We start from the raw sequence: 107,918 nt of genomic DNA, 5'->3' as shown, positions 1-107,918 counted from the left end.
TTTAGTCACCAAATTAATTTCTAATTAATTTATGACTAATACTAATCAAATAAATATGATTTCTCCTTTAATATATTATTCTTATAATATATTAATAAATCATAATATCTCCTCTCTCATATCAAATTACCTTGTCAAGTTGCTTTGGTGAAGGCAACCCAAAAGGACCATGCACACTCGGGTCAAGTATATACCAAATATGGTTACTGACTTAGACATTAATCCAACAATGTATGGTATGTCATGTTTGGGGAACTCACTAAGCTTTGTGCTTACAGTTGTTGTTTATGGTTGAAGTACTTCCGTTTCGAAAGGGAAGGGCCCAGTTTGATCGCAACGCATACACCTATATTTTCCGTAACTTTTAGATTTTGGGATTGTACTATGATAACTGCTTTCATAATGAAATATATTCAAGGATTTGTTTAAATAATAAATGGGTGTTTTGATTGTTTTAAAAATAAAAATTTTACCCTCATATTTTGGAATGTTACGATTTTGCTATAAATGGGAGCTTCAATCCCCATTTCATTCCATACACATCTCCACAACTTCCTCTCTCACTTTCCTTCAACTTTTAGCCCGTTTTCCCTTAGTTTTTGTCTACAGTGAAGCCCTACGATCCTGAAGTAGTAATAGCTTGCAAATAGAAGCTTCACTAGTGCAATTTCCGGACTTTGTCCAAGAAATCTCTGTAACTTAAGTTACGCTCATATCGTTTTCAGTGTAACTTATATTTATAGTCATAATCATTATTATGAACCTATAAATAATATTTATCAGTAATTCTAAGTCATTATGCTGATTGATCTACTTACGGGGATGATGCCTAAGTTGGATTTAGTGAAGTGTTTAAAGTGAGATTTCCAAACAGTATACTTTATATACCAAACGGGCCCTACCTCCGATATGATCCTACCTGGTTGTCCCTTATCAACTACAGTAGACATTGGGATTGTTGAGGAATCTAGACTATTAAGTAGCCATAAGAGGTAATAAACTAAGACTTAGAGATAACTGAACCTATGTCATATCAAAAGAAAATCCAAGTGTTAAAGCGAATTGGTGTCCAACTTTCCAATCATCCAATTTAACAAGTGAATGCATAGTTACTTTTATCTTATACATAAATATAAAGTATTTATTATAATTGCATGCTATATGTTCTTGTTATTTGTGTTCCTGATATCTACGTTAAATGAACAATATATAAATGTTTTGTTGATTTTAAACTGTATATGTATTTTTATTACCTATAAATATTGGATAAAGATGGGTAAATGTATGATGATATACATGTTGAGATATGAAAGATGATATAGATGATGAGAGGCCTATCATATAAATATTGACATCTATGGGCTTAGTGTATATTAGATAGATACTAGCAGTTATGGACTTATTTCCCATTAGATAAGCATCAACACTGATGGACTTCGTGCCTAAACACTTGCAATGATGGACTTCGTGGTGGCCTTAGGGGTGTTTACGATTGAGGGACCATATCCCCCATGAGTTTACAGCCATAAACTCATAGGAATGATGTGTTTAGATGCTCAAAGGTCTTAAACTACTCAAGGACTTATGCTAGACTCGAAACAAGGGCTATGGAAGTGATTGGAGCTTGAACTTTCCCTTATTTGGAGTTTATGGTTTCCGAGTCCCTCCTTGGGGAGTTTACAGTCGTAAACACATGAGTTTACGGCCATAAACTCATGTTTGTCACTTTCTTTCATGGTTTGGTGCTTCTAGGGTAAGCATACAAGGTTCTAGCTATTCATTCAAGTCATAGAAGATGTTAAGGGAATTTTAACACCCTTAGAAGGTGTTTACGGTTTTGGGATATTCCCCAACCGTAAACTAATGTTTACCCCCTTTATTTCATGTTTTGGGGTTCTTAGATCATTCATGCAAGTTTCTAGGTCATTAGCCAAGCATTGGAAGGGTTTTGGGGCATCAAAACCCCCTTTTAGGGTGTTTATGGTTTTGGGATGATCCCAAACCGTAAACTCATGTTCTTGGGGTTTTTGAGAGTTTAAACCATAGATTTGCATGTATGCTAAGCTAAACAACAAGCTAAGAGGGTTTACTTAGTGTTGTGAAGCTTGAAAAGGGCGCTTCTCGATCGAAACCCGATTTGTAGAGATAGAGAGTAGAAAGAGAAAGTTCCTAGAGTGTGAAAAAGGTTGAAATGAAGACCACTCAACCCTTATATAGGGTTGAGTTTATGGACAGGGTGGGGGTCCACCAACATCAACCGCAAACGGGATTTTTCGCGTGATTTATCGTTTTCCGACACGTATGAAATTACGACAATAACCCAAATGGATTTACTTAACTTAAAAGTTAACGGAAAACTTTAATAATAAAAATAAATTTTATTAACGGAAGTGGGTTACAGTGACGGAATAAATTTCGAGTTGTCACAAATACCCAAAAGTCCATTCTCTTTATTGGGTCAAGGCCCAAATACCCAGTCCTTGACTTGAAAGTCCATAAATAAAGCCCATAATTAGCCTAATTTACTAAATTGGGCCCAACTTCCTAATTGGGCCAAACCCCATGATCCACTATCACTACTGGGCCCAAAATATCTTATTTTCTGTAACGCCCGTGTTTCTGGGCTAAGCATTAGTAGATGATGTAATAGTCTAGTTCAACCATTGTAACCTATTTTGAAGTGATAAAGATGAATTATTTGAGTATTATATGAATTTATGTGTTTTATACTTAATTATAAAAGTATAATAAATAAAGGATAAAAATAAGTGTCAAAATTAAAGTGTGAGATAAACCAGATATATCTTATTTACTGTAACGTCCGTGTTTCTGGGCTAAGCATTAGTAGATGATGTAATAGTCTATTTCAACCATTGTAACCTATTTTGAAGTGATAAAGATGAATTATTTGAGTATTATATGAATTTATGTGTTTTATCCTTAATTATAAAAGTATAATAAATAAAGGATAAAAATAAGTGTCAAAATTAAAGTGTGAGATAAACCTGATATCTATACATAAAGTTGTAGTGGTCGAAATAAGGATTTCGTACATATAAAGAACGCCGAAATCCAAGTTATAATGAAAAAGTTATGACCTGTCGAAGTTTTACGGTAAAACCGACACGACACCGGGAATCGTAAAAAGTGGTTTTTATAAACTAATTTTTAGCATTAAAGACCTGAATGAAAGTTCTAGTATACGTTAAACTGAGAGTGTGAATAAAAAGAATGCCCAAATCTGACTTCGTATGAGAATTGAAGATCTCATTATTAGTAAAGCAACGGTAAAAAGACAGGTAAAAACTTATGTCGGATGAAGAAGTTATCAATTTTTAACGAACTTTTCATATACCGGCCTGTTAAAAATATAACTGTAAAAATTTAGTCAAAATTAGCTGACAGAGTCTAAACAAAAGTTGTAGAGTACGATCCCACCTACGCGTGGATATAAAGAACGTCGAAAATGAAGCTCGTATACGAAAGTTATGATTTCTCTAAGTTGGGAATGAGCTGTGTGAAATCGGGTGACGTGGCACAATCCTGACCATTGCTTTCTCCCCAAGGCTTGCACCAGATGGTGACATGTGGCATGGACTCGACGAGTAGGTATTCCAACGCGGCGAGTCCATCAGATTTCCAGCCTATAAATAGAGGTGTAGGGCAGCCTCATTCCTCACAGCTTCAAACCCTTCTTTCTCTCTCTAGAAATTCTCTCTAAGCCTCCCTAACCCCTCAAATCCTAAGGTAACTCTCTAGCACGAGAAGGAAGCCCCGGAGCTCTCGAAGACTCCGAAAAAGAGAGCTTTCGGCTCAGAAACACTACTTCAGCGAAGCCCGGTTTTGGGAAAAACCCGATGTAAGTGAGTTATGCTTACCCTGCTTTAAGAGTTTAAGTATAACTTATGTTTAAGTTCATTATCATTATTATGAACTTATAAACAATATTTATCAGTGATTTAAATTCATTATACTTATTGATCTACTTACGGGAATGATGTCTAGGCTGTGATTTAGTGAGGTGTTTAAAGTGGGATTTCCAAATAGTATACTTCGTATACCAAACGGACCCTACCTCCGATATGATCCTACCTGGGTGTTCCTTACATAAATTTTGGAACTTTATACCTTCTGGAGCTTCTTGAGCACAAGCTAACTTCAGATCTACAAGCTTGATCTTCTTCTCCAACTCTTTGATGCAATACCTTCCTTAAAGCACTCAAGAACACACCAAATAAGCTTAAACACACAAAGGAAAGGCTAGGTTTTGGGGAGGATGAATGTAATCTGTGGAGGCTGAGGTAAGGGAGGTTTTGATGCTCATAATGTTGCTTATATAGGCCCCAACCCCTAAATATTAGGGTTTGAACCTTACATTAGTACGCTCAGCGTACACAAGTGTACGCCCAACGTACTAAAGTAGACCTTAGTACGCTTAGCGTACTCCCTCTTGGCCCAAGTTTGCAAATTTGGGCCTTAAAATTATTTTGGCTCTTCACTTCCAACCCCAAGGACTATAAATGACAAGGAAATGATAGAAGAGGGTTCGGGAATACTTACCAAATATCAGGATGTTACAATTCTCCCCCACTTGACTTAGACTTCGTCCTCGAAGTTTGCTGCGGCAAATAGATTTGGGTAATGCTCTTGCATCTCGGACTCGGGCTCCCACGTCCACTCGTCCACTTGGATCTCCTCTTATGCTCCCACTGTACCTTCACCAAAGGTATCTCCATGTTCCGTAGAACCATTTTCTTCCTCTATAGTATGGTCGCAGGCCTCTCCATGTAATTCATGTGCTCATCGACCTGAATATCATCCAACGACACTACTACCTCCTAATCCATAATGCACTTTTACGATTGCGAAACATGGAAAGTGTTGTGGATTCGACTAAGATCCTCCGGTAGCTCTAATATGTATGCCACATTTCCAACCCTGGCAACAATCATGAGCGTCCAATGTAGCGGGGACCTAATTCCCCCCTCTTCCTGAAGCAGATCACACCCTTCCAGAGTGAGACCTTCAGGAGTACCATATCACCCACCTGGAACTCTAACTAAGATTGGTGTCTTTTAGTGCACCTCTTATGCCGACTCTGAGCGGTCAGTAGTCCCTGCCTAATCCGCTGAATCTTCTCGGTAGTCTGCAAGACTACCTCCGTCCGTCCAATCACCCTGTGTTCGACCTCATCCAAACAATATGGGGTGCAACATCTCTGTTCATACAACAACTCAAAAGACGGGGCGCCAATACCGGAATGATAGTTGTTGTTGTAGGCGAACTCTACAAGGGGTAGGTGGGAATCCCAACTCCTAATGAAATCAATGACACATGCCCTCAACATATCCTCGAGGGTCTGAATGGTCCGCTCGCTCTGATCTTCAGTCTACGGATGAAATGTTGTGCTAAAATGTAGTAGCGTGCCCAGTTCCTCGTGGAACTTCTGCCAGAAACGGGAGGTAAATCTAGCATCTCGGTCGGAAACAATGGAGACAGGAACTCCGTGGTGAGCGACGATCTCGCGGACATACACGTCGGCCAACTTCTCGGCCGATGAAATCTCCTGTATGGCCAAGAAATGGGCACTCTTGGTCAATCGATCCACGATGACCCATATAGCATCAAACCCCTTTGTCGTCCTCGACAGCTTGGTAATGAGGTCCATTGTGATATGCTCCCATTTCCACATGGAAATCTCTAGGGGATGCAGTTGTCCATGCGGCCTCTGTTGCTCGGCCTTGACTATCCTACAGGCCAAGCACCTCTCAACGTACCAAGCGATTTCTCACTTCCTGCACGGCCACGCGTAACTCAAACTTAAGTCCCGGTACATCTTGGTGGCCCCCGGGTGAATAGAAAAGTGAGTCTTGTGAGCCTCCCCCATAACTTTCTGTCTGACCCCACCAGACATCGGAACCCATACACAACCGCATCGGGTTAATAATCCCCGGCTATCCTGCACAAACTGGGTGTTCTCGCCCCTGATTCTCTCCAGTTTCTAGTTCTCTGGTTGGATACCCTCAATCTTAGCATCTCTGATTAAACTCACTAACGGAGAATCCACCGTTATCCTCATACATATTGTTGGAGTGGAAGACCCCGCTGACTTGCAGCTCAAAGCGTCCTCTACCACATTCGCTTTACCGAGGTGGTAAAGGATCTCGATATCGTAGTCCTTGACTACATTCAGCCACCTGTGCTGCCTCATGTTCAGGTTCGGCTGATCCATGATGTGTCTCAGGCTCTTGTGATCCGTGTAAATGGTACAACGGACCCTATAGAGGTAATGTCTCCAAATCTTGAGAGCAAATACCACCGCTCCTAACTCCAAATCATGCGTAAGGTATCTCGTCTCATGAGGATTCAGTTGCCGCGATGCATAGGCTATGACCCGTCCTCTCTGCATGAGGACCACCCCCAAACCTGTGATGGATACATCACAGAATACCACAAAATCCTCAAATCCCTCTGGGAGAGTCAAAATCGGAGCCTCACATAAACGTTGTCGGAGGGTCTCAAACACCCTCTGCTGCTCAGGGCCCCACCGAAAATCCACCCCTTCCTCGTCAGACGAGTGAGGGGTACTGCAATCTTTGAGAAATCTCGTATAAATCTCCGGTAGTACCCTGCCAATCCTAGAAAGCTCTTGATATTTGAGAGAGATCTCGGCACCTCTCACTGCATGACTACCTCGATTTTGGTCGGGTCGACCAAAATCCCCTCCTGGTCAACGAGATGCCCGAGGAGCAGGACCTTCCGTAACCAAAACTCACACTTCAAGAACTTGGCACACAATCGTTCCCATCTCAAAACTCCCAATAACTCCCAGACGTGCTCCTCATGCTGCTCTCGGGTCTTTGAATATACCAAGATATAATCAATAAACATTATGACTGGGCGATCAAGCATTGGTCTGTAGACCCGATTCATCAGGTCCATGAATACTGCTGGCGCGTTAGTGAGCCCAAATGGCATCACCACGAACTCTTAATGACCATAACGAGTCTGAAATGCGGTCTTCTCCATGTCCTCCTCTCTGACTCGGACCTGATGATACCCCGACCTCAAATCTATGTTGGAGAACCAAGATACACCCTGTAACTGATCAAAGAGATCATCTATCCTCGAGAGTGGATAACGGTTCTTCACCGTCAACATGTTCAACTCCCTACAATCAATGTACATCCGGTGTGAACCGTCCTTCTTCCCGAAGAAGAGGATCGGTTCTCCCCATAGAGAACTGCTAGGTCGAATGAACTGCTTGCCCAACAGTTCCTGTAGCTGTGATGACAACTCCTGCATCTCGACTAGCGCCAACCGGTACGGTGCCTTGGCGATAGGGGACGCACCCGGCACCAGGCTGATTCGAAACGCGACCTGCCTCTCCGGAGGTATCCCTGGAAACTCCTCCGGAAACACATCAACAAATTCCCTGACTCCTGGAACCTCTGTAACTTAAATCTAATCCCTGGCTCGCGTATCCACCACATACACCAGATAACCCGCACACCCGTGCTGAATATACTGTCGAGCCCAGGAAGCTGAACAGAACCCTACTCCCACTCTGGTGCCCTCGCCATATACAATCAGTTATCCCCCGCTTGGGGTTCGAACTACCACCCGCTGGCCCTCACAATCTATCATGACACCAAATCTACTAAGCCAGTCCATCCCCACAATCACACACACTTCCCCCATGGGAATAGGAATCAAGTCTATCGAAATGGATACTCCGAAGATCTCCAAATCACATCCTCGGTAGACCGAAAAAGCAGAAACCCTGTGTTCATTGGCAATAGAGACTCGCAACGAACACTCTAGCTCCCCTACTGGCACACTGAACTCCGTATTGAAAGTCTGAGATACAAATGACCGACTGGCCCCCGAGTCAAATAAAACCAATGCAGGAAAGGAGTTCACTAAAAATTTACCTAATCACAGGTACAATAGAGAAGCATAAAATCGATATAATAAATGAGATAGTAGATAGAAACATACCAGCAACCACATCCGATGCTGCTCTGCCTCCTCCGCCGTAAGCTGGAAGGCACGCCCCTGAGCCTTTGCATGCTTTGACCTAACGAGCCTCCCATCTGCAATCCTCAATGTAGCCGGCACTGGAGCCTGCACTTGCTTGGCGGCTAAAAGAGGACATTGGGTCTTCATATGGCCCACATGCTCACAATAATAACAAAGTCTGACTCCGAAAGCCGGAGTCTGCTGCATGTAATCCCTGGCCATATGGCCCTGCTTAACATATCGGTAGCACCCACTCCCTGATCGGCATGTCCATGAATGATCCTTTTCGATCTTCCTACAAGTGCGACCTGGCTGTCCCCCAATATTGGTATCATCGATCTTAGACCGCTTCGGCGCGGGATGCGACTGTGTCGGGGTCTACCATTACTCCTTCAACTAGTGATGCAAATTTGACCAGCGGAATGGGGTATCCGCGGGTCCCCGACCCTAACGGGGCAGGTATTACCTGTCTTAATCGGTAACAGGGCGGGGACGAGGCTGAAATTTCATACCCAAAGCCGGGACGGGGCGGGGATGGGTATGGTACCGTCCGTTCATTTAAGACCCGAACACACATACACACACACACACACATATATATATATATATATATATATATATATATATATATATATATATATATATATATATATATAATTTCACCTTGAAAATATTAAATCACATTAGTTTCTATATGCTTAAAGCCTTAAGACTCTTTGAAAATTGTAGGCACCGTCTTTTACTATTCCAAAGCTCCACACTCCTAAAGCCTCACCAATCACCGTCTTTCAGACTCTTCAATTCTTCTTCGTTCTTCACACATTCATACTCCAACATTAAATTTAAATCTCGTCTCTTCACTTTTATGTATTCTCCACTCTCTCTAGTCGCCAACATCTGTACATCATATGTTTTATAGCTTTCAAGCAATCAAGTGGCTCAATTATTCAATTCTCAATTACTGTCGTCGCAAGTTCAATATACTCGATTTTTCTGCATTCGATTCCTTGTGTAATGTAAATGATAATTGAAAGTTTCTTAACATGATAATCAAATATGTATGAATCGTTATTTCATCTTAATCAATTTTCTTTTGAATGGATTAAGTAACGAAAGTTTGTATAATTGTGTGTGTATGTATAATCGAGTATGTCTGCTTAATCTCTAAATATCTATAAAATCGAGTATGGTTGAATTGTATAATTTGAAACTTTTCTATGTATATGTATAATCGATAATCATCTAAATTATGATATCTAAATGGCTTGATTTTTGTGTAATTCTTTATCTGTGTAAGTGTGAAGATGATTATTAACTGCTATGAATTATCGAAGACCAATGACATTTTTAGAAAAGAACATGAGACCTAACTCGCTAATCGTCATTTTCATTTTAATATCTTAAAAAAAACTTGGCTTAAGAAGAGTCTAAGATCAACAATGATTATTTGAAGTTTTTTACTAAACGGGTATCCATTGGGTTCCCCGTACCCAATGGGGATCTTATTACCCAAACCCGTCGGGGATTAGGCGGGTCGGAGACGTGGATGGCTGTGAGAATCGGAGTTAGGGGGGGGGGTATTACAGCCCCCGCTAATATCCGCCCCCGTTTGGATCCCTACCCTCAACTGCAACTTGATCTCCAACTCATGCTGCCTCGCGGCCTCCTATAAATCCAGAAGAGTATCACATCGTTGGGTAAACACAAACTGTCGGATGTCAGTATTGAGCATGCTCAGATAATGAGTCATCTGAGCCTGCTCGGAAGCAAACGTTGAGCAGAACATCGCCCTCTCTGTGAACATACAGGTGATCTCCGTCACCGATCCCCATCCTGTCTCAAACTCAAAAATTCCTGAGCCAATCGTTCCCGCTCAACCATTGGAATGTATCAGGCGCGAAACATATCCCTGAACTGCTCCCAAATAACAATACCTCTCTGATCATCAGTGTATGACCCTGTCGTAAATCTCCAACAGTCCTTAGGCCTGGACCTTAGCAGGTTCCTAGCACACCTGACATTCTGGTCAGTATGACACGAGCAAGTAAAGAAACACCCTTCCACATCAAAAACCCACCTCATATCCTTGATGGGTCCTGAGTCCCATCAAAAGTAAGGGGCTTTGTGTTATCGAAGTCCATGTACTGGAAGCCCTGACTGGCTCCTACTCCTCCTGCTGCTGCTGTTACAGCTGCAGCGACAGCTGTCTCCATAAGGGATGCGTATCTGTCATCGAAGTACTCCATCATAGCGGTCTTAATAGACCCAAACAACTCTGGAATCTGACCCCGGACAATCTCGACCACCTCCTCGCGGATGATCTCCCTGACTCGATCCTCTGTCAACACTGACCCCTCCTAGCCGATAACCTCAGGCGCTGCTAGGACCTCCTAATCGCCCTTCCCTGATCCCGATCTGGATGCAGTCACAAAACGCCTCGCAACCACCACACTGAAAATATAACAGGAACATATCAGAAAATCCGCATAAATAATTGGAAACCAACTCCCAACTAAACCTTACGGGTTGTGACTTCCTTGCTACGCGTATGGGTTCTATGCCTTCAGTAATACGGGTCCATACTACCTTCCACACCTACCCATGTAACAACGTAAAAATTAAAACAATTTTTCATTTTTCAAACAACATAAAACTCGTTCAATATTCTCAATCTCATATTTAACAAATGTCATCATGATAAAAACATATCCCAAGATCATAGAATAAATCCTATGCCAGTGTGTACGGATCATGTCGGCGCCTTCCCGCGATCCTTGCTAGTACCTGAAACACATAACATATAACACGGTAAGCATAAATGCTTAGTGAGTTCCCTAAAATACCACATACAACACATACGCCGCTCAAGGCCATAGCTCTATGGGACCTTCCGGTCCATGTGTCTCAGGGGACTTCCGTCCCAACCCTAGTAGACCTTCCGATCCTACACGTAATGACCTTCCGGTCCACACACTGTTGACCTTCCGGTACATAACATGATGACCTTCCGGTCCAAATACATACTACTCATAACATAACATAACACTTACATATCGCATATCACCTATCAACATATATCACATACTCTTCATAGCACATAGGACCTTCCGGTTACACATAATTATCACTCTAGTAACGTATAGTGAGAAGACTTACCTCGTATGTTGTCTAGTAACTCACGTGCTCGGTATACCTGAACCACGTAACAATGACCTAGCCCAGCCTAAACACATAAGCAATCATCTCAAATCAATAACGGCTCTCCAGGCTAGACTAGTCCTTTCCAATGTTCTCTCAGAAGGCTAAAAGACCATTTTACCCTTCTAATGGTCCAAAAGTCCAAGTGTTGACCCAACCCTAAAAGTCAATGAAAGTCAACTATACTCTATGGTCAAACTTTGACCAAACTCGTCGAGTGCACTAGTGTGACTCGTGCGAGTCCATGCGTGTCCTTATAATCCTCATCAATCCTCACTCGACTCGTCGAGTTAACCTTTCACTCGACAGGTTACCACTGGTCACAAATCGCTGGGCAACCCGACTCGACTCGTCGAGTCCCCTTATAGACTCGGCGAGTTTCTTCCATGGCAACAACCAAATGACCTTCTGAGGTCAGATCTGTTTCTCTAACCCACAAATCTGACTTCCCAAGGATCAATAACTACGTAAAGGTTCAACCTTTACACTCATGCAACACATATAAGACTCCTTTTGGTGAAATAGCTTCTAAAATGGCAACCAAGGTTCATATCTCTAATGGAACAGCATAAAGCGGGAAGGTTGGGGCTCTCTGGACCCCTAAAGGTCCAGACCTAGAGTTTAACACTCAAAGGGACATCATAAGCATCATATCAAAGCCAATAAAGGATAGAGAAAACCCTAGATTCAAGGGTTCTACACCAAAACAGAAGAATGATCGATTTAATACCTCAAGGATGGAGTTCCTTGCTTGAAACCACAGAATAGCAACCCCCTTGACCTTCTTTTGCTCGAATCTCCTTCTTCTTTGCAAAAACCACACCGACAAGGATCAAAATAGCCCTTCTTCTCACACCACACACTCAAGCTCACTAGGGTTTCTCTCTTTGGACTGGTAGCCGCAAATGAGGGCCATAAGGTCCCTTAAATAAGACACAGACCCAAGGATTTAGGGTTTCCACCCACAGAACGGACTCGTCGAGTCCACCCATCGACTCGCCGAGTTCGTTCATTAATCCAGTCAGCAAATCACAATCCTACTTGATGAGTCTAGGCGTCAACTCGTCGATTTCCTCCTCATAACTCAAAATAAACAATTTAAATATGGTACCTGGAAATCCGGATGTTACAATTCATATTTGTCTCAAGTATCATCACAACACCCTAACAATATACATGCATATGGTGGTCGCTCAACCTCACTCCTAGAGGAAGGCTAACTATCTCACAACTGACCTAAAGGCCTCACACAACCCACCCATTCATGAAACTTCCACCAACCCTGCATCACTAGTGTATGCTGGTCATACATAACACTAGACCCTATAGACTTTCGAATATCTCATCGTACCCTAAGCCCCTAATCAATAAGAACATAACATAAGGCCATATCAAACATTCTGAGGCTATATAATCTTAATTATGTATGGCTGTGTTGCATACACTAAGCAACTACATTAATGATGTCAATCTCATATAAAGGAAACCCTAGGCTAGCAGGCATCATGTAATCAGACAATTCTATCATGTAATTCCTGAAAATCCCTAGCCTAGTACTAGCATGCTGTTCTAACATATCACATAATCAAATATCTGTATGGTATTTTGGGGTTTACTTACTGCATCCGGCTGATCGTACACACTACATCCTCCTTTACTTATTTTGAAAATCATTTAAAACCATTTTGAAAATATTTCCTCGATTTGAGATTGGATTCACACGAATGTTCCTCCAATTCACTCAAACCAAGACTCTAATACCATCTTGTAACACCTATAAAATTCAATCCAATTTAAAACTTTTTCAAAACATTTAAAATGAGTAGTTATTAAAAATTTGTTTTCAAAATAGTCTAATAGCAGAGTTTTCCAAGAAACATAACTAAAACATGAGGAGTTGTACGATCACGCCTTCGCCTTGCCGCGATCCCTTGATGTACCTGAAACAATAAATTGAAATTGCAAGCCCGAAAGCTTAGTTAGCTCCCCCAAAATATCCATACCCACGACAATACACATATAATCATAAACAACGTACTATGGGTCCAGTCAACCACCGGGTTGGAATACCCTAGACCATCAACCAATCAGTTTGAATGCCAACATATTATGGGTCCAATCATCCTCGGGATGGAATACCCCCAGGCCCACAACCAATAGGTTGGAATGCCCAGATACTATGAGTCCAATCATCCTTGGGATGGAATACTCACGGCCCACAACCAACAAGTTGGAATGCCCAGGTCTATTGTCTTTCACAAAAAGTAGATAAGCCTTAATCGCCAAACAAACATGTGCACATATAACATATTATCAAATAATAGTCTATAGACAACGAACTGATCAAACCGATCATATAACATAACACATAATACCATCCTATCTATCAGGATACCAATCTAATAGATCATACTAGCATATCACATAATAAAATCCTATAACTAGGACACCAACCTAACTAGGTTACTAAGCATAAACATAACCTCATCCTAACTACCAGGATGCAATCCCACAAACATATCATGCCATAACCGGATACAATCCATAAAGGGCCGGCCTTGGTGTCTTAGACCTTGTTGATATAGTATGGATAACTCACCTCACAAGTAGTGCTGAAGTACTGTAAATCTCTGACTGCTGTCTCTCCAGTAATCCCAATCTATTACACAATGAATACTAAGTTAATACCCAAAGTAACCTTCTTGACTAAATTTCCACACCATTCATTAAGTCTATTCTCTTTATTGGGTCAAGGCCCAAATACCCAGTCCTTGACTTGAAAGTCCATAAAGAAAGCCCATTATTGGCCCAATTTACTAAATTGGTCCCAACTTCCTAATTGGGCCTAACCCCATGATCAACTATCACTACTGGGCCCAAAATATCTTATTTACAAAGTCCAGCAAAGGTCCAATTCAATTTAGTCCATAACCAGCCCAAAATTCGAAGCCCATTTGACAAAGTCCCAACAGAGGACGTACGCGGGGCATACTCCTCTAGTACGTGTGGCGTACTCGACCAGATGTTGACCACCATCAGGGTGGTTGACCCAGTACACTGGGTGTACTGGATTTACGCTGGTTGTACTCAACAATTTTCCAAAACCTTATTAAGTGCTTGATGGCTTAAGCACTTAAGCCCAAACTTCAGATCCAGAGACCTAACATGCCTAGGATCCATAAAGTCATGAAATTTATCACTTTGGACGTCCATAAAGCTTTTAATGCTTGGTCTTAATCCATTAAGACCTTATTTCCCCATGCATGGGATACATACAGCTAATAGGACCTCATTTTTATCACTAAAGGTCCCTTCAAGAGTCTAGAAGGATAACCTTTTTCGTCCAAATCACATCATGCACCACCTTATGGATTTTGGAACAAGAAATGCTTCTATTAAATTAAAATGGTGAGATCTGTGCATATATACATAAATTTTGGAACTTTATACCTTCTGGAGCTTCTTGAGCACAAGCTAACTTCATATCTACAAGCTTGATCTTCTTCTCCAACTCTTTGATGCAATACCATCCTCTTAAAGCACTCAAGAACACACCAAAAAAGCTTAAACACACAAAGGAAAAGCTAGGGTTTGGGGAGGACGAATGTAATATGTGGAGGTTGAGGTAATGGAGGTTTTGATGCTCATAATGTTGCTTATATAGGCCCCAAACCCTAAATATTAGGGTTTCACCCTGACATTAGTATGCCCAACATACTAAGGCGGACCTTAGTACGCTTAGCGTACTCCCTCTTAGCCCAAGTTTGCAAACTTGGCCCTTAAACCTATCTTGGATCTTCACTTCCAACCCCAATGACTTTAAATGACAAGGAAATGCTAGAAGAGGGTTCAGGAATACCTGCTAAATCTCGGGATGTTACACCTCTACACTTTCCCTAGTGCGACTTGCCGCACTTTCCACCGCGGCTACGACCATGCTCGCCTCTATGTCTAGAATCAGATACCTTGGGCCTCTTTCCCGACCCCTAAACATTCATATCAGAATCTGGATTCCTCTTTCTCTCCATGTCCATGTCAATCTCCCTCTCCTTAGCCCTCGCTATCATGTCTTCCAACGTATTGCAGCTGGATCAGCTCACAAACTGTCGGACATCGCTCCTCAACATCTCGTGATATCGGGCATTCTTTACCTCCTCGTCCGCCACATACCGCAGAACCAGAAGTGCCCTCTCCATGAACATAGTGATGATCTCAGTCACCGTATCACTAGTTTGACGGAGATCCTGAAACTCTCACGCCAACTTCTGCACCTCGATCACCGGTGCAAACTCAGCTCGGAACTTGGTTGAGAAATCACTCCAGGTCATCAAATTAATAGCATCACCTCATACAACATGCTAACCTCCTCCCACCAATCACGAGCCTTGTCCTTGAGTCGGCAGGATACTATTCTGACCTTGTCCCCCTTAGGACAACGACTGGTACAGAAGGCTTTGGCAACATTTGCTTACCACCTATTGCTCGCAATGGGATGACTAGCCCCATGATAATCTGGCCTCCAGATGCCCGAAACTCCCAAAAAGTGAAAGAGTGCGTACCAATCAAAGCCACAATCCCAGCGCGAAAGGTGCTCAATCTCTCATCAAGAATCTCCAGAATACCCTCCTTGACAGTGCCAAAGATCATAGGAGTCTGATCAATGATACTACTCGTAATCTCAGACGAGATGAACCCCCTCGTCTGGTCATCAAGATGTCTGACTCCAGAACCTGAGCCTAAACCCTCCCCGACACCGGAACTACCCATTGGCCTGCCTCGCAATACCACCATACTGAAAATAAACCATAAAGCTATTAAAATAATCATCAATGCGCATATCGGGGAAATCATAACTACACAAGCTCCCTGGCTTCATTAAAGCCCTCCTTGAATTGAGTACGAATCCTTTGCTTCCAGTATTACGGGCCCATACTACCTTCCACATCTACCTGTACTTTCCTCAAGAATTTCCTTCACTCATCCAGGTTACTCTATAACCACCAGATCCCTCATAGCTAGGGCTCTCAGCACTAAATCTCATCCTAGGCTTTCCTTAGGCAAACTCCACACTACTATCCGTCATTAGCTGCCGAAGGAACTCATGATAACCTTCTTTAACTAGCTCATGAATACAATCATATATTATAAAGACTAAATAATTCTTCGAATGAGAGGTCTCTCCCTTCAACGGTTGGACTCAAACAAGAGCTGCGCAATAGAGCTAAACCTTACCTTCTGAAATTATTTAGTTTTCATAATATGTAACTTAGCATATTCACTTACTAATTAGCTGAGTTTAGCAAAAACTCCTAAGAGCACAAAGCAAACAACATTCGAGCATCAAGTAAACATAATTGAGCATAACCTAATCAGACTATCCTATCACTGACTGATCAGTACTAGCATGCAAATCTATAAGCTTATATAACATGCATACAAAGGCATCTCTCCTAGATCCTTAGCCCTAATCTAGTACGAGATTCACAATTCACAATTCATATCATATATAAACATGCATGGGTATTTTAGGATAAGTTACTTAAGCTGGCATGGTTGCACGCACTACACCCTTTTCTCTTTTAGAAATTCTTTTATAAAAATGTTTTCATTTTAAAATTCCTACCAAGTCCTTATTTTAAGTTCATACACACCGAATCCCTCAAACCACGGCTCTGATACCAATTTGTAACACCCAAAAATATGGTCCTAAAAATTTTCAATTTTAATAATAGATAAAATAGTAATTTCCCATATCATCTAAACATTTGAAATAAACCAATGTATCAATTTGTCATAAATCAGAGTAAAACATCACAAGAAAAATCCCAAATGGTGTATGTGATACACTCATCCCAAGCTCTTCCCCTTGGAACCAGAAGTACCTGAAACATAAACTGAAAACCGTAAGCACAAAGCTTAGTGATTTCCCCCAAAATACCACATAACAATCATACAGTAAGCATATAGTGGACCCCGCCCGACATTGAGCTGAGCTCGGTAAAACGGCCCCCGCCCAACATACATAACATATATCAAAATAAACACATACACATGCAATAACCATAAAGATACATATCATACGGGTATCCATCGGGCCCCACCCGACATCGAGCCTTAGCCCGGAAGATATATAATACAAGCGCATGCAAGAGTCACAAAGACAACTAGCATACTAACAACATAATATAATCATGGTTCGGTCTTGGTGCCTTTGACCTGCTAAACCCGATAAGGAAACTCACCTCGAATGCTGAATGATAACTGGATAAATACCGGCCCCGAAAATCAGCTCTACTCAGCCCCTAAACAGAAACAATCCCTTAGATACCGATCAATATTTTGAAACCCCTTAAAGGTCAAACTTGGTCAAATTCAAAGTCAACGTTCCTCATTAATAAACAAAATCATGAAAAGTCGGTCCAACTCGCTGAGTTTCCCCTTTAGCCAGCAGAATCGGGAAAAGTCGATCCAACTCGCCGAGTTCACCTATGAACTCGTCGAGTTCTTCAGGAAACAAACCTCTTAATCTATTAAGTCACGATTCTCAAAACTAAAAGGTCCACCACCCAAATTTGGACTAAAATATCGACTAAAAGGGAAAAGTTTCCAACGTTACCCTTAATAACCATCCCAATGGGTAAAGAACCCAAGCCCTAAGCTTAAAATGTTAAGGTTTAAACAATAAGCACTTATTCACTAAGATAAAGCCCCAAAAATACAGATCTGGTCCTTAAAGGCTGCAAACACACGTAAAGTTTCCAACTTTGCTATCAAGTATACTTAGAAGAGGCTAAAATGTCCAAAAGAAACCATAAAATGGACTTAATGCATGCATGGAGCTCTTGAGACCATAAAGTTGGCACCTTTATGCCAAAAGAGCTCAAGAGGATAATAGATCTGGAAGGAAAGCATTTGGGACGACCTTCAACCCCACCAATCACCCAAACATGGCTAGAAGCATCATAACTAACCCAAAAAGAGATCTAATCAAAAATTGAGCAAGGATAGAACTTTATACCAGAAATATGTTGGAAATGATGCAAAGAACCAAGATATTGAAGACTCCAACTTGATTCACCACCTTGCACCAAGCTTCTATTTCTTCCAAGGGCTTCAAACACACCAAAATACACTCTTGAAGGGCTCTCAATACTAAAAAAGGTTTTAGGTTTTTGAGATTAGGGCTAAGGACTTTGGAGGCTGGAAAAGAGGCCAACACATGAGACTTAAGGTGTTTAAATATGGTGCAAAACCCTAAAGTTAGGGTTTCCTCCTAAGCGGTCAACTCGCCGAGTTTAGACTCCTCAACTCGTCGAGTTGTCTCATAAAACCCCGCTGCCAAAACAACTTCAACATGTTGAGTTGGGGCATCCAACTCGATGAGTTCTTCAGGAAAAAAATGCAATACTTGAAATAAAATCTTACCAGAAATAAGGCGTTACATATGAGGTTTGTCAACTTCTTTGCACAAGGGTTAAAATTAGATGGACATAAAAGATGATTTGGGGGGGGGGGGGGGGGGGGGGTGTTGAGTTGTAGGTTTCAGAACAGATAAATGAGAGTCAGAGTTGCAAGTTTCGCACATGTAACATTCAGTTTAAGTGAGCAACTGTCAAGTTTAAAAATTCAAAGGTTTTAACCCTACTCACGACGTGAGATATGTATGCCAGGTCAAGTTTAAAAATTCAAAGGTTTTAACCCTAGTCTTTCTTAGTGACCAACCCTTATTTCGATTAATACAATCCGACTTTGTTAAACTATCTTCAAAAACATGTGTACAATAATAGTTTAAAAACAATAATTATATCAATCAATTACGTATGAAACAAAACAATTATACAATTTTGAAATGAATATTGATTATAACCCCTAAGGCCCTAAGATTTACAATTTTGAAATGAATATTGATTATAACCCCTAAGGCCCTAAGATTTTAAAAAGCGTAACATTTAACATTTGGCATCGAAAGTTACATCTATGTTGAAAAGTCAATAAACTTTGAAAATAAAATAAGAGTTTAAGTCATTTTTAGTCATTTAACTTTTGGTTTTGTGCTCGTTTAGTTACTTAACTCATTTTAAGTTTTAAAACGTCATTGAATTTTTTGTTTTGTGTTCATTTAGTCACCATTTTTTTTGTTTGATTACTTAACTTTTGACTTTGCGTTCATTTAGTCATCTAACTTTTAAAATTATGTTCATTTAGTCACTAAACTTTTAAAATAAAGTTATAAAATGAGTACAACTTTTAAAAGTTAAATAACTAAATGAGCACAAAAAGCCAAAACCTAAGCGACCAAACCAAAAGTTAGATGACCAAACGAACACAAAACCAAAAGTTTGGTAACCTTTAAAATCTTAAAACAAGTTAAATGACAAAATAAACACAAAACCAAAAGTTTACTAATCAAAAATGAGAACAAAGCTACATATTTTTATCCCTACATGTTTGCCCTAGTGGTACGAAAGTAAAAATCCTTAATTAGAGTTTCAGATTTAAAAACGTGTAAGAATGCAACTGTCAACCGAATGTAGCATTTATGAATGGTAAAGTTGTTGGCTCATAACCATGATCAAGTTTTGTGAAATGCAAAATCAATTGGCAAACAAAAGGATCATGTTATATGTGTTTTTATAGCCTTTTTTCTTGTAACAAATCAAGGAAAAGTATTTAGTCACACCCCGACTTGTTTTCAAAATCCAACCATGGACCGATAGCAAAAAATTGTAATTTTTGTACCACTGACATCAGTCTCAATCAGTAGTTAGTCAATCAGTCTCAGTCTGAGATCTCAATACAAATGGTGTGCAATCTGTTTTGACCAAATCAAACGAAACAGATGCTATTTGTACTAAGAGAAACAAAAAGAAAGAAGGTTGCAAGTGGTAAAGAAAAGAAGTTGGAAACTGTATATTCAAAGTAATTCTCAGATTTAAACAGAGTATTTGAATTAATATACGACATATGTAAAAAGATGGAATCTTTAACCATATTTCATAGGCACTACTAATCATCATTGGGTGTGGGTGTGGGTGGTGGTGGGACATCATCAGATTCAGATGGCTTCTTCCTTGCCCTGCCCTCTTTCCATCGTCCAATCGCCCACCTCAACACAAAGAAACCTCCAATTGCATAAACCTAAAACCAAACACCAACCGGAATAGATATTTCATAATTTTTAGTAACAATTCATAATTCATAAATAATATATGGATTAAAATTGAAAATTCTAGCCATATAAGCCAAAAAGAAAATGTTTTAGTTTTACATGGGATGGAGCCCTTAGCCCTTTAGTGAGGATATGATAAGTGTTCTAAAATTTAAGGGAACCTTCAACATCAACATCTATGATCTATCCACCAGCTGGACTTAAATGACCTACCAATTGCCAACTGGTACTGTGAGCAAACCAAGACCTATAAACTAGAATCGATTTTATCCAGCCAATCTGTACTAGTGTAGTTAACTTATTTGCCCCAAATATCACTCAACATAAGATCACAATTCCTAGATTCCTTCTCCTACTGATTATCAACATAAAATACAACACAAATTCAATTCAATTACATAATCATCAACAAGAAATCGACAGATAATGAGCCCAAATTAGAAAAAGGACCAAACTTTACAATTAAAGTACCAAGATTTTAGGAGTAGGGATTTCGTGGTTACAATGAAAACGATGAGACTGAGAGAGAGAGAGAGAGAATTAAGGAGCTTCGATTTCGTGATCCGATAGTGTGAAATATATTCAATCAACGAGAATTGATAGAAAATAACTCCGAGAATATTCAGGACTAAAATAGCAAAATCAGGCATATAGGGTTCAGAAAACGAGGATAGATATACAGATAGATACAAACCTGCCAAAGAACAGCAGGACTCGTTTCTTGAACCGCATCTTCCGATTCAAGCTTCAACGAAGTAACGGTCTTCGAACGGCCATCCGGATACGTAACCGTAGCCGATTTACTTTCCCCCACCACTTCACCGTCACGAACTATCGCTTTCTTCTCTGTTTCCACCTTCGCCAACTCTTTCTTCTCCGGCGGCTGTGGTCGAGAAGGGAAATTAAAAACCTGAGTAAACTTGGTGAACAGCAGAGAAAAAGGATTCGGAGGCCGGTTCGATTCGTCGTCGTGTTTGAGCACAATCGAAGTTTCTTTGTCCGCCATTTTTGTCGCAAAGCCGGTGCGAAATCAGTGCAAACTGCAAGCAAACAGTCAACTTAAGCGGATCGTCGAAGCGCGTGCGATCCAACCGTTATGTTAGGCTCGTGAAAGTTATAAACGATGAGACATGGAGATGTGCGCCTAAAGTAGGTTTCAAGGCCCAATTGTTTGGACTAATCGATTTAAATGGGATTAAAACCATATGTTCACACCGATCCCTTCGTATATCAACGATGTTTTTGAATAAGTTTGTGACACAAGGATCTTTTATGTTTTGTAAGTAAGATTGTAACTATAAGATTGAACTTGGGAGATCCTATCAAAAATTCAAAATAAACTTGTTTTTTTATTTGTTTGTAAAGTTTTGTTTGTTTAGTATCTAATTATCTATGTTAGTATTATGTTAAGAAACATAGTTTAGAAATAGAACATTTTAAGTGAAAAAAAGAAACAAAGAACGATAATAAAAATTATCATGTATAATTAATCATGATATTCTACTTAATTCTATAAGAACGGATAATTTGACGATGCTCTGTTATATTTCATGTGACCTATTATGCTCGATTTTTAAGTTAAATAAATGAATTTTTGAAATTTGAATATATAATAAGCTCATATTAAGTCAGGATTTTAGAGTTCTAATCGGATCATAAGATTTGTGATCGTCTTTTGTTTATAGAATAATAAAATCTAAGATTATACATAACTGTTTAGAACAATTTAAGATTTTTTTATTAGTTTACATAGTATAAAAGTTAAATTAAAAAAATATAAGTGTTTAAATTGTTTTATATGGTATTTTTTAAACCCCTAAAATTTTCCCAAATTTACTAGTAATTGGGAAAAAAAAATTAAAAACCTAACTTTTTTTCTTCAAAAAAAAAAAACATTTATATTTAGCAAACTACTATTTCGTTTTAGCTCAATTTTCTCTTTTTTAGTAGTTGTTTATTGTGGTTTTCAACATTAAATTTTGAAAGAAACATCATATCATTTTTGGAACAAGGAGAAATGTTGTGTCCAACTTTTGTTGGTAAGTGAGCATCAAATTCTATTTGCAAGATTTTCAAAGATTGTTGCGGGTGGTGAAAAATGATCTATGCTAGCAAGATATTTTAGATTGTATTCATAATCAAATAGAAAGACAACTCTTAAATTCCAATATATGTTTTAAATATTAATGTATCTTTGATGTAAATTGACCTATAATACGATCATTGGATTTCTTTGATACTCTTTTTTCTCATCAATACTCATATCAATACTCATATAATAAGACATTACATTTCATTTTCAAGTTAACACACAGGCACTTCTGTTAATGTAGAACCTTCCAGTCTCAAAATTAGTAGATGTTGAACCATTAGTTTCCAAATTAGATCACACTAGATCATTTGTTATACAATTTCATTCAAGTTTGCAATGCAAAAACTTCAAATTCTAAATTAACAAGCAAAAATGCAACTGATTCTCTATTAAAACCATTATAAACACCAACAAAGATTATGAGTCAAACCAAAAAATCAATGAAATATGTGGAGCATTTTTTGGAAAAAAAATTGTGTTTCTCTGAAAAAAAATCAATCACAAGAAAATTACAATTAAACATGTTAAGAGAATTCAAAATAAATTTAAAAAAAAAATGTTCATAAATATGGACTAAAAGCTATGTTTACAAGATCAAAAATCCAAAATAACATTAAGAGCAATTATAAAAGGCAGTTATAATTTTTAAACTTGGTCTTGTCATTTTTGTTAATTTCAAGAGTAGCTTAGAATGTTAACTTTTTGACTTATTTGATATTAAACTTTAACTTTGGTTTATGAGATAGACCAAGGTACCGAAAGATGCTTTTAAACGACATAAATTTGGTATAGGAGAAAGACTATACATATATATCATCTTCAAACTTAATCTTAGCCTTTGGTCTTGTTTTATAAGAAGAATCATAAGTCATATTTAATAAGTGGGGTGTCCTGATAATACAAACTAAATATGATATCTTGATTCTATAAAACTTTAAATCGTTTATACATGTAAAAATGTAAATAAATTACTTTTGATTAAAGTTAATGTTTGTAAAAAAAACAAAGAAAATTTAGAAAATGTAACAGATAATAATATGTAAACTATATTTTGACGATTTTACTATTTAAGAAACAATGAATTAATTGTTTGAACTTGGTTATATAAAACTTTAACAAAGTGCTAATAAAAGGAATATTGTTCATCAAATGGACATCCTAAGTTTCAGCTCATATCCTTTGATTGAATGATGAAGATGAACAAGAACGGAAAATTTTCACAAATATCATTTTTCTTTAGTTATCTTGTATGATGAATCATTTGCTGTTATTCCACTCTTTTTATAATCATTTGAGCAAGTTCATAGATCCAAATATCTCGGTTCATACCTAATACAATTCCCAATCTAATAAATTAATTTAATATACTTAAAATTTCTAACCTTCTAACTGCATTTGTAAACAAATGATCTTTCATATTTCAACACTAGGCTTTACTTCGATCTCACTAACTAGTTTAATTCGTGGGATGAAATACTAATACAACGATAAAACAATCATCTTCTGCATTGAAAATCGATGGAACACGATGAATTCAAATCATATGGTCCAAATCGATATTGTCAGTATAGTCATGAGAACGAATTCGACGCCTACAGTGTCTGAGATTAATAAAAAATACACTTCTAAGCTAATCTGATTAAAGACTATTCAAATGCAATCACATCGATTTGTATTTATCAGCTGAAAGTACTCCATTCATGATGAATGGTGTGGATATAAATATTAAACAGCAATTATACGATGAAAGGAACAAAATCATATCGATAACCAACCCAACAAACAACCATGAGGTTCAAACAACTAATCCTTGAAACGTATCTTGATTTGCAACCAAAAATCGATACAAGTAAACTAGCATTAATTAGTCTATCATCATCAACATTCATCAACTAAAGATTGGGAAAAACGTAACAAAACCTGACACGAAAAACAACTCAGAATCGGAGCTTCGAGAAGAACCAACGGTTTTTCCCGGTCTTGAACCGCTCCTCTAGCCTTGCTTTGGTCTCTTTGCAAGCTGTAACCTTCTTGTCGCGCGATTGGAGAGCATCGACCGAGACGACATCCTTGAGATCGACGTCGAGAGTGTACCTCGTCGGCATTATGTGGTTGTAGTTCACTAGCTTGATAAATGCCTTCACACGCGACTTCTTCGCAGTCTTCTTTGCTGAGTCTTTACGAATCACCTTCTTCGGATATTTGGCGATTCCGGCGACCAGGCAGTGACCGTAGGGACGGTCACGAGTTCCGTCATCGAACTGTTTTACAATCACGGCCTTCCGACCAGCGAAACGGCCGTTGAGAACAACGACAGCCTTGTTTGGTTTCAAAAACTTCACCATTTCCACTTCTTCTGATCTTCTCTTAGGTTTACCTTTGCCTCCGCCGCGCTTCTTAAACACGATACGACAGATATAGTTCTAGGGTTTATAAGTTTTGCATAACATTGACGTGGGTGGGCTGGTAGCTATTATAAAAGGCCCAGAAACAGGAGTAATTGAAAATTGCCAATTTGCTATCAAGATTTGTGCTTGTGGGCTCGTGGCATCGAGAGTTTGGGCCGAATTCAATTGTACCGTTAGTCCATTACCCAAAAAAGTATAAAATTCAAGTTTTTGATCAGATGGAGATCGTTATTAAAGTTCAGTTTTGAACATAGCAATTATTTTGCCTAATGTTTGTGTCACTCATTCTTTTTATCGTAGTATTGGTGGATGAAAAAGCTTTTGTAGGGTTTTTTAGATCATTAACAATCCATCTTCATTTTTTTTCAAAAAAAATTAAGTAAACGTAGGGCTGTAAACGAACCAAACGAACACGAACAAGGTCTTGTTCATTTCGTTCGTTTAAGTTAGCCGAACAACAAACGAACACGAACGGATAAACGAACGAGATTTTCTTGTTCATGTTCGTTCGCTTAACAAATTATTTTGTTCATGTTCGTTCATTTATGTTCGTGAACATGCTAAACGAACATAAACGAACAAAGATAAAAAAACACAATTAAACATATATGAACATAAACGAACATATAATATAACAATATAGTAAAAAGTAATTGAATATACATGAATATAAATAAACTTAAACGAACGAACATAAACGAACATAAATGAACATCGTAAACGAACGTTCACGAACATAAATGAACGAATGAGACCATTGTTCATGTTCGTTCATTTAACTAAACGAACGATAATTTTTGTTCATGTTCGTTCATTTATTAAATAAACGAACATAAACGAACTTCCCGCCGAACAGTTCACGAACGGTTCACCGAACGTTCAGTTCGTTTACCGTCCTAAGTAAATGGTATTTCATCTACCACCTTAATATATTTTTTATTATATTTTAGGGTTAACTTAGGTGGATCCCATCAAAATCCAGTGAAACCGCAACTCATGGTTACTAAAATGTTGTATCTTGTTGCTAAAACCTTTCAACTATTTTAAAACAATGATCATAATATTTGTAAGAATTATCTAACAAGAGACCTCACAATTTATAATGACGTCCCTCCCATTTACATTATCACAAAACAGATGTGAGATAGGTTGCTCAATTATCAACAACGTGATAATAATCTATTTTTGAGAAAATTGTAAATATAGTCAAATTCATTAATTACTTTGTGAAAAATAGTAAAAAAAAAATTAAAAAAAAAAAAAAAACCCAAATTATAAATATAGCCATGAAAATCGCAGATGGATTAAACCCATATGCGATTTTAGTATTCCATCTGCGAACGTACAAGTTGTTAAAACACAGTTGTACTTAGCGACTTGTACGTTTGCATGTGGTCTTTTTAGTTTTTTTGGTTTTTTCCGTATAAATATCTCTATCTCTGATTAAAATCGCAGATAAACTAAGTTCATCTGCGATTTCCTCTCGTCCAACCTACGATTTTGCGTTTTATTTATTTATTTTTTAATTTTCACTATAAATTTGATAGGTTTAACTACGAAACTACCATATTATATATAAAATTTTGCAAAAAATTATCAATTTAGTTCTTATTTCTTTGGAATATTTATTTAAAATCTCTCTAATAAAATGAATTATCCAACAAAAACTTTGAAAAATATTTGAAAAATGAAATTGTCTATAGTGTCTTTAGAGAGAGTTCTCCAAAAAAAAAATTGAAAAATGAAAGAAAAAAAAATACGATTTTATACCCCTGAAAAAAGAGAAATCACAGATGGACAAGTAAATTTATAGATGGACTAAGTTTATTTGCGATTTTGATGGCTATTTTTTAATTTGGATTTATTTTTTTTGCAATTTTTCACAAAATAATTAAAGGATTAGGTTAATTTTTGTAATTTTCTCTCTATATTTTGTAGCTTCATTTGATTCAAATTCACTTATCCCAACAAGCGTTGTGGGATAATTTTTGGCCACGTTTTGTTATATCAATATTATAAACGTTGGCTGCCTCTTGTTAGTCGTTTATCCCACATTCACATTTACATATGACACATTTCTTTACCATCTTAATAATATAAAGATTACCCACCGTAACAAATGAAATATGTTTTTATACGAGCATTTTCTAGTTTTTTTTTAGTTGAGAAAAAAGTATAACTTAAAAGTATAACTTAAAATTTACAACAATCATATTATGTATGCAGCCAGTTTGGGTTATACCCAACGGGTAACGGTTTCGAAAAAATAAAAACTAGAACTGGAACGGCTTAAAGCAGTTCCAAAATTTAAGAAACTGGAACCAGAATTGTTATAGATGGTTTTGCAGGTGCACTTTTTCGTTGCTCGCCCCTAGTATATTTCATTTTGCAACTAACTTAATTGGCAAACACACTCCTTCTACCAATTATTTTTTAACAAATATATAATTTATCCTTTTTTCATTACAATAATATTAAATAAATAAGATTATATAAATATTATACACGTATTTATAGAAAACATTACACATATGCGCTTTTAAATAAATATTATACATACATATATAGAAATATTACACATACACAAATTTAAATAAATATTATGCATGCCTATATATTGTAATGTCCCAACTATACCAAGTAAAATTTTCATTTTATCCATCCATTCATTTTACTCCGAAATATAGTAAAACTATTAATTTTCTCAAAACCTTTGAGTAAAAATCACAACTAGCCAGTGTTGAATAAACTTTGGGGGATGTAGTGCGATCACGTCAAGTCCTTTCCTCTGAAACTGGAAGTACCTGAAAAATGTTTAAACCACAAACCATAAGCACAAAGCTTAGTGGGTCACAAAAATACCACATATAATACGTATCAACGGACCCAACCCGCACATTAGGCACATCCCATGATAAAGGGCCCAACCCCACATATCAATGGGCTCATCCCATCATATAAATAGGCCCAACCCAACATGCATACTAATGGACCCAACCCAATGAGCATGTTGATGGGTCCATCCCAACGTACAATGCAAGCATCAAAAATACAACCAACATCATATACAATATAGTGAGAAGACTCATCTGACTCGCAAAACCAACTAGAAACATACTAGGTCCAACCTTAATCTACACACTAAAACCAGCCATCGAGACTAAAGTCAACCCAAGAAAGAAGTTAACGGTCAAAGATAAAGTCAAAATAACCAACAGTGTCCCTCCACTTTGTGGCCTTCCTTAGCCACGTCGTGAGCACAAAATGTCAAAACAATTGATGATTCCATAGTCGCCACATCGTGGCAACCTAAGGTCACCCTGTGGGGATTGGTATGAATAGCTTAATCGAGCTTAATTTGATTTCTTCCGTCTTTAGGAGTTCCAAAATCTCATATTTGGTCCTTTCCAAGGTCTTAATATATAAAGTTTCCAACTTTGTCCGACATACCCTTTAAGTCTAGATCCAAATACCAATGTCCAAAAAGGTAACTTTAAGCACGAGATTAGATCATTAAGTGCTTAATCTAAATAATCTTCAACTTAAAACTTCCATAAACACTTTAGGGATCCTAATGAACCCTAAAATGTAAAGTTTATGGACATGTATACCCCAAGAATGTCTTTTCCTAAATCTATATCAAAAGATGCAATATGACTTAGATTTCATGCAAGGTTCCTAAATCACCATCACTTCCTATATTTATAAGATAAAATACTATTGCGACTTAGAGAAGCCATAAAGTTACAACCTTTATATCTTCCAACCATACAAACCTTATGAAAGAGACCACATATGACATAAACCTTATGAAAAGCACCAAAAGATGGGAACTTAATCACTTGCAAGAGTCCAAATAATGCTCTAGATGTCGATGATGATGTTTGATTATTGAATCAACACACTAGACACCTTCTCCTTTTTCTTCTTCAAGCCACCAAAAGCACCAAAATAAGCCAATAATTACCAATAGGGTTTAGGGTTAGGGTTTTCTGGGATTTAAGGGTGATAGGGGCTGATAAAAAAACCCTAGATTCAAGCTAATGAGGTTTTAAATACAAATGAAACTCTAAAAGATCATGGGCTTGGGTCAAACCAGCTGTCACGCTGTGATAAGTTCATTACTTTTAAGTTATTTGAATTTAACATGAAAGATATCGTGTCATTCATGGATCAAGTTCATGAGTTTATGATTCGTGTCTTTAAATTTAAGAATCCAACTGTTGAAATTTCTGAAAAGTTTATCAGCAGGGCTATCATTACCAACTTAACACCATTTTAGAGGAATTACGCAAAGTAGTTGATGCATAGTTATGCAAGCTTTTCTTTAGGTCAGATTCAAAAACATTTACAAAATATTATTTTGGAAGAAAGTTGCACTCAAGGATGTTCTTCATGTTCCTAGTATTAGAAAAAAAAAGTTTATGGATTCAAACTATATAAAAATGGTATAAAGTTGTGATAGAATGATAAACATATTATATCAATGAAAATGCTATATATATTTATTTCATTATGTCTTTATTTTCTTCAAGCTGTAGTATAGAATGTTCATATTTTAATTTATGTCTTCTTAGATTAGGACACATAAAATATAAAACGATGAAATATGATGTGTTATTTATATTTAGGTTCTAAATTTACAAAATAGTTAACTAGGGACTCCTATACACCTCAAGCAAGTGTACCAAGTTATCTAAAGGTATAGCAAAAGAAAGATCGGGGGACGAATATGATTAAATTAAGAATTATTGAACTTGGGACGATGTGTAGGTCCTATGGTGATATCAAAACATCTTTGGTTAAGAGCAAGATTACCATATTACCCTCTACCTTATCACCACAAACACCCACCAAACTACTACCAACGTCACCACCCATCACACTACCCACGGCCGTCCCAAACAATTTTTGGGCCTGGGGCAAAAATAAAAAAGAGGCCCCTAATTACTAGAAATCCATACAACCATAAAATTTAGTTTAAATGTTATAAAAAATTTACTATTAAGATATGAACTAGATACCTAAGTTTTTTAACCGACTCTACAACAAATTTATTATGGTTATTTGAAAAAAGATTTATATATAAACTAATTCCGATAAATTTAAACTAACTTTTAAAAAACAAGTGTCAATGACAAACATGAACCCAAACATTTTAATGAATTAAGGCCATTACCCAACTAAATTAGATAAGATGTATTGCATAATATCATTATTTAAATATAGTCTTACTTAAAACATAATTTAAAAAAAATATAGGAAAGAATTTGTATAAAGTTGATGTATATTTTAGTTGATATTATTAGAAACTATGGCTTTAGTATGTAACTTTAAATATTATTTAATAAACATCTAAATGTTTGGAAATACAAAAAATATATATAAATGGCTGGGGAAATAAAATAAAAGAATGATATATTTATCTAACTGAAAACATTGAGATTTTAATAATACACTCATCTAATAATGGATCGGTATTAAAAAGAAGAGAATGTTCCATTAAATATTATATGTAATTATAAATAATTAAAATTCATTAACTGCATATGATAGAATAAGGTATTATTGAAGTTTTTTTGATATTTAAATTAATTCAAAGGGTTAAATGTCATGATGAATAACCAAAATGAAAAAAATTACAAAATTGGAATAAATGCAAAATAGGAAACGAAAGGGGGTAAATGTGGATTTTAGTAAGTGTTATGTAAATTATGAAAATGAAAACTAGTGTAGAATATGAAACAAGTTGTATAGTTCAGAGGCAAAAGATGTAAATTTTTAATTGAAATGAGATAACGATTCCGTCCAAAATAAAGCAAAAAAAAAAAGGATGCTGAGATTCGAACCACAGGTAACCGGAATGCAAGGACGCAAGTTAACATGTGATCTACAACCATTTTCAATGTAAATTTTAACATATAAATTAATATATAAATATTAACAGTTATAAAATTATGCCCCAGACATATGTGAGCCCTGGGCAGTAGCCCAGGTTGCCCCATTCATTGGGTCGGGCTGACACTACCGCCAACATCATTACCACATTCACCATCATCACTGCCACTGATACAACCACCATTACTCACCACCACCACCACCCACCACAAACCACCATCTCCACCACAACCAATATTACCACCACCGCGACCGCCACTACCCACCATCACCACCACCACCATATAACTTATAAAACAAAATAAAATTAAACAAAAAACATAAAAAAAGACAATTTTGATATTTTACATGACTCAAATTCTATTTCATTTCAATTAAACAAATTATTAAAATGAATATCAACTTCATTCCATATCAACCAAACAAACTAAAATTGAAATTCGAATTGATAGATTTCAATTATTTAGCATATTTTAGTAATTCCAATTCATGATAGATTTCAATTATTTAACATATTTTTCACTTTCTTTGTAAACATAATAATGCAAAATAAATGTCACTTTCACACTATCTGCGAACCAAATAGCCACCGCTAACCCCCCATAGCAGGTGATTTACCCGGTTGGAGACACATAATTGGTTAAACTTGAGAACTGATGTTACACATAAACCAAGAAATGGTACCGTTTGGATTAAGAGCAGATTTACTCCATTTCCATTATTCGGATTTGTTAATTGTTGGTGAGGATTTTCCCCAACCCTGCTCTTCCTCCAAACCGGTACCATTTTTTGTTTTGAAACTCGCGCTTACATCTTCTGGCTTAACGAACTCACCGTTTATTCTTCCCAAACGAGTGTAGGGTTTTAGGGGAAGAAGACGATGCTGACTCCAACAATCCCAACGCACAACAACAGGATCGCTGATTCAACTCACCATCGACTACTCGAAGTAGTTAAGACTGCTCTTATCAAGATTTTTGTCTCTCCCTACGCCACTGTCTGTAATCTCTACTCAAATACTCTCTTTGTATCTATATGTTTTTGTTCATATGCATATTCATGCCGTTTCCGCAATTCATTAAAATTGGTTTGTTCTTCAGGTGTGTGATTTGTATTGCGGAAGAGTACCAGACGAAGAGAGATGGGACGAAGCTCAAATAGGTCATTTCATCGGAATTGGTAATTTCACATACAATCAAAGACGTTCCTATCTGTTAGTGATCGATTCAGTTTTCCTACGTGTATGAATTTGTTCAGTCCTTCGTCTTAAAAATCTTAGATAGGGTTTATGGTTGAACGAATCTTTTTAGAAGATTTTAATTTCATATTTCTGGAGATGTATGACAAAATTGAAGTAAAAAATAAAACAAAATCAGAACATAATCACATATCTTGAACAAATTGAGTTATTATGCTTACAGATGAAGCATCATCTGGAGTTAGAGAAGTCCGAGAAGTATGGGAGAGTCAACGAAAGACTTACACTTCAGACTTTTATGAGCTTGATCCCTGCATTGTGAGTCCTGTTATCATGTAATTGCATATATTTTGCCTACTTCATGCGTTATTAAAGATAGGTACTCATTTAAGCATTTCTTAGATTTTGTAGTTTGTCCACTGATGGATGTTGACCTTCTTCAGGAAAACTTGGAACCGAATTTGGGGGACAAGGGAAATACAGCTGATATTGTTTGTTGCATGCAACATTTACAGGTTAAACTCCATTGTTTGTGTTAATATCGAACTCTCCCTCTCATATCGAACATATAAAGTAAACTTGTGTTATATACTGCAGTTCTGTTTTGAAAGTGAAGAGAAAGTAAGAAGACTTCTGCATAATGTGTCATCTTTATTGAAACCAGGGGGTTACTTAATCGGTATTACTCTGGACTCATCTACTATATGGTAGGCTACCATGTTTTTGGGAGTCATTTTGTCAGAATTTATTTATAGCATCATTTTTCTTGCTTTCATTTTGAATAATTGGATTGCATTGCAGGGCAAAGTATCAGAAAAATGTTGAAGCTTACCACAACCGAAGTGGTGCCATGAAACCCAACCTTGTTCCCAATTGCATTCGATCAGAAAACTATATGATCACTTTTGAAGTTGAAGAAGAAAAGTATAATAAAACCACCCAACATGCTGTATTTTCTTATAAAATGTAATCAAACGTCTGAACTTATCTTTATTATATGGTTTAATTTTTCAGGTTTCCTTTTTTTGGGAAAAAGTACCAGATGAAAATTGCAAATGACACGTCTGCTGAAACACATTGTCTGGTACATTTCCCAAGCTTGATCAGGTTAAGATTTTGGCATTTCATTTCATCTTTTATTGTTTTTATTAAAACTTTTTCTAATTATTGTTTATGACATTTTTTTTTCAGACTGGCAAGAGAAGCTGGTCTTGAATATGTGGAGATACAAAACTTGCTGGAATTTTATGATGATAACAGGTGGGATTTGGGAGTGTGGTTTTTTTTTTCTTCAAATGTTCAATGTTGTGATTTTTACATTATACTTTGTTATATCAGAGCGCAGTTTTCCGGGATGCTTCTAGAAGCCGGTCATGGTCTTGTGGACCCCAGAGCGAGGCTCTTACCAAAATTCTATGATGTACTAGGTTTTGTGTCAGTTTCATTGTCCTTTCATCTTATAAATAGTTTCCCAAAACTACCCTCACTACTCATACCTAAAACCTGTTATGCAGGTTTATATACTACATTCATATTTCAAAAGCCTGATCCGGATGTTGCCCCTCCACTTATGACCCCATTATTGCATGATCATGGAACCCAAATCCTTGATGAGGCAAGTTATTCCATCTTTGACCCTTGATGTTTGAATAAATTACAGAGTTGGTTTTTTGTTTATTTTGTTTCAGAGGGAGTGGCAGGGTAGTGTGTGGAGGGATGAAGAGAAAATTGGAGCATCACATTCTGAATCAACTTTCAGCTTGGGGAAGATAACTGAACAGAAAGGGATTTTAGGTCCTGGACCTGCTGATTTACGTTTTTCAGAAGCCATTTAAGCTTCTTCCTCACTAATAATCTCACAAATTCATCATTGATATTAAGAACCAAAATCCTTGATTTTCATTTTTTAATACTGTATAATCCTTGATATATATAGATCACTGACGATTGCATTTTATGTTGTTTATATTGAACAAAATGACACATGTCACACAGACAGTAGGGTGTACATATGTTATACGTTAACTTGTTGCATATATATTAGTTTATATCATCAATCAATTGGTAGATTAAATCAGTAAATGCTGCGACTAAAACCATATATTAATTAATTAATTTACATAAAAATTTCATTATATTCACTTTCCGGGTACGAAGTTTGTGGCATAAGACCAAGCATTGTTGGCAACGGGATCAGCAAGGTTCTCCAATGGTCCCTTTCCTGTAACAATGGCTTGAACAAAGAACCCAAACATGGAGAACATAGCAAGTCTTCCATTCTTGATTTCCTTCACCTTCAACTCAGCAAAAGTCTCTGGATCATCAGCAAGCCCTAGAAGTTGGGCCCTTGACCGTACGCACCTGGTCATCCCTTCTTCTCATTAAGAGCTTAATACACGAAGTCCTTACGTCCAAAGTCAGATCCAAGCCCCAAATGATGTCCTTGACCATAAAGTTTCCGACCTTATGGTCTTGCATGGCCAAAAAGTGCTTAACACTAATGGACTGTTTGATAGGATCTGAATTTTTAAGATCTGAATTTATAAGAGGTTTGAATTTTTAAGAGGGTCTGAAATTTTAAGAGCTGAATGTTTAACATGCTGTTTGGTTGGAACCTCTGAATTGTTGTGCTGAATTATTAAAATGACAATTTTACCCTTCTGTTTTAATTTTTATTGAATTCAACTGTTTATTTAGAAAATAACCTAATAAATTTCTTAAATATGTATTAAAAAATATATAAAAACCATATAAAATCCAAATTTAGCATAAATCAAAATTAAACACAAATCCAAATCAAACTTAAATATTTTTAAATCCACAAAATCATACTAAAATCCAAATTAAATCTTACAAATTTAATTTCACCCCAATTGATTTACAATCTGGTCACGCAAATTATTCATGTATTCATTTCCTTGTGAACCCCATTCCATATCGTGTACGCTTTCGCCATCATTCTCTCCCCCTTGTGCTTGAACATTGTTCTCCTTGAACGCCATAAATAACTCATCATGAATATCGCATTTCCTTATGAAATTGTGGATTGCAAAACAAGCAATGGCTATATCTCTTTGCACTGAAAAAGGAAAAGGAGCCATTCGTTTTAGGATTGGAAATCTCGCCTTTAAAACACCGTAAGCACGTTCAATAACATTTCTGAGTTGCGCATGTGCGTGATTGAATTTTTCCTCCTTAGTTAATGCACGTCGCCGTCGATAATCGGCTAACCAATACCTTGTGTTGCGGTAAGGAGTCATAAATCCACGAGTGTTGGTGTATGCAGCATCGCAAAGGTAATATCTATCTATACACATGAGTGAAGTAAGTATTATATATAGAAGTTTAAAATCGTATTTTAGAATAAATTTTAAAAGAATTAAAAACCTGGAGGAGGGAACGGAAAGCCTGAAGTCGGGTTACATGCTACTTCTTTCAAAACTCGCGAATGTATACCCTCCCAACCGGCCCATACGAATGTGAATTGATCATATCAAAATCACAAATTCCTAAAACATTTTGAAAGCATTCACCTTTTCTTCTTCCCCTATAACGAGTTTGTTGATCAGCAGGTACGACTGCATGTACAAGAGTTCCATCTAACGCACCTATTGCTCCAGGAAAGATTTCTTTTAGCTTACGATGCCTCTATGAGGAATTCACGGTTGCATTAGAATTCGTTGGCACTATAACTTCTTTTGCAAAAATCATCATTGCATTTAGCACCTCGTGAAAGCATCTATGAAGTGTTTCTGTGGAGTGTTGAAACCTTCGTTTGATAATCCTGAACCGTTAATTATGTGTTATAGTTGTCAAGAACATAACCATCTTTTCTTCAAAGCTTATATGCCTACTACTTTCCAACCAATCGTTTCATTTAAAATGATTGCATAAAAGTACATATGCTTCACGTGAAAGACGCATCAGCTCATAACATTGTGTATGTTGATGACCGCTCATTTCCGAATCATTATCAATTGCCCTTCCAATTCTGTTGGATGCTAGATTTAACCAATAGCAACATATGCAATTTCCTCATCCGAATCCATAAGCAATCTGTTATTTTGAAAATACATAACAATTATATTAAAAACATACAACATAAAAATTCATCCAAAACATCAAGTCATTCATATCATATAAAAATCTAGTAATCCAAAATAGCAGGTAATCCAAAACATCAAAGTCATTCATGTCAAGTAATCCAAAAAAAACCATCTAGTGCAAACCAAAAATCTAGTTATCCAAAAAAAAACCCATCAAAGCATTCAAAAAAATCTACTTAGCGAAACATTCCATAATGTGCTCCAACAGTCTTGACCAAATTCTCACAAATAGCTGGATCAATGGTTAACCACACGTGCCTCTTATCCGCACCTTCACCAAAAAGAGCAACAACAGTAGTGTATCTTGGATCAAATATTCCCCATCCTAACTTCTCCAATTTTTCCATACACGCATCCAAATTCGAAGAAGAATGCTTTTCCACAAATATTTTAGCAATTGTGGCAATATCTTCCCCGATTTCAAGCAATCTTGAATTGGATGCATCTTTACCCTTATCTTTGCCTTTATATTTACTTTTATTTTGACTCTTTGTCGTATCCGTAGTCTTTCTTTTTTTTGCTTTTTTCAAAAAAGCACCAAATTTTGACTTTAGGTAGTCATAGCGGTTCTTCATTTGTTTTTGGTCAACAATGAAGTTATGTTCAATTTTTAATGTTTCAGCAACATTCCTCCAAGATAATGCTTTCAAACTACTCCCTTCCCTTCCATTAACCGTAACTTCACGTAAACAAGCTTCTAGAAACGTTTTTTCTACATCTTCAACCTTCCAACTAATCCTATCCTTCTTTTCTCCCATTGCTTTGATCAATTCAACAAAAAAATGTATGTTTTAACAAGTTCAACATTGCAAATACACATTTTCAACAACAATTTAAAAAATATAAAGGCACATTATCAATAACTACTTCAACAAAACAAATGCACGATAGCAAAAGTAATGGATATTTCATGAACATCAAAGAGAAGTAAGAATTCAGCAACAAAATTTCAGCATAATACTCATGAAAACATTAGACATAACATCAAAATAACACTAAAATTCGGCATAGAACATCAAAATTCAGCATATAACATCAAAATTCTGCATATAACATCTAAATTCAGCATCAACATTGAATCAAACATAACATCAAATTCCAGCATCAATATTTGATCGTATCTATTGAACACATTCAAATTGAAATATATAACATCACTACTGTAGCACCTGGTTCCCGGTATGTAAATCTTATTTGGGTATTTCCCCATTTTAGCCTTGGACTCGGCGAGTCATAGGTCCGACTCGCCGAGTAGGGACGAGACTCGGGACACGTTTAAGTTGGCGACTCGGCGAGTCCATACCATGGACTCGGCGAGCCACGGCTGCTGGATGAAACCCTAAATTTCAAGGGTTTGCACCCTATTTAAACCCTCATTTCCGCCCCAAACTCCCCCCCCCCCCCCCATTCACCCCCAGAGCTCCCAACATCGTTTATACCCTTATTTCCTTGAGAGATTGAAGTGTTTTGGTGTGTTCTTGAAGATTTTGAGGAGAAAGAAGAGTAGATCAAGAAGAGGAGAAGGAGGCCAGGCATCTTTGTGTCATCTCAACGTTTTCCTGGAGGTATAGCTCGTTTCCCCTCTGTTTTCAAGTTTGTAATCTCTTTTAGCTTCATAGAAGTCCTTCTTGAGCTTTTCCCCAAGCTTGTTTGTGCTTTGTGGGTTGTAATAAGTTGATAGCCTTTAGATCTAGGCATGATTTAGTCCCTGGAGCTTGGATCTAATGCCTTTATGGGGTCATATTGCATGAAAGCCCTAGATCTACCTCTTTTGGTGCACTTTGAGCCCTAAAATCCATATTGGTGAATATCTACACGTAAAGTTGGAAACTTTACGTGTGATTTGTGTCCTAGAAGCCCAGATCTGTGAATGGCATGGACTGGAATCGAGCAAATCGGTGTATTTGGTGGATGCATGGCGGCGACTCGGCAAGTCGTATATGTGACTCGGCGAGTCTGGTCGCGAGTCACCGAATTGGTCCCTTTATGATGTATCGAGTTTGAGCCGTGAGTCACAGGGGGTGACTCGGTGAGTTGGAAGCTAAACTCACCCATGTTAGGACTCGGCGAGTCAATGCCCTGACTCGACGAGTCTAAGGCAATCTTCATAGATCAAGAACAGACTCGACGAGTTGTTCATACAACTCGGCGAGTCTTAGCATAAGTGTTCTTCGGATGAAGATGAACTCGATGAGTTGTTCATACAACTCGGCGAGTAGGATGAAGGGGTTGAATGTCAGTTTAGAAGATGAACTCGTCGAGTCATAGCCTAACTCGACGAGTAGAAACAGGGACTCAGGACAATCGTCTGATAGGGACTCAACGAGTTGGAGAGCCAACTCGGCGAGTCGGGTCAACTGAAAGTTGACTCTGACTTTGACTTAGAGCTAGACCAGGGGTAAAATGGTTATTTTACCCAAAGGACAGTTAGCAGTGTTTGATTGAGTATGTTGTGGGAATTGCAACCAGAGGATTTCCGGAGCAGCAGCAGTCAGTTAGTTTCCGATCAGTTCAGCAGCTACTTTGAGGTGAGTTACCTTCCAATAGCGGTGGGTCTAAGGCCACAATGTCGGCCCACCAGTAGGAGATGTGTGATTAGATGATTGTCTTTGTGATATTCATATAGGGTTGCTAGACTATGTGATATATGTGTTATGTGGCAGTAGTAGGGGTGAAATAGTCCCCAGTATCCGGTCGAAAGGACCGAAGGGGAGGCCAGCACCCAGATATGCTAGGCAGTATCCGGTCGAAAGGACCGAAGGGGGGGCCAGCACCCAGATATGCTAGGCAGTATCCAGTCGAAAGGACCGAAGGGGAGGCCAGCACCCAGATATGTTAGGCAGTATCCGGTCGAGAGGACCGAAGGGGTAGGTCGGGCACCCAGATATGCCTGACAAATTTATGTATGTTATGTGATTATGTGGTATGTGGTACAGTGGGGGAACTCACTAAGCTTTGTGCTTACGTTTTACAGTTTTGTGTTCAGGTACCTATTCACCGAAGGGGAAGGAGCTGGCGCGGTAGCGGCACATCATGCACACACTCTGGTTTCCGCATTTACGAGATTCACTGGGATTTGTACTCTGATATTTTGATGGGTTGTATGGTTTGGCTTTTGAACATGATTTGCGTTGTGTTGTGGTTTGATCAAACAATGTTCTAATTATTAATGTTTTCTAAAGTAATGTTTTTAAACAAAATTTTCGGACGTGAAAAATTGGGTCGTTACAACTACCCAACATATAACAACATAATGAAGCATATAACATCATAATGGAGTAAAACATCAACTATTAATTTTGATTTAACAAATCAGAAAATTATAGCATAATGAATTCGATTTTTGACTTTCAATTTTGAAGGGAAAGAAGGAACAATCGCAGGCGGAAGGAAGAAAGGAAGAAACAGAACGAAAAAACAAACCTGCTGCAGTTGGTGGAAGGAAAATCGGAGCTGGTGGCGACGTTGCTGGCGGCGTCACTGGCTTCGTCGGTGGGAGCAATCGGTGGGAGAATCGCAGGCGTCGGACCTGGAGGGGAGATCTCGATGGCAGGTGTAACACCCAAAGTTTCAAAGGCCAAGAAAGGAAAGAAAAGCCCTAATTTAAGGGTCGACTCGGCGAGTCCAAGGAGGGACTCGGTGAGTCCGAGCGGGATCCAGGTCAAGGTGTAAGTGGCCAACTCGGCGAGTCTGGTCTGTGCGAGGAAAACCCTAAATCCGGGACTTTGGGCACTATTTAAGCTCCTTATTCTCTCCATTAGGGTTCCTTAGAGCCCCCCTTGTTCAGAAAACGAAGCCTAAGCCTCCATTGTTGTGCATTCAAGCTTCCAAGCTATTTTTGGGTGATTTGAAGGAAGAAGAAGCAGGGGAATCAGTGAAGCTTCAAGGATTTGCTTCAGATCTGGAGTTTGTGGAACCTTTCTGAAGTATTGAAGGTACTAAGTCATTTCCTTCCCTTAGATCTAATTTTGGTTGTGAGTTTTGGGGCTTTTAAGCATGATTAGCCACCCTTATGGGTTAGAAGTCGGATCTGGAGTTGCTACTTCAAATCCAAGTGTGTTATGGTCTGGAGAAGCATAAAGTATCAGCCATTAAGTCGTTTTTGAAGCCCCTTGGCCTTAAAACCTAGTTTTTGGCATGTTTTGCCTAGATCTCCTTCTCTACACGTAAAGATTGCAACTTTACGTAAGGAATAGGCTTGGGAAGGGTAGATCTATAGTTTGGACTCCATGCATGACTCAGAAGTCCTCTGCATGTAAGGAGAACTGAAGGGACTCGGCGAGTCCTTTGAGTGGACTCGGCGAGTAGCATGAAGTTGTGGAGAAACTCGACGAATGGGATGAACAACTCGTCGAGTCGTATGAAGATTGCCTTGTACTTGGCGAGTCTGTTCTTGGACTCGGCGAGTCAGGTCGCGAAACCCCAAACCCTTCGGGTTGTGACTCGAATCAGTGAGTCGGGTGGAGACTCAGTGAGTTGGACAGGTCTGGACTCAGAAATCGGTAGACTCGGCGAGTCATGGACTGACTCGGCGAGTCGAGTCGCGAATGGAAGGAATCTGATCATTTGAACTCGGCGAGTCAGTAGGGTGACTCGGCGAGTAGGGTCGACCTGGAAGGTTGACTTTGACCCGGACTTTGACCTTGGACCAGGGTGGACTTGGTTGTCTTTCGGGGGTCAGTTAGACTCAGTGTTGCATTGATATTGGTAGTTCGGGGAGCAAGGGGAGCAGGAGTTCTGTGAGTTGTCAGGCAGCAACTAGTGAGATCATCAGCAAGTTCAGCCAGTGCAGGTGAGTTTCCCTTTGTGTGAATGGGTCTAAGGTCACAATGCCGGCCCATGTAGTTACGAGTAGAAGACCCGGGGATTAGCCCTAGGCACAGTATGCTAGTATTATTTGCAGGACGAGGTCCAGTAATAGCGGGCGGGTGCCCAAGGAATTGTTTATATGATAGTTTATACTTGTTGTCTGTGTGATACATGTATGTGCCTGGTAGGGAGGTGAGTGTGGACGAGGTCTCGTATCTCACCAATAGCAAAGTGTGGATGGGGTTCCATATCTCATTAGTAGCAGAATAGGGGCGAGGCCCAAACAAGAACAGGAGTGAGAGTGGGCTAGGCCCGTACCTCACTACCATTAGGAGCGTGGACAGGGTCCCATGACTCATCAGTAGCAGGACATGGGCGAGGCCCAGGATAGGCGAGGCCTTAGGACAGAACCAGTTTTATGTGTTAGTTATGTGTTGTGAAATGTTTATGTGTTATTATTTGTTGGCGGCCGAGGCCCTGTGACAGGCGGGGCCTAAGTAAAACAGATCTGTATCCGAGCGGGGCTCGAAGCCAGGCGAGGCCTGGAGCGGCGGGGCCGTTGTAGCGGGCGAGGCCCGCGGTAGGGGCGAGGCCCAAGATAGTGGGCGTGGCCCAGTATGTGCAGTATGTGGTTATGTGTGGTATGTGGTAGGGTGGGGAACTCACTAAGCTTCGTGCTTACGGTTTTCGGTTTTGGTTTCGGGTACTTCCGGTAACGGAGGGAAGAGCTCGGGGTGATCGCATGGCACACACACCATAGATTAGACAGCCTGGGAATGTTTACTCTGATAATGAACATGTGTTTTGAAAACTTATACTCATATTATGTTTTGGAATGATGGCTTTACTTTAATTAATGATTTATTAAAAGAAATTTTTGATCCTAAATTTTGGGTTGTTACAGCAGGAGACGGTGTGGGAAGGAAAGAAAGAGGCGGTCAATTTAGGGCAAATCGAAGGAACGCGTGTTTTTTTTTTTTTTTTTTTCAGACTTGCTTTAACATCTGAAAAAATAAGAGGTATTTTTAAGTTTAAGAGGTAAAATATAATATGTAAACAAACGCTCTAAATCTGAAATTTTAAGACACTGCCTCTTAATTTTACAATTAAGAGGTAAACAAACGACCCCTAAAAACCTTAACTACTTAACCCATTAAGAACTTGTAGCACATGCATGGAAGACAAAAAATGATCAAGACCACATTTTTATGCTTCAAAGCACCTCAAAACGTCTGAAAGGACAACTTAAATGGATTAGAGTAGCTTATACGCAAAATACCCAAGTAATGGGACCAAAAGGACACAAATTTCATGGCTAACTTAGATCTATACATAGCTTTACCAAGTTCAAATCTTTTTACCTCAAAGTGATGACAATTGGTGATGAGATTCTGGATCCAAAGAGTCCTACTCCTCCAAGATGTTCTTATCTTCTTCCTCTCTCCTTCAAGGTGACCAAAAAACACACACAAAGCTCAATAATGCTCAAAATGGATTAGGGTTTGTTTAGGGATGAAGGTAAGTTGGACCTTCCATAAACTTCAAAATATCATATTATACTCTTCATAAATTCCCCAACATTGATTGATTCATTGAACTTCAAAATCTCATCTAAAAATTTGACTGAGATATTTTTAGAACAAAACCAAATGTGCTCGTTGTGATTGCGAAACATCTCAAAACAGTCTGAGTAATCAAAATTACATATGCAACTCTCTTGCTTTGAAATTTGATAACATTAAATCCTACTCAAAAGTAATAAAGTAAATGTCCAATAATTCAATCTTTGTGAAATCAATTTGTAAAATCGACTACTTGTTAAAGTGTTACAAGATTTAATAACAAATTCAATTCAAACACACTCTAAATTTTTCTCCCTCACACTCAAAGCCCAAGCAAAATTGTTGATATTATATGCAGAGATCTCAAACAAATAACCACCATTCTTGTTTCAAAATCACTTCAATCAACATTCTTTTAGATGAGCGTTTGAAGTTGAATTTATAATTTATGAAGATGGTATAATAGTAAATTGATATAATATATTAATTTAAAAAGATTATTTGTTTTTTTTAATATGTTTAAAATAAGATTTTAATAAAATATTATATTTTGATTTTCTAAAAAGTAAATATGATATTTTAAATTTTATAAATGGTAAATATGATATTTTGATTTTTGGTTGAGTAAATATAATATTTTGATTTAACAAATTATAAAATTCTTTTTAATTTTACAATGCTTTAAATATGTTGTTATATATATATATATATATATATATATATATATATATATATATATATATATATATATATATATATATATATATATATATATATATATAAATATATAAACGGTTATTTTATTAAAATCGATCTTAAGAATACATTTAAAACTAACTATGAAATTATAAGAAAATCAAGTTAAAGTTTAACCTTATTAGTTCATTTTATGGTTGTTAAAATTGCAATTCTAATTATAGGATCGTGCAATCTTATGATCACACCAAAGTAAATCGATCCCGATCTTACTTTGATCATTTTTTTGGTAGAATACTCATTTTAAATTGTTTATCCTTAAATAATGTATTATAAATATATTTTTTATGTTTTAAAGTATTTATTGTTAACTTTTTTCCGATTTGATTTTAAGATTAAAATCTTGTAGCCCTGTCAAAAATACTTGTTACTCGAATTATCCACCCGATTTTTTGGGTATCGAGTAAATGGGATCGGGTAAACCGGGTATCAGGTTAATTTTTTCGGGTAAGTGGGTAATCTGAATTTTGTTTCGAGTCAGGTAAAGGGTAAGTTGTTTGGGTTTCAGGTATACCCGATTACCCGAAATATATATAACAAATAATGTCATTTTATGAGTTTATCTATCCCTCCAAATTTCCAAATCCCAATTTCCTCGTTGAGGCTAGTTCTATTTTCCCCACGTTAAAAAACCCTCATACCTCGTCCGCTCTTCGTTGGTATTCGTCACCAATGGATGACTATATTAAAGTAGAAGATGAGACGATTGAAGTTGACAACCCAACCAATGATCAAGTCCACAAGAAAAAGAGAAAAAAAAAATTCAACCCAAAATCGAAAGTTTGGAAAGAATACTTGATATCTCGAATATTATTGAGTAAAAAACCTCAATGTTCAAAGTTTAGCACGACATACTTATATCATTACATTTATTTATAGGTGTCATTAAAAATAAAAATAAAAATTAAAAATTGGGTAATACCCGAATTACCCGAAACCTGAAAATTTTATCCGATAACATCCCTAGCAAACGAGAAAACGACCATATATATTTACAAGTCCGGATCTAACAACCCTCGTCCCTCGTTCTTTTGACTGACGAACAAATTCAACCTTACATTTTAACTGTGATCAACAAAGCCCTAAGAACTGCAGCTGCAAGGTAGAGAGATGAACGATGGAGAAACCCTTGTGGAAGCTGCGCTGCGTGTGCTGAATACAGCAGACCCAGTTGAGAAAGCGAAACTTGGAGATGAAATAGCAAACAATTGGTTCCAAGGTGTTATTGCAAATCCTTACCACCCTTCTCAGCCTGATATCATCGTCCCAGACCGCCCTGCCAGACTCTCCAATGTTAGCCTTTCACACAGTCAGAATCATTCATCATTTCTGTTTTGCAGATTTTGAGTTATCATGGAAGCACGCCAAGTGTTTGATAATATGCCTCACTGATTTAGAGCAGACTTAATTCCCGTGGATGGTTTATTATGCAGGTGAAGCTAGTGTCGCCTAGTCTTATGCCGAAGCTTGGGAAAGCCGGAAGCTTACAGAGCAGACAGGCCATCGTGCACAGCCTTGTTCACACTGAAAGTTGGGCCATTGATTTGTCCTGGGTATTCCTTTTTTTTTAGACAGTTCTTTATACTAAAATTCCTGGATTGCTATGTGCTTTTGTAATTGATAGTTGTTGCCGATTCAAACAGGATACAATTGCACATTGGTCTTTCTTTATTTTGTTAATCCTAAGAGCTAAGATCCATCTAACTTTGAAACAGGATATAATTGCACGTTTTGGTAAACAAGAGTCAATGCCAAGAGAGTTCTTCAATGATTTTGTAAGAGTTGCACAAGATGAAGGTCGTCATTTCAGTCTTCTTGCCACCCGGCTTCAGGAATTGGGGTCTTTCTACGGAGCACTCCCTGCTCATGATGGCTTGTGGGACTCAGCTGTTGCTACATCAAAAGACCTATTTGCACGTCTTGCAGTTGAGCATTGTGTTCATGAGGTGCCCCTGATCTTACATTATGATTATCTTTCCTCCATTATTCTCTTCTTCTTTACCCAGTTTTTGATCATGAATGACAGGCAAGAGGACTGGATGTGCTGCCTACAACCATCTCCCGATTTCGTAATGGAGGTGACAACCAGACTGCTGATTTGCTTGAGAAGGTGATTTACCCTGAAGAAATCACTCATTGTGCTGCTGGAGTTAAGTGGTTCAAGTATCTGTGGTCACGATCATCTTCATGTTCATGTGCTGATGAAGAAAGTGATGAAGTGATTCAGAAATTCCATGAAATTGTGAGGGAATATTTCAGAGGGCCATTGAAGCCTCCTTTCAATGAGGCAGCAAGAAAAGCTGCTGGATTTGGTCCTCAGTGGTATGAACCTCTTGCTGTCAAAGATTTTACTCAGTAAAAAGCTAACACATTTATAATTTATATGAACCAAAATGTTCTCTTAATGAGTTGTTGCCATTTGCATTCCTTAGTTCCATGTCTTGGCTGCAGGGCTTTTGAATCACCTTAATTAGTTAAAAATTTACCAAGTTACAGTGTTACACAACCCTAAACAAGAGCTGTTAAGGCTTGTTTCCAGCATTTTGCATAATTTTTTGCTCAACTTTGAACAACCATAACTTGTTCTTACGAGCTTCACATTAATCGGATAACCACATGCTAAAATCAAAAAGTAGCATGCTACTTAACTAAATTATTTGTGTCTTATATGTGTGTCTTAGTGTCTGCTTGTTTAAGACACGAAATACGAATTTGAAATTTGTGTCAACACGAATAAATGCAAAATACGAATTTGCAAAGCCTATACACGAAAAATGTGTGGGGTCCATCCATAAACAATGTTTTGGATATGTTGCCTTGAGGTGTAATTGGTGTTTTGGGATGCATGTATTAGTTAAATGAAAGCTTCATAATAGCATGAAGCAAAGATTAAATTAGGAAAAGTTGTAGGCTAGTGTTGTGAATGCAAGGCAAAGGCATGTTAAAAATTGAGGTTAATGAAAAGTAAACTCCAAACCTTGTGAATGTGAAGGAAAAGGCATTATCGGTAGACCAGGCTTTTTATTTTAAAACGCCACATACAACACTCATAAATAATATATGTACTGATTAAAATTACAATAAACTTAATATTCATCATGTTGCAAATTGTATAGAACTAGTATTTAAGCCCACGCTTTGCTGCGAGTTTTTACATGTTTTTGTTGCAACAAGTACATTTTTTTAATTAACGAAAAAAATTCAAATAATAGAAAATGTATTATATGACCTGATTCATATGTAAGAAGCGTATATAAAAATAAACACAAAAACATACAAAAAAAATTAATCGAAACGTAGACAATCTCGTATTGGAATACATTCAAACATTGACCACCTTTAATTTATACTGATACATACATAATAAAAACAAATCATATCTTGAAAGTTAACGAACAAAAGTTATTAAAGAAAATCAAACTATATATACTATATGAGATAAACACAAAAGTTTATAAAATGCAAGTGACAATAATGATTAGAGTTCAAAGTTAAAAGAGTGAAAATAACATTTTAAAATAGAAGGGTATAAAATGTATTTACAAATTAGAAAAAGTTGAGGGATGAAATTAACATTTACAAAATAAAGGGTTGTAAGTGATGTATTATATAAAATGGAAGTACTAAATATGTAATTTATGCATTGCTATACTTGTACATTGTGGATGAAGACTCACAAAAACAGTAACCTTCCCTCACAAAAACAAAAACAGTGATGGAGCCAGATGGAGCGTTGGGAGTACTACAACACCCAAAAAAAAAATGTTTTATGTATATAAAAAAATTTATTTGTAAACATGTTCTATGTTATTGTACTCCCAACTAAAAGATTATATCATATTTTTTAATGCCTCGAATATGATAACTACATAGAATATTTATTGATAATTTTTGTACCCTACATAAAAATTTCTAGCTCCGCCACTGCACAAAAACGAAGGTTACCTGTTGGATATATTTATAATTAATAATTTGTATGTATCATAGTCATACCATTATTAAAATATAATCTTGATACATATAAATTGTACACCATCACACCTTTATTAATTAGAAACAATTAGCCCCACATGTTGTGCCATTGTGGCATGTTTATCAATCATATACAACATTTTTGGAATGGTCTGTTTGGTCTATTACACAAGGTCTATTTCTGTAGGGCACTCACAGGGATCATGTGGGTAAATTCCGCTATTAAGCATAGACAATTTCTTTAGTTTTGTGAAATACAAGGACCATTTTTTTTATTTCACTATTAGGCAGGGATCATTTTTGTAAGTTCCTTATTAGGCAGGCCATTTTTGTACCTTTGTGAAACATATGGATCATTTTTGTAAGCTCCTTATTAGACAGGCCATTTTTGTTTAATTTATAAAAACATGGACATAATGCTTCAACTAAATCGGGGAGCATTTCTATAATTTTGTGAAACACATGGACCATTCTGTAATCTTGTGAAACATAGAGACACATTCTATAAATTCACTATTAAGCAGGGACCATTTATGTACCTTTATGAAACATATAGACCATTTCTGTAAATTTTCCTATTAAACAGGGACCAATCATGTAATTGCATGAAACACAAAATTATAAGGACATTTCTGAAAATAGTGTACCATTTTTTTTAATTTTTGCCTTTTGTCTATATTTGATAAATGACCGAGTTACAAAGCCTTAAATAGGACTGTTTCTTTAAAATTTGTTTCCAAGCAACAACTCAGTCTCCCAAAATGATAAAATTTGGTTTTGGGTTTTTCGATTTGGTCTGGTTTAGAACCGATTTCATTCCTTATTTGTAATTAATATCATCATCTGTTTTTGTGTCAGCTAAGTTTCTTAATTTTTCTTTATTTTAATCCGAACACGAGCTCTTGACAACAAAAGCGACAGTAGTTAGTAAAGGCATCTTGGCTCTTGGTATCTACAAAGATCAGCAAGTAGATATGGACAAACTACACGAGACTATCTGACTAGGATTTCAGTCGAGACAACCTAAAGTTTGTTTAGTTAGTCACCTTAATTTGACTAAAATTTGATCAAACAAATTAGAGTTTAATTATGATTGCTAAATCCTTTTTATTAATAGGGATGTGAAAAGACAGAAAGCCAACCTAAAACCGTAAATAACTAAAACAGGATGAAATTTAAAGCAAATAAAAAACCCAACCAAAGAAAACACGTGTAATTGACAAAAACCGATCTGTTTAAACCCAAAATACCCACGCGAGCAACAACTCGCTGATGTTTCCTTTGAATTTTAATTTATTACATTTACTACATCGGTAAAAAAGATTACAACAGACTTATTCCAACGTTCCTTATTCAACAGTTATCACACAACAAAAAGGAAGCATTTACATCCAATTTTTTTTAAAAAATAACACTTATAATTAAACTTAAAACCCAAAACTCAAATAAGCTGTTAGCATGCTTACCAAAGGAACAGATATGTTATCATCCAGACCTCCTTTTGTCGGGAGGGACTCAACCAATGTTGCCACAATCGCAACCATTGCAACTCGTTCCATTGTCTTTAACCAATCGAGCTCAAAGTACCCCAACTTTGAAAAGTAGTATAACATCCTATATACAAGGGTAAATTAGTCAATTACCCTGATCTAACCCATAAAACATCGCAATAAAAAAGGGGTGTCACGTACCCAACCGAGACTAAAAAACCGACCAGAAACATAGAGATACTACCCGCCCAACTCTTTTGTTTGTTGTAAGGAATTTTATGCAACCCAAATCTTCTCCCCATGATATCTGCAATACCTACAGGACATGACATGATATGACTAAATAAACTTTTCAGGCTATAAAAGTCATGTCAAACACAGTACAATCTGATTTGTGTTATCATGTAAAGAAGTGAACACACTGAGGGCGAGAGAAGATACCATCGCCACCACACATCATGGATAGTGAAACCACACCGATTGGTGAGTCACGCCAGAAGAGAAGAGAAGATAGAATCAACATCAAAACATAATATAGTGGTCCCCTAAGCAATTCCCTGCCATCAAATCGTTTTAAATTTTGGGCCAAATTTATGAAAAAAAAAAACATTAATTGAGGACAATGAGATCTTACTCCGGTTTTCCTTCACGGGTGACTGATTTTATGAGGTCTTCATTGGGGACGAGTGAAAGACCATGAACAAGAAGCCTAGTGCAGTTCAATAACGGCGCTATAACCGCAAAATACCGAGCATCTGTAGAAGTACTAATCTAGGATTTAATGTCAATTGGTTGAACTCCATTTTTTAGAAAAAAAAAAATTTGGGGAAATTTAAAAAATACCTGAAGATTGGCCAGCAACCCATGTAAAGCAATCCAGATAATATATGAACCAGCTTTCTGCTTAGGTTCTGAAAGGAATATACAAGAGATTGGAGTTTCTTTTTCATAAAACATTCTTTTATTTTTTATTTATCAATTAATTTCGTTCATGTGTCTACTTAAGCATAACAAACAACATTTTGAATAACTCACTATACTCCTTCAAGGCTTCAAACCAACCAACAAAACATAATAATAATAATGGAATGTAACGACCCATTCTATTACGTTAACAACCCATTCTATTACGTTGTTCATTCCATTCCTTTGTGGGTTCAATTTAATCATACCAAACAAATCAAGTTAATTAAGTTAATTTAATCTTTTTTATATTACAAGGTCCCTGCCTATCTAACCCTAGCCCCATCCCCACATATACTTTGTAGGGAACCATATGACACCTACCAAAAGTTATGGTTTTAAAAGCTATACGTTGCTGTTGTTAACCACACATAAGAATAACTAAGGTTGTCAATAGACTTAAAAACTTGCTAACCACAATTGACTTTAAAAGATTTGTACTTAATACTCCCAAGGTTCCAAAACATTGATCTTTCAATGCATGTACTTATTACAATTAATTCCATTTTTACCCTTGTATCAGCTTAAATTTTTACTTAAAATCATGATTGAAAAGTTATTGGTAACACAGTGTGAGAAACTTTTATTTCACTATTAGTGTGGGACAAATCGTTATATCAGTGACGAATTGTTATAACATTAGTGGTAGTTGAAGTGAAATGAAAAGACCCAAATAATTGTCAATGAGCAAAAAGTAAGGTGCCACTAAAACAGGCTCTGAAAAGGTGAAAGTAGTGTCCAGAGTACGATTTACATAAACAGTAATACCAAAATCGGTGGATATATTTCATAATTTATATTAGAATGTCATTCATTTTACTAATTGAACCAATAATTTGAATTATGTTCAAGATTGATTATAAAACTTGAAGCTAATAATATAGAAGATTGAATTAAATTTGGTGAATAAACAAGGGGAAAAGAGGTAAATTACAGAACCCAAGAAACCGGGCGCGATATAATCCATGTGAAGATCTACAGTTGCAGGAGACAGTGTCTGTCTGGATTCCGGTGACCTACGGAGGATACAATCGTACAAGACTAGAAGGTATTCTGTGTATGTGTGTTTATATATAGACACATTTATATCAATATCATGCATGTGGAGAGTGAGAGAAACCTGTTCGATGATTTGGCGCTGTGTGAGATAATCAAAACCAGCGACAAGTCCATACGCGCCGCCAACGACAATAATGGTTGCTCCGGCGTCCTGAAGAAATGGACCTGGTACATCGAGGGTAAAAGCACGCGGTGGAAGAAGAAGAAGAAGACGTCGTTGCTTTTGAACAAAAGTAGAAGCATTCCGAGTTCCGTGCATATTGAGATAAGGTGTAGTAGGGTAGAAAGCGTGTCTTGGAGGGCAGAAGTGAGGACGTAGCAGGGAGAGTTTGAGATTAGCAGCAGCGGTGGTGGTGGCGGCGGCGACGGCGGCCATCCGGATAATGTCTGTTTTCTGACTCCACAAGTCACAATTTAGGAGGAGGATTGAGGGGTATTGGGGGGTGTGGGACCAACTACAGAGCGGTTCTGGGTCATACGTTTCTGCGTTTTTATGGCATCCGATTCATTAACTTCGTCAGTACCATGTAACAATCAGTTTTTCCTCGCACGGCCTTTCTTCCTTGAGGATTTTTCCTCCAAAATATTTCAAATTCATAAGAAAAATATATGAATAAAATTAAGAAATTTTAAACTTTTTCATTTAAATATGAAAAAACATCATAAATGGTCCTGCAGTTATCCAAAATCTGAAGTTTATTCTCCGTGGTTTAAAAACCTCATAGATGGTCCCTATATTTTCAAAACTTTTGATGTTTGGTCATTTTTCCTAACTCCGTTAACTTTCTACTGTTAAATAAAGGGTATTTCCGTCATTTAATTATCCAGTGACCTTTTATGAGGTTTTATTTTATTTTATTTTTTTAAAAAGAAAAAATAATTAAATTTAATATATATATATATATATATATATATATATATCTAACAATATCCTCTCTCTCTCTAACAATATCCTTGTAACAACCCACATTTAAATGAAATTGAAACTAATCGAAACAATCAAATCAAATCGATGAACTGAGCTAACCAAAAACACATAACCAGCTAGCATTTAACTCACAGTAACATAACCACATTGGAACGAGAGAATACCAAAAACAATAAAGCGAAAGTGTAAAATTGATCTGAACAAAAATCAAATTCTAAGCAGGCTTATTGTGAGTGAGTAACTGATGGAGGTCAACGGCACAAAGGAGCAGAAGATCGTCTCTTGCCTGCAGTTGTCGCCGGAGTAAAAAGTCAACGAGATGGTGCAACTGTGAGCAGTGACAGATAAAGTAGGGAGCAAATGAGACTGTAAGAGATCAAAATCGAAGGTATGGCTACAACTTCGTATTTGACTGAGAGGGATAGAGAGTGATCGGAGATGATGGAGGAAACATGTGTGTATTTTAGGCTCGATTAAAATTTTGAAATGTTGAATGAGAATCATGCCTGATACCCTTTCAATGTGAATGAGATTTCGATTCCGATGACCACTTTTAGAAATCCTTGAAGAACAACAATCAAATGGGAGCTAGTACCTCCGATAAACCAAAACGGTTTATTCCTCCACCATTTTTCTAACTCAATCCATAAACCTAGAAATGATATGAAAATACACATGCGAAATCAATTTTTCAGAAATCGATTGTTCTTGAAAACCCATTACCCACAAGCTTTTTTAGATTCAGAAATTGATTTCAATTCTAGAAACAAACCCAGAAATTTGATTGTTCTTAAAGAGAAAACTCGGAAAATAGATTGTGCATCAGATTAAGTAAGGAGATACGGGGGATTAGGGTGGAGAAGATGGAGGTGGTTAGCGATTGATGGTGGTGGCGGTAAATCGTCTTTTCAAATTGGAGATGTTCTTGAGATTGTGTGTATGTGTTTTTGAAAATGTTAAGTGTGTGTTTTGAAAGGAGTTAGAAAGATGATGATCTGAGTGGTAGGAGAGAGAGAGAGAGAGAGAGAGAGAGAGAGAGAGAGAGAGAAAGAAAACTTTTATATATTTAATTATGTTTAATTTTTTTTTAAATACAAGAAAACATCATAAATGGTCCATGTGGTGGTGAAATGACGAAAATACCCTTCAGTTAACGGACAAACTTAACAGAGTTAGCAAAAAGGACCAAACATCAAAAGTTTTGAAAACACAGGGATCATCTATGAGATTTTTAAACCACGAGGACTAAACTTCTGATTTTGGATAACCACGGGGACCATTTATGATGTTTTTTCTGTAAATATTATCCCGACCTATAAATGTACATACTAAATAGTGATAAATCACAAAAATATCAGATGATTTTTCAAAATTATAAAAAATACCAGGGTTTTTTTTTCCTTTACAAATTTATCAATGGAATCCAAGATTGGTTACTTTCTCTTTTGATCCGACCCCTTAGTTTTTGTGGTCTCTTATATATATGACCTTAGTTTTTGTGGTCTCATATATTTATGAAAAATTTGAAATGTGGTACCCAGTGCATACCATATCTGACATTTGGATGCTTTTAGATCGGACTGCAGATTTATAGGGTATTCTCGTGTAATAGGGGGTGAACGTTTAGACCTTCGGATCATATCAGAATGGGTTGGGAACCGTATGTGGACCGACATCGAATTACAAGAACATGACTGGTTATCAGTTCTCCTTTGATAGTGCAAATTCGGTATGGTTTTTTAAATGTTTTGAAAACCGGACCGGAGATCGAACCGGTCGTCTTATCGGTTCGATGGTTCAGGTGGTCCAATCGGTCGGACCGGTCTAAAAAACCGGATGATGTCATAATTATATTTAATTATATTAAAAATACAAAAAATGAAAAACATATATATTTTTTTAAATTTCCGGTTTTACCGGTTCAACCGTACCGGTTCGACAAGTATTTGCCGGTACGTTTTCACCGGTTCACATGAATACCGGTTTTTTGTCATTTAAGAACCGGATCCGGAGACCGGTTCCCAGTAGAACCGGTCGGTCTGGTCCGATTTTCAAAACATGGGGTTTTTTACCAGTTAAGTTTGGCTAGTTTCTGGTATTGGAGCCAAAATTTAAATTTATAAATACATTATAATCAATAAAAATTTAAAAAGATACATATTTTATTCATTTGAAGTCAGATTGACATGAGAATATTTCAACATGTAGTTTAAAGTTTGTATTTGAGTTTATGCTGGAATTTCATTATTTTTGGTTAAATATTCAGTGAGTTACAGTCCTCAAAAGTTTTCATATTAAAGTTAAACTTGAAGTTAATATATACATATCTCATTCAGATTGACTTGATATTTTTTTATTGGTTTGATTATTTGGTTATTTAATTATTTATATTTTTAAATTTGATTTTTAATTTACTAAAAGGTTGAAAGTTTTAGCCCCATGTTACAATTTTCTTCGCACCACAAAATTCAACAAACAGAAACGGAGGATGACACTTGATTTTTAGGGATTTTGATTTTCTCCAGAGGTATAGCGTGTGTGTATATAATTTTTAGAATGATTGACATACACACACTCTAAAATGTGTGTGTGTGCGCGCACGCCATAGAAGCTTCATTGACCGGGTTGTTTGTGTAAATGACTCAGTTGTAAGGTCATGGTGAAATTTAAGGTCTATAATGACTTCTTAGCTTCTAGATCAAGTTTTAAGGAGAAGGGAAAAAAAAGATGGAGTTCAGGTATGGTTAGTGGTATCGTGGGACCATCTTTATATAATATTAATAATTTAAAAACAAATTAAATGTTAAATAAAAAAAACCTACAAGGATAAAATAGTATTTTTTAGATAAAACCATAAGGATCAACCATGCAACATATTAAAACCATATGGACAATCTTTATCAAGGACAAAAGTTCGGGGCCAAATCTATAACTTTTTGTAAACCAAAGGAACCATTATGTAATTTTGTTTACATTATATATTTTTGTTTTTTAATATTTCTATAATTATTGATTAATAATTAATTATATTTTTGTTACATTATGAAACATATTTATAAATGAAATGTCAGTACAGTCGATATTTTATGTAAAAGCAATAAAATATAGTTTTTGGTGAGGAGTTGTCACACACAATCACATGATTTAACTAGAGTGAGTAGGTTATGTACAAATATACTTAATAGTATTCATATCGCATAGAAATAGGTTAGAGCAGATAAATTGTAATTTAAATATCATTAAAATATTATAGGGACATGTATTCGTAGGTAAAGTTTCAACTGGATGTCAACTCGAAAACCAATACCAATCTTTGCAATGTCATTACGTTTGAAATAGTCTGATCATAGACTTCGTTTCCTCATTCACTAAATCAGTAAATCTCCTATGATCAAAACATAAAAAATAAATACATGTTCTATCGTTATTACATCTCCTCATATTTTAACCTAAGTCTCAACCAAAAGGTAAAACTTATCTTAACCCCTACACTAAATATAATTTTACATTCTATCTATTTTCGGCTTAGGTACCAAAAAAAAAAAAAAAAAAAAAAAACGGTTGTATCTAGCACTCTGTATCAATTCAATGTTTTCCGTCATGATAAAATTGAGGGGTTTTTTTTAAAGGAAAAGGACAAGGAAGAAATAAGTGCAGAGGGGCCTCAGCCCTCATGAAGTGGAGAGGAGTGAAGATAAATGAGACATGTGTTGTGTGTGAGAGAGAGATGGTGGGGTTGGGTGAAATTGGACTCTTCTTAAAGTTTGAATATTTAAAAAACTAAAACAAATAAATTAAAAGGATATTTCATCATTTTAAGTTTGATAGTGAACAAATCTAAAAAAAGATATCCATTTTGTCGACGCAAGCTGAAGTTCTTTGGACCGAATCCAAAAATAATAATAATAATAAAATAGAGCCCAACTTTGTAGGTTTCTCAACTGTAAATAATAATTAAAATAAAAAGAAAAGTAAAAAAAAAAATTAAAGGCAATTTAGTCAATTTTGTTACGTTAGGAAGTAAAACCAAAATAAAATCTACCCAATAGTCAGAGTTAAAATTGAAAAAGAAAATGAACTTTTATACAAACAAAACTGATTTATAATACTATATCATTCCATTTTTTTGAATGACAAAAACAAATTCTCCTTGATGGAATAAAAACAGTCTAGTAGAATCGAAATATTAAGGAAATGACATTGCGTGAGAAACTCTTCATTTTATATTTTCGCACATGATTTTTTTTTTCAAATGGAATAGATTGGCAAATCTTTGGGCCAAGCTGGATTTGAACCATTGTCAACGAATTCACAGTCCCAACTCGCAAAACATTGGAGCCTTATAAGGTGTAAATGTAATAATTTGAAATTTTTTTATAGTTTTTATCTATAAGTGTTCGATAAAAATAGTTGTACGTTTTTAAATGTATAAATAAAGTTACATAATATCAAAAGTTAAAAGCTTCTAAAAGCTACCAATTACAAATTGTTGGTTTTAAATAAAAGCTAAAAGCTTGGACTGTCGAACAGAGTTTTTTCTATAATTCGAGTTTTTCTTTTGTTCTTATAAGCTAAAAGCTCGATACCCAACACACAAACAACAAACTCAAACACCGTCTAATCATTAGTGGAATAGTTATCATTAGGTTTAGATATACATGAGCCGGTTGTTTAAATCAACTGGATGGTAAAAGGATCCGAAACAAATTTAGAGGAAAAAAGAATTAACATTACAAACAAAACAGAACATAAATAATTGTAGGGTGTCATCTCTATTACAAATTGCAAGTAAGAAGAACCAAAAACATATGGTTGAAAATTAGCACTCCGTGATCTCTACAAATGATTTATGAGAGAGAGCAAGTGATGTATGTTTACATGTCCACGGGGCCCCACATGTTTTTATCATCAGATTGATGGTCTCCTACGTAGGAACTAAGTTTAGGTCTTGTAGGTTGGTCTTTCGCCATTGGTAAATTCCAAAATAAATCAGAATTCTCAAAGAATATGTAGAACAACACCGCAGATGCCAAAAAAAGTCCTATAAGCAACATATATAGTTGCCATTCTGTACCACAAATCAAAGATTAATGTTAGTTATACCCAATTCATTACAGGTGTGTGTGTGTGAGAGAGAGAGAGAGAGAGACCTTTCCAATCTGCAGGAACGTTTAACTTGGTAACCATAGCTCCCCATTCATTAGAGGTGGAAAGAACAACCCTGCAGAAGGAATTCAATTCCATTCTTAGTACTTTTTATATTAAAAGACAAAAATACCCTCGTTGTGTTGTATTAACATTAACGTAAATTAAAATATAAATTTTTTTAAGTATAAGCGAAAATTTAAAAGTTATTCAGTTTTGTTTTATTGAATTTCATTCCATTAAACACTTGAGAGATTCCAATTTCCCCTTATTCCAATTCCAATGGTGGATTCCATTCCTTGAAAAATATTATGCAAATGAAAGAGCACATACCTTTCACTGGGACAGAAATCCAGGGAGGAGACGGGATATCCCAAGTGAAGCCTCTTACTCCAGTGACAAACTTCCATCTTCTTCACTGATACTACACATACATCACCATCTTTACTTCCCCTGTAATGTAACATTATTGGACTTAACTAATCTAAACCTTCAGATATTTAAACTGCTTACAAAAATATATCCCTATTTTAACACCAGAGTTTTCGTAATCATCTTTGATTCATTCATTATTGAAAAAAATATTAAAAAAAGCTCAACACTTACTGGGCTAAATACTTGCCATCCAAGCTGATGGACATTACACAAGCAGGCTTTCTTAGAAGCCTTTTAAACCCAATTTTTTCCCATGTAGAAATATCCCAGACAACTGTGATCGATTTATTTCCTGCATGTATATTGTATAATATAACATCCATATTAGCAAAAAATAAATCGGATCAAAATATTACAAAGGAATTAAAAAAAAAAAAATACCTCTTTGGACAGTGCAAAACAAAAACGGTTTTGTTCCATCCTTAGAAAATCGACATAATTCAATTTTCTCATCCTGCAATGAATAAATAAAAACACATAATTATGACAAAGAAACTAACAGTACCACATTTTTGTAATATTTAATTAGATCTTACTGAAGTTCGAGTCAAAGAGTTGACTGGAACACCATCATTCGCATTCCAAATCCGAGCGGACCCATCAGTGGAAGTTGAAGCTAAGAACTCTGAGTCTAGGCTGAGAGTACAACAATCAAAATTTGTACAAAAAAATTATAGTATATTAAATTTTAGTTTTACACTTCTTTTACATATATAATTATTAAATTATGATGATGAAAGTTAAAAAAAACTACACACCTGAAATCCATATCGTTGAATCCCTGGTGAGCTTTTGGTTGATCTACTATCACACGCATGCTTGGCCACTCGTATATTCTCAGGTGCCCATCCTTCAATTAATTGGCCAATATAATATATATATTTATATAAGCCTGTTGTGCAGTTTACACAAGACCAAATTTATAAATTATAACATAAAAAAGTTTTTATTATTCTTACCACACCTCCAGCAGCAAATCTAGATCCATCCGTACTAAATGCTAGGCACTTCTGTGGGCCCACGTTTTGGAGGGGTTTTAGGTCTTTGGCCAACAACTTAAAATTTTTCTCTTGACCATGCAATTCAAACACCCTGCACATAATGACATAATATAAAAGGTCATCCTCTATATAGATTGTAGAGATAGAGCAATCAATATAAGTTATACATGCATCTCTAAAGTCAACTCCCCTTCACGAATCCCAAAAGGCATTTCTTATCTGATAAATGTATCTAAAGTGGTAGATCGTTGGTTCGTAAGTAGTAGCTGTTTTTCAACAATTTGTTGTAAGAGGATGTTTTGTAAGTAACTTAGGTAATGATAAGTTTATTACAATCACTACTCAAAGATCCACAACAACCCTAACAACGAATTGTAGAGAAATTTTGAATATACATAGAAAACTTCAAAACTGGAGAGAAAGAAAGGACAAAACCAAATATACCCGTATGGGAATTTAAATTGTGATCTAATACAAGTTAGGTGGTGCAAAAATACACACTTGTATATAATACAATACAAGTTCCTCATAGATTATGCTGTATTGAATTTCATAACCCAGGCATAGGCATAGGGGACAAATATCGACAAGGAAAATGATCTTACACAGAGCCGTGAACAATCAGGATTCTTGAGTACCATATTCTATTTTCCTACCAAATTTGACTAAACACAATTCTCTATCATATCATAAAATAAAATTACAGTTACATTGCATTCAATTGTTTTCTTTTTCTTGAATGGGAACTATAATAAATTCTTACTAGAGAAAGACTTTGCGCATTTTTGAGTTTGAGTGAATCTACCTGCAGTCGCCCTTGGTAGTAGAGCAGATAATATCATCACCGCTTGGATGCACCGCTAGGCTTATTGGATCACATCCGTCTTCAAACTCGAATGTGGCCTGTTATTCCAAACAAAAACAAGAAAACGCACTAAATCAAACGAGTCAACCTATACGAGTGTCTGCTGTAAATTCATACAGAGAGAGAGAGAGAGAGGGGAAGAGACCGAAGGAGATGACGAGAGAGATGTGGTGAGACGGTCGAAAGTGAAAATTTGAAAAGAGGCAGGGAAATTTCCGTGCTTCGACTTCCCTAAGGCAACTAGATGCGCTTCCTCCGGCCGCCTTATCCATGACGCACAAGTCACCGTTCCTTGCTCCGCTGCGACGCCGCCTTCCATTTTTTTGCAGAATGATGGAGGGTTTTGGGGGAAGTTCAACGAGTTTTAATTACTTTTTTTTTTGTTCGTTGTACTTAAGTAGTAGATGAGAATGAAAGGTCAACTGTATAAACCAGATCATGAACGCGGGTCAACTGTGAGGGTATCGGATCGAACCGAATATCCGGTCCGAATTATACCGCGAGGCGACATTGTGAATGCGTGGGCCGGCGCTTTATCGTTGATAACTACGCAGAAGCGTGGGACCCTCCAATTTCTTATCTTTATAATACGCTTAAAATATCGTTATATACTATTTTTGTGAATGGTCTAGATTAAATTGTTTCTTTTTTTTTTCCTAATATCACCTCATTTTTACATATACTTTAACGGTGTTTGGGATAATTTTTCTAAGATAAATCTTAGGTTATTATGGTTTGTCAAAAGATCAATTTCGTCATGTAAGGTTTATACATGTTTAAAACTTTTCTTAAATGATCTTCATATCTAACACTATCTATTTTAATTTGTTAAGTCATAACATATACAATACATGTGAGGGCAAAATCATTATTTATAGACAATAGGAACCAATATTCTTCCCCAAACCAATTATTGGACAGTGTTCAATCGAGAATATTTCTTATTTCGAAAAAAAATGAGAACAAATTTAGACCACATAATTTTTAAAAAAATTAAAACTATAAAATAATATTCATATAAATCAAAAACATATAAAAACAATTAAAAGACTCAATAAACAAAAACATCACCCACAACCAATCACCTACTTCTACCACCCACCACCATCCACCCAACACCACCCACCACCCACTATCACTACAAATCACTCATCACAAGAAGTTATAATCCACTAACACCCCCTACCACCATAATCTGCCACCACTACCCTCACCAACCACCGTCACCACCACCACTCACCCGCCTCCACCACTGCCCACCATCACCACCACCACCCGACTCCACCACCCACTACCCAACACCACCTACAACCCACCACTCACTAACCATCATTCACTCACTGCAACTATCACCTACCACAACAACCTACAGCCTACAACCCACTACCGTCACCACCACCACTCACCCGCCTCCACCACCACCCACCATCACCACCACCACCCGCATCCACCACCCACTACCCAACACCACCTACAACCCACCACCCACTAACTATCATTCACTCACCGCAACTACCACCTACCACAACAACCTACAGCCTACAACCCACTACCATTACCACCACCCATCATGATCACCATTATCGGCCACCACCACAACCCCCACTACCACACATCATCACCATGATCACTACCACTTGCCACCTACCACCACTCACCCATAACCACCACCTGCATCCACCACCACTACCACTAATCACAACCACCCATCATCATCACTCACTACCACAACTACCTACCCACCACCAACATCATCACCACCTACCACCATCATCACCCACAACCTACCACTATCATCCACATCCAACAACATTACCACATACAACAAACACCTATTACCACCACCCTACATCACCCACCCATCAACATCACCACCATCGGTCACCCCCACCACCACTCACCACTCATAACCACCATAAACCAACTATCACCCACGACCACGACCACCTACCATATAAACACACGAGAATAACTAAAATAATTCTTATCCACATAAATCATATACGATTAAACACATAAAATCGCATGTGATTATATGTATTTAATCACATATGATTTATATGGAGAATTTTGTTTTTGTCTACATTAATCATATGTGATTAAATGCATATAATAATATGTGGTTAAATAAGGAAAACAATTATTGAATTGAGGAAGTAGAAATGAAAATTGTCCATATAAATCGTATGTGATTTGATACATGCAATCAGATGTGATTAAATATATGAGAACAACTATTAAATCGAGAAAACAAAAATGAATTTTTTTCACATAAATCTTATGTGATTAGATACATATAATTACATGTGATTATATTTATTTAATCACATATGCTTTATCTGGACAATATCTATTTTCGTGTTTTCAATTCAATACTTGGTATTGTGTATTTAATCATATATGACCATTTATATTTAATTATATATGATTAATGTGGACAAATATTTTTTTTTTTTACATCTTGATTTAATAGTTATTCTCGTGTATATAATCACATGTGACTATATGTGTTTAATCGCATGTGATTTATATGGACATGATTTGTTTTTGTCCATATAAATCATATGTGATTATATAAATCATGTGTGCTTAGATACATATAACTACATGTAATCAAATATATGAAAACAACTATTTAACAGATAAGACAAAAATGAAGTTTGTACACACATAATCATATGTGATTAAATACATGAGAACAAATAGTTAATCGAAAACGCAAAACGAATATTGTTCATATAAATCATATGTGATTATATACATAAATCTAATCATATGTGATTAAAAAATGAGAACAACTACTGAATCGAGAATGCGAAAATGAATATTATCCTACATACATCATATGTGATTATATATATATATATATATATATATATATATATATATATATATATATATATATATATATATGATCATATGTGATTGCATGTATTTAATCACATATGATTTATCTCGACAATATTCATTTTGAAGTTTTCGACACAATAGTCGGTGTCATGTATTTAGTCAATGTGATTATATATATATATATATATATATATATATATATATATATATATATATGTGTGTGTGTGTGTGTGTGTGTGTGTGTAATGTCCCAAAAATATGACCCAAAATTTTCATTTGAAAATTAATAAAACAGTATTCCAAAACATTATCATACAACCATGAAAGACCAAAGTGTATCACTACATTATAAAATATCAAAGTAAATCTCAAAACACAGAATAAAGTGGTGTGTGTTCTACAATCATCCCGGGCTCTTCCCCCTTCGAACCAGAAGTACCTGAAACATAAACTGAAAATCTTAAGCATAATGCTTAGTGAGTTTTCCCAAAATACCACATATCATACATAATAAACACATATTGGGTCCCCCACCCTTCATCGGGCCCTGCCTAGCATCGAGCCCCACCCGACCTCGGACCCCGCTCGGTTTATAGATCTGTGAACCACTAAGCCCCGCCCGATACATATATAAGCATATAAACACATAATCATACTAACATATGTGATAATCACAGAGATAAAAACATACAATACAGTCATCGAGCCTCGCCTGACATCGAGCCCCGCACAATATATATACTAATGCATATACATGCAAGAGTCACGCAAACATCTAACATCCTACATAATAAACCATGGACTGACATCGGTGCCTTCGACCCGCTAAAAACAGTAAGGAAACTCCTCTCAGACTGCTGAATCTCACATATAAATCTCTGGTTGCAGGTCCGCTAAATTCCCCACGCTATCAACATAAAATAACATCCAATTAATAATTGGATCATGGTTCACACTAAGAGTCCAAACTAAGGTAAAAGACCTTTTTACCTTTTACCTAACCTGGCCCAAGGCCAAGGTCCAATCCATTTATCCAACAGGCCTAAATTTCAAAATAATCACCTATAACCTAAATATGGCCCACTCTTCCAAATTAGGCCCAAACCCCTTTGTGGGCCTTCTATAACGCCCGGTTCCTGGTAGGTATTTTAAATAAGAATGATTCATTTTAGCAAAGGGACTCGACGATTTGGAGGCCCTAAACTTATCGAGTAGGAATAGGATTTTTGGATGCGGGACTTGAAGTCTCAACGAGTTAGGGAGCCCCAACTTGTCGAGTAGGGCTGCCAGAGTTAAACCCTAATTTCCAGGGTTTGCACCTTATTTAAGCACATTAACCTCCAAAGGTTGGCCTCATTTGCTACCTCTATTACCCTAAACCCTAGCCACAAAACCTTAATCCACCTTGGAGTGTTGTTGAGCCATTGTTGTGTGTTCTTGATGATTTGGAGCTTGAGAAGGAAGGAGAAGATTGGGAATCCTTTAATTCTCATGTGTCAGGAAGACTTAGTCAAATCTAAGTGGGAGAGAATCGATCGGGTATTCAGTAGCAGAAACAGGGGTGAAACTAGGATAAGTTCTGTATCCTTGTTAGGAAGAAAGATGGCCCAAGCGAGTGTATGGATTGAGGATAGAGTAAGTTAGAAGTCGAGATACGCCAACGTTGAGATTGTGTTCTCGTGATGGTTGATAGGATACCCTAGGAAATTGGGTCAGGGATTTCGGTCATGACATAAGTTCAGCTTAAGATATTGGATTGTGTATATATGCTTAACTTTAGGTATGTTCAAATTATTAATCAGCGATAAGACCATGGTCAGCAGTGGAGTCGGTGTGGAAAGTGTTGTAAGACTGCAGGATAGTCGTAGCATTCACAAGGTTGTCAGATAGTGATAGAAGTGTTGTAAGTATGCGGGTGTAGCTGTAGCATTCACAAGGTTCTCAGGTAGTGTTGGAAGTGTTATAAGTCTGCGGGTGTAGCCGTAGCATTTACAAGGTTCTCAGATAGTGTTGGAAGTGTTGTAAGACTGCGGGTGTAGTCGTAGCATTCACAAGGTTTCAGATAGTGTTGGAAGTGTTGTAAGTCTACGGATGTAACTGTAGCTTTCACAAGGCTGCCAAATAGCGTTAGAGTGTTGTAAGCCTGTGAAGGTAGTCGTAGATTTCACTAGGTTGATAGATAATATGGGAGTGATGTTAGATCACAAGAAGAACAATAGTACCTATCAGTTTGGGTACATTAGTGAAGGCATGGAAATCCACAGATTGGGTTACAAAATTACCCAGATAGGTTAGAACTGGTTGAGCTAGCGATAAGACCGTGGAAACACCACGGTAGTCATGTGATCAAGGAAACAATGGACCACATAATGTTGATTGTGATATAATGCTATCTTCAGTCATGTAGCAATCACTTTTAGCCTTGGATTTGGTGACGTCAGGATTCGATGTATGGATTCGATCGGTTGGATCAGGAGGTGGTTAGGGCCATAGTGGTAAGATAACTGATAGCAATTACCGACAGATGATGATTTCGTTCAAAAGTTGTGTGGGGCGACTATATGGGGGCCTTTGGGTCAGTAACCAGGTAGGAACTTGGTATTTCAAACGAATTGAGACCAAGGAGGTCTCGGTGGGTTTGGAAAGCAACCAGAGGCAACATACTATTTCATGCAGTTCAGTGTTTCAGACGGTTCAATGTTACAGACAGTTCGGTACTTCGGGCAACTTCAGTGTCTCGAGTAGTAATGGTGTTATAGGATGTCATGTACGGACGAAGCGACCGATTGATTGGGAAGTGATGAGTCACTCATAGTGGGATTAAATAATCTCAGAGTAGTTGATTTGACCCTATTGCATAGCTCTCGTATGAGTCGAACCGTTGTAAGGATGAATCTTATAATCGAAGGATTATCTGAGCCTCCTGTCAAGATAAGTGTTCTTTGGTGACATATGGTCGGTGATTTTGTTTCTGTTGAGATGACAATGTAGCCAGGGAATTTGAAGCATTTTTGTGTGGTGCGAGAGTCTATGAGGATGAGATGATGGTAGTTCGGTGTGAAGGGTTTGACAGGGAGCCAGACCATTGAAACTCCAGTATTGAATTTCATATATATATATATATATATATATATATATATATATATATATATATATATATATATATATATATATATATGTGGTTGGTTTTGTTTTAGAGGTCGAGGAGTTGTTCTTCACTGAGTTTGAATAATTACTCTAAGGATGGTTTTAGTAGATCGGAATAGGCCGATTTATGATCAGAATTAGAAGGGTTATGATTGTTTACTAGCAGTTGAGGGAATTGAGGGAGAGTTATTTCGAGTTGTTTCAACACGGGTGAATGGACAAGAAGCCAGATTATGATAGGTTTCAGGTCTAATGAAGTAGAAGTAGCTCACAAAGGCGGAAGGTTCGGGTGATATATCAAGGATAGAAGTTTCGGTTACCTTGCGAAGGCCATTGATTGCACGGGGTGATGGTTATACCCTCAGGATGGCAGGTGTTAGTTACCGTAAGAATCGACAGTTGGTTCATGGAAAATCTAGGGAGCCGCGGGCTTACCGCATGAGTCGCTTTAGGATAGGTGATTGTGGTAGACTTTGAGAATGAAGTCCAAAATAAGTTGGGGATATTTGTAACGCCCGGTTCCTAGTATGTATTTTAAATAAGAATGATTCATTTTATCAAAGGGAATCGATGAGTTGGAGGCCCCAAACTCGTCGAGTATGAATGGGATTTTTGGACACGAGACTCGAAGTCTACTCAACAAGTTGGGGAGTCCCGACTCGTCGAGTAGGGCTGCTAGAGTGAAACCCTAATTTCCAGGGTTTGCACCCTATTTAAGCACCTTAACCTCCAAATGTTGGACTCGTTTACAACCTCTACCACCCTAAACCCTAGCCACGAAACTCTAATCCACCGTGGAGTGTTGTTGAGCCATTATTATGTGTTCTTGGTGATTTTGAGCTTGAGAAGGAAGGAGAAGCTTGAGGACTCAAAAGGAAGCCAGTAGATCCGGAAGTTGAGTTGTATTTCTCACTCATTTGAGGTATAAAGTTGATACCTTGGCTTTCCATTAATTAAATCTTCACTTAGGATTGTTTTTGTTACTCTTCGACCATATTGAAGTCATTTTCAAGATTGGGTGTATCTTGAGGTTTTGACTTCAGATCTAGACACCCATAAGCATACAAGGCTTAAAGTTGTCAGCTTTACCATGTGACACCCAAAAATTCAAACCAATTGAAATTTTTTAAAACATTTCAAACCATTAAAAATCATTACAACTTTGTTTTCAAATGTATAACATCAGAGTTTTTCCCAGAGACATAGATAAAGCATGAGGAGCTATACGATCATGTCTTCGCCTTGCCGCGATCCCCTGATGTACCTGAAACAATAAACTGAAACTGTAAGCCCGAGAGCTTAGTGAATTCCACCAAAATACCAACCTCATAAAACCATACTCATAACATAACAACAAATAAAAAACAACATGTGATGCGTGCCTAGGGCAGCACAGTAAAACCACATCTAGCCCAAGAGTCGAGCACGCCAACTAAGCTTAGCCCAGCAGGCTCAGTGCCCACTGGCGTCCCCGGGAGCGAAGCGCAGGCGAAAGGCTTGCGCCCGCCAAGAGGCGCTCCTGACTCCAGGAGAAAAGATACGGTCAGGAGACAAGCAGTAGGATCAGAGCATTATCGTTTGAGCCAATGAGAGCGCTCTAACGGTTGAAGGCGCATGACCCTCCAATCAGCGCCTCTGATCTTGTCTCCCCAAAAGAGATTTTGTTTGGTACGGCTTAGGCAGAAGCACTAGGTATAAAAAGATGTGCTCTCATACTTGCGAGGTAAGTTCTCTAAGCTTTCTGGAGAGAATACACACACAAACCCTAGAATACCCTCTAACTTGACCGTCAGAGCGTTCTTCCGGGAGCTCTTCCCGGAAAGCGGCTGACGGCCTCTTTTATTGTGATGTTGCAGTGTTAGTTAGATGATCGAGAGAAGATCACGAAAGAATCCAGAGCAAGGGCGCATCATTTTGCGCTATCTGTTTGTGAGACAAAGAACACAAACGAAAAGCACGAGAACAAACATCCATGGCGTCCAACGGCAGTGAGGGACGACCGATCAGTCCCATACGTCCCATGACGACGTTGGACAAAACACCACCGTCTACCACGGGCAACATGACCATTTTAGGCGAAGGAAGTTCTACAGCAATCACTGGAAGCGTTCCACAACCACCGCCTTCTCAGGAAGGAATGACTCTGGTAGGGTTGCCCCCATCTACACACTTTTAGATGCCACCATTCTTTGCACCACCGCTGCAGCAGGCACAACAAGCCCACCCAACAACGTTTCCATTGAGCCACGCTTTCAATATCACACCATCATTTGCAACGCCGTCGTCCTTCCAGATCACAGGTGGACAAAGTTTAACAACCTCGTTACTACCACCGGCACAAACCATGATAAGTCACTCACCACCTATCTACCCAATGGTCGGTGCATGGACTGGACCGACGATCCCCGTCAACGGCGGTCTACAACAGTCGGTGATGATCAACCCTATAACCCCTGCACACCCTTTCTCCGCCAGTTATCCTCTCCAGCTGCCATTCCAACCATACCCCTTTTACGGACCAAGTCCTGGCTATCTTACACCGCCATCACATGTCATGAACCCTCAGTATCATCAGGGAGCGTTGGCAGTTCCAGGACAAGAAGGTTTTCCCCGTAGTGTGACGTCTCTGTTTGTCAAAGAGTTGTTGGATTATGAAATACCAAACACAGCAAAGCTCCCGACGCTCAAAACATACAAAGGAACCACCGAACCGGATAGCCACATCGATACGTATGAGTGGACGATGACATCGTTGAAACTTAACGAGAAGTTCTGGTGCACGTACTTCCCAACGACCCTCGACGACAACGCTGGCACGTGGTTTAAGACGTTACAACCGGGCAGCATCTCAAAATTTGCTCAACTCAAGTACCTTTTCCTTACCAACTTCATGCAGTTGCGCAAGTACAAGGGAGATTCTCATTCAATCATAGGTTGTAAACAGAAAGACGGTGAAACGGTGCGAGAATATTTCGCACGGTTCACAAATGCTACACTGGACGTGCCAGGGCACGAAGAAGGGCTCATAGCCGGCGCGTTTACATGGGGACTCTTGCCAGGTCCTTTATCACAAAAACTCATGGGAAAGAAGTCCTTAACACGAGCTGAATTAAAGGAAATGGTAGAGCAGTATCTGCGGCAGGAAGACGGTGAGGCAGCCAAGCAGGCCTACTTGAATGTCATGGCGACCAAACACCACAACCCAGGTCACATGGATTTCTGGGGAGGAAATAGGCACTATGGCCAATCGAGAAGACCGCCGACACGCTTTCGGCCGTTTGCTAGGGACGACAGACGGGGTTGCCGCCCCGAAGTATACACGGTGTCCGAAAAACAGCACCCGACCAAATCACCCAAGAGTCGATACTGTGAGTATCACAAAAGTAAAACTCACGATACGGTCAACTGCTCGGTGTGAAAAATAGAGATGGAGGAGAAGCAACTCAAAGGAGATCTGGTGGAGATAGCGCGAAGCCTACGCACCAAGTTTGACGCTAAAAACGCCAAGAGCACACCTCGTGAGGGGATCCAACCCAAGGAGATATTCATGATACGAAGTAAGAGAAGCAGGGAAGAGCAATGGGGGAGCAGGAGACCGCCAAACTTTCAACATGTGCACTCACTTTCTCCATACAAGACCCTCGACCGGAGGGATGGAGGGGTGACAATCCGTTGGTGATACAAGCCTCCATCAGGGATGTAACTATACATAACGTCTATGTCGACACTGGGAGTTCGACAGACATCATATATGAGCACTACTTCTGGCTCCTCCCAGACCGCTGGAAGGATAATTTGCGACCCACGTCTGGGAGGCTAGTAGGGTTCACCGGCCATAGCCTATAGCCATTGGGCACAATCCACATTCCCCTGACCATTACTAGTCACGACAAGCAGCGGAAGAAGACCGCCTTGATAGATTTCGTGGTTATTCAACATTCAACGGAACACAACATCATTCTGGGAAGAACAACTCTTTTAAAGCTGGGGGCAGTACCGTCAACCATGCATGGGATCATGAAGTTTGATACCCCAACGGGCGCGGCTACGGTGTTGGCCACTCCACCTAAAGAATTGCAATGCTATACAGTTATGAAGCCGGCAGAAATAACCAAGGAGACCACGAGGCCCAAAAACGACCCCGTGAAAGGGAAGGAAGTGATCAACGAAAGATACCCTAACCAGCCAGTCAGCATTGGATGCGATCTCCCAAGCCACACAAGAAGAGCGCTGGTCGACTTGCTTAAACAATACAAGCATGTGTTTGCATGGAATCCTACGGATATGGTGGGAGTAGAAAGGAAGGTCATCGAGCATAAACTCGTAATTAAGCCAGGCGCAAAAGAGGTTAAACAAAAAAAGAGAATTTAGGGAAGAGACCGTAATAGGGCAATCAATGCAGAAGTAGCCAAACTGGCAGAAGCCGAGATAGTGCGAGAAGCAATATTTCCAACATGGATCGCGAACCCGATCATGGTCCGCAAGCAAGACGGGTCGTGGCGTATGTGCATAGACTTTTCGGACTTAAATAAGGCGTGCCCTAAAGATTGTTACCCTCTCCCGGAGATTGATCAGAAAGTGGAATCATTACAAGGATTTAAGCTAAAGTGCTTTTTGGACGCATACAAGGGGTACCACTAGATTTTAATGAACAAAGAAGATGAGGAGAAAACAACCTTCTACACGGACCACGGAACCTTTTGCTACACCAAGATGCCTTTCTGATGAAACACACACACACACACAACCACCCTTGTGGTGGCCGGTTGTGATAGATGGTGGCAGCCACCACCTCACGGTAGTGGTGGTGACCCTCTTGCGATTTCGGCCAAGACAACCACACACACACACGACACACACACTAACAATAGAACACACCCACACATCTTCTGCTTGTAAAAGGAACCCAACCACCCTCCTAGCGGCGATGATGACACAATAAAGCGGGCAACATCAATAACAACTTTGTCATCGGCGGCAGCCACCATGGGCGGCGGTCATGGTGGTTTATCTTCAAGTTTTTCTGCCCATCGAGCATCCATATCATAATCAGCAACTCAAAAAAACCCCATGCTTGCGATACACTGGTTGAAGCATACATACCCACACCTAACAGCAGTGGTGAGCGGCGACAATTGTGGCTGGAACGTAGCATCGTGAGACGGGCAACAACTTCACGACGGAATAAACGCATGGCGGCGACAACAGTGACGAAGCCATCAATAGCTAATCCGACTGGTCGTCCCACGACCACAGTGTCAGCGTTTGTGGTTTTTCTTTGGTTACAAATAACATCTGACAGCGGAGCTATAAGTAGAAGAAGATCAATTGGTGACACCGGTTGGCAAGGAAGCGGCAACCGGACATAACAACAATGAGAGTGGCGGCTGGAGGTTAAGGGTAGAGAGAAAGGTGATGGCTGGAGTTGTATTAGGGTTAGGGTTTAGATGCAATAGAGCAGTTATATACCCGCTCCATTAAACTACGATCCATATTTGACAAAATTGATCCCTCATTCTCAATTTCCTTTCATATTAAGTCCCAAAATTACCATTTGGCCCCTAAGTCCATAAAATCCTTTCAATATAAGTCCAACAGTTACAAAACAACCCCTCGTATACAAATCATTCTCAAATGAAGTCCATAATTTACCCTTCATACACAAGTTCTCATAAATCCTTCCAGAATGAGTCCAAAAGTTACCCATTACACCCTCCTTCTAAAATCCTTACAAAAAAGTCCCGGACTTACACTTTTAACCACCGGAAATCAAAAGTATATCATTTGTCACCCCGAAACCAACATCCCACTAGTTATTATTTGATTTTGGGAAATAATAATATAAAATAATAGTAAAATTACTTCTCGGGGTTCCGGGTTTATCATTTAATTATTCTACTTTGAACGGAATGTTACAACAAATATTTTTTATTACATAATTAAAGTGTTGTCTAACACTTTAATTATTATTTACAACATTATTCAATTTATTATTTAAATTAATATCTTATTAATTTAAATATGATGAATTTGCATGATTATTTTTAGGATACGACTACAGTCGCGTATTCTAATCCGATGATCACCATTAGCACTTTGCAACTCAACCGAGCACACACTTACGAGGTGAGTTGAAACCCCAATATTTTTCCAAGCTTTTTCATTGTTTTTAGGGAGGGGGAATACAAGTAAAACACAAGTAACCTTGTGTCTAAAAATATAATTTTGTTTATTATATTTTCGTACCATTAACATGCATTTGAATATGAAGTTACTAAATACTTCGAACATCATTGCGGTTAAACTACAGAATATCATAAGTCGTAATATTTTTACATCAACCGAAACTGTTTTTCAAATCCAGTTTTTACCATGAAAATGAATTTAGAAACTATACTAAGTATAATTTATGAAACAAGGGAACCATTTTACAAACTCAGATTATATCATGGAAAAACAAACTTATAAACAATAATAGATATAGTTTATGGAACGAACAAACTATTTTACAAAGTTACATGTTATTTACAAAAAGGTTTTTCTTTATTCTACACATAACCGTCGATATAGATTTGTGAGATAACGTCTTCAAGCACTTATTTAAGTGCCAACAAAAATCTTGACCTTAATAACCAGAGTCTTTTAGAGGGAGAGCGTGAGTTTGTGTATAGATCTATACGAGACTGACAATTCCGCACCTTAACTGTTAGCTACAATTAGGCCGGCAAGCCTGGGGTGACAAATGTCATTAACGATTCCGACGCGTAAAGAACGTCGTGTCAGGCCATCCTTCGTATTAGTATGGTTATGAGAACTCACAATTTGGTATCATTAATACGATTAATGTATGAATGTACAAACAAACTTCGCTTAATTTTATTTAGGGATGTCAACGGGGGCATACGGGATAGGGATTGCATCTCCCGCCCCCCGCCCCCGCCCCCAAAATTTTCCCGTTCCCCCGCCCCCGAAATCTCCATCCTTTCCACCCCCGCCCCCGAATTCTACTTCTAACCCCCATTCCTCCGACCCTGATTGATTTTGGGCTATATTATTTGGGTTAAAAGAGGTTCTTGTTTGGGCTAAAAGAAACTATTTTTTGGGTAACAAATAGATATTTATAACATAATCTTACATGTTACAGACAACTTAAAAACATGTTTTTTTGTTGAATTTTTGTATGTAAAAATCATTTTATTGTTTATTATATTTATATAATTAATATATGTCAATTTATTTAATTTATTAACGGGGCCCCCACGGGGTTTCGGGACGGGACTACCAACCCCCGCCCCCGCCCCCGTCCCCGATTTTTTTCAACATATGCCCCCATACGAGACGGGGCCCCCACGGGATTGGGGTCCCACGAGACTTTTTGACATCCATAGTTTTATTTAATTATAAAACTACAACAAAGTACTTTACAAACCAGTAGGATCAAAAAGGCTTTTATTGTAAATTATAGGATTCTTGGTTTATACGTCAGGGTTATATACGGATAATATTCGATAGGCAGTGGAATGGGTGTTGTCCGTTTCACTTCTTGTTCCTTGTTTGGTTGTGGACGTAGGGCATAATCACTCAATCGACTGTTCGTTCGATATTGATTATATATAATTCGTATGCACTAAGTAATCATAGGAGGAAAAGATACGGGTCATATCGACACGTACCAATATAGCGTATCATTTTCTAGAATTGTATTTACAACTTTGGGGAACATACATCAAAGCAGTTTTATCGAGTAACGAAACAACAAGTATACAAACTTAACACACATCAACATACAAACACTTTGGTCTTAGGGTGTAAGACCACTTTGCAAATAAATTAAGTATGGTAATTATACTTGAATCTTTCAATCTTGGAATATTTAACATTTCAACTCGTTTTATATGGAAAATATAGGATTTTCCAGGATCAACGTCATTCTTTTACAAATAAACAGATTACGATTTAACTTTCTGAAAACAAAAAGGTGATTACTTATCGAAAACAATGGTTTACAGTAGAGCAGGTGCAACTAGAAACGTATTTACAAAAGATCCAACTTTTATTTACAAGTCACCTTACTTATCATTCATCACATCAGAAAAAATAATATTTTTTGGAGGAAAACATTAACATTTTAAAAGAACGGAGAACATTCTTTTAAAAAAAAAATGCTTATGAACTCACCAACTTTAATGTTGACACTTTTCAAACCACTTGTATTCTCAGGATAACTAGTAGACAGGTACCCTCTCGGGCGCTACAAAGACCGAGCATAGTAGCTTTACGTCTTATCTTTTGCGATAGTTCAATGTTAATCATTAAATGTTTTGTACACAATGTAAAACTAGATAATATTAATACAATGGTTGTTGCTTTGATTGCTATTATTCAATTGTTGTGATACTGTACATGACGTCCTCCGCCCCCGAATGTTTCCGCCGTTTTGGTTTGGGGGTGTGACAATTACAGACACATAAATCGTAAGCCAGATTGCTAGAAGGATTCTCTGGTTGTTTGAAGAAAAAGAGAGCTAATAATTTCCGTGTTTTTTCTTCTCAAAGAGAAGAGTCGTTTATATAATAAACAAGATTAAGATTTTTTTTAGGGTTGGCCGTCATGGGTTGCTTTGGAAGCAAGTCAGAGAAATCCATATTTTTAATGAGGATTTAGGGTTTCCAAAATTAACGAATTTCGTTTTTACCATAATCACCCTCAAGAATTTTAATTTCTCACTATGGTCCCCTTGGACCCCGCCAAAGGGGCGCACCCCTTTTGGAAACCCCGAACCCAAGGATGCTACCTCCGGACCCCCCCGACTTGTCGTCGCTCCGGCTTTTAATTCGATCTTATACATGCATGCACTCTGCACAAATCCGTACATATATTAGAGTACAAATTATGAAACCCATTCGCTCACATATTAGTTCAAATTACATAAAATAACATGGTGACACTAAAATCACCAACATGAAACAACCTGGATTGTGGTGACTTGGTAATGCATGTGGAGGATATGGTGAATAACCTATTGATCCGTGTTCAAATCTTGGCGCCACTCAGCCCTTGTGGCCATGCAGGTTTGCATGTAGTAACTCCAGGGCATGAGACAAAGTTTCATGGTTGCAGCGGACGATTAGTCAGTGCACAAAAGCTGGCCTGAAAACCCTCATTAAAGAAGTTCCCTTTCCAATAAAAAAAATCACCAACATGAATTGCTGTCTTCAATTTCACTATGAACCCTAAGTTTAAGGAGAAAGAGAAGCGATGATGAAATGTGTTCTAAGTCCACATAATATGACATGTCATTCGTAATTAAACGTTTAAAAAAAAAGAAAACCGACAAAATAAGTGATAACCGATCGTGAGGGTTTTGGTGATTCAATAATATAATAATGAAAAAAAAAAAAGACGAAAGGAAAACAAGTCCCAACACTTTACCACACAAATGAATCTTTTTGGGGTAAAAACTGCGTTCACTTTCAAAATTACTCTAACGTAAAAATGTTAAATTCAGAATTTTTGTGAAAAATACCTATTGGGTCGCCTCCAAGGCTCCAAGCGTCCAACGGCTGCAAGTTATCTAACCAGTGCATTAACTCTGCCAAATTCTCGTATCAAAACCATACCTACTTCAACTCCCTTCAAGATTTCCCACAAGAAACGAAGCAAAAATGGCAGCAACATCTTATTATGCGACTACTTCAATGTCTTCTTATCCTTCAACGAACCGCTTTGCATCGGTATCAAGAACAGCGTTTATCTCTTATCCAACCCCTTTCAATCCATATAAACTCGACGCAATCTTCAGTTCTAGTCTTCTCTCCCTTTCTTCGAAAAGAAGACAACCAAGAAAACTTAAAGGTGCGCTTTATTCGAGACCCATATGCGTTTGTCTTGCCAATTTCATCTGTTCCTTCGTTAATTTTGGTTTTGTTTTCCAATTTGAGGGTAATTTTGATTATTTTTTTTCGGGTATCGTGTTTCGATGGTTTCGCATTTGTGTCAATTTTAAGATTATCTCCTCACTATCTCCGACGAGGGTTTTCGATCCTCTTGAAGCTGGACGAATCTTTGTAGTCTATAATTTTATATGTGAATTGCAGTGGTTTCAGGCTAGTTACTAAAGTTAAAATACGAACATCTTTGATTCATTGCAGTTAAATCAGCTGTAGCTCCTGTTGAAACCACAGCCGAGTTTGATGAAATGGTTTCTGGGACTCAAAGAAAGTATTACATGTTAGGCGGGAAAGGTGGTGTTGGTAAAACGAGTTGTGCTGCTTCACTTGCTGTAAAATTCGCAAATAATGGTCATCCAACTCTCGTCGTTTCAACAGATCCTGCACATTCTTTAAGTGATTCCTTCGCTCAGGTAATCCTTATGTTTTCTGTTCCCAATTGTTTAACTAAAACAATCTGTTTTCTCTTATAGTAAAAGCAAAACAACACATTTTGATTTTCTATTTATATGTGGTTTATAGGATCTGACTGGTGGGACACTTGTACCTGTTGAAGGACCTCTTTCTCCTCTCTTTGCCCTTGAGGTTTGATGGAGAAAGTCATTTGCTTTGACATTTCTTCTTATTTCATATTGATTTTTATGCCTTTTATTGATAGTTGTAAACTTGTGGCAGATAAATCCTGAAAAAGCAAGAGAAGAGTTTCGTGATGTAAGCAAGAAGAATGGTGGAACTGGAGTCAAAGATTTCATGGATGGCATGGGTCTTGGAATGCTTGCTGACCAAGTAAAACACCTAACCAAATCTTTTTTAAGCTTCCATTGTTTAGTTAAAGATCAATTTCAAGAAAAAGCAACACACTTTCTTTTATTTATCTATTATAGCATCTTACTTACACTTCTTTCTATTACAAATTTACAACAACGTATTTTTTTTTCTTACTAAAGCATTATACCATCTCTATTTTTGAGTTACATTGTCCATGTCCTTTGTTTTGAGCCTCTTTTTGTGCATACTTTGTTTTGGAGTACTTATTTTTTCAAAGTATTTGATTTTGTGTTATTTATTTTATGATTGTTGATCAACAAAGTTAGGAGAGCTGAAGCTAGGGGAGCTATTGGATACACCTCCTCCTGGTTTAGATGAAGCTATTGCTATTTCCAAGGTAATAATTAATATTAGGGTTTGTATATTTTGACTTTGTAGCAAATATGTTCTCCCTTTTTTAAAATGTCTTGTTGATTGTGTAAATCTTTTGGCAGGTTATTCAATTTCTTGAATCACAAGAATATAACATGTTTACACGTATAGTTTTTGATACGGCACCCACGGTAAGGGAGACAATTGTACTTTTTAATTTTTTTAATTATTATTCTTTTGTGTTGAGGGTAATTTTCTGAACATAATAAGATGTGGTAACAGGGGCATACTCTTCGGCTTTTGTCATTGCCTGATTTTTTGGATGCATCAATTGGGAAGATATTGAAGGTAAATTTCTAAACTTGGAAAATTTGGATTTTCTATTATATTATTACAAGGCACTTTTATGTTTAGTAATTATGAGAACTTTTAACCAAGAAAAAAACTAATACACCATCCAATACCAATAAAGAAACCCAATGTAGCCAAATCATTATATTAACTTATTTAAAACATACCTAGACTAGTTGCTATAGTTTAAAAAGGTGTCCCTCTTAAGTCATCTAAGTTAAAAGCATTGTCACTTTCTCAGTCAGTCTTGTCAACATTTTAGTTTAATAGAACAATGCTAAACCATTTGCACAATATATTCGTTAAAAATCAACAAAATACAACAATATTGTTGCTCTTTTAACTCTCAAAATTTCAAGAAAGTAGTTGCAACTTTTATAACTCATCCTGAAAAATGAAATTGTTGCAATTTTATCCACTTCTTTACTTCAAAATCTGTAGCCTTTATACTTTCATATAGTATAACCTGGCAATAACTTTTATGTTTAATTTTGCATGTTACTTGCAGCTTAGACAAAAAATATCATCAGCTACTTCAGCCATCAAAAATGTATTTGGGCAAGAAGAAACTCGTGAAGATGCTGTAAGCACTATAAATATTAAATAATATAATAAGATTTGTAATGAAATGTGTATTTAATTAGACTAGAGCAATGATAACCAGCCATTTTTCTGTTTTTTTTTTTTTTTCTCTCTCTCATGTAGTCTGATAAACTAGAGAAACTACGTGAGAGAATGGTTAAAGTACGCGAGCTTTTTCGTGACACCAATTCAACAGAATTTGTTATAGTCACGATTCCAACGGTAATACCTTCTAGAAACATCTACAATTTTTTTTGTTTTAACTTTCAATTTTAATACAAGATATATATTTTATTAATTTATTTAAGGTGATGGCAATCAATGAGTCATCGAGACTGCGTGCTTCACTTACAAAGGAAAATGTTCCTGTTAAAAGACTTATTGTTAATCAAATTCTTCCCCCATCTGCTTCTGACTGCAAGTTTTGTGCTATGAAAAGGAAGGTAAGATATTTTTCTCATATTCTCTTTTCTTGTAAATATTATAATTTCGTGTAATTTAATATTGTAAATATATGTTTGATATTTCAGGACCAGACACGTGCAATTGACATGATCAGAAGTGATCCAGAGCTGTCTAGTTTGCTTCTGGTACAGGCGCCTCTTGTTGATGTGGAAATTAGAGGCGTCCCAGCTCTTCAATTCTTAGGGGACATGATTTGGAAATGAAACTACATCTATCTATCTATCTATCATCAAGCCTCATCAACATGATAATATAAATTTGGTGGGTCCCATCCTCAGTTCTTATTATATCATGTAAATTGTAAGTCATGGCAACAACTGACTGCTACAAGATATCTTGTGGAAGATGAGTTTTAAGTCACATTTTTGGTTACAAGGCAAGACACATATATAGAAAAGGAAGAATTAGCTCTAGTTAAACTACTATGGCGTTTTTTTTTTTTTTTTCCGAAGGATTAAATACACTGCAACAGTGGTAAATAGTATATTTAGACTGAAATTTACTCTATTAAATTGCTATTTGATGTATGTTTATTGACCAATTTCATCTTCCTTCCATGTGCTTAACCCGGCTTGCTTTGATTAGTTCAACCTGTTGGCCGGATAGCCTTTTTGTGGAGATAATGGTCTAAAGTTAACCCAAAGGGTGCAATGTTAATATCACTATGCAAGAAACCTTTGGAATATTATGGAATATTAAATCAATCAATTTTGTTATAAATAAGGCGATAGCTTTTTTTTTACACGTGTTACTATGTTACCATATGTGCGATATCTACAAATGAGCTTTTTTGTTAGTTAAATCGGTAAAATAGATTGGTATAAGAAATGTGAAATTCTAGATTTGTTTCTAAAAGAGTTGTTGAGGGGAGATGGTACATTTAAGCATATATTAAAGGTGAATGAGACACTCTCTAGCTATCTGATGTGTGGCTCGACAAATTTGTTATACGTATATCTATGTGGTAACATGTTAGGTGATTTTTATGTCATTTGTCATTTTTGGTGTATTTGGTATTTATATGTATACGAAGGGGATCAAAGTGAGCAGAATGCACACTTATATAAAGTGAGGTTGATGGCGAATATTTTGTTGTATGTGATATTCCATTTTTTTTTGGCTCTCACGGATTGGATAATGATTCATAATACGATTCCAATTAGTGTTTTCTCTCTTGTGCCTTAGAAACAAAAAAAGTAATTTGTTATTAGATGATCATATGAAAATATTTGTTGAACCGGTGCAAATAGTTTTCAAAGAAAGTGAAACCACGATATGATAATTATCCAAACAAAATCGTTCTTTTCATCATCAACACATCCTAAATCACCATTTTCCCCAACGTAACATAAAGAAACACTTGTATTGAAGGCTATGTATTAACCAGTCAAAAGTTTGGCTAGTCTAACATTCTCATGACACTTGCTATAGATAACATTATACATACATGCACAAGGGAAAAACAATAGATACCATCGTAAGGAAAATGATTATTGGTACTATTTGTTATTACCACAACTCCATGTTGTCATGAAAGTTCGCTACAATAGGAGTTAGTAGGTGTGTGAAAGATGGTGCAGAAAGAAAGAAAATGATTATTAATAAAGAACGACCCAAATAAATTAGAGTTTTAAGTTTTAACTTTCAAAATTATCAAAATGTTTTATATTTGAGATCTAACGAGTTAAACTTTGTATCAACCTAAATTAATTTATGGCGACTCAACTTTTTATTCACTAAAATTTCCTAAGATTTTCGTATCATGTTGGATGAAGGACCAGTTCGATTTTGACATGACACGTGAAACACGTGTGTATCGGTGAATAAGAGAGGGAAAGTGAATGGCATTTCGGAGAATCTTTGAAAAGGCGACCCCTTTTTGGTACCAGGAATCCAACCTCTATAAAATCTAAAAAGCATATATTCAACAGTATCGTTCTCTCTCCTCCAAGCGAACTGAAAGAATCTCTCATCACATTCAGTTGTTTATGATTCATACGTAATAATAAGATGAATTGCCTTACAAATCTTTCAAGGTTCGTTTCAATTTCTCATTTTCCTCGAGGTTTTGCTAAATTTGTGTTGAATTCACCATGATCGGTTGAGTTTTAATTCTACCAGATCCTATTCAGCTTTGCCTTTACGTAGCTTCAAATGTAAAGCTTCAATTTATCCGAGCTTTGTCAATATGAAGGTAAACTCGTTGATCCAATTGCGAGCATTATGTGTATATATGTGTTTCAAAGCGTGTGATTTGGTGTGCGTGTGTGTGTTTTTCGTCACGAGCAGGGATTGGTGAACGCTATTGATCTTCGAGGAAGTTGTTTAGTAAAGGTAATTAATTTGATTGCGTATTTTTTTGTTCACTTTGTGCGTTTATTGTTTATGTTGAATCTTGTGGAAGGTTAAGGACTACCTCTGACTTGACTGCTTTAGTGAGCCTTGAAAAAACTAACATCTCCCACGTAATTGTGATTTTGAACTCTTAGTCTCTTATAACATCTCATCTTTCTAACATTGATCCAACATCTGTTGCAGAGTTGGATTTTTGTTCTGTAGAGGGATGTTTTCTATATGCTTAATTTTTTTTATGTGATATGCTTTCGATGATTATGAATTTCTAAACCACTGATTCTGTTTTCCCTGTCATACCATCGCATTGATCATTAAGGAAATATTATGTCACTCTAAGCTGCAATTATCAGCTAGAATTTTATATCGTTGATGAAAACCATCAAATATGTTTCTCTCATGTGTCATCAACTATGTTTGATTGTGTAGGCAACTTCTAGTCCTACACCTAGTACCAACATACATGGTGCCAAAGAAGAGGAGAAATCTGATGTTTACAGTACAAACATGACAGAAGCAATGGGTGCTGGTGAGTATACTGATTATGTAAGTTTTATATCTAAACTCAATACCAAGTGGCCTTTTCCCTTTTGGTCCAGTGGTATCTGTGGATTTCTATAATGCCTAGGTTGCTAATATATTAATTTCAGTTTTGACTTACAGGCATGAGCTTGGAATGAATTACAGCTTCATTCGTCCAGACTTAATTGTCGGATCATGTCTACAGGTAATTTACACATTCAGACACCTTCAGATGTACTTTACACATTCAGAATTCTGACCTGTACTTTACACAATCAGACTCCTGCAGATGTTGACAAGCTTCGGAGTATTAAAGTCAAAACTGTATACTGCTTGCAGCAAGACTCAGATCTCGAGTATCCATAAAAACATTTAATCATTAATCCTTTAAACACAAAAGCACAGAAATTAACAGCTTTCCCTGTTTTCCATCTAACCTGTTCACCAGATATTTTAGTGTGGACATCAATGCCATTCGTGAATATGCCAGCACATTCGATGACATTCAACACCTACGTGCTGAAATAAGGTAACTCCTTTGGCCTCTTATATACATAAGGTCTGTTTTTCTAGACTGAATAAACTGTCTAAATGAAAATGAATGACCATTTTACCCTTGCATTACAAAAACAAATTAAGTCGAAAGGAAACAGCTGTCTAGATTAAGTGCGAAACCACTAACCACAAATATTATATTATGGAGCAGAGATTTTGATGCCACTGATTTGAGGTTGCGTCTTCCTGCTGTGGTGAGCAAATTGTACAAAGCTGTTAATCAAAATGGTGGAGTAACTTACATACATTGCACAGCTGGACTTGGAAGAGCTCCTGCAACTGCTGTATGCTGAAAAATCTTATCTTAAGTTACATTTATGCCCTTTTACTTGCTTTTGCATTACTTATATATTATAATGATGAAATTATTGATGTGGTTTCTACTCATATGATAGTTGGCATACATGTTCTGGGTTCAAGGGTATAAGCTCAATGAAGCACTCAGTCTACTCCTGGTAATTTATGACTGATAATTTTCATTTTGTTGTAAACTTTTATGCTTATGCAAGTCACTCTTCTCCTTTCTGTGCAGAGTAAACGTAAATGTTTCCCAAATGTGGATGCTATAAAAAGTGCAACTGCTGACATTGTGAGAAGTTCTTCAATCATATGCTTTGTGAATAAGTAAATAAGCATATAAAAAAGTGAAGCTACCCTTGATGAAAATTAAGTACATGAATAAAAACATGTGTTTTACTTTAATTATTCTTAAAGTGAGAATATATATATATATATATATATATATATATATATATATATATATATATATATATATTTGTTTAAAGCTTACAGGCCTAAAAACAAGATCAGTCACGCTGACATGGAATGGTGATAATTGTTCTTCAGTAGAAATAGCTGGACTTGATGTTGGATGGGGTCAGGTGGGTCATAAATTGTTAGATATTGTAAATTTTTTCAACATATATATATATATATATATATATATATATATATATATATATATATATATGTATGTATGTATTGATGGATTTATCGTTTCATTGCAGAGAATTCCATTAAAATATGAGGAGAAAAACGGTTCATGGATCCTTCATAGGGATTTGCTTGTAATTCTCTAGCTCCTTTCTTAATTATACATATTTGGATGCCTAAGAATGACATATATGCCCTTATGATTGAATAGGAGGGTCGTTATGAGTACAAGTACATAGTTGACGGTGAATGGATGACCAATAAATACGAATCGCTTGCTCCTGTTAACAAGGATGGCCATGTCAACAACTATATCCAGGTACAAGCTATATATAATATATATGTATATTTATAGTTTATGTTTATAGGCCAATAAAATACTGATAGCATCATTGTTATTTCAATTATATTTACTACTGATGCAGGTAGTGGGTAATGATCCAGAGAGTGTAGATTTATGGACAAGATTGGGGGATGATGATTTTGATCTAACGGACAGTGAGAGAGAGACGATAAAAAGGGTTTTGGATGAGTATCCGGATGACGAGTAATCAACCGTATATCCACATCTAGCATTGTGAATCACTTCATGGTTTGTCTACTTGTTTTTTGTATAATCACATGTATATATAAGATTGTGATATCATATGTTTGCTTTGTTGCATTGGTGGTCCCTAAAGAATAGTTTCATTACATTTTTGGTCCTTGAGTTGGACAGCGTTAAAAAGAGTCCGTAAGGCCACATATGCATTGCACATGGGAGAGTACTATTTTTTTGCCTTCCTCTCTCCTTTGTCCGTCTAACAGCTACTTCCTTTTGTGAACCAGTTGAGATTATTCACCCTAGTACCATATTCAATGTCGTTCTAGTCAAATGATCGTGCAACTCAAAATAACTACATATCTTTATCCATTCATCTTTCCTGCATCTAGGGGTTTACATATAAAAACTGATCTAGTTCAAACCGACCAACATACATTGGATATCCGATTATAATTAGATTGGATTTTTTTGAACGGCAGTTTAGTGCACCGGACAGTGACATCTGATAGGACAGGACAGTATGCCATAACACCCAACGAACCCAGGGTCGATCCCTCTCCGAAGAGATACCAACAACATCCTTAGCAACTCAGTTTCCATTAAGGCTTCACTCCTTTGGACACAGAACTTGACACCATTCCCCCAAAAACCACTAGGAGGGGAAAACTAGAATGTGCCTCCGTCAAGACCTCATTGGCGTGATTGGATTGAATTGGTTTGAAAATTTCAACATCCAAATTGATTTTGGATTGGCCTGTTCTTGGATGACCATCTAGATCCAATCCCAACCCGAATCAACTCAATCCAATTGTTATCCGATATCCAGTTATCATTAAATTTGATATATCCAATTATCATCCAACTATTATCCAATTATTAATACATATATATCTAATTATCATCCAACTATTATGTAACTATTATCCACTTATAATCTAATTATCCTGTAAGTGTATATCCAACTTCATATTGTTATTGTATTTTGGTTGGAACTTGGAACTAATTTTTAATACTATTGATTGTTATTGTATTTGTTTGTATTGAATATTTGAAATTTATATTTTATGTATTTTGATTGGAACTTGGAGCTAATTTTTAAAACTATTGATTGTTATCGTATTTTGTTTGTATTGAATATTTGAAATTTATATTTTAACACTATTGATTGTTATTGTATTTTGTTTGTATCTTCCACAACGTTTTTGGTATTTTTCCTTTGAAACTTCTATCTATCTCATTAATCGTCTACCATCCCGTATCTCTTCAAACAAGTCACCTTTTCAGCATGTTTTCAATAGAAAACCCGATTACTCATTCTTTCGGGTTTTCGATTGTCAATGCTTCCCACACCTCTGACCATATAATCGACACAAAATGGATTTTCGCTCCACTCCATGTGTTTTCATGGGATATAGTCGTCTTCATCATGGGTATCGATGCTTTGACCCTGTCACGGACCGCATTTACATCGTCCGTCATGTCCACTTCAATGAAGAGGTCTTTCCTTTTCACTCTCCTTCACCATCACCATCCAACCCCAATACATCACCCATTTATGTCTCCACTTTTCCCACTCATGCTGCAAGCACACCAGAGCTATATCCCGAAGCACCCACTACCAATGAAAACGACACTCGTACACCTACATCTCCTACCTTACCACCTCCCCTCCACCAGCCCCATCCCCACCCCACCCCACCCCACCCCAGCCTCACCCCTACCCCTACACTCTCGGCCTTCTAACCTTCACCAAAATCCCAAGCGCAAAACCCCTTACAGCCCATCTGCATACACTGCCACTGTACCTTCCTCCCCTCTTACCGAACCCACTTCGTTTTCTGTTGCCAACAAGTTTCCCGAATGGCGTAAAGCGATGCTTGATGAATTCCAGACACTTCAAAAAAATGGAACCTGGTCGCTTGTTCCTCCTGTGCACAATTCCAATATAACTGAATGCAAATGGGTGTACAAATTAAATAAAGATTCACAGGGAAAAGTTTCTCGCTACAAAGCACGGCTTGTCGCTAAGGGGTTCAAACAACAACCGGGCGTTGACTACCACAAGACTTTTAGTCCGGTAATCAAAGCCACTACTATTCGAGTGATTCTTTCCCTAGCCATGACAAACAAATGGCCCTTACGACAGTTGGATGTCCAAAACGCATTCTTGCACGGTGATCTCAATGAAACAGTTAATATCCGATAGCCACCAGGTTTTGTTGATCCTCGCAAGCCTGATCATGTATGCCTTCTTCACAAATCTCTTTATGGACTCAAGCAAGCCCCACGTGCTTGGTTCACTCGACTGTCGACGACTCTTCATCGTCTTGGATTTTTAGGATCCAAAACCGATCCCTCTCACTTCATTCTCAAGACAGGCCGTGTTATTGTTTATGTTATTGTTTACGTGGATGATATTATTGTCACAGGTAATGACACTAAGGCTATCGATCAAATCATTCATCAACTGGGATCTACCTTTGCCATCAAAGATCTTGGCAAACTTCATTATTTCTTGGGTATTGAAGTTGTTCCCCATGGACATGACATTCTTTTGTCCCAACACAAGTATATTTTGGACATACTTCAACGCTCCGGTCTAACATATTGTAAGCCAATATCATCTCTCATGAGTAATACTCAGATCTTGACTCCCGATGATAGTCCATACCTCTCCAACCCTGTTGCCTATCGACAAACTGTTGGAGCACTTCAGTATGTTACATTTTCTAGACCTGACATTGCCTTTGTTGTCAATAAGGTATGTCAGTTCATGCATGCTCCCACTGAGAATCACTGGTCTGTTGTCAAAAGGATATTGCCCTATCTCAAAGGCACTGCTAATTTTGGTTTATTTCTTCGTCACAACTCGGACTCCTCTCTTCAAGCCTTCACTGATAGTTGCTGGCAACGTACTGATAGCTCAAAAATTACCGCCTTCTCTGATTCTGATTGGGCTGGCTTCCCGGTCGATCGGCGTTCCACGGGAGGGTTTGCTATCTATTTGGGGTCCAACTTGATATCCTGGAATGCTCGCAAACAACGAACTGTTTCAAGGTCCTCTACGGAGTCTGAGTATAAGGCTCTTGCAGACACTGTTGCTGAGTTGCTTTGGCTAAGGGCTCTCCTACATGAACTGGGAGTTTCTACAAAATTCTCTCCCACGCTATGATGTGACAACCTTGGAGCCACATATCTCTTTGCAAATCTGGTTTTTCATGCCCAAATAAAACATGTTGAAGTAGATTTTCCTTTTGTTCGTGAACAAGTTGTCTGAGGTCAATTAAAAGTCCAATTTATATCTACCAATGATCAGATTGCTGATGTGTTCACTAAGCCTTTATCCTCTCAAAGATTTCTCTTTTTACGGTCCAAGCTGCAGGTCGTTCCATCTTGCGGGGGAATGTTAGACATATGTTTAGATAGTTTATTGATAGTGTTTATATTAGAGGGTATCTAAATGTAACTATCTAACATATATATAGGATTGTAATCTACGCTACATAATATACAAATTCATTACCCTTTACATGGTTTAACTCTGAAGTAAATGTCCAATGGATAAAACTGATCCTGTCCAATGTTTAATTGTATCGGTTCGGTTGGCCAAGGTTAATTGCATTGGATCGGTTGATAATATCCAATATCCAATAGATGATTGGATTGGATTGGTTCTATAAAAAAACATTGGATATCTAATTACGAACAGCATCATGCAAAACTTCTCCTCAATGATGCATTTTATTGCCTCCTTCGTGACGCACAACTTTTTTTCTTCTTGAACTCCTTTACCTATGTTCGTTACAGTTTTTTGTCCTCGACATCTTATCTTCTAAAATTGCTAAGTTAAGAAATTTCATTTTGAAAGCCTCCATTTTGCGCCTATTTTTCAAAGTGACAGTTCTCATCATCTTTGTTAAGGTTCCCCGAAAATTAAGCATCAGAAAAGATTGTGTATGTGTTTGATTCCAATGTCTAGGCCTTTTTCGATGATTGGACAAGATCACCCATTAGAAGGACGATGCCCATTTCAGGTGATCTTTCATAATGTCTCATATCGCCGTATGAAAAAAAATTCATTTTGAACGAGTTATTGTCGGATTTTTTTTTGAACTTTCAAGAATCCGCTTCCAAAATGACCGGCGTCTTTGCTAATTTCCAGCTTTTCCGAAACATTGATCCAAGCCTTGAGCAATGTCAAGGTTCAAACATTATGACTATTATAGTATTGTTTTTATTATTATAAATATTTATAATTATTTGTATTTTTTGTTGCTATTATTATTATTGTTATTATTATTATTATTAGAGATATATATTAACCGAACAAAAATATCATAAAAATCTATCGATATTAGTTTTAATAATTATTAGTACTTATATTTTATTTCTAAAGTTACATCTAGAAAGTGCATTTCAATTTTATTTGATTTTTGCGAACTATACTTCATTTTTTTTTTTTTTTTTTATTATTAGCTTTCTATAAAGAATGACAACGCATTCGATAAAAACATTTTATTAGCAACGCTTCATTTTCAATATCTTCAACAATTTCATCGTTTAAAAGCACTAGGTGAACCAACACTCCCTTCCTTCTATTTATAGTCAAAAGTCAAAACAGTTTTCAGACAGTCCACTGTCCGGAACTGCTGTGTAGGTTTTCACACTTCCTCCTTGGCATTGGCATTGCTTAAACCCTTTCATCTACGACTTCCAATCCTTCACATACGACAAACAGGTAACTTCTATATATGTCCGTTCGCATTTTCGTTCTCCTATTTTACATCGATCTGATGATTATCTTTAATTTTTGCCTGGATCATTGAATCTCATACGTACGTCCCCTAATTAGGAGTAAGTTTCTTGGATGAGAGCGTTTAGATTCTATCTTGTTTTTGGAGTTGCTTAGGTTGGACTGTTCTTGTTTATTCTTAATGATGTAAAATGAATGTCGCTTGGTGATTTTGCATACAACATAGGCGGGAAAACAGACATTCAGTAAAGCCGATTTCCTGCCCTGTCTTAAGAACCTGGCTCAAAAGAGAAAAGAAGACCGAGGCTAAAAGAAATCTCATTTTCGACGATTGAACTACAATTTCAGTTGATTTGAGTGAAATTGGACGCCTTTAGTTGTGAAGAGATATATTTTCGATTGTTTGAAATCCTAACTGTGAGACCTGATACAAACTTATTGACCTTTTGAAAACTATAAGGATAGTCGTTAGTTGTTACAAGTACTTGTATATGCATCACATAAGCAATAGGTTACCAATCAAATAAATACATGCCGATTTTTTTGGGTTCTGTTTCTGCAAATGGGCTTTCAAGAGTCGAGATATGTCTCTACTGGAGTGCTATCAAAGGAAATTGAATTTGTTAGGGTTGTTTCAGACTTAATTAACATCTAAACCCTAAACCATGGTTAACTTCTTGCTCTTTTGTTTGACTTTGAGGGTTACATGTCATACTTAATAATTTGCTCCTTTTTGTTTAGATATAGTGATATGAGATGATATTGAACACCTTTCTATGTCAATCAAGTTTAGTGTAGAGTTTTGTGAGTAGCTGTCATTATTGGTGAACTCTTCCCTCACCTGAATGCAAGTTATCAAAGGAGGTTTCATTAGGCAAACCTTTGCCCTAGCAAAATCCAATGACTCAGCAGGAGGGAAAAGATCAAAAAGACGCTCAAAAGAGGAAAGAAAAGAAATGGTGGAAGCTTTTATAAAGAGGTAATTTCATTCCATTTTATTCTCCTTCTTCTTTTCCATGTCTTTAAGTAATATCATCAGAGCTATTGCTTTCACAATCTGCTTCCAAGTTTCACAAGTAATTAATTATTTCTTTCTTCAATGTTGTTTAAGATATATAGTTCTTAATTTTCATGATTTTTACAATATGCTAACTTACAGATATCAGGGGTCAAATAATGGAAATTTCCCATCACTACGTCTCACACGCAAGGAAGTTGGTGGGTCCTACTACACAGTGCGTGAAGTTTTCCGTGAGCTAATTCAGGAGAATCGAGTCCTGGCCCCACCTAAATTGCCTCCAAGTGAGGAGAACATGGAGAATCTAGACAGCTTCTTGGAAAACAATCAACTGGGTTCCATTTCATTTGATCCAAAAGACAACCAAACACTACTTAAAGAGTATGAGCTAAGACGGGAAAAAGTTTTGAGTTCAAGAAAGATCTCTGAACTACAAAGATGGAATCTTGATGATGATATTATTGTTAATGGGAGTACTCATACAACAATGAAAAATGAAGAATTTGAAGATCCAAGATATAATAATGGAAATTTGGATAGTGAAGTTGAAGAACCAGTGCATTCAGAATTGGTTATGGAACAGGCTACGAAAGGACAAAAAGATGAAACAGAAGAAGTTAAAGTACATCATTTGTCAGAAGATGTAGTGGTAGAGACTTTTCCATTGAGACCTGTTTCTAGCATGGTTTATAACATTGATGAGAAAACAAGTGAGGAAGAGGTAGTGGGTGGTGGTAATGATGAAAGATTTGTTCATGATGCAATCGAAGATGTTAAATTTGAGGAAACATTGCCTGCTGAAGACAAAGTGAGTTCTTTTGAAACTTTTTATACCACTTAACTCCCATAATTAATGGTTTATTTTAAACTAACGATAAAATTGTAGTTCTAGTTTAACATAAATCTAAGAAATTGCAACATACTTTAATTGGATTTGTTTATTATAGCATTCTACTTGTATTCCTCTTTACTATAGCATTGTACTTTTTTTTGGAAGTATAGTGCTGTAAATAGTAGAAAGAAATGGAAGTACGATGCTATAAACTACACCATAAATGAAAGTACATCGCTATTTCTTGCATTTAGCCCTCTTGAATGTAATATTATTTGCCACTTTGACAGGCATCCAGTATCCCTAAACATGGTTCTTTAAGCAATGAATCATGGGAAGCAGCAGTAATAAAGAAACCAGAGAGGCAAGAAACTAATCCGATTGTGTCATTCACCAAAACATTCTTTGCTGCATTCATGAAGTTATGGTCTGAATAAATAGTCAACTTCAGGTTTGCTCATATATAATATGGATTTAATTGGGGTTGAAAGAAAATAATTTTGATATGTTTCTTTCAAAGAAAGTTATTAAGGTTGCAAGTTTGGTTATTAATGTGCGTATTAGTAATAGAAGACAGGAGGCAAACTTCCATTTTTGGTTGTGGGGCGACAAATAAATATGTATTGTAATATTTATTTTCTTTGTGAAAAATCTGTAATGGCTTTTGGCATCATCCGTTTATTATTGAAAATATTTGGAAATGTTTTGTTTGTTCATGCCAAAAACTCGCGAAGATATAGCGTGATTTTTTATTTTTGTTAGAAAGAGTATCCTTATTTGACTTGCGAATCATGTCCTTAGCATGAAAATGTAAGCAGTTTGGCTTTATTTCAAAAAAAGTAATAGAAACGTATGCACGATTTACTATTTGTGGACAAAATGGTCATTTTATTAAATTTCGGATAGAAGTAGTTTTCCACAAGTGCACCAGTCATGACCATCTTTTTCGTTCAAAAACAAAACAAAACAAAACACAACACGTCTACCTTTGAAGGTGGTTTTAGTGAACAACTAAGATATTAATTACTAGTTGTGACATTCGAGTACTACATTGATTTATTCTAAAAAGAAGTTAAATAGTATAAAAGTCTAAACATTTAAGACTTTGAATTTATAGAAAAATGAAAAAAATATTGAATTATTGAAATTGAAATGTTTATTTATCTTTTAAATTTAAAGAAATAATTTAAATAAATAAACAAAAAAATAAATAATAATAATTGGGTTTTAATTTCGAAATAGAAAAATAGAAAAATAAACAAGAATTTTGAATTATTGAAACAGAAAGTTACATTAATGAAATTGATATATATTTATTATGGTTATTATATTTACATACTATATGGAATTTAATAAAATGATATGTAAAAAAAAAATTAATTTAAAATAACCATAAAATAACATATTATAAAATAAATAAGAATGACATATAACAAAAATTTTATTTATTTATTAGAATAGAATTAAAAGAATATGAATATGGTATAACAGATAACCATTTTTTATTGGAAGTGCACCATTTGCATTTATTAAATATTATATTGACCTATGGTCATATATATGCAACCACTTGTTAAGCCACAACGCCCCTTAATGAAGTCCAAGGGTAAAACCACTCATGCCGCCCGATGTTTTACACATTGAGTTCAATTTACATCGTTATCCCTAAGGATATGATTGCCATATTATCAACAATGTAAGATCTTTTATATGTGTATACAGTATATATACATACATAAGATAGATCATAGATAGATATACAGTGTGTGTTAGAAGGTGATACAACAAGAGAAAAGAGAGATATGGGTTTTAGTGAGAAGCAAGAAGCATTGGTGAAGGAATCATGGGAGGTGATGAAGGAAGACATTCCTGCTCTTAGTCTCCATCTTTATGCCATGTATGTTTGATTGTTTTCATAAAATCTGCATCAACAAAATTTTTCTATTTGTAATATTTTAATAAAGTATGTATGAAATAAAATGATAAAATCGTAACATACAGGATATTGGAGATAGCCCCGGAAGCAAAAGGGTTGTTTTCATTTCTGAAAGACACGAATGAAATTCCCCAAAATAACCCCAAGCTCAAATCCCATGCTGTTAAAGTATTCAAGATGGTGAGTTATACTTATACTACATCGATCTATATGTATATTTTCCCCATTGTTACCTTTGTTTTCTATACATACATGTATCACGATTGCTTATTATATGTACATGTGTGATGAAAGGTATGTGAGTCAGCAATTCAACTGAGGGAGAAAGGTGAAGTTGTGGTTTCTGGTTCTTCACTCAAGTATTTGGGATCAGTTCATCTTCAGAAAGGAATAGTTGATCCTCACTTTGAGGTAATTTATTAAATGTTTTAAGAAGTGCGAGTTTTGATTAAATAAATTAAATTAAACCAAGTTTTTTATTTTTTAATGAATGAATGAAGGTGGTGAAGGAGGCTTTGATAAGAACAGTGGAGAAGGCAATGGGAGAAAAATGCAGTGAGGAAATGAAGAGTGCCTGGCGTGAAGCTTATGATCACTTGGCTGCTGCCATTAAAACTGAAATGAAGCAAGAGGCTGCACAAACTCAAACTCAACTTTGAATACTGACGGATATATTTATTGATGGTCTTCCAATAAAGTGCAAAATTATATAGGGAGCTATTCGTACGTATATGTGATATAAGACCTATAAAATTTTGATTTGTACACTGTCTTTTTCATCTTCAATCAATAAGAATATCTTGAATCAATAATAATATCTATCCGTCTTCTCTCTCTCTCTCTCTCTATATATATATATATATATATATATATATATATATATATATATATATATATATATATATATATATATATAGACACACACACACACATCTGTCATCTGTGATATAAGACCTATTATGCTATGTTCTCGGGTAGGGACATGAACAAATCGGGTTTGGGTTAACCCATTTTTTTGTAGGTTAATGTCATTTTAGATTTTTAGTTGTCTAACAAAATAACGGAGGAGTTGGCTGAAGGCCAGAATGATTGAAGCCATATGGCCCAGATCGGAATGGGGTAAGTTTGTCTCTTTAGACTAAAATTTAAATATTGGAATATTATTATAATTTTAGTTTGCAAAGTGGTGCAATCTGATCATATGATCTCAAAATTCAGCCACACGATACATCAATGTATACAATTAATGTCCATGTCTGTACTATGGTGGAATTCATTAAGAATTTTCAAGTTTGTTAGTCTATGTAGAGATGGTTATTACAATGTAGAGAGTATTGGACACATAACTTGTACTATTTGAAATATAATAGTATGTTTTTTAAAAATATAAGAAACCTTGGAAGCTACCATGATAGTTGTTGCAACAAAAGAAATTAGTAGATCGTGGTGTTCTTACAAAGTTGTTATTTTTGCTTTATATACTCTATTATGTTCAAATATGATAAGATCGTGGTGTTAATTTATGGAGTCCTATTGTTTCTAGACTTGATCGTCACTATTGAGACTTTTATAGTCTCATTCAATAGGTGATGCTAATACGTTAAGTAGACCGAGGATCTAGTCGCTGAGTATTGATAGTTAGGCCCAGAAGGGTATAATGATAGGATCCAATACTCATTATAGGTATATTTGGTGAGTTTTGGTGGATACTTTTATTGAATTTATACCCATAATAGTACAACTATAATGATAGTCATTAGAGGCATGTTTGGTGAGTTTTGGTTAAGGGAAAATACCGACAATAGTAAAAAAAAATGGGGGTTATTTTCAAAATTTAAACATGAAAATGGATATTTCTGGATATAGACATGCATTCCGTGGAGGTAGCTCCGCGGAATTTACTGTAGCTCCGCGGAATGGTAAAATCGTAAATAAATTAGTGTATTAAAAAAAAACTTAAGATCCATTCCGCGGAGCTCCGCGGAGGTAGCTCCGAGGAATGAATCTTCATTTTTTTTTTTTTCACATCGATTCTTCGGGGTTTGTATTCATTCCTCTAAGTAATTATTTTCAAGAAAGATTATGATAATATGAATTTTATTGACAATGTTTGGAATGAATGTGAGTGGAAAAAAACTGATCTTTTAATTAGAGAACATTACATAAAAGAATCATTGGAGGAGTTTCCATTGTAGCTCTGCGGAATGGATCTTGAGTTTTATTATTATTATTATTATTATTATTATTATTATTATTATTATTATTATTATTATTATTATTATTATTATTGATACACTAATTTATTTATGATTTTGCCATTCCGCGGAGCTACAGTAGATTTCGCGGAGCTCCGCAGAGCTACCTCCCGGAATGCATGTCTATACCCGGAAATATCCATTTTCATGTCTTAATTTTGAAAATACCCCATTTGTATTTTCCTTTTGGTTAATCCAACATTTTCGTGATAGTATAACCATAATGATAGGCATATTTGAACATTTTGTCTCGATGTTCCAACCTCAACTTGTCAATCCTTCTAATGAATTTATTAGTAATGAGGGGTTGGTTGACATTCCTCATGGTGGTTACTTAGTAGTCAGGAGTTGTAGTTGGTTAGCGTTCAGAAGGATTCTTGGTCGAAAGGTAAGGTATATGATCTCGTTGCTTGGAATAGCAACAACGTTGCAAGAAGTGTTCAGTTGATATTTGAATTTCCTTGGAGTTCGGGATGTACGATGTCGGGAGAGTGACATGTGGAGGTTGCTCACTCCGGAGGGATTTGGTTCCTGGAGTAGAGTGGGAAACTTTATCAAGTTATGCCGGTTTGTCAGCGGAAGTTAGTAGTGGGTACACTAAGTGGGGAGAATTGGAAAATTCTCCGGTGAAACAGCAAGCATCCAGGGTTGGTTAGCTGTTTGGATTTATTAGTGTTGTTAGCCGAGAGTGTGGCATGATTGGAGCAAGGGATAAAAAAGTGGGATAGGGAACAGACAATGGTTTCAGGGAAGGTAGTTGGTCGATATGAGGCCTAGGTTTGGGCCACGGAAAGGATTCTGGGAACAGAATGGGAGTTCGAAACCCATAGAGGGCTAGAACAGACTGCATGGGAGAGACTCCCGTGAAGAATGATTCAGGGTGACGTACACCAGTATTGAGCGGTCCGGATAGACTGAAGGCCGGGAGGTGTACCAGTCAGGCCGAAGGCTCGGGGAACGGTCCAGACATGCTGAAGGCCCAAGAGGGTGGTCCAAACATGCTGAAGGTTCTGAGAGTGGTCTAAATAGGATGAAGGCCTGGAAAGGCGGTCCAGTCATGCTGAAGACTCCGTATGTGTTAGTGGATCAGTATGAGGAGAATGATTGAATATGTCGTCATGAAATGGTAATCGATATGGTCTGGCCCCAAGTATTGATCATGGCGATGGATTTGGCTAGAGGCCGTACGTGGGCCTAGTTAGTATGTGATAGGATTCGGAGTATATGAGAGTTCGAGAATAGCAGTTACTCTACATGGATAGTGCAGAGTGGAGTTGGCATAGTGACACTTGCAGGTGTGGCAAGGGTTGTTGAGTAGATTGCCTGGAAAGGAAAGGTATGTGGCCGCGGAAGAAGTGTGAGTCCTCTGAAAGGAAGGCATCAGAATAAACGAATGATCGAAAGTGCTTCAGTTGCTGGTAGTAAGCACTGGGATTATACCAGATATATGGAAACACATACGGGTTGGATGCCCGTTGAGGTTATGGCAATGTTGGATGATGTGCATGCATGTTTTTACTCTCCTTGGAAGAGGAGGATGATAGTGGTGCCAGATTGGAGATTTGGAACGGAGAAGGGTGAGATAGCAGGTTAACAAACTTAGGAGTAGTGTGGACCGGTGCTGAGGACCGTATAAGGATAGTACAGTTGGAGGTCAAGGACCTAGAGATCGTGATAGGGAGGTGTAAGTGGGTTGCAATCCGTTGGGTAGAACCAAAGGGTTTGAGGGTGACGCAAGGGCAAGATCCTTGGTTCCGAGTATGGTTGTGGTCATGAGCTATGGACGTAGTGGTGTTCCATCCTAGGGATGGCTGGACCATCATAGGCGTGCCTGGTTTTTCAGCTCGAGGCTGTTTGGGGCAGGTACGATGTGTATGAACATTATAGTTGGGTGTTCAGGAGGGCTGCTCGGAAGCTGTGAATTCTTTCATCATGTCAAGACGGTATGGGATTTGATCCAGGGAGGAAACGAGATGAGTTTCCATCGGTGCAAATTGATAAAGGTGGCACCAGTTGGGCGAAAGATAGTGAGCTAATACTGGGTCAAGACCTGGTGGTTTAGAATGGTATCCAGTTTTCGCAGGTGGCGAATGAATGCGCAAGTTGGAAGTAAGGTAATGTCTTCTGGTGGCATTTGGTCAATGAGTGTTGTTATCAGGAAAGGGAAGCCGGTGAATTGTAACATCCCAAGTTCGGTTGAGACCAGTAGATGCATTGTGGGAGTATCATCCGGAAGTTTGTGTTGCCGCAGGCTTCGAGGACGAAGCCTAATTTACGTGGGGGAGAATTGTAACATCCCAAGTTCGGAACAAGAAGTGAAGGGTGCTAAGTGTAAATAAAAGAAGGGACTCGACAAGTAGGTATGCTTACTCGCCGAGTCAGAGCAAGTTTGGATTGCGAATCAAGTGACCAACTGTACCCACTCAGACCCTCTACGGTGCTCCCACTGTACCTTTATCAAAGGTATCTGCTTGTTCTGTAGAACCTTCACCTTCCTCTCTAGAATGGCCATGGTCCTATCCATATAATTCAGGCGCTCATCTACCTGAATGTCATCAATTGATACTACTGCCTCCTCGTCCAGGATGCATTTCCGCAATTGCGAAACGCAAAAAGTTTTGTGGATCTGACTGATCTCCTCAGGAAGATCTAGTCTGTAAGCTACCTTTCCAACCTTGGCAATAATCCTAAATGGCCCAATGTAACGGGGACCCAATTTCCCCTTCTTTCTGAAGTGGATCACACCCTTCCAGGGTGAGACCTTCAGGAGTACCATGTCACCGACCTTGAACTCTAACTCTGATCGGCGTTGGTCGGCGTAGATCTTCTGTCTACTATGTGCAATCTGAAACCACTGTCTAATCTGCTCAATCGTTTCTATATTTTGTAAAACTACCTCTGTTCGCCCCATCACTCTGTGGCCAACCACGCCCTAAGAAACCGGGGTGCGACATCTCTGCCCGTATAACAGCTGAAAAGATGGGGCACCAACACTGGAATGATAGATGTTGTTGTAAGTGAACTATGCAAGATGTAGGTCGGAATCCCATCTCCCACCGAAGTCAATGATACAAGCTCTCAACATGCCCTTGAGGGTCTGTATAGTCCGCTCGCTCTGGCTGTTGGTCTGCGAATGATATGATGTGCTAAAATGCAGCTGTGTGCCCAACTGCTCGTGGAACTTCTGCAAGAAGCGGGAGGTGAATCTAACATCTCAGTTGGAGACAATAGAGACTGAAACTCCATGGCGAGCAACGATCTCGCGGACATACACGTCGGCCAGCTTCTTGGCCGACGAACTCTCCCGTATGGCCAGGAAATGGGAACTCTTGGTCAATCGATCCACGATGACCCATAGCACTCTTGGTAATGAAGTCCATCGTGATTTGTTCCTATTTCCATATGGGAATATCTATAGGCTGCAGCTTGCCATGCGGCCTCTGATGCTCAGCCTTGACCATCCTGCAGGTCAAGCACCACTTGACGTACCAAGTGGTTTCTCGATTCATGCACGACCACCCGTAGCTCAAACTCAAATCTCGGTACATCTTGGTGGCTCCCTGGTGAATAGAGAAGTGAGACTTATAAGCCTCCTCCATAACTGTCTGCCTGACCCGACCAGATATCAGAACCCATATTCGACTGCATCGAGTCAACAATCCCCGACTATCCTGTACAAATCGGGTATTCTCGCCCCTGATTCTCTCTAACTTCTAGTTCTATGGTAGCATACCCTCATCGTGAGCCTCTCTAATCAAACTCACGAGTGGAGAATCCACCGATATCCTCATACCTGTCATTGGTATAGAAGGCCCAGCTGACTTGCGGCTCAGAGCGTCGGCCACCACATTCGCTTTACCTGGGTGGTAAAGGATGTCACAGTCGTAGTCCTTGACTACATCTAGTCATAGTCGTCTCATGTTCAGAATTGGCTGATCCATGATGTGTCTCAGACTCTTGTGATCCGTGTATATGGTACAGTGGACCCCATAGAGGTAATATCTCCAGATCTTGAGAGCAAATACCACCGCTCTCAATTCCAGATCATGAGTAGGGTATCTCGTCTCATGCGGCTTCAACTGCCGTGATGCGTAGGCTATTAATCGTCCTCTCTGCATGAGGACCACCCCCAGTCTCATGATGGATGCATCGCAGAACGCTACAAAATCCTTAACTCCCTTCGGGAGAGTCAAGACTGGAGCCTCGCATAGTCGCTGTCGGAGGATCTCAAACGCCCTCTGCTGCTCAGGGCCCCACCGAAAATTTACCCCCTTCCTCGTCAGATGAGTGAGGGGTATTGCAATCTTGGTGAAATCATGTATAGATCCCTGGTAGTCCTTTGCCAACCCCAGAAAACTCCTAATATCGGAAGGAGATTTTGGAACCTCTCACTGCATAACCGCCTCGATTTTGGCCGGATCAACCAAAATCCTCTCCTGGTTAATGAGGTGTCTGAGGAACTGAACCTCTGGTAACCAAAACTCACACTTCGAGAACTTGGCGTAAAGCCATTTTCGCCTCAGAACTCCCAATAACTCCTGTAGATGCTCCTCATGCTGCTCTCGAGTCTTGGAATACACCAAGAGATCGTCTATGCACACGAGGACCAAGCGATCGAGCATCTATGTGTTATTTTATACGTACAAACTATTCTTATGTTATTTATTCACTCCGACTATCCATGTGTTATTTTTTTTTATTGAATACACGTGTTATTTTTTCGTTCCACCTATCATTGTATTATTTTTTATTGTTCCGACTATTCTTATGTTGTTTTTTTTGGAATGATTATTCCCATTAAAAATAAAGATACCATTATATATAAAAATATATTTTCTAAAACACAAATAATTAAAGACAAAATGAAATAATTAATTAAAAACTATTATAATAATAATAATAATAATAATAATAATAATAACTAGGTGTGATGCTAATACGTTAAGTGGACCGAGGATATAGTCGCTGAGTATTGATAGTTAGGCCCAGAAGGGTATAATGATAGGATCCAATACACTCATTATAGGTATATTTGGTGAGTTTTGGTGGATACTTTTATTGAATTTATACACCAAATAGTACAACTATAATGATAGTCATTAGAGGCATGTTTGGTGAGTTTTGGTTAATGGAAAACATCGACAATAGTAAAAAAATATGGGGGTTATTTTCAAAATTTAGACATGAAAATGGATATTTTCGGATATAGACATGCATTCCGCGGAGGTAGCTCTGCGGAATTTACTGTAGCTCCGCGGAATAGCAAAATCGTAAATAAATTAGTGTATTAAAAAAAAACTCAAGATCCATTCCGTAGAGCTACAGTGGATTCCGCGGAGCTCCGCGGAGGTAGCTCCGAGGAATGGATCTTCATTTTTTTTTTCCAAATCGATTCTTCAGGGTTTATATTCATTCCTCCAAGTAATTATTTTTAAGAAAATATTATGATAGTATGAATTTTTCTTGACAATGTTTGGAATGAATATGAGGTGGAAAAAAATTGATCTTTTAATTAGAGAACATTACATAAAAGAATCATTGTAGGAGTTTTTTTTTTTTTTTTTTTTTTTTTTTTTTTTAACTGAAGATCCATTCCTCGGAGCTACCTACGTAGAATCCATTGTAGCTCCGCTAAAGGATCTATTATTATTATTATTTTTAATACACTAATTTATTTATGATTTTGCGATTCTGCGGAGCTACAGTAGATTCCGCGGAGCTCTGTATAGCTACCTCCGCAAAATGCATGTTTATACCCGGAAATATCCATTTTCATGTCTAAATTTTGAAAATACCCCATTTGTATTTTCCTTTTGGTTAATCCAACATTTTCGTGATAGTATAACCATAATGATAGGCATATTTGAACATTTTGTCTCGATGTTCCAACCTCAACTTGTCAATCCTTCTAATGAATTTATTAGTAATGAGGGGTTGGTTGACATTCCTCATGGTGGTTACTTAGTAGTCAGGAGTTGTAGTTGGTTAGCGTTCAGAAGGATTCTTGGTCGAAAGGTAAGGTATATGATCTCGTTGCTTGGAATAGCAACAACGTTGCAAGAAGTGTTCAGTTGATATTTGAATTTCCTTGGAGTTCGGGATGTACGATGTCGGGAGAGTGACATGTGGAGGTTGCTCACTCCAGAGGGATTTGGTTCCTGGAGTAGAGTGGGAAACTTTATGCCGGTTTGTCAGCGGAAGTTAGTAGTGGGTACACTAAGTGGGGAGAATTGGAAAACTCTCCGGTGAAACAGCAAGCATCCAGGGTTGGTTAGCTGTTTGGATTTATTAGTGTCGTTAGCCGAGAGTGTGGCATGATTGGAGCAAGGGATAGACACGTGGGGCAGGGAACAAACCATGCTTTCAGGGAAGGTAGTTGGTCGATGTGAGGCCTGGGTTTGGGCCATGGAAAGGATTCCGGGAACAGAATGGGAGTTCGAAACCCCTAGAAGGCTAGAACAGACTGCATGGGAGAGACTCCCAGGAAGAATGATTCAGGGCGACGTACATTGGTTTTGAGCAGTCCGGATAGACTGAAGGCCGGGAGGCATACCAGTCAGGCCGAATGTAACGCCCGTAGATCCGGACTAGTCAATTTAGAGATAATAGGGGTCGGAAATGACTTTTCTACAAATGATTATTTAGAATAAATAATCTTAACCAAGTTGTAGAATACGTCTCAAGGGTTCTGTACATATAAAGAACGCCAAAATCCGAGTTATAACGAATAAGTTATGGTCCGTCGAAGTTTTACGGCAAAACCGACACGACACCGGGAGACGTAAATAGTGAATTTACGTTGGAGGATTTTTTATCCTTACAAATAAAAACAAAATTTTTAGTATACGTTAAACCAAGAACATACAAAAAAAGAACGCCCAAATCTGACGTCGTATGAGGAAGTTATGAATTTTCTAAGATTTGGCTTAGCAGTGCACAGCCTGAAACTCGAATTTTAGATCGAGTGGTTTTTGGCCTATGTGACCTAAATGAGAAGTGGAGATCTCATTAATAGGAACTCAACGGTAAAAAGACAGACGAAAACAGAGTCTGTATATAGAAGTTATGAATTTTACGCGGACATTTAACAATATAATCTCCTCCTACTATTAAAATTAAGATCGGTCGAGAATTAGCCAACGGAGTAAAAAGGAAAGTTGTGGATTTTATTTTTACCTACGCGTGTATATAAATAACGTCAAAAACGGAGCTCGTATGCGAAAGTTATGGACGAAGCTTAGTCTCTACTTTTCAAGCGCGACGAATTCGATACACTTTTGTAAATCTGAGATAGAATGAGAATTAGCCAATGGGGTCTAAATGAAAGTTTTAGTACTCGTAAATACCAACGTGTGGATATAATAATGTCGGAAACGGAGCTTGTATGCGAAAGATATGGATGAAGCTTAGTCGCCAGTCTTCGTGCGCGATAAATACGATACAGGTTTTGTAAATCTGAGATAGAAGGAGAATTAGCTGACGGGGTCTGAATGGAAGTTGTAGTACTCATAAATACCAATGCGTGGATATAAAGAACGTAGAAAATGGAGCTCGTACGCGAAAGATACGAACGAAGCTTGGAGACTACTTTACTATAAAATTCCTATAAATAAGAGATGAACTCTTCATAATTTCTTCACACCATAAGCCTTTCTTTCTCTCTCTAACTTCTCTCTAACCTCCCTAAACCCTCCCATGTCTAGGGAACCTCCCTAGCACGAGAAGAAAGCCCCGGAGCGCCCGATGGCTCCGAGAAGAAAAACTTTCGGCTCGGAAACGCTGCTCCAGCGAAGTCCAGTTTTTAATAAAAACTCGCTGTTTTGTCGAGGAAAATTGTTTTGAGATAACGAAGCGCTTTTTGAGTTCGGAATCACCACCTAATCAAGTGAGTGCATGGTCTCTGTCATCTTACACATAAATATGAAATATTTTATATAAATTACGTGCTAGGTGTGCATATTATGTGTATACTTGCTATCTATGCTGGATGAACGATTTTATTAAAGTTTTAAATGATTTAAACTATATACGTATTTTATATCTACAAATATGTTGAGTATAACATGGGTAGATGAATGATGAGAGATAAAAGATGATATGAGTGATCATTAGCAGCTATGAACTTAGTGCCTATTAAATAAATGCGGGTAGCTGTGGACTTAGTACTTGATAGATAAACGTTGGTAGCTATGGACTTAGTACCTAGACACTGGTAGTTATGGATTTAGTACCCAATGAATGAGCTTTAGCAGCTATGAAATTAGTGCTTTACGAACGAGCATTGGCAGCTATGGACTTAGTGCCAAGCCTATAACCCTGGAAGCAAAGGACTTCAGAATGAATGAAGGCAGAATATATGACTCTTAGGGTAGACTCTTGAGAGTAAGGAAGATAATGGGGATGAGTAATTGGGTTGATTGTTTAAACATAATAATCATATTATTGTGGGTTGAAAACCCTATATATGTTAGGTTATGAGCATTCTAACACTCCTAAGTGTACATGCAACCCTAAATACCTTGGATCTATGTTTTCTCTATTATACATGCAAATATGAACATCCAAGGTATTATCCTAATCTAGCATACAAAATATCAATATAACAAGATAGAATACATACCTCTTTAATGGTGCTTGTCTTCATGAAGCTTGAGTGCTTAGTGCCCCAAGTGTGACACCTCAAATGGTTCACACAACACCAAATACACTTGGAATAACTTGAGAGAAATTAGAACACTTCATGAAATCGTCTAGCCCTCATACACACTCATAGTCGATTTCTTGAGCCATGGGTTTCTTTTGTATGGTGGCTATTAGGGTTACACCATGTAACTCATGACTTTCCCCATTCCTTATGCTCCATGGATTTTAACCTCCATGGAGTATCCATGGGTCACCCCATGGACTTAGTCCAACATAAGGAATCTTGGATCACAAGCCCACATATATAAGAATGGATGATTTACACAATCAACCCATATATTTAATTAGTCTCCTTTTGATCACTTAATTAATTCCAAATTAATTCTTGATCAATACTAATTAAATAACCTTATTAATATATTAGAACTTATAATATATTAACAAACCTTAAGTGTTATTTCTCTCATTTTAGTCTATCCAAGTGCATGATGCCATGCAACCCAAATGGACCATGCCGGGTCGGGTCAAGTCTTACCAATTATAGTTATGGACTTAGACATTAATCCAACAATATACTCACCAGGTTTCCCAACCTGACCCACTCAGCTTATTTATATCACAGGTGTTGATATGAAGTCACATTACACTGAGAGATTAAGGAGATATAAATCACTAGTGATAGTGAATGTCAGTTCTGTTTATGCTTATGTTTCTGTATTGACGATGACATCCCAAATGTTTTAAAATGAATAAAAATACTTTTCTTCGGAAATGCTTTGATAACATATTTATCATGTTTTACTGGGAATAAATTCCACAACATTTTTATTAAAAGAGGTACTCTGATTTTTATAAAGCATAAACAAACATCGGTCTTTTCTGGCCGTGAAAATAGGGATGTCACACCGAAGGCTCGAGGAACGGTCCAGACAGTTTTACCCCTGGTCTAGCCCTAAGTCAAATCGAAGTCAATTATTAGTTTGCCCGACTCGCCGAGTGGATCTCCACTCGCCGAGTCCCTAGAAAACTATTGTCCTGGGTCCCTGATTCTACTCGTCGAGTTGGGCTATGACTCGACGAGTTCATCTTCTAAACTGACGTTCACCCTCTTCATCCTACTCGCCGAGTTGTATGAACAACTCGTCGAGTTCATCTTCATCCGAAGAACACTTTATGCTAAGACTCGCCGAGTTGTATGAACAACTCGCCAAGTCTGTTCTTGATCTATGAAGATTGCCTTGGACTCGCCGAGTCAGGGCATTGACTCGCCGAGTCCTATTATGGGTGAGTTCAGCTTCCAACTCACCGAGTCACCCCCTGTGACTCACGGCTCAACTCGATACATCTTAAAGGGACCGGTTCAGTGACTCGCGACCAGACTCGTCGAGTCACATAGATGACTCGCCGAGTCGCAGCCATGCATCCATCAAATACACCGATTTGCTCGATTCCAGTCCATGCCATTCACAGATCTGGGCTTCTAGGACACAAATCACACGTAAAGTTTCCAACTTTACGTGTAGATATTCACCAATATGGATTTTGAGGCTCAAAGTGCACCAATAGGGGTAGATCTAGGGCTTTCATGCAATATGACCCCATAAAGGCATTAGATCCAAGTTCCAGGGACTAGATCATGCCTAGATCTAAAGGCTAACAACTTATTATCACCCACAAAGCACAAACAAGCTTGGGGAAGAGCCCAAGAAGGACTCCAATGAAGCAAAAAGGGATTACAAGCTTGAAAACAGAGGGGAAACGAGCTATACCTCAAGGAATATGTTGAAATGACACAAAGATGGCTGATCTCCTTCTCCTCTTCTTGATCTACTCCTCTTTCTCCTCAAAACCTCCAAGAACACACCAAGAACACTTCAATCTCTCAAGGGAATAAGGGAAAACGATGTTGGGGGAGTTCTGGGGGGTGAATGGGGACGAGTTGGGGCGGAATGAGGGTTTAAATAGGGTGCAAACCCTTGAAACTTAGGGTTTCATCCAGCAGCGGTGACTCGCCGAGTCCAGGATATGGACTCGCCGAGTCGCCCACTTAAACGTGTCCTGAGTCTCGTCCCTACTCGGCGAGTCGGACCTTATGACTCGCCGAGTCCAAGGCTAAAATAGGGCAATGCTCAAATAAAATTCACATACCGGAAACCAGGTGCTACAAATCTCCCCTACTTATTTTAGACTTCGTCCCCGAAGTCTGCTGCCCGGTCCTGAAACAGCTCGGGGTAATGCTCCATCATCTCGTCCATCGGTTCCCAAGTCCATTCCGAACCCTTGCGGTGCTGCCATTGCACCTTTACTAGCTCTACCTTCTTGTTTCTCAATGTCTTGGTCTTTCTGTCAAGTATTGCGACTGGGCGCTCAATGTAAATCAAGCTGTCATCAATCTGAATATCCTCCAATGGTACTACTGCTGAATCGTCCACCAGGCACTTCCGCAGCTGCGAAACATGGAAGGTGTTGTGGATCTGACTGAGCTCGGCTGGCAGATCCAGCCTATACGCCACCTTGCCCACCCGGGCTGCAACCCTGAACGGCCCGATGAACCTTGGGCCCAACTTGCCCCGCTTCCTGAATCGAATGACACCTTTCCAAGGCGACACTTTCAGGAGGACCATATCCCCGACTTGGAACTCCAAGTCGGATCGACGTCTATCGGCGTAGCTTTTCTGCCGACTCTGTGCAGTCTGAAGTCTGCTCCGAACCTGCTGGATCCTCTCGGTCGTCTCTAGCACCACCTCGGTGCTTCCCATGACTCTCTGGCCAACCTCACCCCAACATATCGGGGTTCTGCACTTCCGCCCATACAACATCTCGAACGGTGGTCGGTCAATACTCGCGTGATAGCTGTTGTTGTAGGAGAACCCAGCCAAAGGAAGATAGGTATCCCAGCTACCACCGAAATCCAGTACACACGCCCGTAACATGTCCTCCAAAGTCTGGATGGTCCGCTCACTCTGACCATCTGTCTGCGGGTGAAAGGCGGTGCTGAAATGCAGACGAGTGCCCAACTCGTCATGGAATTTCTTCCAAAATCTGGAAGTAAAACGCACATCTCTGTCCGAGATCACCGATACTGGCACTCCATGCCGTGCCACAATCTCCCTGATATAGATGTCGGCCAATTTTTCGGCCGATATGCTCTCCTGAATTGGAATAAAGTGAGCGCTCTTGGTCAATCTATCCACGATGACCCAAATCGAATCCACTCCCCGTGCGGTCCTGGGAAGCTTTGTGATAAAATCCATCGTGATATCTTCCCATTTCCACAGTGGGATATCCAACGGTTGCATCTTGCCATGCGGTCTCTGATGTTCGGCCTTGACCTTCCTGCAGGTTAAACACCGCTCGACGTACCATGCCACATCCCGCTTCATGCAAGGCCACCAATAATCCGGACGAAGTTCCCTATACATCTTCGTCGCCCCGGGATGAATAGAAAATCGGGACTTGTGCGCCTCCTCCATCAAAATCTGACGCACGCCACCGTGATACGGCACCCACCCCGTACGGTGTAATGTCAAAAGTCCTCTGCCCCCGGGTGATACCAACTTGTAACGACCCAATTTTCGTGTCCAAAATTTTTCATTTTAAAATATTACTTTTAGTAAACATTAGTAAATAAAAGCATTGTTTAATCACGCCATAACAAATCGCAAACCATGTAAATATTCAAACCATACAATCCATCAAATATCAGAGTACAATCCCAGTGAATCTCGTAAATGCGGAAACCGAAGAGTGTGTGTGTGACATGCTGCTACCGTGCCGGCTCCTTTCCCCTAGCTGAGGAGGTACCTGAAACCAAAACTGAAACCGTAAGCACAAAGCTTAGTGAGCTCCCCCATAATGCCCCATACTATACATCATATAACAAATAACATGCAATTAGGAGATACGGGCCCCGCCCACACTCGTGAGGATACGGGCCCCGCCCACACCTCACTTTCTGAGAGATACGGGCCCCGCCTACACTCGTGAAGATACGGGCCCCGCCCACACTTCGCTACCTGGGAGATACGGGCCTAGCCCACACTCCATTCTCGGAGGGATACGGGCCTCGCCCACACCCAACCGTCAACACATATCATACAAGTATCACGCAGACCACAAGTATAAACAGTTCTATCATACTGGGATATATATCACAATCAACTCGACTAATAGATACGGGCTCGGCCCACACTATAATACTAACGTCTCATCTATACGGGCCGGCCTTGGTGCCTTAGACCCGTTACTACTTGAAAGGAAACTCACCTCGAAATAGCTGCTGGTCTGTGTAGGAATTGATCACCTACTACTGCTGCTGCTGCTCCGGAAACTCCCCGTCTGTAATTCCCATAATATACTTAATCATACACTGCTAACTGTCCTTTGGGTAAAAAGACCATTTTACCCCTGGTCTAGCCCTAAGTCAAATCGAAGTCAATTATTAGTTTGCCCGACTCGCCGAGTGGATCTCCACTCGCCGAGTCCCTAGCAAACTATTATCATGGGTCCCTGATTCTACTCGTCGAGTTGGGCTATGACTCGACGAGTTCATCTTCTAAACTGACGTTCACCCTCTTCATCCTACTCGCCGAGTTGTATGAACAACTCGTCGAGTTCATCTTCATCCGAAGAACACTTTATGCTAAGACTCGCCGAGTTGTATGAACAACTCGCCGAGTCTGTTCTTGATCTATGAAGATTGCCTTGGACTCGCCGAGTCAGGGCATTGACTCGCCGAGTCCTATTATGGGTGAGTTCAGCTTCCAACTCACCGAGTCACCCCCTGTGACTCACGGCTCAACTCGATACATCTTAAAGGGACCGGTTCAGTGACTCGCGACCAGACTCGTCGAGTCACATAGATGACTCGCCGAGTCGCAGCCATGCATCCATCAAATACACCGATTTGCTCGATTCCAGTCCATGCCATTCACAGATCTGGGCTTCTAGGATACAAATCACACGTAAAGTTTCCAACTTTATGTGTAGATATTCACCAATATGGATTTTGAGGCTCAAAGTGCACCAATAGGGGTAGATCTAGGGCTTTCATGCAATATGACCCCATAAAGGCATTAGATCCAAGTTCCAGGGACTAGATCATGCCTAGATCTAAAGGCTAACAACTTATTATCACCCACAAAGCACAAACAAGCTTGGGGAAGAGCCCAAGAAGGACTCCAATGAAGCAAAAAGGGATTACAAGCTTGAAAACAGAGGGGAAATGAGCTATACCTCAAGGAATCTGTTGAAATGACACAAAGATGGCTGATCTCCTTCTCCTCTTCTTGATCTACTCCTCTTTCTCCTCAAAACCTCCAAGAACACACCAAGAACACTTCAATCTCTCAAGGGAATAAGGGAAAACGATGTTGGGGGAGTTCTGGGGGGTGAATGGGGACGAGTTGGGGCGGAATGAGGGTTTAAATAGGGTGCAAACCCTTGAAACTTAGGGTTTCATCCAGCAGCGGTGACTCGCCGAGTCCAGGATATAGACTCGCCGAGTCGCCCACTTAAACGTGTCCTGAGTCTCGTCCCTACTCGGCGAGTCGGACCTTATGACTCGCCGAGTCCAAGGCTAAAATAGGGCAATGCTCAAATAAAATTCACATACCGGAAACCAGGTGCTACAGTTACACCATGTAACTCATGACTTTCCCCATTCCTTATGCTCCATGGATTTTAACCTCCATGGAGTATCCATGGGTCACCCCATGGACTTAGTCCAACATAAGGAATCTTGGATCAGAAGCCCACATATATAAGAATGGATGATTTACACAATCAACCCCTATATTTAATTAGTCTCCTTTTGATCACTTAATTAATTCCAAATTAATTCTTGATCAATACTAATTAAATAACCTTATTAATATATTAGAACTTATAATATATTAACAAACCGTAAGTGTTATTTCTCTTATTTTAGTCTATCCAAGTGCATGATGCCATGCAACCCAAATGGACCATGCCGGGTCGGGTCAAGTCATACCAATTATAGTTATGGACTTAGA

At 37.8% G+C, this 107,918-nt stretch overlaps 10 protein-coding genes across 19 annotated transcripts; 6 read left to right on the top strand and 4 right to left on the bottom strand.

The window, feature by feature from the left end:
- Positions 1–20,106: 20,106 nt before the first annotated feature.
- LOC145032539 (uncharacterized) lies at positions 20,107–21,509 on the bottom strand. Its single transcript, XM_078981386.1, has 2 exons — positions 21,084–21,509; positions 20,107–20,358 (listed from the first exon to the last, which is right to left on the bottom strand). The coding sequence occupies exons 1-2, from the start codon at positions 21,393–21,395 to the stop codon at positions 20,227–20,229; spliced, it is 444 nt and encodes a 147-aa protein (XP_078837512.1). The 5' UTR covers positions 21,396–21,509; the 3' UTR covers positions 20,107–20,226.
- Positions 21,510–24,285: 2,776 nt separating this feature from the next.
- Positions 24,286–24,900, bottom strand: LOC145032538 (large ribosomal subunit protein eL27x-like). The gene has a single exon (XM_078981385.1). It carries the CDS (start codon positions 24,824–24,826, stop codon positions 24,419–24,421), a length of 408 nt encoding a protein of 135 aa, XP_078837511.1. The 5' UTR covers positions 24,827–24,900; the 3' UTR covers positions 24,286–24,418.
- Positions 24,901–31,421: 6,521 nt separating this feature from the next.
- LOC145032537 (S-adenosyl-L-methionine-dependent methyltransferases superfamily protein) lies at positions 31,422–34,067 on the top strand. Of its 3 annotated transcripts, none has more exons than XR_013677155.1 (12): positions 31,422–31,566; positions 31,648–31,784; positions 31,888–31,966; positions 32,209–32,303; positions 32,429–32,500; positions 32,583–32,692; positions 32,787–32,909; positions 33,000–33,092; positions 33,177–33,245; positions 33,324–33,419; positions 33,500–33,600; positions 33,674–33,810. XR_013677155.1 is itself a non-coding variant. In XM_078981383.1 (12 exons), exons 2-12 carry the CDS (start codon positions 31,668–31,670, stop codon positions 33,818–33,820), a joined length of 1,095 nt encoding a protein of 364 aa, XP_078837509.1. In that variant the 5' UTR covers positions 31,423–31,566; positions 31,648–31,667; the 3' UTR covers positions 33,821–34,067. The 3 variants fall into 3 exon arrangements, 2 of the variants coding, with proteins under 2 accessions (XP_078837509.1, XP_078837510.1); XM_078981383.1 differs by having other exon boundaries at positions 31,423–31,566; positions 33,324–33,412; positions 33,674–34,067; XM_078981384.1 differs by having other exon boundaries at positions 31,423–31,566; positions 33,324–33,405.
- Positions 34,068–44,221: 10,154 nt separating this feature from the next.
- Positions 44,222–45,649, top strand: LOC145032536 (3-oxoacyl-acyl-carrier synthase-like protein (Protein of unknown function DUF455)). 2 transcript variants are annotated; one of them, XM_078981381.1, is made up of 4 exons: positions 44,222–44,511; positions 44,652–44,771; positions 44,934–45,164; positions 45,245–45,649. In XM_078981381.1, exons 1-4 carry the CDS (start codon positions 44,329–44,331, stop codon positions 45,575–45,577), a joined length of 867 nt encoding a protein of 288 aa, XP_078837507.1. In that variant the 5' UTR covers positions 44,222–44,328; the 3' UTR covers positions 45,578–45,649. The 2 variants fall into 2 exon arrangements, with proteins under 2 accessions (XP_078837507.1, XP_078837508.1); XM_078981382.1 differs by having other exon boundaries at positions 44,369–44,527.
- Positions 45,650–48,406: 2,757 nt separating this feature from the next.
- VTE5 (phytol kinase 1 VTE5) lies at positions 48,407–51,277 on the bottom strand. The gene is made up of 6 exons (XM_078981379.1): positions 50,764–51,277; positions 49,524–49,591; positions 49,315–49,446; positions 49,122–49,237; positions 48,882–48,996; positions 48,407–48,804 (listed from the first exon to the last, which is right to left on the bottom strand). Exons 1-6 carry the CDS (start codon positions 51,076–51,078, stop codon positions 48,618–48,620), a joined length of 933 nt encoding a protein of 310 aa, XP_078837505.1. The 5' UTR covers positions 51,079–51,277; the 3' UTR covers positions 48,407–48,617.
- A 5,060-nt stretch (positions 51,278–56,337) lies between these two features.
- PHF1 (phosphate transporter traffic facilitator1) lies at positions 56,338–59,457 on the bottom strand. The gene is made up of 10 exons (XM_078981378.1): positions 59,222–59,457; positions 59,017–59,114; positions 58,170–58,302; positions 57,969–58,060; positions 57,747–57,846; positions 57,592–57,664; positions 57,382–57,502; positions 57,109–57,228; positions 56,781–56,851; positions 56,338–56,698 (listed from the first exon to the last, which is right to left on the bottom strand). Exons 1-10 carry the CDS (start codon positions 59,393–59,395, stop codon positions 56,505–56,507), a joined length of 1,176 nt encoding a protein of 391 aa, XP_078837504.1. The 5' UTR covers positions 59,396–59,457; the 3' UTR covers positions 56,338–56,504.
- A 15,155-nt stretch (positions 59,458–74,612) lies between these two features.
- Positions 74,613–78,088, top strand: LOC145032533 (ATPase GET3B-like). Its single transcript, XM_078981377.1, has 11 exons — positions 74,613–74,928; positions 75,225–75,436; positions 75,546–75,608; positions 75,699–75,809; positions 76,114–76,188; positions 76,286–76,354; positions 76,446–76,511; positions 77,023–77,097; positions 77,220–77,318; positions 77,405–77,539; positions 77,627–78,088. Exons 1-11 carry the CDS (start codon positions 74,739–74,741, stop codon positions 77,762–77,764), a joined length of 1,233 nt encoding a protein of 410 aa, XP_078837503.1. The 5' UTR covers positions 74,613–74,738; the 3' UTR covers positions 77,765–78,088.
- A 1,377-nt stretch (positions 78,089–79,465) lies between these two features.
- Positions 79,466–82,587, top strand: SEX4 (dual specificity protein phosphatase (DsPTP1) family protein). 4 transcript variants are annotated; one of them, XM_078981373.1, is made up of 14 exons: positions 79,466–79,597; positions 79,683–79,755; positions 79,851–79,895; positions 80,343–80,442; positions 80,564–80,640; positions 80,715–80,791; positions 80,884–80,964; positions 81,142–81,274; positions 81,386–81,445; positions 81,523–81,579; positions 81,776–81,871; positions 81,998–82,057; positions 82,135–82,242; positions 82,349–82,587. In XM_078981373.1, the coding sequence occupies exons 1-14, from the start codon at positions 79,572–79,574 to the stop codon at positions 82,472–82,474; spliced, it is 1,119 nt and encodes a 372-aa protein (XP_078837499.1). In that variant the 5' UTR covers positions 79,466–79,571; the 3' UTR covers positions 82,475–82,587. The 4 variants fall into 4 exon arrangements, with proteins under 4 accessions (XP_078837499.1, XP_078837500.1, XP_078837502.1 ...); XM_078981374.1 differs by lacking the exons at positions 79,466–79,597; positions 79,683–79,755; positions 79,851–79,895 and having other exon boundaries at positions 80,341–80,459; positions 80,577–80,640; XM_078981376.1 differs by lacking the exons at positions 79,466–79,597; positions 79,683–79,755; positions 79,851–79,895 and having other exon boundaries at positions 80,577–80,640.
- Positions 82,588–87,046: 4,459 nt separating this feature from the next.
- On the top strand, positions 87,047–89,771 carry LOC145032530 (DNA binding protein). 4 transcript variants are annotated; one of them, XM_078981372.1, is made up of 4 exons: positions 87,047–87,205; positions 88,019–88,199; positions 88,380–89,046; positions 89,361–89,771. In XM_078981372.1, exons 2-4 carry the CDS (start codon positions 88,066–88,068, stop codon positions 89,505–89,507), a joined length of 948 nt encoding a protein of 315 aa, XP_078837498.1. In that variant the 5' UTR covers positions 87,047–87,205; positions 88,019–88,065; the 3' UTR covers positions 89,508–89,771. The 4 variants fall into 4 exon arrangements, with proteins under 4 accessions (XP_078837498.1, XP_078837495.1, XP_078837494.1 ...); XM_078981369.1 differs by having other exon boundaries at positions 87,048–87,205; positions 88,014–88,199; XM_078981368.1 differs by having other exon boundaries at positions 87,048–87,205; positions 88,009–88,199.
- Positions 89,772–90,760: 989 nt separating this feature from the next.
- Positions 90,761–91,821, top strand: LOC145032529 (anaerobic nitrite reductase AHB2-like). Its single transcript, XM_078981367.1, has 4 exons — positions 90,761–90,967; positions 91,072–91,186; positions 91,301–91,417; positions 91,507–91,821. The coding sequence occupies exons 1-4, from the start codon at positions 90,873–90,875 to the stop codon at positions 91,663–91,665; spliced, it is 486 nt and encodes a 161-aa protein (XP_078837493.1). The 5' UTR covers positions 90,761–90,872; the 3' UTR covers positions 91,666–91,821.
- The last annotated feature ends 16,097 nt before the right edge of the window (positions 91,822–107,918 follow it).

The sequence above is a fragment of the Lactuca saligna genome, chromosome 2 (assembly GCF_052625555.1).
Source record: "Lactuca saligna cultivar CGN05327 chromosome 2, ASM5262555v1, whole genome shotgun sequence".
Lineage (NCBI taxonomy): Eukaryota > Viridiplantae > Streptophyta > Magnoliopsida > Asterales > Asteraceae > Lactuca > Lactuca saligna.
Note: the sequence above shows the minus strand (reverse complement) of the source record. Positions and strands in the feature narration are given on the sequence as shown.

Coding starts and splice junctions, on each gene's coding strand:
- PHF1 (XM_078981378.1), bottom strand. CDS start 59,395: ATGGAAGGCGGCGTCGCAGCGGAGCAAGGAACGGTGACTTGTGCGTCA. Junction 59,115..59,221: donor CTCTCTCGTCATCTCCTTCG/GTCTCTTCCCCT, acceptor TTGGAATAACAG/GCCACATTCGAGTTTGAAGA. Junction 57,229..57,381: donor GATGGCAAGTATTTAGCCCA/GTAAGTGTTGAG, acceptor GTTACATTACAG/GGGAAGTAAAGATGGTGATG.
- LOC145032533 (XM_078981377.1), top strand. CDS start 74,739: ATGGCAGCAACATCTTATTATGCGACTACTTCAATGTCTTCTTATCCT. Junction 77,319..77,404: donor TTATAGTCACGATTCCAACG/GTAATACCTTCT, acceptor AATTTATTTAAG/GTGATGGCAATCAATGAGTC. Junction 77,540..77,626: donor TTTGTGCTATGAAAAGGAAG/GTAAGATATTTT, acceptor TTGATATTTCAG/GACCAGACACGTGCAATTGA.
- LOC145032537 (XM_078981383.1), top strand. CDS start 31,668: ATGCTGACTCCAACAATCCCAACGCACAACAACAGGATCGCTGATTCA. Junction 32,693..32,786: donor CTGGACTCATCTACTATATG/GTAGGCTACCAT, acceptor ATTGCATTGCAG/GGCAAAGTATCAGAAAAATG. Junction 33,413..33,499: donor AAAATTCTATGATGTACTAG/GTTTTGTGTCAG, acceptor CCTGTTATGCAG/GTTTATATACTACATTCATA.
- LOC145032539 (XM_078981386.1), bottom strand. CDS start 21,395: ATGGCGGACAAAGAAACTTCGATTGTGCTCAAACACGACGACGAATCG. Junction 20,359..21,083: donor GTCCTGCTGTTCTTTGGCAG/GTTTGTATCTAT, acceptor GTTTGGTTTTAG/GTTTATGCAATTGGAGGTTT.
- VTE5 (XM_078981379.1), bottom strand. CDS start 51,078: ATGGCCGCCGTCGCCGCCGCCACCACCACCGCTGCTGCTAATCTCAAA. Junction 49,592..50,763: donor AGCGCCAAATCATCGAACAG/GTTTCTCTCACT, acceptor TATTCCTTTCAG/AACCTAAGCAGAAAGCTGGT. Junction 48,805..48,881: donor GGTTTTTTAGTCTCGGTTGG/GTACGTGACACC, acceptor CCTTGTATATAG/GATGTTATACTACTTTTCAA.
- LOC145032530 (XM_078981372.1), top strand. CDS start 88,066: ATGCAAGTTATCAAAGGAGGTTTCATTAGGCAAACCTTTGCCCTAGCA. Junction 88,200..88,379: donor GTGGAAGCTTTTATAAAGAG/GTAATTTCATTC, acceptor GCTAACTTACAG/ATATCAGGGGTCAAATAATG. Junction 89,047..89,360: donor CATTGCCTGCTGAAGACAAA/GTGAGTTCTTTT, acceptor CCACTTTGACAG/GCATCCAGTATCCCTAAACA.
- LOC145032538 (XM_078981385.1), bottom strand. CDS start 24,826: ATGGTGAAGTTTTTGAAACCAAACAAGGCTGTCGTTGTTCTCAACGGC.
- SEX4 (XM_078981373.1), top strand. CDS start 79,572: ATGAATTGCCTTACAAATCTTTCAAG. Junction 79,598..79,682: donor TGCCTTACAAATCTTTCAAG/GTTCGTTTCAAT, acceptor TAATTCTACCAG/ATCCTATTCAGCTTTGCCTT. Junction 80,641..80,714: donor TTGTCGGATCATGTCTACAG/GTAATTTACACA, acceptor TTACACAATCAG/ACTCCTGCAGATGTTGACAA.
- LOC145032529 (XM_078981367.1), top strand. CDS start 90,873: ATGGGTTTTAGTGAGAAGCAAGAAGCATTGGTGAAGGAATCATGGGAG. Junction 91,187..91,300: donor CTGTTAAAGTATTCAAGATG/GTGAGTTATACT, acceptor GTGTGATGAAAG/GTATGTGAGTCAGCAATTCA. Junction 91,418..91,506: donor TAGTTGATCCTCACTTTGAG/GTAATTTATTAA, acceptor GAATGAATGAAG/GTGGTGAAGGAGGCTTTGAT.
- LOC145032536 (XM_078981381.1), top strand. CDS start 44,329: ATGAACGATGGAGAAACCCTTGTGGAAGCTGCGCTGCGTGTGCTGAAT. Junction 44,512..44,651: donor GCCCTGCCAGACTCTCCAAT/GTTAGCCTTTCA, acceptor TTTATTATGCAG/GTGAAGCTAGTGTCGCCTAG. Junction 45,165..45,244: donor TTGAGCATTGTGTTCATGAG/GTGCCCCTGATC, acceptor CATGAATGACAG/GCAAGAGGACTGGATGTGCT.